This window comes from Grampus griseus (assembly GCF_964374135.1).
Source record: "Grampus griseus genome assembly, chromosome: 4".
NCBI classification, from domain to species: Eukaryota; Metazoa; Chordata; class Mammalia; order Artiodactyla; family Delphinidae; genus Grampus; species Grampus griseus.
In genome coordinates, this window is record NC_138997.1 from 84,143,743 (window position 1) to 84,287,921 (window position 144,179).

Consider the following 144,179-nt stretch of genomic DNA (forward strand, 5'->3'; position numbering starts at 1 on the left):
AACTCTATAGAGACAGAAAGTATATTAATGGTTGCCTTGAACTTAGGGGTGAAGGAAATGGTGGAATCAGTAGTGCTACTGGGCCCAAAGTTTTTTTCTGACATGATGAAATGTCCTAAAATTGATTGCAGCAATAGGATACTACTTTATAAATATACTAAAAAACATTGAATTGTACTCTAAATGGATGAATTATATGGTATATGAATAATATATTAATGTCTGTTTAAAAGTGAATACAATGAAAGCAAACAATAAAGAGTAGAAGTGTGTGTGATGCAAAGTATTCAATCTAATGACAGTCTGGTATAAATATGGAAAACTGGACTCCATGCAATAACTTAGAGGTTTGTGAGGTGTCAGTATATCATGGCTTAGAATCAGAGGCTTTCTAGTTATACTTCAGTGGAAGCTTATGTTTCAAGTTCCAAACATTAATGTTCTTTATTGACATTTGGAAGACAATTTTTAAATGTGCTACCATTTATACTGTGATTTTTTTTTGTCACTCATTTTCTAGGACAAGCTATAAAATAAACAGTACTTAAATCCAAGATCTAACAATATTAAGTCATTTCTTGAGTAAATAAAGACATATTTATACTTAATAATTTTTCTTTGTAGTAATTTAAAATATAGGATCACAGAGTTGAACTGAAACTCTGCCTCTAGATAGATTGTCTCTATCAGGCTTCTCAATGGAGGAACGTAAATTATCTGTATAGCACCTTTGACAGAAGTAATTTTTGTCAATAATTTAGTGTAACATGCTAGTTTAAGAAGCAGCATACTCATTGCTAGACATCCCTAAATATTTAATTTCTCCTTATATTCAAGCAACTATGGTCCTATAAATCTCATACAAGCAGCTCCCATTTGCTATCTAAAGCAAAAAGTACAGGCTTCCCTGGTGGCGCAGTGGTTAAGAATCCACATGCCAATGCATGGGACGCGGGTTCAATCCCTGGTCCAGGAAGATCCCACATGCCGCGGAGCAACTAAGCCCATATGCCACAACTACTGAGCCTGCGCTCTAGAGCCCGCGAGCCACAGCTACTGAACCCGTGTGCCACAACTACTGAAGCCCGCACGCCTAGAGCCTGTGCTCCACAATAAGAGAAGCTACTGCAATGAGAAGCCTGCGCACCTCAACGAAGAGTAGCCCCCACTCGCCGCAACTAGAGAAAGCCTCATGCAGCAACAAAGACCCAACACAGCAAAAAATAAATAAATAAAACAAATTAATTTTTAAAAAAATAAAGCAAAAAGTACATGTCTATGCTCAATTCTAAAATAGATATCCTCAAATATTTGCAGATAAATAAAATAGCTCTCCTTAGTTTTCAGCTTCCCAGACTAAACATACCATTTAAAAATGTTCCTCCATGCTATTCCACCCATTAAGTAATCCGTCCACCTATCCCACTATGCATTCATCCTAATAGTCAGCCCTCATATATGGACTGATTGAGCTTTTATTAAAATCCAGGGTAACTGAATAACTATGCTAATTAAAGGAAGCACAAGATTCATGGTCCACAACAATTTTTTTTTCTTTAAGGAAAGCAGTTTAATAAGTGATTTCTGGTCTCAGTTTGCTTTCTTTGGAATATTTTGATATTGACATTCAAATGTTTGTCAGTTGAGTAATTATGTGATTAGAGTTATTATACACTTACGAACTAATTAGACATGGAGAAAGGTTAGACCAAATATGGAAATAGATACAAATATAATAAACTAATAAAAGTAATAAAGCCAGTATAAGTCATATAGTTGGTATAAAAGAAAAATATAAATATCTATAAAGTTATCTTTAAAAAATTCCTCTGTGATCTCTATGTAGTCAAAGTTTGTGCTATTTTTTTATATGTAATGACTTAGTTTTATTCTTATTCATTTTGAGAATGGAAAATTTCAAGCAATATAAAAATAAACTAGTATAATAATTTCCTAATTTCTGTTACTCAGGTTTAACAGTCATCAATGTAAGATTAATATAGTTTCATCTATACCCCACCCGCTACGTCCTCCAATATCATATCATTTCATTCATAAATATTTCATTAGGTATCTCTAAAAGTTAAGAAGTTTAAAAAAGTAACCACATTAACACTGTCATAATTAAAAAGTAATAATATCTTAATATAAAATATCTTTTGTTCAAATATGCAGTTGTCTTATAAATGTCAAATGTTCTCTTGTTTTTGCACTTATAGCTTTTTTATTTGAATCAGGATCAAAATAAAGTCTAAACATTGCTGTTAGTTGATGTCTCTTTAGGTTCTTCATATATATATATATTTCCCTCTATTTGTCATGTTTTAATTTTCCTTGTAATTTATTTGATGAAGAAACTAGGGAATTTATCATATACTTTTACCATAAACTTTTTGTTCTTCTAAGTTCCCTATAAATTGTAGTTGATTAATTTCAAGGCATATAGTTATCATGAAATCTATAAACTGTACTTAATATATATAATATATAATTTCCAAAACTGAGTCCCTAATTGAAATACTCATACTTTGTCTGTCCTTGTATATTTTTCTGTAGATCTATGGCTCTCAATTATTTAAAAAAAACAAAAACAAAAACAATAACATATACTTGAAAAAAAAAGCATGACTGAAAACACAGCAACTGCATTTAAATTCCCTATTAAATAATATATTGCAATAATTTAAATATATGTGCATATGCTCATCTTTAAATTGAGTTATATGATAAGCAAAGAAATTACATTATACTCTTTACTGCTTAATTATAAGTAGTTAGACATTTGGATAAATCTTTTGGAAAATAATCTCCTGGATTTAACTTGAAATGATTCACAGTAGCCAGTAAAATGTGGAGAAAATTATTCTAGCTGCTAATGTAATTATATTCATATTATAAAATACAGTTAGCTCAAGGGATTATTACTGCTCAGAATCTTGGGGAATTCAATGGAAGATTTTTATTTAAAATGACGTTTATTTCAGGGACTTCCCTGCTGGCGCAGTGCTTAAGTATCTCCCTGCCAATTCAGGGGACACGGGTTTGATCCCTGGTCCGGGAAGATGCTGCAGAGCAACTAAGCCCATACACCACAACTACTGAGCCTGCGCTCTAGAGCTCTGAGCCACAACTACTGAGCCCACATGCCACAAATATTGAAGCCCATGCACCTAGAGCCCATGCTCTGCAACAACAGAAGCCACCGCAATGAGAAGCCCACGCACCACAAAAAAGAGTAGCCCACGCTCACCACAACTAGAGAAAAGCCCAAACACAGTAATGAAGACCCATCACAGCCAAAATTAAAATTTTTTTTAAAAGTGACCTTTATTCTGACAAGTAATTGTAGGTACACATTATTATTAATTGCACAAAAATATTACAGCACCATTAGAAATAAAAATAAATTGCTCCTGGTTCCACTGCTCAATCTTAAACATTTTGTTATTTTTTTCCAAGATTTCTTTCATTTTGTTTATATTTGTAAATATTAATTGTATATTGCTGCAACCTCAGATTACCTGAAATTCTCTAGTCTATATTTTTATTGAACATTGTATCATTAGTAGAATTGACAGTACAACAGTGGTTAAGAGCTTTGGAGTCAGGATTAAGGATGTGATTTTGAGGCTTAAACTACTGGGTCTTGATTTTCTCATTAAAAAATAAAAATAAAACTACCTTGCGATAATTAAATAAACTATTAAATGATATGTAATATACTTAGTAAAACATTTAATGAAAGGCACTAAATAGATGATAGCTTCTAAAAACATGATTATGTTTATTATTATCATAATCAACAGTTACAGAATATTCTCTTGAATGAGTTAGTATATTATACTATGCTTAATCATGCACCTTAATAATCCCTATTCATAACAGTCATCACAAAAAGCCTTAGACTCTTATACTCACCCTCATATTTATACACTAATTCCTGTATATATAACTATGTTAATTTGTTCCTTATCACACTCCTTCCCAACTTCTAAGGCCATTTTCCTAGCTGGGAAAGGAAAATGCATCTCCTGATAGACAAGAGATGGCCTAGAGCTCACAATTAGGTCATGGTGTTCTCCTACTGAATATAAAACTGCACAGAACACCAACGTAAGACAAAAACACTGTGACTGGATAGATAAAAACAAAACCCAGACAACTTCATAATTATGTCTGAACACAGACAAAAGGAAGAACATTATACTAAACATCAAATTGACTAAATATTCTCTTATACTGGCTAATAGGAGTCACCAGTGCTTCTTTCCTAATCAGATGTAGCCTCTTTTCTTCTGATTTTCTAGATAGGAGTTAATAAAATACCAAATTAAAGAATTACTGCACTTCTTTAAAACAATCCAGTCCAGAGCAAAATTCCCCTTTTTTGTACTTTTTGCAAAAAAATCTAACACAAGACCAAATCCTATAAAAATCCTTTCTACCCTTCTCTCACTGAATACCCAATGTTGCATTATGGTGCAACAGGTTTTGACAAGCCAATAAACCCAACTTTACTAAACTATTCAATACATGTGTGTTCCTTATGGTCTTTGGCTGAAGGGTATTGACAGCGCCCTCTGAACTTTAACATCCATAAGAAGCAACATCTGCTATATCCTCAATATTTTCTCCAAACCATCTTTTCACGTTTTAGCTGAATAGTAAATCAAAAAATCATATGTTGCCTCAAGTGTAGCACTTCTTCTGCAGTTCCCTCAAATGATGGTTGCTTTTTCTTCCTCAGTCTTCATATCACTGAGCCTAAAGCTGGAAAGAGGTCCTATTGCTGCTCGTTTTTGTCTCTTTTAGACAATTCTTCCTCTCACTTCCACTACTCTCCTCCAGTTTTGTATAATGTGCCATGTGATTATCTCATCCAGCATATCTATCTCACTGATACCATCATCTGCCAACTCCCAAATCATTCCTACTCTCTTTAAAAAGTTTTAAGACCCATACATATGCTGTCTACAAGAGACCCATTTCAGACCTAGGGACACATACAGACTGAAAGTGAAGGGATGGAAAAAGATATTCCATGCAAATGGAAATCAAAAGAAAGCTGGAGTAGCTTGTGGGTTTCTGTGGGTCAGGAATACGGGCACGGTTTAGCTGGATAATCTACTTCAGGGTCTCTCGTGATGCTACACTCACAGTGTCAGTCAGGGCTGGGGTGTCATCTAAGGCTTTACTGGGGAGAGATCCTCTTCCAGTCTCACACAGTTATTGTCAGGATCCAGTTTCTTGAGCATTCTCAGCTTGGGGCCTCAGCTCCTTGCTGGCTGTCAGTCCAAGGGCACCTTTAGTTCTTCCACCTGAGCACCGCTATATGATGGCTTATGTCATCAAAGCCAGGAAGAAAGAATCAATGGAGTTTACTAGCAAGACCGAAGTTAAAATTTTATGTAATGTAATCATGAAAGCGACACCCCATTATCTTTGTTATATTCTATTGATTAAAAGCAAATCACAAGTTGTGCCCACACTTTCAGGGGCATAGATGCCAGATATATTGCCAGATGTAGGTATATTTGTGGGCTATCAGTTTATTTGTCACAGATCGAAAACATCACATCTACCCTAGAATCTATACTCATCATTCAAGAAGTTTTTTGATCCATTTTTTTACCAGCTAAGCAAACCATATATTTGTTCCTTTTTTTTTTTTGCGGTACGCAGGCCTCTCACTGACGCAGCCCACCGCGGAGCACAGGCTCTGGACGCGCAGGCCCAGCGGTCATGGCTCACGGGCCCAGCCACTCCGTGGCATGCGGGATCCTCCCAGACCGGGGCACGAACCCGCGTCCCCTGCATTGGCAGGCGGACCCCCAACCACTGCGCCACCAGGGAAGCCCTATTTGTTCCTTTTTAAAACAAAACTTCAGGAAATTTTTATCTTTACTCACTGTCTTTAATTTCTCTCTCATTTTATTTTAAACCCCCTCTAATCATGATTATACTCATTACTTAGATGGAATTGCCCCTTTCAAGGTCACCTATTACATACATGTTGGTAAATTCAATTGTAAATTTTAATTTCTCACTTTATTGATTTAGCAGCAGTATTTGACATGGTAGATTATTAGCTTCCTTGCAACATTTATTTTATTTGCCTAGGATTCCATATACTTTTGCCTTTTCTCCTCCCTCACTTCACACCCCTTCTCAGTCACCTCTGATGTTTTCTCTTCCCCAACCCTTCATCGTTCATCTTTAGAAAATCTTTACCCTGTTATCTACACCTAGTTTCCTCTTGGTGTCATCTGGTGTTACAATATTCAATGCCAACTTCGTGCTCAAATCTCTCCAATAATCTTTCCAGTCCAAACTGTTCTTCTGAAAAGCAGGCTTGTATATTCAACAGATTACTTAGCACCTTCATTTGCATACCTAACAGAGACCTTAAACTCACTATGTCTGAAACTACACTCTTGATCTCTTCACCTCCCCCACCCAAAATATCCATCATTTTCCCTTCTGAGTGAAAAGCAAGTACATTTTTGCAATTGTCCTTGGAGTATCATGACTCTTGCCTTTTTCTCACACTTCATGTATAACCGTTTAGAAAATCCTATTAGCCCTACTTTCAGAATTTTAACATTTTCAACATCTACACTGCAATCTCCCTAGCTTATGCCAACACCATATTTGACCTGGATTACTGAAAATAGCTTTCTTAACTGCTTCTAATCTCATGTTCACAGCCTGTTACCAATACAGCCAACAGAATGTACGTTTAATATATAAGGCAGATCATATTGCCTCTCTCCTCAAAACTCTGCAATGCCTATTCCATTCAGAGGAAAAGTCAACATCCTTATCATTCCCCAAAGATCTCACATTTTGCCTCTTTCCTCATTAGCTTTATATACACTACTTTCTTTTTACTCTGTAAGGTCTGGTCACTGAGCCTCCTGGTTATACCCAGACAAAACCTCAGTGCCTTTGCATGAGCTGATGCCTCCATTTGGAATATTTCTCTCCCACACATCTACTCGACTTAGCTCCTTCAAGCCTCTCTTCAAATCTCAATTTCTCAGCAAGGCCTATCCCAGTCACTCTATTTAATACTGCAACTACTTCCAACTACTGCTTGCAATGAGCCACCTTTCTCTTCTTTACTGTCCCCCCAGTAAAATCTATAATCTTGTAACATACTATCTATTTGCTTATTAATTATGTATATTGCATAACCTTACCCAAGAAAATGTTAGCTTTAAGAGAGCAGGTACCTTTCTTTTTCAGTCATTAACAGTTTGCAAGCAGCTGGTATGGTACCCGGCACACAATAGTCATTCAAAAATACATGTCAATTGAATGACTAAATAAAGGAACAAGTGTGTGAATCATTTTGGAGTAATGAGATTAGACTTTCTGAATTAAATTCATGTATTTACTGTGGTGCTCTGATTTCATGGTAATAGCCAAGGAGTTTTCTTCCTTACTCCCTTCCTTCTTTCCCTTCTTTCTTTCTTTTCTTTTCTCCCTCCCTCCCTCCCTCTCCCTTTCTCTCTCTCTCTCTCTCTCTCTCTCTCTCTCTCTCTCTCTCTCTCTCCCCCCCCCCTTCCCTCCCTCCCTCTCTCTCTCTCTCTCTCTCTCTCTCTCTCTTTCCTACTCTGGGAATTAAGTGCCGTATTAGAATAACACTACTTTTTTTAACTCAATCTGTTTATCCCATAAACTGTTTCCTATACTTTACTTTTAAGAAAAGTCCTTATTATTAAAAGAGATTTATTTAGACTTAATAAAGAAAAACTGCAACAAAATTTGCTTTTATTCTTCATACAGACTTTAAGAAATAGACCTTATCCTAAGAATGATTTAAATGCATGTATAAAGAAATCTCATTTTAGACTAGCTTCCAGGAAAAATAGAATCTAAGTGCAATTTAGTCCTGACCTGGAAAGGAAAGAAGAGAAGCAAAGATAAGACTGTATCACTAATCTGAAATTATAACAAGTGCAGCTGATTATTCTGTTTTACAGGATGTCTTCTAATATAACCAACTGTTTTATTGAATACTTTGTTCAGAGCAGAAAGAGAGTCTAATTATCTACTTGCTTGCATCTCCCATTGGTCAAAGTTTACTCCACAGGGTGTCAATCCAGGCACTTCCAGGCATTCTTCTTTTTTGGGTAGTTTCCAGGAAAACCAGATCTCAAGATAGCAGTGGCAGTCTCTAAGGCTTGTGCCAGCAACACTCACAACCTTCCTTTGTCTTTCAGTCTTGCAGGTCCCATTGTGGGGTGGGTGTGGGATGAAACGTTTGCTGCAACGTGCAGTAGGTGAACACTTCAGGTCTCTGGCTTCAGGGACAAGAGGGGCAGGAAGCATGTCCCAAGCCAGGGCCAGTTGTTTACATAAGTGATGTGAAGGAAAAGGGCTAGGTGCTATAGAGGAACACCAGACACTGCCACAACAACAAGTCCACTACCATGTATTGGTGATGAAGTTCATAAAGCTCCATCTATAGCCTATAAGAATTCTCTAAGTCCAGACAATCATCCTGACAGATCATCAGTAGCATCAAGCAAAAACCACTGTCAAGTAAATCCAAGGAAATATCTCAACAGGATCCAGCACATCTAATCAATGAAAAATTTCTGCTATCACTCTCATAATTTCCCATTCTTAAGCCTGGGTTTAATTATTTTGAATAAATTTATATTTAGATGTCTATATCAATTATGTCAAGTTTTTTCAGTATTTCTTATGATACTCTCACTTTGCTTTAGACAACAATGAAAATATTATTATTAGAGTGGTCAGTTTCATGTGGCAATCTATACTGGAATGAGTCAATTTAATCAGATGACTTTATTTGCTTCCACTTTAGGACCACTTACACTCTTGGAATAATTTTCAAACTAGGCAAGAATGAGATGAAAATTCTATCGAAGGTAGTAAATTCATTATAAAACATCTTCTATGTTGTTCATATCCTAACACCCACTTAAACCCTTTAAGATCTGCTGTTCTCTACATACATCATTATGAATTTCTATTTTTTTAACCACAGTTGCAGTAGAATCTCTAGCTCTGTGCTGCCTAATATCCATGCACAAATTCTTGAATGTTTGATGACACTTCTTAATGTATTTATAATTTGACGATGCTAAAATTCACGGCTCTTCTTTAGTCTTTGCCTGACCTTAGGCTGCCACTTAACTCTGGACCCTTTTTTTCACTGAAAATTCTTTGATATGGTTCTATGAAAAACATGATCGTCAGGAATCTAAAAAATGGTCATTTTTTTTAAAGAACTTACAGTCTAACAGAAGAGACAGAGAAGTGAATAACCTTAACAAAAGTGCTAAGCATGTTCATGAAAGTATGAGCAGATTGCCTTAGAAGGAATTGTTTAGTCCTGCCAAGAGCAATGAGAGAAAACTGCCCTTCATTCTACTTTGCCTTGCATGATTCACATTCCTAATTTTGAAAGGATCATTTCACTCTCTTCTCTCCTCAAAACATAAACACCAGTTTCTTCTTCCACATTTTCAGCTGAGAATTTTGCTCCTTATTTTACTGAGAAAATCTACAGAAAGTTCTTACTTTGTGCTTTGCTAATTCAATGTTCAGTCCTTATCTTAACTATCAGAATCATTTATCTTTCACGAGACGTTTCTTCTTTGTCCTCTTTCTTATCCCTCCTCTCTTCTTCCCCCCTTTCATCCTCCTTCTCCTCTAATTAGAGCCATTTGATTTCTCTCTAATTTAGTTCTTCTCTTTCCTCACTGCCTCTCATTCTCACTTCTGCTAGTGCTATCTTCCTCCTCCTTTAAAATAATAGACTGGCCTAGGGCTCAGGTTTTGCATGTCTTTGCTTATTCACTTCCTAGATGATTTTATCCATTCCTAAGGCTTTAAACATTATTTTTACCCTGATGACTCCAATGTCTTTATCTCCTGTTTCAACACCTTCTGTGAACTCCTGAATGATATCAAACAGAATATCTGCTATCTCCATTTCTAAATCTACCAAGCTTCTCAAACTTGACATATCTAAAAGTAAAAGTTCCCTCTTATAATGTTACCCCATGTCATTAAATGGCAACTACATTCTCTTATTTGTTCAGTCCACAAGACTTGGAGTCATCTTTGACTTCTCTATTTCTCACTTACTACTTATCTCATCAGTCAAGAAACCTTTCAGCTCTACTTGTGGAATCCAGACTTTAACCTTGTTATCACCAACAGTACTAACATCCAAGATACCATCATTTCAGGCATGAATTGTTACAATAGGCTTCTTCCCAGTTTACTTGCTTTCCTCTTTACACTTCCCAGTCATTTTCCAACAGAGCAGCCTGAGTGATACTAGTAAACTGTAGGTCTGATCATGTAATTATTTATTAAATTCCACTAATAACTCTCATTTTACTTGGAATAAAATACAAATCCCTTACTGTATTTGACCAGCCTCTACCCAATTGTCTCCAAACTATCATTCTAACTTCAAATGCTACACCATGCCCTAGCTCACTCTTCTCAACCCAAAATGGCACGTTTTATGACCTTAAAGAAATAAGGCATGCTCTTTCCTCAGAGCCCAGGCATTTGTTTTCCTATCTGCCTGGTCTATTTTTCCTTTGGCCATCTTCTTAGCTGATTTTTTGCCTTTCTCAAGATCTCTGTTCAAATGTCATCTTACAAGAAAGGACTTTCTTCAGAGCTATATGATTTGCAAGTATTTTCTCCCATTCTATAGGCTGCCTTTTTATTTTATTTATTGTTTTTTTTTTTTTTTTTTTTGCTGTGCAGAAGCTGTTTAGTTTGATGTAGCACTATTTGTTTATTTTTGTTTTTGTTACTTGTACTTTTGGTGTCGTATCCAAGAAAATCATTGCCAAGACCAATGTTAAGGAGTTTTTTCCCTATGTTTTCTTCTAGGAGTTTTACAACTTCAAGTCTTACATTGACATTTTTCACCCATTTCAAGTTAATTTTTATGAGTGGTGTTAGATAGGAGTAGATTTCTGCTCTTTTGTATATGAATATACAGTTTCCTTTACACCATTTATTGAAAAAACTACACCTTCTCCATTGAGTATTCATGGTTGCCTTGTCAAATATTAATTGACTTTACATGCAGGATTTATTTCTGGGCTTTTGATTCTGTTCCACTGGTCTATGTGTCTGTTTTTATGCAAGTACCACACTGTTTTGATTACTATAACTTTATAATATAATCTTCAATCAGGAACTGTTATCCCTACAGCTTTGTTCTTCTTTAGAATTGCTTTGGATCGCTGGGGTCTTTTGCAGTTCTATACAAATTTTAGCGATTTTTTTTTCTACTTCTGTGAAAAATGCCATTGGAATTTTGATAGCGATTTCATTGAATCTGTAGATGGTTTTGGGTAGTATGGACATTTTAATAATATTGAGTCTTCTGATGCATGAACATGGAATATCTTTTTATTTATTTGTGTCTTTTTCAATTTCTCTTATCAATGTCTTATAGTTTTCAGTATACAGATCTTTGATCTCCTTAGTTGAATTTATTCCTGAGTATTTTATTCTTTTTGACGCTGTTGTAAATGGGATTGTTTTCTTTATTTCGTTTTCACATAGTTTGCTGTTAGTGTACAGAAGCACAACTAATTTTGGTATATTTATATTGTACCCTGCAGTTTTACTAATTTGTTAGTTAGCTCTAACAGTTTTTTTGGTGGAGTCTAGGATATTCTACATATAACTCATATCATTTGCAAATAGAGACAAGTTTTCCTCTTCCTTTTCAATTTGGATGTGCTTTATTTCTTTTTCTTTCCTGATTACTTTAGCTAGGAGGTGCAGCACTATGTTGAAAAGGAGTAATGGGAATGGGCACTCTTGTCTTATTCCTAATCTTAGAGGAAAAAAATTTAGCTTTTCATCTCAATATGATGTTAGCTGTGAGCTTGTCATACATGGCATTTATTATGTTGAAGTATGTCCCTTCTATATCAAACATGTTGGGAGTTTTTACCATGAAATGATGTGAATTTTGTCAAATGCTTTTTCCACATCTATTGAGATGATCATATGATTTTTATCCTTCATTTTGTTAATGTGCTGTATCACGTTAATTGATTTGCTGATGTTAAACCATCCTGGTGTCTCAGTGATATAGCCCACTTGATTATGCATATAATCCTTGTAATGTGCTGTTGAGAATGTTTGCATCTATATTCATCAGTGATGTTTTTCCTGTAATTTTCTTTTCTTTTGTCTGGGTGTCAGGGTAATTCTGGCCTCATAAAATGAGTTTGGGAGTGGTCTCTCATCTTCAGTTTTTTGGAAAAGTTTGAGACGAACTGGCACTAATTTTTCTTTAAATATTTCATAGAATTCCCTAGTGAAGGCATCTGGTCCTGACACTTTTTTAGGGGGGGAGGTTTTTGATTACTGACTCAATCTCTTTGAACATTTTTTTCAAGGAATACATACAACAGCCAACAGGCACATGGAAAGGTGCTCAAGCATCACTCATTATCAGGGAAATGCAAATCAAAACCACAATGAGATATCACCTTACACCTGTCAGAATGGCTATTATAAACAAGACAAAAGATCACAAGTGTTGATGAGGATGTGGATAAAAGGGAACTCTTGAGCATTGTTGGTGGGAATGTAAATTGGTGCAGCCACTAGTGAAAATAACATGGAGGTTCGTTTGGAAATTAAAAGTAGAACTGCCATATGACCCAGCACTCCCACTTCTGGGTATATAATCCAAAGTAATTAAAATCACTACTTTGTAGAGATACCTGAATGTTAATGTTCATTGCAGCATTATTCACAATAGCCAGGACACAGAAACAACCTAAGTGTCCATCAATGGATGAATGGATAAAGAAAATGTGAGATATTTGTATTATTATATATACCATTATATAATAATATATAATATTATATGACCATAATACAGAAGGAAATACTGCCATTTGCGATAATATGGATGGACCTTGAGGGAATCATGCTAAGTAAAACAGAGAAAGACAAATACTGTATGATCTCACTTATATGTGAAATCCAAAAAGCCAAACTCATAGAAACAGAGAGTAGAATGGTGGTTGTCGGGCTAGGGGCTAGGGGGAAAGCGGAGAGGTTGGTCAAAGGGTACAAACTTCCATTTATAAGATGAACAAGTTCTAGGGAATCATGTACAGCATGATGACTATATTTAACAATATAATACACTTGAAAGCTGCTAAAGGAGTGAATCTTAAATGTTCTCACTACCTACCAAAAAAAAAAGGAAGATAATTAAATGACCTGGTAGATGTGTTAACTAACTAATCTTATGGTAATCATTTCATGATATATATATATATATATATGTATCAAATCACTGGAAAATGTATGATTTAAATAGAAGTAGAAATTTAAATGCTTATCTCATCTTCTACCCTTAAGAATTGTGTAATCATGGAAATTTAATTTAACCTTTCTGAAATTCACTAATTTCTTCTCTAAAATAAAGATGCAGTTCCTAACTCTAAATATGAAACACCATGTTCATAAAACACTTAACACAATGTTCAAAACACAGTAAGTGCTACACAAAGAACATTTCTTGTTATTGAACATCCAATATAGTTTTATCTTAGCAAATTTATGAATTTTAACATACTAAGAAGTAAGATTTTATTTTCACTCTTTAACAATCTGAAAGCAATAGGAAAGAGAAAGATGTTTAGTTCTTTTTTTTTTTTTCCTTTTTGTCTTAATAATTTGTAGCAAGAATTCTACCCAGGTAGAGCTTTACCATTTAATGAAGAATAATATGAATACCCTGATTCAGTGACTTTTGTCTTTAGTTACTACTCATTACAAAAATGATAAATATGTTCATTCCCTTAGGGAAAAGCATTTAATGGTTGACAGGTAAGTGAAACATTTGCAAAGATCTCACATCTGACTAAATTCATGGAGAAAATATCAACACCAGAATCAAACTTGCCAAAAAATATGTTACCATGAAATGTTTTTTCACCTTACAGCAAAAACATGTTTTTGTAATATTCTGCTTTAAAATCCTCCATAAAAACAGATATAATTAAATATATGTGATACATTGATAGGGAGGTGTTAATTAGGTTGCATTAGAGAAACTTATCTAAAAGCACTCAGAACTGTTTTCCATTTTTAATGGACAAAAGATCATTTTGGGAAGAAAATATCAGTAGCTTCAAATGCTTTAGATATGCTTTTACTCTTCATGATAACTGAATGTTTTACAACTCAAGTCCTTAGAGTCTTATGGCATGTTTCTGATTTTAAGTTACCTACATAGATATACTGTAGGGATAATCTGAGGAGACTCACTGCTCTTGAATCTAGGAGATAAACACAACCACCATTACAATTTGGAAGGGCATGAGGGCATGCATCCTGGCCTCTTTTCCTTTCCAGTAAATAAGACTTTGGATTTGCTAGTTCAGTTTATTTACCTCCTTTCACACCCTGTCTCACTGCTTCTTTGTACCCTGGTAAATCTAAAAGAGGTAGAGAAAGGTACAGAAGTAAAGACTGAGGAAAATATAACAAACAAACAAACAAAAAACATACCAAGTACTATCAATGGCTTAAGACTTTGAGAGTTGGGAATTGGTAAGAAAGGCTTTAGAACATCTAAAGGAAAAATAAATGGGAGAGAAAAGGAGATTTTAAGATTGTCTTTAGGGACTAGCTTTTGCTTTAACAATGTAAATGAACATATAATATTTTGAGAATTTTTCTTTAGTGGTTGGATAGTACTTCATTGAAATAGGTATATAATGATTTTAGATTGACTACATAGTTCAAAGCTTCAATAGGGCAATAAGAAGATATGTAAGTCATGCAAGAAATAATTTAAAAATCTCCCTTCTCTATTTTAAGAATAATAATATTACAGGGAAACTCCAACTTGAGGGTAAATGGAGTAGAACACAGAGGAAGAGAACGAATAGATCCTAAATTGTGAGAAACAGAATACATGACAAAGAATTTTGGACACAGGGGATTATAGTAGGGTATGTGAAAATCAAGGTCTCAAGCCTTCAGATATACTTAGAAATTTTTTCTTTATTAAGTCATTGGCAGACACTGCTCAGAAAATAGGAACTAATTCAATGTATAGCTTTTTTTTTGACTTCCTATTGTTTTCATCTTTTGACTACATTATTTCTGGGCACATAGTCAAGTACTAAATTAAAATATGATAGTTGGCATGAGATCTTCCCTGTGGTTTCTTTTTTCAAAATGGTCTTTTTCAACCTTTTAAAACCTGTGCTCTCTTTAATGAATATAAAATCTAATTGTGGTCTTTAAAATTATTTGAAATAAAAAAAAAAAAACTCCTGTGACTAAAAATAAATTAATACATATTGCTGAGAGAAGCAACTATTATCAGACACATAAAATATGATAGCTAACTTATCCTAAAATGGGAATACAATAGTATATTAACAAAAGCATATATCCATCTGATTATGGAATTTTCTGTAAAGGTATACCTCAAAAATTACTTTTGCTTCTATATCTTTCTGAGCAAGGCATTTAAAACTCCTTGAAGATTAAAAATTAAGTATCTTTTTGGCACAATGAAGTTCTTTTAGAAATGTTCACTATATTTTACCCTCTTAATTTATCACAGACACAGACAAACTGACTTCTGTAGAATTTACAAATTCAGCTCCAGCAGTAGCAAAGCAGATTCAGAGCTTATGATGATTTTTATCATCCATGAAGTATTGTTGAAAAACTTAAAAATTTGTAATTTCATTATAATACTGACCTTCATTAAATCAAATTTCAGAATGCTGCAGATACTATGATGCCATATATAAATAATAACTTTTTTATTAACTTATTTATCCCTTGATATGAAGCAAGTGCACAGAATTATTTGACAACAATTTGTCTGGGCCTTTTTCAATTTTGTGTAATAATTTTAAAATGAAACAAAATATAGCAAGAGGAAACTGTGGTTTCCACGGGCACAAGAGAGAAAAACAATGAACTGACCATCTTGGCTTCTGGAGATCTGAGTAACAACTCAAAACCAGCATACAAGTTATGTTTGCCTAGAAATGCCTGTGTTTTGTTTGGAGCGAATAGTTTAATAATTTAACTTCTCCTAATTTATTTAGCTTTAAATATCTTAGATGGAAAGGGATGAGAAAAGTTAAAGATGACTGCGATTTAATAGTCAAGTAACCTCTCTTGTTTTCAATACAAAATGCATACATCCAAATTTTTTTTGAAAGACTCTGTGCCAATAATGTTCAAAACTGAATTGATGAAGCCTTGGCACTTGAGCTTTGTTATTTTATCAGTACACAAAAAATAATTCAAACTGCCTCTGATAGCTATCGATCATTATCATCATTTTCAAGTAAAAATTTTCATATATTAATATTATGAGAATGGATTGTTTTATTAGGTTGATAATAATGCAGGAATGCTTTCTCTGGCACTCTTGTTTAGGATGCAGGGGGAGTAGAGAAGGAGGCATATAAGGAAGCCAGGATAGGAACTGGAAAAGCTGATCTGGCTTCAGGATTGACCCTTCAAGAATAGCTCAGTCTTCATATGTTCAGCATCTCTTAGGTAGCCAAGATCTCCCTGTGGTCATTCATTCCAATAATCCTTATTGAACACCTTGTCTATGCCAGGCAATTTGATAGGCACTGGAGATTCAAAGGTGAGAAAGTGAGAGATAGTTTCTGTGCTTATGGATCTTGTAGTCCTAACGGAGGAAACAAAAGTAAAAAAACAAAACCCAGATGGTAGCTCAGGTTGTAGGGTCAGACCTATACAGGGTTCATCTAGATTAGCTAACATAGACTGTGATCCTAGAAGGTGTATGAGAGATAGGGAAACCATGATATAAACAAAGCATTTAGTGGGGTTTAAAAACAATCACACATGGGTTCAAATCCAACCTCAACTATTTGAGAGACAGTACAGTAGTTGTAGAGAGCAACTCACACTAATCTGCCTAGATTCATATACCAGTTCTATTATTTCTTGGCCAAGTTACTTAAGCTTTTTGCATCCCAATTTCCTTATCTAGAAAATGAAGCAGATAATGAAGGTAAAAGAACTATCCTTATGGTGACTGAATGAGTTAAAATATGCAAAATTCATTGAACAGTGTTTGACATATAGTAAATGCTAAAAAAATTTTAATTTTCTTTTTATTGTGTAAACTGAGGGAAATTACTGGACTTTATTAAGACTCAATTTCATAATAAGCAAAATAGCATACTAAAATGCTTACCTAATGGTATTCTTGTTTTAGTTAGCTGTTGCTGTGTAAATCTTAAAATGACAATTCATTATTATCTCTTGCTGGTCTATATATTGAATAGGCTCAACTGGATGGTTATCATGTGGAGTCACTTATGCTGTTAAAGTCAAGTGTCAGGTGGGGCTGCAGCCATCTGAAGTCTTGAAGGGGCTAGACTTGCAAAATGACCACATCCAGTGGTAATAGTTGGTGCTGACTATCATCTGAGGCTCATTTGTTTTTTTGTTTTTTTGGGGTTTTTTTTTGGCCACACCACACAGCTTATGGAGTTTTAGTTCCCCGACCAGGGATCGAACCTGGGCCCTCGGCAGTGAGAGCAGAGTCCTAACCACTGGGCCACCAAGGCATTCTCCTCATTTGGTCTTTCCAAACAAAATGACTATACACAGCTTCTCCATGTGGCATGGGAAGGGCAGATGGACTTCATAAGGGAACCTCTTGCGAGTGAGTACCCTTCCAAGAGGCCTGATGGAAGCTTCAAGGCTTCTTCTGACCCTACCTCAGTAGTCCTAGAACTCCACTTTTGCTGTATTTCATTGGTCAGACAATTTACAAAGGCCGGTCTACATATAAGCAGAGGTGAATTCAACTTCACTTGTCAATGGGAAGAGTAGCAAGTAGTTTAAGGCCATCTTCAATCTACTTCACTTGTGATGAACCTGCCATGTAATAATCTACCAACAGTAGTCCTTGTTTCTGTCATCATAGTCGTCATCACTATACATGTTTACCATCATTCCACATTGTAATGACCTTTGTGATATAGACATTATTTTCAGTTTTTCTAAATAAGGAAGGAAAATGATAGAAGCCAAGTGGCTTAATATAAGGTCATATCACCTAGTAAGCAGACAGGCAAAGTTTTGTCTTGGACTTGTTGATTACAGAGCTTATAAAATGCAATTCTTAAAAAATTTAGAAACCTAAAATGCAACTCATTCCAGTATTTCAGTCAAAAAATACTTTTCAAATCTTGAGTGAATCATCAAATATAAAAGCAAGAAGAAAATAGAGATTATAATTTTAAATTATCTTAAAAATTTGTACTATGTACTTGATTATATGTTTTTCTACTTTAATAATATTTTTGGAGAAATTATTCAAATTTATGATATATGTTCCTTAAACATTATAGCTTTAAATAAGATGTAGCAAATACTTTGTATCTTCCTTCAAAACTAATATCTAAATGCAAACATTGAACTTTCCTGTGGGTAAAATTATCCACCATTAACCTACTTATATAATTTGTTTGTTGATGTCCAATACTGAACTTTTTTTCCCCCAAATTCTAACTTTATAGTCAATAGTGCATAGCAAGTTTCTAGCATAATTATATATGAAAGAGTGAATGTCATCATTTCAAGTTAATATCTCAGTGGGATATTTGGCAGAATATTACCAAAACTTCAAGTAAAGGCAATGTTTAATCACAAATACAGCCACTCAGGAGTCTCTCAAAAAGCAGAATTATAGAGGGCCACTGAATAAGAACACTCAAGAGAATCATCTTTCTCTTAAAATCTCTATGTTCTTGCATACTAATTAAATCACGCCTTTTTCATTTTAAAAGCACAGGCACACTACTTGCCCTAAGGATACATTTTATTATCATGTGGAATATGAAATGTTATTCTGCTTCAGGAGATAAAAGCAATTTAATTTGAATCTCTCTGGAAACTAAAGCATCAGAACAGCTAGTCATCTGTAACATCCGTGACTATTATCTTTTAGTAAACTATTTTATGCTGTCATTAATGTATGTGACATTTTTATATACTGAGCCTATTACAAGGTGATGCTATTGCACCTCGCCCCTTATAGCTAGAAAAAAAAAATCCACTGGTTGGTATGGTAAGTCACTTTTGCTCAGAAGATTTTTGCTTAGATCACTCATAGTTTTAGAAAGCAGCCAAAAGTAAAAAGCAGAAGGTGTTCTACAGAGAGCCAGGTGGGGACTATTCAGCATCCTTATTTTATTAGAAAACAATTCTTCTGAGATTAAAAAAAAAAATTCCATTATAATCTCCTGGCTGTCTAGATCAGTTTCACAGTCCATGTAGGCTTTAACCAATCATAGCGTGCTGCCTAATGGTGTTAATGGGAATTCATTTCTTCTTCTAATTAAACACAGATGTAGATCTAAAATTTAAGAAAAAGAGAAAAGCTGTATTCCCTTGCCAAGCACATAATTTCTCTTTTTTCTTCACACTACAGGGTCGTTGACAGTACCCAGGAGCCTAACACAGATGCACATTAATTACTCGTTCTCTAATTACTAGGGTACCAATATAACTGCTCAACCATTCATTATACATTCTTCTCAACTTCTCAAAACCCCAGAGACATATGCATGAAGCACACCACTTGGCAACATTAATTGAACCCTATTAACTCATAAAATTTATGAAAAGTGTAGCTATTAATTAAAAAAAAGTGCTCTTCATTTAATCCACGAAACCCACAATGTACAAATATCATTTTCCTCGTGCTGTATATTGGATATCGGACAATGCAGCTGCTCACAGATTGTTAATTATCAGGAATACATCTACAGGATTAGACTAGAATTCTGGTGGTTAATTTAGCCAGGCTAATTTGCCATTCTGGAAGTTATTCACAGTAATAGTTAGCTGTATAAGCAAATCTAAATAGGATGCTTAGCCAGGGAGTTAGATTTAAAAAAAAAAGTAAAACAAGAAGTAAACAAAAACTAGCTTAGTCATAAGCTCAGCCATAACAAATCATTGTACTACCAATTTGTTTACTTCCAACATAATTCAAATTTTTACATTTTTGTTGGAAATATATATATATATTTTTATTGCGGTACGCGGGCCTCTCACTGTTGTGGCCTCTCCCGTTGCGGAGCACAGGCTCCGGACGCGCAGGTCCAGCGGCCATGGCTCACGGGCCCAGCCGCTCCGCGGCATGTGGGACACGAACCCGCGTCCCCTGCATCGGCAGGTGGACTCTCAACCACTGCGCCACCAGGGAAGCCCCGGAAATGTATCTTTAATAGGATATTTTACATTGGAAACAGTGTATTATTCATGTCAGATATATTTTTCCTTATCTGTATATTTATTATTGCTGGATATAATCCAAACCCCATAACCTAGATTCACAGTGATCTACACTGGTTTAACAAGGCACTTCCAGTTTATCTCCTGGTAATCTATACATGAATCTCACCTTTAAGCCAACTGATATATATGCCTGTCTGCCCACCTGTCATCCCATTCCCAACACAGATACTACTATGGGCCTCAAATGTGCTCCATCTCTCTTCTTTTTGAAAAACATAAACCAATGGGCCTCTAATATTCATTAAATTTTTCTCATCTCTCACTTCTGAATTGATGTCTTCTACACACACTGATTGAAAAAATACTAGGTACTATGCATTTGACTAGTCACTGTAGGTACAGAAGTGAGCCAGATGAAATGTAAAACAAACAAAATAGATAATCTGACAGTTTAGTGGAGAAAGGAGTAGTAAACAATTAAATACACGAGATATTAAATGCAAAAAAAAAGGCTGGAAAAATGGTAGCAGAAATGGAGATTGATAGCTCTGGACTCCTAAGACACAATATGTCCATCTAATCCACATGTTATTTAGCATGTGCTGGCTTGTTTGCCCACTTACATTTTTATATATCTACTTTTTTCTGCAATTGAATTATTTTATTTCTTTCTAATCACATTTTCATATTAGAGACCCTTATTTAAATATTTATTGACATTAAGAAGATCCTAAAAATACAAAAATATCTGAATTCTTTACCTGTACTAAGATATTACTTGGCATTTTAAGAACAAATTTCAATAGTAAATTATTCACAAATTTTTCTATTTTATTTATATCATCTTGAATGTTTCTCAACAAAATAAGATACATACATGATATGATAAGGAATGGAAGAGTATTACCATTGCCTTCCCTATCACCCTCCTTGAAATTAGGGTGCAAATTATACCACCCATTTAATGTAGTGAGGCATTGTTTCATTTCTTTATGTGGACATGATTTAATTTATTACTTATGTGATAAGTGAGCAAATGACTTTCCTTAAATATAGCTAAATCAACCAGATTACAATATTGTATCTATCCAGGTTGCAAATGGTCTTGAAAAATTCAATAATACTTTTTATGTGAGTTAAGGCAGCCTATAAATATGGTTTGCATGTCTATGTTTTTTTCTTTCAGTTTTCCAGGGCCATTAAAATATAAAAATAATGCAATCTAATAAAAATTCAAGCTTGGTTGTGTATTGGGAAAGACTGATGAAACTACTTAGATTGTACGAAACTTCCTCCAAAAATCTCTCTTATTTGAAAGAAGGTCACAAAATCTAAGAGGGCAAGGAGGTGACATGAGTTAGAAAATATACAAAACGTGCTTATATTCTTCTTGGCTTATAATACAGTAGAATCTTTGGAGACCAGAGAAATGTGCATATCATATTCCATGAATTCTATATGTGCCTGGAATACATGGACCTTGTATTTTAAATATGAACCCCAGGATATTTAGTAATAGCCTATCTAATCAAAAATAAATACCATTAGTTCTAAATATCATTTTTTTCTTCTGCCAAGAGATGTGCTAAGAATATACCTAGAAAATACATTTACTTAAAAAAATTTCCATAAAGAAACCAACATGAATCTAGATATTGCATTACATAGGATTAAAAATGGATCACTTTTTAAGGAAGTTTCTTGTATGTCATTTAATTCTTTGGCTTTCATGATGCATGGATGCATTTTCAGAAATTAGAAAAAAAATAACTGATTTACTTGCTTAAAATATGTGTTGTGTTAACACCAGTTAAGACATCAATATGCATAGAGAAAATTAACTTCTGTTATTAAAGCCCTATAAAAACAGAAATCAACAATTTGTATATTGTCTAAACATAATTTTTTTAAAATAGGAATCTTTAAAATGTCCATCTGTGCTGCACAGATATTTGGTACTACACACAGACATACATATAATATATGTGCATTTATAATAAAAATCTCCATGACCCTTACATACATGTATGTTTGTGTGCATGTGTATATAGAGAGAGAATCATTTTCTCAGCATCCCAACTTATGACATTTCTTTGATTTCATAGAATACTTAGAATTCTATGTAGTTTCAAAAATACTTGGAATCAACCTATCTCTAATTTATGTTCTATTAAATTAAAATAATACCTTCTAAAGCGGCCCTGTCATCTGTTTGTCCCTTGGGCTAAGAACAAATATATTTCATATGTGAAACAATAATTAGCTCTTATAAAATACCATGTATTTTTAATGAAGATAAGAGGATCTGGAAGTCTCTCAAATTTAGTTTCACCAGCGAAATTTCTGATTACTCAGGTTACAAACCTATGCTACATAGCAAGTCAAGAGAAAGGAAGATGTTTGTTGTTTAGCAAGTGTAAGCATGTGTTTCTGAAAAAAACAAATTATTTGTAGCATGTTATGTTCTCCCCACTGTGTTTGGTACTCCAAGTACGGTTATACGATAGTGAAAGAAACTCAAAGGCACAAAGACATGTAAAAGAGACAATTGGAATTTTAGGTAATATATGGTAATTTAAGGTAAAAAAGGGCATGGAGAAGGCACAGAACCAGCATCCCTAATCTGTTCTCCGGTTTTCTGGTTAATTTTTGCATGTCAGAAACACTTAAGCTTAAAGCTGAGAGTAGCTGGGATATAAAGCAGAAGTAGGATTTAATAGGAGAATCTTGTAAAATTATTTCTTTTTCCATCTAAACAGGGTTGGAAAAGTAGGGATGTGTCAGACTAAAACAGGAAGTTAGTTGTAGGGAAAGATAAGGAGTTTAGTTTATATCTAAAACCTACCTGGAAGGCAGTGAAGTGTTAAAAACATTGGTAATACAAAATCTAGTTAAAACAAAAGTCACATCCCCTTCATAGTATTTATTTATTTCAAACCATCCACTCTTTGACTATCACCCAAAATCATTCTACTTTATTTATTCTAGGACTGCCAGTTCAAAAATCCTTTGACTCACTGAGGTATCTCAGTGATATACTGACACCATCACTTTTTATGTTCTCTATTATTTCTGTTATGTTTTTAATTCTTTATTTACCATGCTTAGATTACTTTGTCAATAAGTGGAAATGCTTACCAGCTTACAAATTTAATTCCCTTTCCTTTATCTTTCTCAGTGAGGTCATCTGGAAAATTCCAAACCTGATTTAACTCCAAGGCTCTCCCTACTCCTCACCTGCTTCCAAATTCTCCCTCAATAGTATTAACTTCCTGCAGTGATTTTGTTTCACTGTTTTTTCTCCTCAGTCTTTCAACACTCTTCAGTCTTAGAGATATTAAATCATGTTTCATTGAGCAAATAAATTCATCAAATGAAAAGCACTTCTTCCATTGATTCTTTCCACCATCAAATACTTATATTTGCAACTGTACCCATATACAATCTATTCCATTTTAGTAAATGAATTCTTCTCCATATCTAGCTGAGGCCACTCCACTTTAAAAAAAAAATCAAACCACATTCACTATCCTTTAAACCCACAAAATTCTCCTGCCCACTGGTGTCAGGATTTGTTCCCTTTATATTGTATCACTCCTAATACCAAAAGAACATGCTTCAGGAACCACCATTTTAAAACACACTGATAGACAAAAGAAAAACTCATTCCTTGATCTTATGTATTCCTCCATCCATTCCCCCAAATCTTCATGAACGCTTCCACAGCAAAACTAATAGGAGCTACATAAATGTAAGACTTAAATTCCCATGTTTTATCATCTCTTTATTCCAATCAATCACACATGTGCTTCTCCCTACTCTCTGGTAAACCTATTGGTCAAAGCCATAAATAACTTCTCTCTTACTAAATTTAATAGTCAACACTCACTCTTCTTAATCTTTTTATTGAGATTTTCCAAGTGGCATCTCTGATACTTGCCTAATCATATCTACAAGTCCCATTTCTTAGGGAAGCATCACCTGACCTAATTTATAAAGACAAATGTCCCTAAAACAGGTTGAATAGCAATATGAACTTCTTAATAATATTTACCAGACTTGGAATTGTGTGTGTGTGTGTGTGTGTGTGTGTGGTCCAGGAAATTAGTTCTGAAAGAGAGAGAAAGAGACAGGCATGTAAATCTGCATAGAAAGGAAGAAACAGAGAAAAATGGTATTGAAGCAAGCTTAGTTAATTAAAAAATATATTTACTGAACATTTTCTATGACTTAGGCATTTTGGGATTTTCTAAAATTTTTAAGAAATATTTGCAAAATTTTTTAGAAAGAGAGATTAAAGAGAAAAAAAATCAGCATGGGAGTATAGAAAGTCAAGAAAGGATAGGATTCTGTGAAAGCAGATGAGAAATAAACATGGGAAGCTATTGAAAGCAAAATTATGACAGTATATATGAAAGAATCCTGTTTTTCTAATGAGAAAACTAAGAATAAAATTAATTAATTAATTACTCAACAAAAATATATATGCTTTTAATTGCAAAGTAAGGATTTCTAAGTGGATTTTTTTTGGGGGGGGAATTGGCTTTGATTTTCACATCTTTGAATATTCACATGACAATTTTTTGATGTCTGAGATAAATAACAGGACTACACAGTTTAGAAGACTAAACCTGATCACCTTCAGTCCACCTCAATTTCTTTATTCAAAGTAAGGCTTCAGTAATTCAGAAAGAGAAGAAAAGAGAGCATATAGAAAAAAAGGAAAAGCAATGATAATTAAGATAAAATATTATTTTACTACAGTTAAATCAAGCCCAACTTATTTTTCTTTAAAATCATTTCTAACATTCTAGACGATATTGGCTTATTTTTGATAATGCTTTTTAACAAGATATAAATATGCATTGTAAGATGGGAATGTTTCTTTCACTGCTCTCTTATTAAGTAAAGTATTAAGTATTAAGTAACGTATGAATTCTTTTTTCTATTTGGAGAGACTTTGTGATATGTCTCCCACAAAGACCAATTTAATTCCAATATGAACTGAATTTTTCACAATTCATATTGTCATTTAGGTTTCAGAAGGTTAAGTAAAGGACAATAAGATATTCTTGATACAGTAAAAAAAAAAAAAATGAAACAGCACAAGTTTCCTTTCCCTGATATAGATTCCTTCATGCACTTTCCCAGGATAACAGTATGTCTATAGTATTCTTTAACCATCTACCCTTTTAAGGCATTTTACTTCACACTGTTTTTTTCTTCATTTTTGAAAAGTATTTCTAATTTTATTAACATCTTGTGAAGAGTCATTTGCATGTAATTCGTTTCTTCATAAAATGATTTCTCTTTCTGAAATTATGCACTAACACATTATAGAACAATCAAATTATCAGCCTCTCTTCCAAGGATCAATTCCACACTCAGAAATTATGATGAGTGAGGTTCTCCATCATTAAAACTGCATACAAATTCTTCAGAGCTGTCAAAGCAACATCAACGGCTGTTATTTAATGTGTTTATGACTATCAGGAGTTAATGGCATTTTCTAACACAACAGAATTCTCTAGGAAGTTAATTTTTCTGTGAGTGGAATATATAGCTAAAGGCCTAAAAAATCCAAAAGAGCAATCTATTACTATTTCTAGGCCTTAGCTTCTCAACAAGTCAGTCTACCACCTTTCTGATCTACACATTAACGCTACATGAGTTCTAATTTAAATCTGATAGATTTTAAAAACAATGGATTTTTACCATTTAGTGCACTGAGTTACCAAATGAAAAATTAGTATCTAGGGAGCAGGAGTTTAGTTTTTCCCTGAGGTTTTACGAATTTTGATAGCCTGTCCTTTTATTGATAAGTATATTTTATTTTTCTTCACCTGAAGATAAATGTGAATTATTTTCCGATGTAGTCACATTAATAAATGCTAAATAATGTTTCAGGAAGAAAATATGTTGCCAATAAAACAAACAAGCAAAAACCAAATGGCACACATACAATGGCAGGATTTATTTCTATGCAGAAATCACATTATAGGACCACATATTTTCCAGATCAAAAGTAGAATGACAGAGCAGATGTACCTCTTCTGTTCCTTTTATTTCATTATTTCTTAAACATTAATGTGTTACCTGAGGATCTTATTGAAATTCAGATTTGGGTTCAGTAAGACAGGTGTTGGGCTTAAGACTGGGCATTTCCAAAATACTTCCTGGTGAGCAGATGTTACTGGTCTTTTTATCTGATGCCACTTTGAGTAGCAAGGCTCCATAATACATGTGTTTCCAGCAGAGAAGTGTTTCCATTGCTTGTAGTGGCTTCTTTTCTGGGGATACTTTTGGAATCTATCAGGTTTATTTTCTGTACCCTCTGTTTACTAGTGATATTACCTGCATCTAAACCTTGGGCTAGTTAGCATCATATTCTTATGCAGCTCTTAAAACACATCAGATATCTTGACCCCAATCAAGACCTACTAATAGGAATCTCTGACAGTGGAGTCCTCAAATCTGTATCTGTAAAACAACTACAAAAGTATTTACAACTTACACTATTGTTTGAGATCCAAAAATACTAAAAGGTGTCCATCATAAGGGCAAGAATATTCATATGGCTGGGGGAAAATAAATAACCCCGCTGATTCTTTGATCTCTATTTATGCCTATTTTATTTATTTTAGTCCGTCTAATCCAATAACATATTTTCTTTCAAACTGGAAAGAACTGACCTCTTAACACAAGCAAAAGTCTCTCAAGCTATATGTTATCCCACTCACTCTGCAAAATAGCTATTATATTTTGTTGGTAACTGATTTCACTCTTAATGCTGTTAGAAGCTCCTGAAACCATATATGAACTATTAATCATACCTGCCTTTTTAACAATCACTCATTTACTCATTGGAAAATGGAAAAGGAAAGTGATTTTTCCACTCAGTCCTAAGGTAGTCCTCTCCAGTGTACCACTGTGACAAACCTGGTTGTTACGCACAATGTATCTGCAGTAGTGTTTTGATTTGGGTATTTATAGTATTATAAAGCAAGCAAGCAAACAACAAACAAAATCCTCAGGGTGTATAGATTAGTTTCAAAGTATTGTATAATATTTCTCTCAGAAGAAAACTGTTAATGATGATGAATCATGTAACCTGATTATCAATGTAGAAAAAGATACAATAGAAGTCTCCAAGCAGAATTATCTTGATTTAAATCTTCTCTTTGCTAAACTTGTAATCCTCAGCTGCATACCAATGCACGCTACATTTATGTTCAAATCTTAAGTATCCCAATTATTTTAACAGTGATATTGTTTCTTGACAGGAGTAATATTTTATTTATTATTTTAATATTTTATGTTACAGATTATTTCCATACATAACCTGTTTTTATATGATGAAGGCATTAGATATATTGAAAGACATCTACATCCAGTGCTATTATATCATTTCTACTGAAAGACGGAGTATTAAGTTCTTGTCTTATTAAACTTAACATTGAATTAAAGTGGATTGGTAAATGCCTTACAGTCTCTTGCACTGAGTTCTAATATGGCTAGTGTCACTTTTAGAGCAGGTGGCTGTTACTCTCACTCTGAGCCCAGAAATGACAGCTGTAATTAAGAACTTATTTGGAATACATTTGTCAGTTTATTCATGGCAAGTGATGTTGTTCACTACGTATATGTTAAAATAAAAATAAAATTATAATTTCCAGTCTTATTTCAATAAATATTTAAATTAATAAACATCTAGTAAATTTTTCAAATTAACCTTCATTATCATAATGTAATATCTATTGAGTGCTTACTATGTACTAGGCATTGTTCCAAGAAAATTTAATGGACTGACTCAGTTTTCACAATTCTAGGAAATATACTACTAAAAATCCCATTTGGCAGATGAGGCAATTGACACACAGAGAAGTTAATTTACTGAGCTGAGATCATAAAATTATCAAATTTTAAGAATCAGAAATTCAGAAGCCTTTCTAAGCTTCCAAATCAATGTTATTTATCACTGACTTCCATGAGACTCATATTTGTGGCGAAAAAAGTCATGGCACTGCACTGAAATCATAATGAGTATTTTTGTTTCCCTTGTTTCCTCATTTGCAAGAGGTCAATGTCTAAACCATCCAGAACTGATTGTTCTTAATTTTTTAAACAAATTTCAGGGCTGAGACATAGTTCCTTTGGCTATGGAACTAGGCCAAAGGAACTAAGCCAGTAAATATAGAATTTAAGAAAATGTTTTTATTTATGAATGCTATGTAGAGGCAGTTGGAAAATATTTTTAAGATATTGATGCTATTCATGGTTAAGAAAAACAAAGGCAGAATCCTTCAATCTTATCCTGTTGTATATGATGGCTATAGCCAAATATAATTTACAAGAATACCTTTAGATTTTTGAATGGCCTAGTGTTTCAAGGTCACCAGTTTCAACTATATTAATATTACTATGTAGAATGAAATGGTTCCATGGTCAAAAACAGTGATGAAACATTGGGATACATAAATTTATAAATCCGCATTTACTGAAAATCTTTTTGGATTTTTTTTTTAACATCTTTATTGGAGTATAATTAAACAGTGTTGTGTTAGTTTCTGCTGTAAAACAAAGTGAATCAGCTATACGTACACATATATCCCCATATTCCCTCCCTCTTGTGTCTCCCTGCCACTCTCCCTATCCCACCCCTCTAGGTGGTCAAAAAGCACCAAGCTGATCTCCCTGTGCTATGCAGCTGTTTCCCACTAGCTATCTATTTTATATTTAATAGTGTATATATATCAATGTCACTCTCTCACTGCGTCTCAGCTTACACTTCCCCCTCCCCATGTCTTTAATTCCACCCTCTACATCTGTGTCTTTATTCTTGTACTGCCCCTAGGTTCTTCAGAACAATTTTTTTTTTTTTTAGATTCCATATATATGTGTTAGCGTACGGTATTTGTTTTTCTCTTTCTGACTTACTTCACTCTGTATGACAGTCTCTAGGTCCATACACCTCACTACAAATAACTCAATTTCATTTCTTTTTATGACTGAGTAATATTCTATTGTATATATGTGCCACATCTTCTTTATCCATTCATCTGTCAGTGGACACTTAGGTTGTTTCCATGTCCTGGCTATTGTAAATAGTGCTGCAATGAACATTGTGGTACATGACTCTTTTTGAATTATGATTTTCTCATGGTATATGTGAGTAGTGGGATTGCTGGGTCATATGGTAGTTCTACTTTTAGTTTTTTAAGGAACCTCCATATCATTCCCCATAGTGGCTATATCAATTTACATTCCCACCAACAGTACAAGAGGGTTCCCTTTTCTCCACACGCCCTCCAGCATTTGTTGTTTGTAGATTTTTTGATGATGGCCATTCTGAATGGTGTGAGGTGATACCTCATTGTAGTTTGTTTTTTTTTTTTTGCGGTATGTGGGCCTCTCACTGCCGTGGCCTCTCCCGCTGGGGAGCACAGGCTCTGGACACGCAGGCCCAGCGGCCACGGCCCACAGGACCGGCTGCTCCGCGGCACATGGGATCCTCCTGGACCAGGGCACAAACCCGTGTCCCCTGCACCTGCAGGCAGACTCTCAACCACTGCGCCACCAGGGAAGTCCCTCATTGTAGTTTTGATTGGCATTTATCTAATGATTAGTCATGTTGAGCATCCTTTTAAGTGTCTGATGGCCATCTGCATATCTTCTTTGGAGAAATGTCTATTTAGGTCTTCTGCCCAATTTTGGATTGGATTTTTTTTTTTTATACTGAGCTGCATGAGCTGCTTGTATATTTTAGAGATTGATCCTCTGTCAGTTGCTTCATTTGCAAATATTTTCTCCCATTTTGAGGGTTGTTTTTTCGTCTTGTTCATGGTTTCCTTTGGTGTGCAAAAGCTTTTAAGTTTCATTAGGTCCCATTTGTTTATTTTTGTGTTTATTTCCATTTCTCTAGAAGTGGGTCAAAAAGGATCTTGCTGTGATTCATGTCATAGAGTGTTACGCCTATGTTCTCTTCTAAGAGTTTTATAGTGTCTGGTGTTGCAGTTAGGTCTTTAATCCATTTTGAGTTTATTTTTGTGTATGGTGTTAGGGAGTGTTCTAACTTCATTTCTTTACATGTAGCTGTCCAATTTTCCCAGCACCAGTTATTGAAGAGGCAGGCTTTTCTCTATTGTATATTCTTGCTTCCTTTATCAAAAATAAGGTGACCATATGTGCATGGGTTTATCTCTGGGTTTTCTATCCTGTTCCATTGATCTATATTTCTGTTTTTGTGCCAGTACCATACTGTCTTGATTACTGTAGCTTTGTAGTATAGTCTGAAGTGAGGGAGCCTGATTCCTCCATCTCCGGTTTTCTTTCTCAAGATTGCTTTGGCTATTCAGGGTCTTTTGTGTTTCCATACAAATTGTGAAATTTTTTGTTCTTGTTCTGTGAAACATGCCATTGGTAGTTTCATAGGGATTGCACTGAATCTGTAGATTGCTTTGGGTAGTATAGTCATTTTCACAATGTTGATTCTTCCAATCCAAGAACATGGTATAGCTCTCCATCTGTTTGTATCATCTTTAATTTCTTTCATCAGTGTTTTACAGTTTTCTGCAAACAGGTTTCTTTTTTAATATGTTTTCTTTGTATTTAATTTTTGATAGTTTTTGATAGTTGGTTAATATGTGCCTGGGCATGTTTCTCCTTGGATTTATCCTGTATGGGACTCTCTGCGCTTCATGGACTTGAATAACTATTTCCTTTCCATATTAGGGAAGTTTTCAACTATAATCTCTTCAAATATTTTCTCAGTCCCTTTCTTTTTCTCTTCTTCTTCTGGAACCCCTATAATTAAAATGTTGGTGCGTTTAATGTTGTCCCAGAGGTCTCTGAGACTGTCCTCAGTTCTTTTCATTCTTTTTTTCTTTATTCTGCTCTGCAGTAGTTATTTCCACTATTTTATCTTCCAGATCACTTATCCATTCTTCTGCCTCTGTTATTCTGCTGTTGATTCCTTCTAGAGAATTTTAAATTTTATTTATTGTGTTGTTCACCGTTGTTTGTTTGCTCTTTAGTTCTTCTAGGTCCCTGTTAAACGTTTCTTGTATTTTCTCCATTGTATTTCCAAGACTTTGGATCATCCTGACTATCATTACTCTGAATTCTTTTTCAGGTAGACTGCCTGTTTCCTCTTCATTTGTTTGGTCTGGTGGGTTTTTACCTTGCTCCTTCATCTGCTGTGTATTTCTGTGTCTTCTCATTTTGCTTAAGTAACTGTGTTTGGGGTCTCCTTTTCGCAGGCTGCAGGTTCATAGTTCCCATTGTTTTTGGTGTCTGCCCCCAATGGTTAAGGTTGGTTCAGTGGGTTGTGTAGGCTTCCTGGAGGAGGGAACTGGTGCCTGTGTTCTGGAGGATATGGCTGGATCTTATCTTTCTCGTGGGCAGGACCACATCCTGTGCTGTGTTTTGGGGTGTCTGTGAACTTATTATGATTTTAGGCAGCCTCTCTGCTAATGGGTGGGTTTGTGTTCCCGTCTTGCTAGTTGTTTGGCATGAGGTGTCCAGCACTGGAGCTTGCTGGCAGTTGGGTAGAACTGGTCTTAGTGTTGAGATGGTAATCTCTGGGAGAGCTGTCGCCATTTGGTATTACGTAGGGACAGGAGGTGTCTGGTGGACCAATGTCCTGAACATAGCTCTCCCACCTCAAAGGCTCAGGCCTGATACCCGGCCAGAGCACCAAGACCCTGTCAGCCACATGACTCAGAAGAAAAGGGAGAAAATAAATAAATAAATAAAGTAAAATAAAATAGTTATAAAAATAAAATAAATTATTAAAATAGAAAAACAAAAAAGTAATTAAAAAACAAAAAAAGTAATTAAAAAACAAAAAAAGAAGAGAGCAACCAAACCAATAAACAAATCCACCAATGATAAAAAGCACTAAAAACTATAGTAAGGTAAACATAAAAATCAGAAAATAGTCGCATACAGCAAACCCCAAGTCTACAGTTGCTCCCAAAGTCCACTGCCTCAGTTTTGGGATGATTCGTTGTCTATTCAGGTACTCCACAGATGCAGGGTACATCAAGTTGATTGTGGAGATTTAATCCGCTACTGCTGGGCTGAATGGAGAAATTTCCCTTTCTCTTTTTTGTTCGCACAGCTGCTGGGGTTCAGCTTTGGGTTTGGCCTCGCCTCTGCATGTAGGTCACCCTCTGGCTTCTTTTTTTCACTCAGAGAGGAGGGGTGAAAGGAGTGGCTAATTATGTGGCTCTGGCTCACTCAGGTCGGTGGGAGGGACGGGTACAGAATTCAGGGCAAGCCTGTGGCAGCAGAGGCCAATCTGATGTTGCAACAGCCTGAGGCACACCATGTGTTCTCCTGGGGAAGTTGTTCCTGGATCACGGGACCTTAGCAGTGGTGGGTTGCACAGGCTCCTAGGAGGGGAGGTGTAGATAGTTACCTGTGCTTGCACACAGGATTCTTGGTGGCTGCAGCAGCAGCGTTAACGTTTCTTGCCCGTCTCTAGTGTCTGCGCTGATAGCCGCAGTTCGTGCCCATCTCTGGAGCTCCTTTAGGCAGTGCTTGAATCCCCTCTCCTCATGCACCCCGAAACAATGGTCTCTTGACTCTTAGGCAGTTCCAGACTTTTTCCCTGACTCAATCCTGGATAGCTGTGGCACACTAGCCTCCTTCAGGCTGTGTTCACGCAGTCTACCCCAGTCCTCTCCTTGCGATCCAACCGAAGCCCGAGCCTCAGCTCCCAGCCCTCATCTGCCCTGGTGGATGAGCAGACAAGCCTCTCAGGCTGGTGAGTGCTGGTCGGCACCGATCCTCTGTGTGGGAATCTCTCCGCTTTGCCCTCTGCAGCCCTGTTGCTCTGCTCTCCTCCGTGGCTCCGAAGCTTCCCTCCCCAGCTTCCTCACCACTGAAGGGGCTTCCTAGTGTACTGAAACTTTTCCTCCTTCACAGCTCCCTCCCAGAGGTGCAGGTCCTGTCCCTATTCTTTTGTCTCTGTTTTTTCTTTTTTCTTTTGCCTTACCCAGGTACATGGGGATTTTCTTGCCTTTTGGGAAGTCTGCGTTCAGTAGGTGTTCTGTAGGAGTTGTTCCACATGTAGATGTAGTTTTGATGTATCTGTGGGCAGAAAGGTGATCCCCATGTCTTACTCCTCCACCATCTTGAAGGTCCCTCCTCTGGAATCTTCAATATGCTAATGTGCTTGATATTTTATAGTGCTAATGTGACTCAATATGCTAATATATTCTAAATCAGAGCAGCATTTCCTAAAAATTATTTATTCACAACTTTGTTGTTTTCCATGGAGCACAGTGTTCCATAGTACATGGTTGGGAGATTTTGTCTAGAATCCTGGGAATGAAAATGAGTTACAGGCAAATAAGGGCCATGTGCTAGAGGTAGAAGAGGTCATATTGAAAACAGACTGTGTATGAAAGGTGAGAGAGAGACTAGGGCTGTGACTCCTATGAATTTGATTTGAGATATGAACAGGAAATGTAAAATGTATATGTGTGTGTATGCCATGTATGTATTATATTTTAAATGTATAGACTGTTTGCAATCATCTTGGGAGAGAAAACAGATTGAGAAGAACTTCTAAAGCTCTAACATCTTAGGAGGAGGAATGAAAACAAACAAACAAAAAAATGAATATAAATGGCCAGTGATATAAGAGAAAAAACCAAGAGAGTATCAAGAAAAGGAAAAGTCTTTCCAAGTTAAGGGGGTTGATAAACTGTATTAAATGTTGTTGAGAAGTTAACTAAAGAAAAGAAGTATACACTAAAAATAAAAATAGGGAGGTTTCTGTTAACTCTGGAAGAAGAGGCAAAAATTTCAATTGTTAGTTCGTTGATCTTCCCCCAGTGCAAAAATATTTTAAGGGCAGAACCTGAGTCTTAAATCTTATGTCCTACTGATTTACAATGTAGTTGAAATGTAAGTAGCTTATTCGATTTGATTTGATTGTTAATTTGATTTGATTGCTTATTTGATTTGATTGCTTATTTGATTTGATTTGATTGTTAATGTCTGAAAGAGTGCCATAATATCTATTTATCTTTCTCTGCAAAATAAGCACATACAATTTATCTTCCAACAAATTGATACGATAGAAACAATTAATTTGGTACTGGACATTCTAGATTCAAGAAATGTAAGAATTCTGAATATAAATTATGATTCAGAAGAATTAAGTAATATCTCAAAATGCTGAGTCTAAAATTAAATAAATATGTTATAATTCACATGATGCCATTTTTATAAATTAAAATTTTTATTTCCATGAATATATATCAACAAATATATTTTAAGTTTAATTATTAAGTCAAACCCTAAAGAAAGATTAATGAGATCGTCTTTAATTTAGGTTGCCCATGTATATGAATTACAATGTAGCATATTTAACAAACACAGATCTACATTTTTAGACTGATTAAGTGGTTCTGTGTTAGAGCCCAGCCATATCAATAATTTATTTTTAACAGCTTTATTGAGGTATAATTGTTATATAAGAAGAAATGCACATATTTAAGTTGTACAACTTGATGAATTTGGAAATATGCAACACCCATGTTACCATCATCAAAATAAAGGTAATAGATATATCCGCACCTCCCAGAGTTTCCTGTGTCCTTAGCTTTTTGTTGTTTTTTTCTGGGTAAGAACACAGCATAAGAGCTACCCTCTTAAATTCTGAAGTGTACAATACCATACTGTAACTACAGGCGTCATGTTGTATAGTGGATCTCTAGAAATTATCCATCTAGTATAACTGAAACTTTATACCCATGGAAAAACAACAACTCCCCATTTCCTCCAACACCTTATCACTGCCAACCAATACTGTATTCTCTGCTTCTATGAGTTTGACTACTTTAGATTCCCAAGTAAGTGGAATCAATGGGTTTATATCCAAAAGAATATCGAGGAGCCATCTGCACTCCCATGTTCATTGCAACATTATTCACAATAGTCAAGATGTGAAAACAACCCATGTATCCACTGACTGATGAATGGTAAAGAAAATGGGATATTATTCAGCCTTATGAAAAGAAGGAAATGCTGCCATTTGTGACAACGTGGATGAACCTGGAAGACGTTAATGAGTGAAATAAGCCAGTCACAGCCATTGTTTAACAAGTTCCTCAGTTCTTCCGGTATACATCAGATTGTGAGATCCACTCTGCTAAATTAATCCAAATGAGCAACAAAATGTAAAGCCACTGTTCTTTTTTCATTTTCAACATGGTTATAAAGAAAATTCATGCTGTTATATTTAACATGTCAAGTATATAAAATATACTTGGTGCTTAATAAAATAATGTTTTTATTTTTTTGTTTTTTGTTTTTTGCGGTACGCGGGCCTCTCACTGTTGTGGCCTATCCCGTTGCGGAGCACAGGCTCCGGATGCGCAGGCTCAGTGGCCATGGCTCACGGGCCCAGCCACTCCGCAGCATGTGGGATCTTCCCGGGCCGGGGCACGAACCCGTGCCCCTGCATCGGCAGGCGGACTCTCAACCACTGTGCCACCAAGGAAGCCCTAATGTTTTTAATTAATTAGAAATACAGTCTAGTTTCCTAGATCAGTGATGTTCCATGGAGACTATATAATACATAAAATTTGAATTTTTAAGCCAAATTTATACAATTGTTTTAAGTTTCTGATAGAAACTCTTTTCTTCCAAGCATGCATATGTTTCCAACATGCTATATAATATAATCAGGTAATCTTACTGGTGGCTGAACAGCTGGTGTTCTTGGACTTCCACCCTGATAACTCAGATCCTCTCTATTTTTGCTCTTCTAATCTGGCCACAAACAACCTCATTTTTTATTCCATTTCACTCCCTCATATCTGCTCATTAATCATAACTTTTGATAATATGTAACTTTGTTCATCATGCCTTGTATTGTCCATGATATGTGTGTATTGTCTTTTCTGTATGTATATCCTCCAGTGTCAGTTCCTTTATTCATAAAGAATATCATTTGGCCCAAATAACTACTGATACTCTTTAGGAAGATTTTTTTTCCCTTATTGGCTGATATCCATCCTGTAATCTACTCAACTGTGACTAGGGAGATGATTTACATGGCAACAATATAGTAACCAATGCATAAAGAACTGCTAGGCTATTTTTTCAACAGCAGACTGGATGAAGTAGTTTCCTTTAAAAAAAATCTGGGGCTGTTAAAGGTATTTGAAGGAGACAACAAAAACAAAACAAAATAAAAACTCTTCTCTAGTACATCAGGACAAATTGACGCATGCAATTCCTTGTCCCTCAGAAAAGCAATGATGTCTTCACTTAAAGATGAGTTTATTGTTTAGAACAAGGCATTATATGCCTATTCATATATTTCAATAAGATGTAAACACCAAATCTATATCACCATGTATTAAACACATGAAACGCTTATGACATAATTTCACATTCTTAGGGGGAAATTTTCCTAGGTATAAAAGAGATTCAATACAGAAAGGCAAGAAATAACAAAAAAGGTACTAATTCAGAGATCCAATATAACATACATAAATTATTATTTTTCATATAATATCAATTAAAATTAACTAGGCATGTTTACTTTCTGAGTAAACTGTTGGTAAATAAACTCCGTTAAAAAATGACACATCTAAAAATTCATTACTGAATTAGAATTTAAAAATTAGAATCATGAAATTTTTATATTTATGAACATATTTAATAAAGGAAAAGTGAGTCTTTTAATCTCAGTCCTTTCGTGCTCCTAACATTCCAGGTGAAATTAATTTGAAAGCTTCAGTATATAGCAATGTAATTTTCCTATGTATGCTTTCACAGGTTCTAAATTAAGAAAAAAATAGTTGTTAATTAGTTCTGCTTTTAGTGTTAGCCTTAAACTTTTCAATTTTCAATTACTTACTTTAGACATTTTACGAAGTTAAAAACAATTCATAAATGATTGCATTTTGGCAGTAGCTATATTTGAACAGACTATATATTTGCTCAAGGAATAAATTCATAATGAATTGAAGCTTAAGTTTTATAATTTTGGTATCTAGCATATATTAAAATCTCTAAAAAGTCATTTTGTCAATTATCAGATAATTTCTTCTTGAATAAGGAGAAATGCAATGTCACTTTCTGACCATGAGTTTTGTAACACAATATGTGCAAGTTCTTCATTTAAAACTGTTGTATTTCAAGAAATTTCATCACTAATATTGTAATTTCTTAAATTGAATATGTGAACCAACTGCTAATTTTGAGAAGTGAAAAAGGAAAAAAAATGTTTTGAAGTTTTATGATGAACATCTCAAATCATGTAAATTCTCTAACTGAGAAGCCAGAAACACCCCCATCCATGAGTACTATTTTGTCCTCCCTTCTTTCACACTGAACTTCCTGTAAATTAAGGGGCTACTTCTATTTTTCAATCATATCAAAGTTTCTATTGATGAGTCCTAGAGAGACAGTCTTTTTTCCTTTACTCTTTACCCCTGACTCCTCTTACTAAATACACAGGCTTTCTAATTCTCTAAGTTTTCAGTTACAAAACAATATATTCCATTTGATGTCATTTTATTTAATGACATTGAGATAAACAGTTTCAAATGACTTTTGGAGCAGTTTATTAAAATTTTCATTAGCCTTGAAAGCATGTTTCAAATTAGAGATTATTCACACCATACACTAAAATATAATAAATGCTTATAGAGAGCAAAAAAAGAACTGGCAGAAACTCACTCACTCAATCCAAACTAATCTCTGTTCTTGGGAGAGAGTACTATCAAGCTCATGATATTCTTTCACGTGGAGTAAATATGACTGACAGGAAATGTCATAAAGTTCCTCTTTAAAAGTGCAGTGTACTTGTCTTTTAACCTACTCGGGAAGAGCTGAAACTACTATACAACAGTTTCATGTATACCGATGCTGAGACCTTGACAGTACTTTCCTTATTACTGTAAATTATCAATTTTCCTTATTACTGCAAATTATCAAATTATCCAGACCAGCTTCTCAGGAGTCATTTTTCTCCAAACATGTTACATCAGAAGCAGGAAGCTTTATTTCCCCTAATACCTGGTTAAATAAGAAAAGGGTTTTTTAAATGTAAAATAGATAGCTAGTGGGAAGCAGCTGCATAGCACAAGGAGATCAGCTCGCTGCTTTGTGACCACCTAGAGGGGTGGGATAGGGAGGGTGGGAGGGAGACGCAAGAAGGAGGGGATGTGAGGATATATGTATACGTGTAACTGATTCACTTTGTCGTACAGCATAAACTAATACAACATTGTAAAGCAATTATACTCCAAAAAAGATGTTTAAAAAAGTGGTATTTAAATTATTATTGGCTCAATGATTCCTTTTACTTACAAAAACATAATTTATTAATACTATAGGAATCAAAACTATCTCCAACAGTTTCAGTAATACAAAGTTTTCATTAATACATTGTAAACTATACTAAAGTAAGAACAAATTTTTCTTGCAATTGCAGAACCTAAAAAAGAATCTGGAACATAATTCTCAAATATCATTATTGAAAGAATTCCTACATTAATAATATATTTAAATAAAAGCACATCTAATAATGAAGTCTAAATATAGTCAATGTTAATTTTTCTTCTTTCGTAATTATTTTCTCTCTTTTAATCTCTTCCAGAGATACCCTCACCCAGAAATAATGTTTTACCAGCTCTCTGGGCATCCCTTAACCCAGTCAAATTGACACATAAAGTTAACCACAACAGCAAGTATCTACAATTTGCTATAATCTAAATGCACAAATACTTCAAATAATCCAGGAATTAAAACTCTCAGCACTGAATGTGGCTGAAAGGATATCTGGGAGCTGATCTATGAGTATACTATCTTAGCCAATTTTTGGAAAAACTAGGAAATTCCATGCAAACCCTCTGCCAATTGGAAAACCACAATTGGTTTCCAAAAATTTCAGGCACTTGATCCAAAGTTTTTTTTATCTTCACTGTTTTACATTTCCAATAAAAATTCTGACATAACTGCCTAGCTAGATGATTTCTATAGATTTTGTAATGGTAATGTGGATTAGAATTCAAAACACGTCACAAAGATATATTTCGTTCAGAATGACAGAAAGTACTTTGGAATCAGTTTTCTATTTTGCAAAACTGATGTTATAAATAATGGATCTATAGATGCTCTTTTGGTTTGTTTAACTTGTTTTGTATTTCTTTTGATGCTGTTCAGATAAAGGAACTTTAACCCCATTCTTTTCATTCACAGTAAGTCATTTATAGACTTTGAGAGTATTCTTATTGATTTCACTATTTCCCCCAACAAATAAAACAATTTGAAATGTAGCCCTAAGAGCAAAATAAAGTAGTACGCTAAGCCACTAGCAGTCATGACCAGGGTAGGCTTTGATTTCACATCAATTTTCCTTCACCACAAATGTAATTTGGGGATAAATATTGCTATGAAAATTCAGTGAACAATTTTACAGTGCTTGCAACATGGCCAGTGAATATACTTTGTGCCCAACACAATTTAATTTGCTAGTGGTCATTTCATTTTTAACAGCTTCTCTAGAATTGAATATATATGAGTGTCTGCCCTCCACTCCACAAACCTTTGAAATGATCATTTGGAAATTACTGAGCTTTCTCTCCCCTAAAAATGGCTTGTACCTTTCATTTATGTGTATTTACCTCTTTGTACTTTTCATTTTCCCAAATACTATCATCCCTTAGTATTCAGCTCAAAGCCCAGGTTCTCCCCTAAAGACTTCCTTTACATGATCTTTAATTTACCTAAAAATAGTGCAGAAAAAAACAAGTGACATATACACTTTTGGGGTAACTATTTTCCTAATGAGGGTTAACTACTAATAAATAGGTAAGTTACATAAATTATGATTCACAAAGAAACATTTTGGAAGTGTGAGAGTTACTAGGGTTGCATTTGATTTTCATTGTGCATTTCATAGTTTATTCAACCAATACACAATTTTAGGACATTTCAGTTCTTTCTAGTCATTTATAATTAAAAATAATATTTTATGCATATGTCAGTTTACATATTTACTGGTTCATAATTGAGATGCAATGCTAGAAGATAATTGGTGAGTCAAAGTTTTAGTTTACATGTAGTTTTGTTAGATATTGCTGTTTTTGTCTCCATTATAGAGGCACCCATTTGCATCCAGTCTAAGAGTGTATGAATCCTAGCAGCCTCAAAATGGTATATGTTGTTAAACTTTGGGATATTTTCAAATCTTTTAGTTTATAAAGCTAAACCAAAATTGAGATCTCAGTTTCATTTTAAATTTAAATTATATTTACACTTATATGAATGAGATTGAATATTTTTCATAAGTTTAAGAGACATGTAACCATATTAATTTCATTTTCTGTGAACTGTGCTCATTTGTCTGTTCTTCCATAAGTTTTTTGCTCTTTTTAATTGACTTGGGGCACTCTCTACACTAGATCTGCTTGACTCTCACCTATGATATAATTTGCAAAGGTAAACACATACGTACTTACATACACGATATATATGACTATCCAACACATTTTTAATGCACTCAAATTTGTCCCCTCAAACTTGCTATTCCCTCAAGATTTTGAGTCATTGTTACAAAACTAGTCTCTCCTCCCAAAATATAAAGGAGATGTTTTCTGTAAGAAATTATTTGGTTTCATTGGTAATTTTTAAATTTAGAATCTACCATGGTGAATGATGAGATATGTGGATCTAGCAAATTAGCCCAAATGTCCAGAAATCAAACAGAAAATAACATAAACAAATTAACTTCCTCTCCATCCTCCCTGTCTTTTTCCTTTTTTTCTCCTCCTGTTTCTCTTACATCATTCTTTCCTTTCTATGCTTCTTGTTATTTCCCATTTTGTTTCTGAAAGTATCTATGGTAACAAAAAAGAATACTGTAAAACATAATAGCTGAAACAAAAACTAAGGCAAAAGAAGAAATTTAAAAAGCTTTATAAATATATTGAATTAGAAAATATTGGACAGAAATCTCATGTGACTGTTTACATAATCACTTAACCAAAGTCACTTAACTAATCAGTGATAAAACAGAATCTGAACCCAGTTAACTATAATTCCATAAAAGCCCACAAAACCACAGTATGAACATCTAATCAACCTAAACCAAAAATGTATGACTTAGGTCAATGCTAACAACACAAAAATGATATATTCCTGAGAGATAAAAGTATGTTGTATGCTGAAAGGTCATATTACAAAGAGCAGCCCTATGCAGTTTGAAAATCTTCCCATTACATTAATTTTTCTTTTGTACAGATATATATTTGATCAGGGTTAGACCTGAATATATTTTACTCTACAGATTATCTTCTCAGTAAAACAATCAAAAAGATTATCTTTCAATTTAGGAGGCTATTTTTGATTTGTATTTCCAATTAACACATAACAAAATTGAGTCAAGAATGAAAGAGGCCAAGGTATATTCATTGTATTTGTTTATTTTTAATACTATTTTGTTGATGAGAAAACAAAGAGAGGTTATGGCTAATGATAAAGAGGATTTGTTGTTAAAAGAAAATCTTCATGTGAGGAGCAACAGAAAGAAAACAAAGATAACAATGTAAAAATTATTTTAATTAGTTCTTCGTTGCTAGAAAGATATGTTTCCTAATTTGTTTTTTCAGTAGATCAATCATTTAAAAATTTAATTAGATACTTAAAGAGCTATCAGCCTTTACAGTTTATTACAACAAAATCAGGTTCACAGGATAGCACTTAATCAGAAGGTTCTGTTCATAGTTCATAACACCACATCAGGGCCAAATTATCAAACTGGTGCAAAGATGAATTAAAATAGAAATGACTTTTATAAAGTAAAAAATGCTACCTCATTAATCAAGACAAATTAATTTGATTTTAATCTTTCCAAATGCATATGATGATTAAGGAGTCATAAAATATCTAAAGATATAAACATTTGTATAAATTGTTTCCTATGTGAAAATAACAAATTGGAAAAAAAATATTTTTATAGCAATCAATTAAGTTACTTCCTATGGTTTTGTAAGTGTTAGATAAAATTATTTCTCTGGTAAACTTTAATAGGCAATATTTACGAGAGAATATTTTACAGATCTAAAAAATTAAGTCACTTAATATTTAAGTTAGTTTTTAATCCTGTAGATTCCTTTAATATGAAATAGAATGTACCCGTATGCTGATACATGATGGAATTATATATAATTACATATTATATATATATATTTAAATTACATTTATCATATATACTGTGAGCAAACATGTACAAGTATAAATGTATATTTTTATATTTTAAGAAAATATATTTTTTCTATATTAATCTTTTGAATTATTTTTTGTTGGTTTTGCCATGAAAATATTTTGAACATGGTTTTTAGTGTTTTGCTAGAAATTATATATATTTATATACATATATACATGTATATAAATATGCATATATATATATATGTCCATGTATGTGTGTATGTACATTGATTAATGGTTTCTTTTTTGGCTTATGAAATTAAACACATCCTCAGAAAATCGTTCCCACTAATACAGTACATCAAAATCCTCACATATTTTCTACTAATCCTTCTGGGATTTTATTTTTAATGTTCAAAACTTCTATCTTTTCTGAATTTATTTCTCTAAGAAGTAAGGTAGACATCACCTTTCCTTTTTTTTCCCCCCAAGTGGGAAAATGCTACTATCTAAGTTTTCCAAATGCTACTGGAAAATGAATCATTTACTTATTGATATAAAATGATACAAGACAAAACAATATATAATACAAGATAATGTAATAATGTCTATTATTTCATTGATTGGTTTCTCTCTTCTTGGGCTACTATCACATGGCTTCGATTCATTTACATGGAAATAATTATATATTAGGTCTAGTCACCTTTCACTAATTCAATTTTTCAGAATTTTCATGGACAATTTTCCCAATATTTTTGTATCAACTCTAGAATCAATGTATCTAGTTCTCAAAGTGAAGAAACACCAAAAAACCTAATCCTATTGGTATTTTTATTAAGATTGTATAGAAATCATTTATGGAAAGTTGACATCTTCATGGTAGCAATGTTTATTTGCAAGTAAAACAAATCATGCCTTTGATATTTAATATTCTTATTCTTCTGCCTACAATAGTAATTTTATCTCTTATTTTCTAATTCCCCTATTTAAAAACTTTTTAAAAAATTCAAAATCTATAATTTCAATCATAAGGTTATATCCTTTTTGCCAATTACGATTCCTAGTCATTTTGTTCCCGGTATAAATCCAAACCATGTGACTTACTGGATTTTAATGACTTACTGGATTCTTATTGCTAAAAATTAATTTAGATTTTTAAAAATTATTACATGTGATTTGGTCAGAGGGTTATTTTTCATGACATCTGAGTCGGGTCAGGTTTCTATATCTTTATAAAAGGGTTTTATTACGGTTATTTTCTTGCTTTTGTATGATCTGGAATATTTTAAATAGCCTTGGAATTTGTTTGCAATTCTATGGTTTTCCATGGACATGATGCTTTATTATAGCAGTAGGGATAGTTGACTCTATCTATCTATCTATCTATCTTAGAGATTGCTTCCAGGAAATTGGCTCACACTGTTGTGAAAGCAGGTAGGCTGAAATCACATTGCTTATTCATTTATTTCCCTGATTTCATGGCAATACGTTGGGTCATAATTATTATCTGCTCAGGGGCAGCATTATTTTTCAGTGAGTGATCATAATCTGCTATTTTATATTTTCTTCTTATAGATATCGTGTTGCATCCTTTTATTCTTATTTACCTTAATTTGGAGTGACTAAGGTAATTTTTTTTTTCTCGCCAAGCCACTTGTAGGATGTCTAAAGTGAATAAAGGAACCAACACAATCTCTTGCTGGAAAAATTCGCCTGTTCTCATTTAAGCTCCTCAACAAACAGACCTATGTGTGTGTGTGTGTGTGTGTGTGTGTGTGTGTGTGTGTTTACTTTTACTCCTCAGCAAACAGGCATTAGTAGTTGACTGGTTACTTAAAAAGTAATCTCAATCTCTCTCTATCTCCCTCTCTCTTCCTCTCCCCCGACCCTGCCCCTGCTTAACTTTACTCAGTTTCATGGACAGATTGCTTCTGGCAAAGATGGGATGTCTATTCTTCTTCTTTTGATGTGTCTTCCATTCTACTCATTAGTGACAGGGTCCAAGAGGATCCTGATGCCAACTTGTGTACCCCTTTCCTGTGGTTCCAAATAAGAGATTGTTGGATTTCCCCCCTGCTTGGTGTGGCACCTGCTTTGGAGAACTGAGCTCTACTGTCTTTGCTTAAGATTTGCAAAGCAGATGTCCTCTCTAGGCATTTTTTTGTCACCCTGGTTTGATCTTAACTGCATTTGGCAGCCCTTTCTGATATATCATGGTTTACATTATCATTGAAGATGGAGATTAAGTTTGCATTTCTCACCAAACTTTCTATTTAGGTATAATATACAAAAGAGGAAGGGAAGTGCTTCTTAACTCTACCTCCACAGAATTGGAAGTTTTTCTTATTTGCTTAGATATTCTTTTCATTCATTCACTTATTGCTTTACTTAAGTATTTATTAGAATATTATTTTTAGTTAAAATGTTAACATTTGAAAGATTTTGTGGAGAACAGTAGATGATAATCGTGAAGGTTAATTTTACGTGTCAACTTGGGTAGGTCATGGTACTCAGATATTTGGTCAAATGCTAGTCCAGATGTTGCTGTGAAGGTATTTTTAGATGAGATTAATATTTGAATTAGTAGATTCTGAGTAAAGCAGATTACCCTCCATGATGTGCATGGGCCTCATCCAATCAGTTGAAGGTTTGAAGGCCTTAAGAAGAAAAAGACTGACTCCTCAGAGAATTCTACCTGCAGTCTGCTTCAGACTTGAGCTACAGCAGCAACTCTTTCCTGTGTCTCCATCCTGCTAGCTTCCACAATAATGTGAGCCAAATCCTTGAAATGAATCTCTCTCTCTCATACACACACCCTACTACTTCCATTTCTCTGGTGAACCCTGATGGACACAATGCATAAAATGAAGTCTATGCACTCTATATAATTGCCTAATAGGAGAAAATAACACCTCTTTGCAAAAGATTTTAATACAAAATACTATAATATCATTATGTTTTTCATTTTTATAAAGGCATCATGTGGATTCTAATGTCATGAGTCATATGGAAACTAAGAGGCAGAAAACAATAAATCTTGGAAATTATCAAAAACTTTAAGGAGGATTTTGTAGATTGTGAAAATGGCCACAAATCTTAACTTCTCCTTCTGTGCATGCCCTTTTATTACATGTGATTTTGCAACACCTTTCTCTACCACTTAAATTTGGTCAATCAAATGTGGCAGAAGCAATACTATTCTGATCTTGAGTGCAGAACTCAAGATATCTTGCATACTATCATACTCTTTCTTGATTTCAAGCCAAACTACCTTGTGAACAAGTCTGGCTAGCCTGCCAGATGATGAGACTTCATCTAATCTTAAACCTGCTACACCCAGATTTAGTGAGCCAACTGCCCTAAAATAGCACAGTTTTGCTATCCTGTAGCTGACTGTAGCCACACAAAGAGACCAGCTGGTATCAGCCAAGTGTGATCCAGGTTAACAAAACCATCCAGCTGAACCCAGCCTAACAGCCAACCATTAGCATGTGAGGTAAATTAATGGCTGACATTTTAACTTTTGGGGTGATTTATTACACCATTAGATACTTGATAGTAGAGGATGTGACATTTGAACTTAATTAGTAATGTTTGGAAATGTGATTTCTGATGGGCATAACATGTTCCGTAATTATTTATGAGGTTGTAAATTATGTAAGATTCTTTTAAAATGAACTTCACATATAGTAATATCATGCTTTATTTTTTCTGTTTGCATTTAAACTTCTTAACCTCTCATCAGAAATCTTAGTTTTCTCTTTGACAGAGAGTTAAGGAATTTAAAGTGAAAAATCATAGTGTCTAGCTCAGGGCCTAATACATAATAGACACTTAAGGAAGAATTCCTGCCTTTAACCAGCTCCAGGAAGGATGCTTTTTCTCGATTGTGAAACCTATTACTAAAGCAACGTTATTCATTCTTCTAGTTAATATTCTTCTCTGATTTAATTATTTTATTAATTCAGGTTAATAGTTATTTGATTCAGAAACTGGCCAGAGATTGGTATATTTGCATGGATTCTAACCCCTGACAAAATAAAATAAAATTAAAGCAGATTTTTCTTCTGATTAAACACTAAGAATTAGTAAAGCTACTGCTTTCTCAGCTGATTCATTAATTGACTTCAGTTAGAAGTTTTGCCAAGAGGAGTAATGACTGCACAATTGACCTCAAAGTGATTAATCCATGAAAGGGTACAAAAGCAAAGGCAAGGAAGACAAAGGAATAAAAGTAAAGTCTTTGCTTCTTTATATTTCACTGTCTACTTGAGGTTAGTCAGACAATGCAAATGTTGCACTTTTCATATACAAAACAAAATTCCATCTCAGAAACAAAATTTTTTAAAGTAAGCAATTTGTCAAAAAGATGAATGAAATAAAATCTGATTTTCATGTTTTTTTTAAAATTTGCTAAGTGGAAAATACACATACATACATAAAAAGAAATAAGGAAAAAAGATAAAGTTACAAATTAAGTACATCCATCAAATAAAATTGTCTCTTCAAAAATATTTCTATTCGGGTTTCCCTGGTGGCATAGTGGTTGAGAATCCGCCTGCCGATGCAGGGGACACGGGTTCATGCCCCGGTCCAGGAAGATCCCACATGCCGCGGAGTGGCTGGGCCCGTGAGCCATGGCCGCTGAGCCTGCGCGTCCGGAGCCTGTGCTCCGCAACAGGAGAGGCCACACAGTGAGAGGCCCAAGTACCGCAAAAAAAAAAAAATATATATATATATATATATATATATTTCTATTCTATATTTAAGTTTTCTTACTAACTTGTTAAATATGGTTACTTCTCTGAAGCATAGTAGATTATTACACAAGATGTAATCCTACACAGGATCAACATTGTTTAATCAACTTATTTAGTCAGTTAATCAGTAATCATTTTCTCCCTGAAACCAAGTCTTTGTCAGAGTTAAGACTTGGGCATATAAAAGTGAATGAACTATAGTCATAACTGCCCTTTAGGAATTCAGTCATGAGATGCAGACAAAGAGATGAAACATCAATTACAATAGTTGTTATAAGTGCTACAATGGGTCATTTAGGAGATATATGATTGTATGAAAACTCCAATTTTTTTTTATAAAATATTATCAAAAGCTTTACAGGTCAAAAAATGCTTAGTAACGGTTTCATATTTCGATAGATATTCACCATTCGAAAAATGGAGAATAGCGTTTGATAAAACATGCTTTGTATACACAAAAACAATGGATTAAATACATCATGGCATATTCTGAAAATTAAATCCATTAGTAGTAGGAGCACAGTGAGAAGGGTTGGAAATTGTTTATGATAAGTTTAAAGATTCAGGTACAAGACAAGTGATGGAAGGTTTCTTCCCTTCCTGCCCCATTGGCATAAGATGTTGACACCAACACATGAACAAGAGTGAAGATTTGTATGTAAGGAAATATCACAATCTGATTCCATATTAGAAAACTCAGTGTTTCCTGATGATATGTGACATTAGTAAGAAGTGATTACAACTTTTTATACATATAGATTGGCTTACGTATTTGACTTTAAATAAACTGCATAGAAAGTGAGTCTACATTTTACCCATGTCATTTTATAAAGGAGTTTTACCAAGAGAGACATAAATAAAATAATTATTTAACAAGTTATACTAAAATAAATACAAAATAATGAAGTAATTATGAACGCAGCACAAATATTAGATGACAAAGAAACATCTCTCTCGTATGAATGCTTTAGTTTTAGAGCAGTTTGAAATTGTGATAATTTCAATACTTGTTTATCAGAAAGAAAATATTTACACCAAAACAAACAAACATGCTTAAGAAGAAAATGAACTCAAGTGAAGTAAAAAGGAAGAATATACAGTTGCTTTCTTTGCATTTGAGTTTCAATTTCTAGTCTGTTTTGTTGTAAATCTGGGTAGTGGAAAGCATGAAATCTTGTTTTAGTGCTAGGTGAGAAGAAAAAGAAAAACCAGGATGTGGAAAGTGCACCAAATCCTCATATTCCAAATTATAGATTGTATTTAAATTGGGAACATCACATAAAAGAACAGCAGTGTATTGGAGAGATAAAAAGGAGACAGAAGCAGCAATCTTCTTGTAGAAAAATCATATAGAATTATTTTACTTTAAAAAACTTTGCAAATGTAAATTTGCTCACAAAAGTTACAAAATATTTAACAGGATAAATAGGACAATTTACAAACTTTCTAACCTGAAGTAATTCAAAAAGTCTTCTAATTGTTTTTTCCCACTTCCATATTTCTCCCCTTCTAACCATATCCACACAGTAACCAGGGAGCTCTTTATACAACAAATTGAACCATATTTCCTTCTTGCTTAACACTAACAACACAATTTCATTTTGTTGCCACGTCTCTCAGTCATGCGTTGTCTGCCTACCTCTGTCTTCATCTCATAACCTTCCTAGAGATCATTATTCTTCAGCCACATCAGCTATCTTCCTGTTTCTCAAACGAGCATAGTCTCTTTTCACCTGAAGTAATTTGTGCTTGCATTTTGCTAAAACTTGTATATTTTTCATTCCTTCTCATAAATTTGATGCCAATGCTCTTTGTTCAAAAAATGCCCAAGCTTGCAGAAATGTCTAACTATTCACGGAGCACTGTCCCCTAATATCACTCATTTATAAAACTAGAGTAATAATTGTTTGGATTAAGGAACATAATATACATATACATGCATATACATATAATATGCTGTTAGTTTGAAATCTCGGGAGTTTCCCAGGTATGATCTGAAACTGACCCCTGTATATGGAGAGCGAGGAGAGACAGAGAAAGAGACAAACCACTCCTGATTTGTAGGTTGCAGGGTTACTAAGCAAGGGGTCTTATTGACAAAGGCTTGTCTTGGATGGCCACAAGATGAGTAGATCTCCCCGACTGTCCACCAGAATCAAGGCTGCATCCTTGAAAACAACTCCCTCTGTGGGACTGGTGGGCAGAACGTACATTCCAAGGACAGGGGAGGGGTGAGAGGAGCCTCTGATTGCCCAGTCCAGCTCAAAGGTCAACTTGTGGTCACATCCTCTCCATAACTTCCTTCAACACCTCACCTCTCCTGACTGGATCTTCCAATGTTATATGTTCCGCCTCTTCCACAGTGTGCCCTGAGAGGCCAATAAGGAGTTTCACTAGCATGGAGGTGGCTCATTTGACAGCTATCTGGCCACACTGGAGGCAGATGCCATAGCAACAATACAGGCACATGTAAGAGAAACACAGGTTAAGATAATGATTCCCAAAATGAGTAACAGTTTTTTCCAACAGAAGCCCTATGATTCAAACCATTGATTTACTAAGTCTCCTAGGTTCAGGACAAGATCACTGACAGTGTTCACTTGTGTCCTCAAGTGATTTAATAAAGATAACACATCAACTCATCAGATATGAACACATAACATTCTGTTTGGATAATGGCTCAGGTGCCTTCTTGTGAAGCAGAAATCCTATTTTGGAGGACAACTTTTCTCATTAGAGATATTTTAGTGCTCAGTAAGGACAGGCTTTGTTGGCTATCATTTAAGGCTTGTTGGATGAATTTAGTAAGGGCTTCTATATGTGCTATAATGTCTTCCAGGACAATGGAGGGGACAAAAACAGCAGACAAATCAGTGTACCAGTGTTAAAGAGAATGTGCCTATCCTATAACCAGACACCACAGGAGCAGCAGCAGAAGTCTAAGGTCTAAGGTCAAAATGACAGGTATTTAGTAGGGATCACATGGAAAGGTCAACTTCTTCTGTAATAATTACACATGTAGCCTGATCCTTAGATGTTGCTGTGGCTATAGCTTTAGGATCTTGACCTGATTGTGCATAACATGCATGTTGGCCAGGGGAGGCAGCACTGTCAGGGGTGAGTAGGTGGACTGGGGATGGCATATGTGAGATCAGAAGTCCCACTTTCCAGCTCTACCCACCACCAGTCCCTCCCATCAACCCTCTTAAATAGCCTCATCCACCAGAGGGGAGACAGCAGAAGCAAGAAGAACTACAATCCTGCAGCCTGTGGAACAAAAACCACATTCACAGAAAGACAGACAAGATGAAAAGGAAGAGGGCTATATACCAGATGAAGGAACAAGATAAAACCCCAGAAAAACAACTAAATGAAGTGGAGATAGGCAACCTTCCAGAAAAAGAATTCAGAATAATGATAGTGAAGATGATTCAGGACCTCGGAAAAAGAACAGAGGCAAAGATAAAGAAGATGCAAGAAATGTTTAACAAAGACCTAGAAAATTAAAGAACAAACAAACAGAGATGAACAATACAATAACTGAAATGAAAACTACACTAGAAGGAATCAATAGCAGAATAACTGAGCAGAAGAACGGACAAGTGACCTGGAAGACAGAATGGTGGAATTCACTGCTGCAGAACAGAATAAAGAAAAAAGAATGAAAAGAAACGAAGACAGCCTAAGAGACCTCTGGGACAACATTAAATGCAACAACATTCGCATTACAGGGGTCCCAGAAGGAGAAGAGAGAGAGAAAGGACCAGAGAAAATATTTGAAGAGATTATAGTCGAAAACTTCCCTAACATGGGAAAGGAAATAGCCACCCAAGTCCAGGAAGCGCACAGAGTCCCATACAGGATAAGTCCAAGGAGAAACACGCCGAGACAAATAGTAATCAAATTGGCAAAAATTAAAGACAAAGAAAAATTACTGAAAGCAGCAAGGTAAAGACGAAAAATAACATACAAGGGAACTCCCATAAGGTTAACAGCTGATTTCTTAACAGAAACTCTACAAGCCAGAAGGAAGTGGCATGATATACTTAAAGTGATGAAAGGGAAGAAGCTACAACCAAGATTACTCTACCTGGCAAGGATCTCATTCAGATTCGATGGAGAAATCAAAAGCTTTACAGACAAGCAAAAGCTAAGAGAATTCAGCACCACCAAACCAGCTCTACAACAAACGATAAAGGAACTTCTCTAAGTGGGAAACACAAGAGAAGAAAAGGACCTACAAAAACAAACCCAAAACAATTCAGAAAATGGGGATAGGAACATACATATTGATAATTACCTTAAACGTGAATGGATTAAATGCTCCAACCAAAAGACACAGGCTTGCTGAATGGATACAAAACCAATACCCGTATACATGCTGTCTACAAGAGACCCACTTCAGACCTAGAGACACATACAGACTGAAAGCGAGGGGATGGAAAAAGATATTCCATGCAAATCGAAATCAAAAGAAAGCTGGAGTAGCTATACTCATATCAGATAAAATAGACTTTAAAATAAAGAATGTTACAAGAGACAAGGAAGGACACTACATAATGATCAAGGGATCAATCCAAGAAGAAGATATAACAATTATAAATATATATGCACACAACATAGGAGTACCTCAATACATAAGGCAACTGCTAACAGCTATAAAAGAGGAAATCGACAGTAACACAATAATAGTGGGGGACTTTAGCACCTCACTTACACCAATGGACAGATCATCCAAAATGAAAATAAATTAGGAAACACAAGCTTTATATAACACAATAGACCAGATAGAGTTAATTGATATTTATAGGACATTCCATCCAAAAACAGCAGATTACACTTTCTTCTCAAGTGTGCATGGAACATTCTCCAGGATAAATCACATACTGGGTCACAAATCAAACCTCAGTAAATTTAAGAAAATTGAAATCATATCAAGCATCTTTTCTGACCACAATGCTATGAGATTAGAAATGAATTACAGGGAAAAAAACGTAAGAAACCCAAACACATGGAGGCTAAACAATACGTTACTAAAAAACCAAGAGATCACTGAAGAAATCAAAGAGGAAATCAAAAAATACCTAGACATAAATGACAATGAGAACACGATGATCCAAAACCTATGGGATGCAGCAAAAGCAGTTCTAAGAGGGAAGTTTATAGCTATACAAGCCTACCTCAAGAAACAAGAAAAATCGCAAATAAACACTCTAATCTTACACCTAAAGGAACTAGAGAAAGAAGAACAAACAAAACCCAAAGTCAGCAGAAGGAAAGATATCATAAAGATCAGAGCAGAAATAAATGATATAGAAACAAAGAAAACAATAGCAAAGATCAATAAAACTAAAAGCTGGTTCTTTGAGAAGATAAACCAAATTGATAAACCATTACCCAGACTCATCAAGAAAAAGAGGGAGAGGACTCAAATCAATTAAATTAGAAATGAAAAAGGAGAAGTTACAACAGACACCACAGAAATACAATGGATCCTAAGAGACTACTACAAGCAACTCTATGCCAATAAAATGGACAACCTGGAAAAAATGGACAAATTCTTAGAAAGGTATAACCTTCCAAGACTGAACCAGGAAGAAACAGAAAATATGAACAGACGAATCACAAGTAATGAAATTGAAAGTGTGATTAAAATCCTTCCAACAAACAAGTCCAGGACCAGATGGCTTCACAGGTGAATTCTATAAAACATTTAGAGAAGAGCTAACATCCATCCTTCCCAAACTCTTCCAAAAAACTGCAGATGAAGGAACACTCCCAAACTCATTCTATGAGGCCATCATCACCCTGATACCAAAACCAGACAAAGATACTACAAAAAAGGAAATTACAGACCAGTATCATTGATGAATATAGATGCAAAAATCCTCAACAAAATACTAGCAAACAGAATCCAACAACACATTAAAAGGATCATACACCATGATCAAGTGGGATTTATCCCAGGGATGCAAGGATTCTTCAATATACTCAAATCAATCAATGTGATACACCATATTAACAAATTGAAGAATAAAAACCATATGATCATCTCAGTAGATGCAGAAAAAGCTTTTGACAAAATTCAACACTCATTTATGATAAAAACTCTCCAGAAAGTGGGCATAGAGGGAACCTACATCAACATAATAAAGGCCATATATGACAAACCCACAGCAAACATCATTCTGAATGGTGAAAAACTAAAAGCATTTCCTCTAAGATCAGGAACAAGACAAGGATGTCCACTCTCACCACTATTATTCAACATAGTTTTGGAAGTCCTAGCCACAGCAATCAGAGAAGAAAAAGAAATAAAAGGAATACAAATTGGAAAAGAAGAAGTAACACTGTCACTGTTTGCAGATGACATGATACTATACATAGAGAATCCTAAAAATGCCACCAGAAAACTACTAGAGCTAATCAATGAATCTGGTAAAGTTGCAGGATACAAAATTAATGTACAGAAATCTCTTGCATTCCTATACACTAATGATGAAAAATCTGAAAGAGAAATTATGGAAACCCTCCCATCTACTATTGCAACAAAAAGAATAAAACACCTAGGAATAAACCTACCTAGGGAGACAAAAGACCTATATGCAGAAAACTATAAGACACTGATGAAAGAAATTAAAGATGATACCAACAGATGGAGAGATATACCATGTTCTTGGACTGGTAGAGTCAATATTGTGAAAATGACTATACTACCCAAAGCAATCTACAGATTCAATGCAATCCCTATCAAATTACCAATGGCATTTTTTACGGAACCTAAACAAATCATCTTAAAATTTGTATGGAGACACAAAAGACCCCAAATAGCCAAACCAGTCTTGAGGGAAAAAAACGGAGCTGGAAGAATCAGGCTCCCTGATTTCAGACTATACTACAAAGCTACAGTAATCAAGACAGTATGGTACTGGCACAAAAACAGAAACATAGATGAATGGAAAAAGATAGAAATCCCAGAGATAAACCCATGCACCTATGGTCAACTAATCTATGGCAAAGGAGGCAAAGATATACAATGGAGAAAAGACAGTCTCTTTAATAAATGGTTCTGGGAATACTGGACAGCTCCATGTAAAAGAATGAAATTAAAACACTCCCTAACACCATACACAAAAATAAACTCAAAATGGATTCGAAACCTAGATGTAATACCGGACACTATTAAATTCTTAGAGGAAAACATAGGAAAAACACTGTTTGACATAAATCACAGCAAGATCTTTTTTGATTCACCTCCTAGAGTAATGGAAATAAAAACAAAAATAAACAAATGGGACCTTATGAAACTTCAAAGCTTTTGCACAGCAAAGGAAACCATAAACAAGACAAAAAGACAACCCTCAGAATGGGAGAAAATATTTTGCAAACGAATCAATGGACAAAGGATTAATCTCCAAAATATATAAACAGCTCATGCAGCTCAATATTAAAGAAACAAACAACCCAATCCAAACATGGGCAGAAGTCCTAAATAGACATTTCTCCAAAGAAGATATACAGATGGCCAAGAAGCACATGAAAAGCTGCTCAACATCACTAATTATTAGAGAAATGCAAGTCAAAACTACAATGAGGTATCACCTCACACCAGTTAGAATAGGCATCATCAGAAAATCTACAAACAACAAATGCTGGAGAGGGTGTGGAGAAAAGGGAACCCTCTTGTACTCTTGGTGGGGATGTAAAGTGATACAGCCACTATGGAGAACAGTATGGAGGCACCTTAAAAAACTAAAAATAGTATTACCATATGATCCAGCAATCCCTCTACTGGGCATATACCCAGAGAAAACCGTAATTCAAAAGACACATGCACCCCAATGTTCATTGCAGCACTATTTACAATAGCCAGGTCATGGAAGCAACCTAAATGCCCATCAACAGACAAATGGATAAAGAAGATGTGGCACATATATACAATGGAATATTACTCAGCAATTAAAAGGAACGAAATTGAGTCATTTGTTGAGACGTGGATGGATCTAAAGACTGTCATACAGAGTGAAGTAAGTCAGAAAGAGAAAAACGAATATCATATATTAACATATGTATGTGGAACCTAGAAAAATGGTACAGATGAACCGGTTTGCAGGGCAGAAGTTGAGACACAGATGTAGAGAACAAACGTATGGACACCAAGGGGGGAAAACCGTGGTGGGGTGGGGATGGTGGTGTGCTGAACTGGGCGATTGGGATTGACATGTATACACTGATGTGTATAAAATTGATGACTAATAAGAACCTGCAGTATAAAAAAGAAACAAACAAACAAAAAAAACAACTAATACTAAACTTTCTTTGGGTTATTTTATGGAAATATGTTAACATAAATGTTTCCGACATTACATGAAATTTCTAAAAATCTTATATGTTCTCGTATAATGTTATAAGTCATAATTCTAGTTATTACTTTAAAATGTATATCTCAGAAATAACTAAATTTCCTTGTCAACTGCATTATTATGAACTTTCATCAAATCTTTAACCGTGGTCATTTTTAAGTCTTTTGTCATTTACAGACAGTTCTGGGTGTACTCTGATGCTTTTGCAAAAATGTTCCTATAAAAGGGTTTCATCTTCAAGGAATTCATGGAAAAGACTCTGAGAAGTACAGGTTTTGGTAACTGACTATACTGCAGAACTGAATGAATAAGCATTTTCAAAACTCTAATGGAAAACTGATGAATTCATAAAAGTGCTAACAAAAGATCAAGATGAAAAAAAATTAATTACATAGGACTGAGTGAACTGATGAGGATGATTATAATTTTTGTGACTTTCTGTTTGAGTTTAAAAAAAAAAATCCCACAAGGACTCAGAGGCAAAAACAAAACAAAACAAAAGAAGTCCCACTTTCTCCCCTCTTTCAATGGTGCATGTTCCATTCCAGATACAGTGCATTTCCACAGATCCAGCTTGCAGTAGAACAAAGGGATCCCAGGGGAGATTGAGTAGTTCCCCCTCAACCAGGGGTGCAAAGTAGTTCACCCATCCCGGTAGGACATCAAATTGCAAATTCCAGTAGATAATGCCTTTCCCAGGACCCATGAGGCTTGGTGTTCTCAGCAGCATAGCATGTTGAGCCATGCTGAGAGTCAGGGCAATGGCTGTTTCCTGAGACTCCCATACCTTTATGATGTTGGGTGTCTCCGCAGGGGTCTCCAGTCTGGCATTTGGGGCAACAGACCTACTGTTTGATCATTCAAATGTATTAAAGGCTGAGATAGTACTTTAGTTCACCCATTCAATCTGGTTTTAGCTGTTAGTAATTTAATCTGCTACTTTAATATTCCATTCTTCTTTTCTATCAACCCTGCTATTTGTGGGTCATAGGTGAGATGGAACCTCCATTCAATGTCATGTTCTGTTGCCCAGTCTTGCACATCATGACCTTTGATATGTGACCCCCAATCACTATGTGCTTGATGAGGGTACCTGTACATGGTATCCAGCTTCTCTGACTTCCTGATGGTGGCAGCCTGATTTGGGTAGCAACAGAGGGAAGCTTGGGTTAGGACATATGCAGCGTCCACAAAAACCTAGGCATACGAGTATTTGGAACCCTCACTCAGAAGAAGGGGGCCAATATAATCAACTATACAATCCCTCACCAGTTGGGAACTCCAGTGGGTGGCCTTTGGCCGTTACCCTGGGCATTGTTTACAACACAGAGCATGTGCTGTTACTGCCTTAACCAAGTCACTGTATTTCAAAGGCAATCCGGCATCCTTGGCAATATGCCATCACACGTAGGCCCTATGGGGGCCCTTCTTTCTATGTACCCAATCTGCCGTATCTACTGAGGGGTCAGTTGCTAGGGCTTGTACCTGGTCTAGGGCATCAACTTACTAATCGCCAGGGGGTGTCTGTGCCTTATGAGCCAGGGCAGGGAAGCCAAGACTGCCTCAGGCACTTGCAGGCAAACTCAAATGTCTTTCCACATATCCCAACCCCACAAGGGCTTATTCATGATCATCCACTCCTTGGCTTCCCATTATGTAAGCCATAGGGTTAATCCCTTTAGAGCAGCCCAACTGTCATGAGTAAGGGGCAACCAAACATTCGGCCCACTGGCTGCTATAGTTCATTCCTGTTTCAATCCAGATGGTGTCAGTGTTGGGCTGAATAGTACCTACAGTTTTCGAGGAAGGGTTGCCCCAAACTGGGTCCATTTATACACCAGGGATCAGCGGGAATCTCCTTCACTTTCTATAGGTCATAGTGGCCACCAGAGGAATAGGGGCAGGGCGTTTGGAGGATCTACATACTCTACAGGGCCTAGTAGTATCTGCATTTCTAGAGACAGTGTGCTGGCAGACAGAGTGTTCTTCCTCTGGAAATAGGCTGCCACTTAGTGAAAGTGGCAGTTTGAACCATGGCAGAGGTGGGTTTATAGAACATACTCTCAACCCAATCCCTTCATATGAAGGGAAGTCCTTACCAAGATAGGCACTTTAAGGGTTGGAGACACTGTGTCAGATTGGAAATAAGTTCTCAAAACTCTCAAAATCCTTACAAAGGGTTAAATGTCTTTCATGTTCTTAGGGGTTGGATAGGCTGACACTTTATCAACCACCCTTCTGCAACAATGCATGTCTTCCCCACCAAACGACTCCCCAAAACTTTATAGTGGTACCTGGGCCTTGAATTTTCTGTGGGTTTACTGCCCATCCTCTCCCTCACAGATGTTCCAGCAAAGTTTACAGACTGTTCTGCAGAAGAGGCAAATCTTGTTAACATTATACCATCAACGTAATGGGCCCATTTTATTCTGATGGCTTCCAATGGCCCTCACCTAGAGAAAACTCTTAGTCTGCCTCCTATACCAGGCATTTCTTCATGGGAGAAAACTCTTAGTCTGCCTCCTATACCTGCCCTGAACAGAATTGTACTGCTGAGGCCTCTGCTTGAGAAGTGGGCCATCACAGATGGTAGGGGCAAGCTGGGGCAGGTCTGAACAGTTATTTAGGTTTTAAGTCTTTCCATGGGGCAACAGAGCATTGTGTTTTTGTTTTTGTTTTTTTTTACGGTACATGGGCCTCTCACTGTTGTGACCTCTCCTGTTGCGGAGCACAGGCTCCGGAGGCGCAGGCTCAGCGGCCATGGCTCACAGGCCCAGCCGCTCCGCGGCATGTGGGATCTTCCCGGAACGGGGCACGAACACGTGTCCCCTGCATCGGCAGGCGGACTCTCAACCACTGCACCACCAGGGAAGCCCCAGAGCATTGTGTTTTAATGGGAAGCAGATACAGGTACATCACAGGGTGGGAAGCAGCATGATGCCTCCTGGCGAGACTCAGGAAAAAGGCAGCCCGAGTCAGGGATACCAGCATGACCAGGCCTAAGGCCAAGTCCAGAGAGGTATGAGAAGAGCTTGACCCTCCATATCATGATCACTAGCCATTCCCAGGAAAGTCAATGGCCCCACTGTGCCAACCACTTCTTCTGTCATGTGCCTGTGACCATGGGAAGCAGACTTGTGTCACTGTCTCACTAGGTGGGACAGCCTCCTGGAATGCCACAGCCAGCCTTGTTACAGCATCGAAAGATGTCAACAGTGTCTTCCATTGGGTACCAGCTGTTCAGGGACTTGAAAGAACAAGTTTTGTTTTGTTGGTCCAAGACTTGATCAGCCAGAGTGACCTGCTGTTGGGGTCCTGGCAGTGATGAGGTCAAACCATATTCGCTTCTGGGTCACTTTTACTGGACACTTTAACAGTTGTTGGTATAGCCTTTTGACTTCTTGAGCTTCCTCTCTGTCTCAGATCTTTCCCACAGCCTGTGCCCATTCAACAGATGCGTAATTTCTCCCAGATCAGCAATGGATTGCCTAACATCATAATAAATGTCATCATCATAAATGTCTTGTCCCATGACTGGTCATGGATATCAGCATCCCATACCAGGTGCTGGGGGCTGACTGGAATACCTTGGCTTTCATTCCTATAGTGAATGTGGCCCAATAAGGGCCTTCAAAGACAGGGGTGTAGATGGCCTGTTTCATTTTCAACTCCCTAAGAATTTGTTGAATCTCCTCTATAGATTTCCAGGGTCTGCCTCACTGGGCTAAGCCTCCCTGCAGGCTAGTATAATTCAATCTAAAAGAGAGTAGGTATCTTGAACCCCCAAGCACCATGCAGGCACTGCCAGCAGGCAGGATGTATGATGACAATGCTCATTTCTCTGTTTCCTGCTGTCAGAGAAATGCCACTGCCCCCTCCATCCCACAGCAGCACTAACCATGCTTGGAAACTGTCCCTAGCCTAGTGCTGGAACTTGGCAGCTATATCAATAAAGATTCTCTCATCATGAATGTTTCCTGAATTGGGGGCTGCACCACTGGCTAGGGTTGTTGCTGTACTTTTGTTTTCCTTTGTATTTGGGGTCGAGGGCACCTGTGTTTCATGCATTTCATTTCAATGTCAATCACCACAACATTCTTCTATCAGCTCTCCTCACTTTCACAGGGATTCTACCTCTTAATGTCTCAGTCAGGCTCTGTCATAAGTGCTGGGACCTCAATCTACAGCAGCTGTGTCCTGTCACTCACAAAGCCCATTGAGAATTCCCAGGAAATAAAAATGGAATCTGGGTAATAAAATAGTCTAACCTTCCTTTTTTTCCTTTTCCTTCATGCTTAGTCTAGTTTCACTTGCTCATAGGGGTGTCCTGTGCAGTGGCCTTGCCCCTGGCACTTCAGACCAGAGTTCCTAGTATGAAATAGCTGCCCCGACACTTCAGCTTGGCAGGCCTTGTACAGAATCACTGCATAGGACACTTCAATTCAAGAAGGCGACAGTGCACCTTGTGCAGAGATGCTGAGCCCAGCACTTTGATCTGGAGTGCCGTAAGCAGCACGGTTGCACCAGACCCACCCTCCACCAACAAGAACCCTAAAGCAGCCCTGCCTAGGACCTTTTGGGAAGAGCGTGTACTTTACATTGCGAGCTCTCACCTCTCCATTCTTTGATCAAAGAATAAAGCTTTCCTTTGCTTCTGAACCAAACTCAGTCTGGTTCTACTGGCTCAAACAAGGAAGAAGGAAACAAAAGAAGGGCAGAAGGAAACAAAGGTTGGAGACCAAGTCAGAAAAGTTGGTAATAAAATGTTGGTGACCAGATGGGATGTACCATGGCCTTTTCATCTGCACCTATCCACTAAGCTCTGGGCTTACCTTGGCTCCAACGGGACAGTAGAGGCTTTGGGAGGTTTGCGTGAGGATAACTGACTCTGGTCTTTAAGTTCACTCTGATGAAGTAGGATGGTGGCAGCCAAATTCGGAGCAACCCTGCCCAGCAACCTGATTTCCCGGGTGTGGTGCACACACAGGGTGGCCCCAGAGTAATCTGGACTGTGCCCCCTTGAGGGGGTCATACTGTGGCATTGTTGGGGATGGGAGACTGAAACTCATGCGTGCCTACCCGCTGCCTCTGGCTGGCTTTCCTGTGGTATTGGACACCCAGGGATGTTGGGGACCTGTGGACAAGAGGGAGTGAAGGCAGTCTTGCCCACTGTCTCACCAGTAATGCTGTCCTCTTGACCACTGTACAAGGCAGTGGAGGCTGCACCAGGGCTTTCTGCTCTCCTCACTGACTTCCAGGGGTCAACAGTAGCATTCTCCAGTCATTTTTGGTTTGGTAAAGGAAAGTGGCCAGCCCCATGAGCCAAGAGAGGAGAAAAGGCCCAGGTAATAAGGACCACCTGACAAAAGAGAATGAGGATGCTCTATCCAAGCTCAGGAAAAGGCACTGGGGATGCCCATGGGTGAAAGGGTCCCAAGGTTTATATGAGACCAGTGACATAAACCCCATTATTGGGAAGCCCTGAGAGCTGCTGGCAAGAACAGGGAACACCCACAACTGGAGACCCCTCCTCCCCACTCTGCTTGTGAGGTGAACCTCGGGCGATGCTTTATCAATGAAGGTTCCACAGGCTCTCCTCCCTGTATCAGCACAGAATACCAGCTGCCCCAGTGATCTGGTGAGTACCCTACAGGAATCCCTCATGATTTTAGTTCTTACCCAGTGGGAAGTCCAAAAACTCCTCCTTTTCACCCAAAAGCAAGAAAGAGAAGACTCCACCCCACCCCCGCTGCCTCAGACAGCTGTGCCACTCCCTGAGGGACCAAGTTGGTCAGGAACTAACGTGGCTAAGCTGCTCTGGCCCAGAGGAAGTCTCCTCTAACCTCCTGTGGGATATTCTGACTGAGGATGGACAATCTCGAGCCTGGGCTGTTACAAATTCAAGGGGAACCCCCAGTTATATCAGAGTCCACACCATTTGGATGACTCCTATTTTGGTCTTTTGAGGGATCCATTAACAACTTGGTGTTGGTTCCAAATTTCTCAAAACGGAAACCTTATTTGGGTCAAACCTTGTGGCCTTTGGGTGCCAACAAATCACTCCAACCACCCCCACACCACTTGGTGGTTGGAAACAAATCCAAAACAGACCATCTAAGGTATGGGGAACCAAACGTCCACCATACTGAAGGATATCCCATTACGGTGTATTCTACAGAACTGGAAGTTTTTCAGGTATCACTCCCTGACCCCGAAACATTTAATTTCCCTATATAATATAACTTGGCCCTGATACTGGCTGAGAGATGGGGAAAACTGGCCCATCAATGGGTCTCTGAATTACAACAACATTTTACAATTGGACCTGCTATGCCAGAGACAAAAGAAATGGGATGAAACTCCCTATGTCCAGGTTTTTATGGCCTTATATCAGAACAAAGGCCTTCAAAAGGGATGTGGGCTCTCCTCCACTGAGGTGATACCAAAGGAGATTAAGAGCCTTCTCCCAGTCCTTGGCCCTCCCCTAGAGGGTCTTCTTGATCTCCTCCCTAAGCCACCTCCTACCTCTCCTCCCTACCCCTTTCCTTCATGTATCCTGAGTTGGGCCACAGGCTGGAGGGATCCCCTCCATACCAGCCCCTCATCCAGAACACAGTCCGGCAAGTACATGCCTCCCAAGAAAAGTGCTCCCTTTGAGGCAGGTCCCTGATGGAGAAGGAGGGCTCATGCAGGTACACATCCTATTTACTACTTCTGATCTGCATAACTAGAAAAGTCATAGTAAGGGGTTGAGGGAAGATCTAGAGGGATTCCTATATCTGATTAGGGCAATCTTTCAGACCTATGACCCACAAGGGCTGACATCCAGAGACTCCTCAATGTACTCGTAACAGGGGAAGAAAAGGCCACAGTCTTTTCAAAAGCCCAAGAGGAAGGAGGCAAAGAGAACAGAAACAATGCAGGTCATGCTACTTTCAGACCAGGGACTCGAGAAGTCCCAGATAATGAATCCAACCGGTACCACGGAGACAATGGAGAAGGGGGTAGAAGACAGAGACTGACCCATTATAAAAATATGATGCTAAAGGGAATTCAGGCAGCAGAAAAGAAACCTGTAGGTTGGAATAAGATAAAGGAAATCAATCAGGAGCCAACAGAAAACTTTTTGGCATTCCTAGAATACCTAAGGGAATGCCTCTTAATCTATACTACCACTGACACCTTGATTCAGTGGAAGGTAATGCAATCCTGGGGTCATATTTCACTTCCCAAAGTTCCCCCGACATTAGGTGTAAACTTCAGAAGCTGAAAATAGAACAAGATACCCCTACCTCTCCCCTAGTTGAGGTTGCCTTGGTGTTCAATAACCAAGATATAAGAGGAGGAAAAGTCAGAGGATAAAAAAGCCCACAGGCAAGCCCACCTGCTGGCTGTTGCCCTCCAATGTCAACAGGTCAGCATGGGAATCTGGACTCACCGCCCACGGAGATTGTCAACTTTGGTGAGAGACTCCCGGCCTTCACAGAGGGACAGCAAGCCAAGAACACTAAGACCCAAACAGTGCACCATAAATAAATAAGAGAGTCACTGGGAGGGAGAATGCCCTCACCATCCCTGAAGGGGGAAGGTAATGGTAGATTCCAGCCACCACCCTCAAAGGCAGAGAGTCCAAATAGATGAAGAATGACAGGGCCAGGGGGCTCCTAAGCTGGCACTTCAATTGACCCCCAAGGAACTCTAGCTGACATTGGACAAATGGGGAAAGCCTGTTGAATTCTTGGTTGACACCGGTGCCACTTACTCGGCTCTGAATACCAGATCAGACAAAGTCACAAGAGCTGTACAATTATGGGGGTATCAGGGAAGGCCCAAGAACAGGAATTCATAGAGCCATCATAATATAAATTAGACAAACACATGCTCATTCATTACTTTCTATGTCCCCGAATGTCCTACACCCCTGATAGAAAAAGTTATCACATAAATTGGAGATCGGCATCCCCGTAGACAAAGGGCACAATATGATAATGTTAAAGGCTGAGGACAAACCTCCTCGAATAGAGCAAGTTGATCTCCCCAGAGTAAATCCTGAGGTCTGGGCCCAGGGATGGGTGGGACAATCTGTAGGAACCAGTCCCATTATGGGCCATCTAAAACCCTGACATACACGGCCTGGTAGAAAATTGTATCCTCACTGTCAGGAAGCCTTGTTGGGCACTGCTCCTATTGCATGGGGCCTAATTGACCATGGCCTTAGTAGACCATGCCAGTCAGCTTGCAACACCTCATTCTCCTCATAAAGAAACCAAATGAGGAACACTTGATGGTACAGGACCTCAGGGAAGTTAATGAAGCCATTGAGGATACACATCCAGTAGTCCCTAATCCTGACGCCCTGCTGGCCACTCTACTGTCCACCAGGGCCTGGAATTCAGTATTATATTTAAAAGGTGCCTTCTTCTGTATCCCACTAGCTTCAGAGTCACAAGAAATCTTTGCTTTTGAGTGGCAGGACCAAAACACACCACAAAAACAATACTGTTGGACAGTCCTGCCCAAAGGGTTCAAAAATTCCCCCACTATCTTTGGAGAAACTTTAGCTAAAGATCTGAAAGATCCACATACTGGAGGAGGGAATTCTTTTTTTTTTTTTTTTTAAGCAGGAAAAAAAAAACTTTATTTCTATCAAACTAAAAAGGATGAATCAATCTTCAAGCAAGATAAAATCATCAATAACACAACTAACAGCTAAGAGGACATGTACAGATTAGATTACAGGTTTAGATACTTTGAATTAGGCACATCCTCCTCCTTCAGTATGTAGAGGATATTCTGATCACCAGCCCTACTAAGGAGGCCTCTGACAAGATACTGTAATCACCCTGAACCACCTAGCCCATAAAGGATGTAAGGTATCCAAGAAAAAGTCTCAAATATCACAGATTAGGGTGACCTTCCTAGGATTCATTCTCACAGAAGGTCAGAGAAGCCTACCCTAGGAAAAGAAAGAAGCCATTTACAGCCTCGCCCCTCTGAAAAGTAGAAGACAGCTCAGGGATTTCCTGGGAATGGCTGGGTTTTGCGGCATCTGGATCCCTAGCTCTGGTCTAATAGCTAGGCCTCTACATGAAAAGTGAAAGGAAAGGATGATGATCCTTTTGAATGGAATTCAGAATGTGTGAAGAATTGAAAAAGCAATTACTTCAGGTCCCTGCTCTGGCCCTCCCAGATTTAGCTAAACCCTTTAAGCTTTACATTCCTGAGAGAAGGGGAATTACCCTTGGGATATTAGGTCAAAAACTGGGACACCTTATTTGGGGGGGGTGCTTATTTATCTAAATAATTAGATCAAACCACTAAGGGATGACCTCCTTGCCTACTGGCAGTAGCGGCTACTACAATCCTGCTAAAGGAGGCTGGAAAGTTAATGTCTGGTCAGCCAGCCACTATATGGACCCCACACCAGGTTCAGGCTTTAGTAAGTTCTAAGGAAACAGAATGGCTATCCTCAGGAAAGTCAATTCAAGTTCAGTCTACACTTTTAGGCAACTCATGGCTACCATAAAAACCTGCCAAATGCTAAACGCTACCACCCTGCTACCCACAGAAATGGGGCCCCTGGACCATGATTGTATAGAGACCGTAGACATGATCTAGTCACCCTGACCTTAGAAGTGAGCCTCTCCCAAACACTGAAGAGGAATCATTCCCAGATGGGACAAGTTTTATGAGAGAAGGAGAAAGGCTGCCCGGATATGTAGTAGCCTACCAGACCCTGGTCATAGAAGCCAGAAGCCTACTCCCAGGGACTTCTGCACAAAAGGTGGAGCTGATAGCCCTCAGCTGAGACTTACAGCTCAGGACAGATACGATCTTAAAGGTTTACACCGATTCCCGGTATGCGTATGCCATCCTACATGCACAGGAGGCTATTTGGAAGGAAAGAGGTATACTTACCACGGAGAATAAACAGGCAAAACATGGCTTAAGCAAATTGAAGCTCTTAGAAGCAGTACGGCTTCCAAAAAAAGGTGGCAGTGATTCATTGTAGGGGTCACCAAAAGGGGGGTGCAGAAATAATAAAGGGAGACAATGCAGATGCAACTGCCAAAAGGGAGGCCTTAGAACCAGTAACTTGGCAACAACTCCTCATACCTCAAAGGCCAGATCCATCCAAATATTTCCCAATCTATACAAAGGAAGAATTTGACAAATCCCAGTCTAGGAGATGTAGGAGGTCATGGGTGGCTAGTTAACGAACATGGGCAATACTTCTTTCTCCAAACTGTACCTTGTCAAGACGTCAGGGAGGCTCATCAAGGAACTCACTATGGGAAGAAAGCCCTAATCAATTGGTTAGTTGAGGTCATGGTAACTCCTGGTATGAAAAGGATAATCAGTAGGATAGTTGAGACATGCCCCATCTACACAATGAACAACTCCAACACCAGACCACCCAAAACTCCCCAGATAAATCCCGTTTAGACTAGAGTAATATATCCTAGAGAATACTGACAGATTGATTTCACTGTCATGCCAAAAGTACTGGGCAATTTCAGGTAGGCAGCTGAAGTGGCTAAGATAGTACTAAAAGAAATAATCCCCAGGTTTGGGCTCCCAGGATCCCTACAAAGTGATAATGGTCCAGCATTTGTGTCTCAGATGACAAAGGCGATAATTAGTGCACTGGAAATAAAATGGACCTTGCACTCAGCCTGGAGATCCCAATGGGGGAAAGTAGAGAGATCCAATCAGACATCGAAACAGGCCTTAGCCAAGCTACGTCTGGAAACTCCAACTGCCCTGCTCCATGTGGGTTTAGCCCCAAAGGTTAAGTTTAAATGCATCTGAACTCATCTATGATAGACCCACTCCCCAAGCCAGAGAGAAGCCATTAGCCCCCTCAAATTGGAACAACTCAAATGTGCTCTCCAGGTAGAGAAACCATGAAAGCTCTGGTGGAATATGGTAAACAGGTGCTGCCACACCCACTGACCAGCCCTCCACCCCTTTCAGCCAGGAGAATGGGTACGCCTAAAAACCTGGAAAACCGGCAGCCCGCAAGATGAGCTCACTCATAAGTGGAACGAACCTCACCTGGTGATCCTAACCACTCATTCTGTCCTCAGGTTGCAGGGATCACTGTGCGGATGTCACACACAGTGAAGAGGGCCCCTGAGCCCCAACCTCTGGAAACAACCTGGGGCAATGGATCCCCTTGACTACTCATGTGAATCTCTCTCTGGCCTGAAGCTTCTCTTGTGAAAAAACACCAAAGTATGACCAGGGATATTCAGGCTACAGCAGAGCCTCAATATCAGGGCACACTTTTGCCTACAGGCCAAAGACGTAGATGCCTTCATTTTTAGAAAAAAAATTCACATGTGACCATTATTCTCTTGCTAACATTTGGGCCATGTATCTTCAATTGCCTGGTATCCTTTGTCTCCAAAGGGTTAGATCCCCGATGGTTGCTCAGGGATACGAACAGTCAGGGCTGAGGCCTGGTGACAATCAACCATATCCAAGGGCTGCTGCAGAGAAGTTCTGCTCCTCCACCCAGGCTATGACAATGCTGAAATTCAAGAGGAAGTGGTTACAGAAGACAGACCACTGTCCCTCCACGCCCCTTAAGAATAAGAACAAAAACAGATGAAGGTTCATTACCGCCAAAGCCCATTAACAATTCCCAGAAAATAAAAATAGAATTTGGGTAATGAAATGAAATGTAAACTTTTTTAACTATTCCTTTGTGGGTAGCCTAGTTTCACTTGCTCACAGAGGGCTGCATGCAGAGCCCCGTGCCTCAGACCAGAGTTCCTGGTACTAAACTGCTGCACCAGCATCACAGCTTGGCAGGCTGTGTGTGCAGAAGCACTGTGCACAACACCACAATTTAAGACGGTAGTGGGCCATGTGCAGAGACGCTGAGTCTAGCAATGCAATCTGGAGCCTTAAGCAACACAGCTGTGCCAGCCCCGTGAGAATTCCACCCCTACCCCACTGACGGAATCCCTGTAAAGCAGTCCTGCCTACCACCTGTCCAAGAGACTGTGGAATCTATAGCAGGAGCTCACACATCTCCATTATTTGATCGAAGAATAAAGCTTTTCTTTGCTTCTGAACTGAACTCGGTCTTGTTCTATTGGCTTGAATGACTCCAGGCCAAAGGACTCTTGCGGGGGACCTACTCAGGAAGGTCTGTAATACTCGTTGCTCTGCAAAACAACATGCTAGGGTTTCCAATTCATTATCTTGCTCTCCAACCATGTCTGCAAGCCTGAAGCTACAGAGCAGCAGACACCCACATGTCCTTCTCTAACCTCAGCTCTTCATGCAACTAATCTAACTTGAGCTTCAGCCTCTGGTTGGGCATGGGTGGAGAGCCAGACCTACCCACAGTAGAGGCCAGCCTGCTGCCTAGCATTCATCTCCCTTCTTTGCCACAGAGCACTCTGCACAGTTCCTCAAACTAGTGCATCAAAGCAGCCTGCTTTTTCTGGGCATCCCAGTACTCACACAGTGGTCCACAAGCATCTAACATACAGGCCAACCCTGCCCACCTAGAAGCAGATAGTTAACTGGAAGTTTCCCCTACAAATGCCTCTTTCCCAAGATCCATTTCATTTTTCAGTCTGGCTTGCCAGTTGTTGGTTTGCAACCAAAGCAGCTTCCCAGGCTGAAATCTGAAACTGGTCTCTGTACATGGAGGGCAAGGAAAGACCAAAGAAAGAGGCAGATCACTACAGACTGGTCAGCAGCAGAGTTAACAAGCCAGGAAACTTACATACCAGGCTTGTCTGGTATGTAGATGACTACATCTTGGCACCTGCCCGCTAGAATCTTAAAAGCTTATATAAAGGCCTTAACTGGGTTCAGTCACATCTTCAGCCCAGATGGTCTCCACCACCATTACTATCTCTCAAAAACTGAGAACTTCTTAGAAGGTATGTGTGGTAACTCAAAGGAAACTGGGACACTAATTGGCAAGTTTGAGTTTTTCCAACACACAAAGATAGGGAGACACTTGTGCAGAATATTAGATCAATCAGGTTTGTGCTACATATTTGAAGAACACTGTGACCTCTGAACCTTACCTCCTCCTTCCTGCTAGGTAAGTACAGTTAAAATTACGTTGTTGTTTGTTTGTTTGTTTTTTAATGAGGGAACTGGTGTTTAATAGTGAAATAATTGTTCAAGGACAGTGCTTTGGATCCATAAAATCAAATTTCAGATCTTAGAATCCCGATACAATGTATACTGTCTATAAGAGGTTAATACAAGTATAAAACTTAATTAAATATCTCTTAGTACAGCTCTCCCAGGTCAGAACCAGGTCCCTCTAGATCATTATGCATCCCTGAGCATATCACTTGTGCTTCAAATACTGTAGGCACTTAAAATATATTTGTTCAATTAACAGAAAAACAAATAATTTTCTTCTTATCACATAGAATTGAAGGTATTGACAAATATAATTATTTTTTCTCAGCTTCTTCCATAATGAATCACCCTTACACCCTTACACCCTTACACCCTGATTATCAACAAGTTTTCTTCAGATATTTATCTTCAAGTGATTACTGATTCTGATTGAAGGGTTGGCTATATACTTTTCCACAGAGAAACTCAACATTGGTTTTCTTCTTTAAATACTTGAAGAAACTAGTGCTGTACAATTGGAATAATAGCCTAGATATAAAGGAAATACAGCAAATATCATGTTCTAAGGTTAATTAATGATGAATTATGCTTACATTATTTAAACAAAGTACATTTATAAAAATAGGCATAAACACAAAATGCCATTAATTTGTTTCCTGATGTGATTCACAAAGACTTCACTGAAAGACCATGCTTTAGATGGATTTAAAAGAGGGCAGATGGATTTGGGAAACTATCTGAAAAGCAGATAGTATAAGATAGTTAATGGTCCATATGTAATGCAGTTTAGAGCTAAGTATTGTTTAAGGAATCATTAAATCAGACATAAAGTTGTGGTGTGTTATTATGTTAAGGAAGGAGAATATTGTCCTAATCATTTTCTTCCAATTGTTTTGCCCTGGCTGTTCACCGTCTCTTCTCATGTCAATAAAGTCTCAGTTTTACTAGACTCCAGAACATGGAGGTACATGTTTGGGGGAAATCACCTTCACATATTGCATTCACATTTTATTGTTGCATAACAAATTGCCACAAACACAATGGCTTAAAACAACTCACTCATTTGGTTAAAACTAATGTCTTGAAGGTCCTGCTTCTCTTTCTGGTGGCTGTAGGGGAGAAACTACTTCCCTGCCTTTTCCATTTTCTAGAGCTTACTGAGGAGCCTAGGCTCATGGCCCCTTTCCTCCATTTTCAAGGTCAATAATGTTGCACTTTTTGTGTCTCTCTTCTGCAGCCACAATTCCCTTTGAACACAGTGTTTTGATTACACTTCATCCACCTAGATAATCTAGGATAATCTCCCTATCTCAATATCCATAACCTTCATCATATCTGCAAAGTACTTTTTACCATATAAAGTCACATATTCACAGGTTCTGGGATGCACAGTTTCGGGGAGACCTATCCTGCCTATCCCATACCTTATTGTTTTTTTCCATATAAAAAATTGATTTTACTCTGTCTTAGTCTATTTGCCCCATTATAATAAAATACTATAGAATGGTGGCTTATAAACAACAGAAACTTATTTCTTACAATTCTGAAGGCTAGGAAGTCCAAGATCAAGGGGCCAGCAGATTCGGTGTCTGATGAGAGCCTACTTCTTAAATCATAGTCATCTTTTTGCTGTAACTTCACATGCATAAGGGATAGCCCCTCAAATTCATATGTTGAAACCTAATCCCCAGTGTAATGATATTTGGAGGTGGGACCTTTGGGAGCTGATTAGGGCATGAGGTCAGTCAGTGAGTATCGAAAAGACAATTTCTTAAAATATTATTTTCCCAAGCAACTGCATTTTTTTCCTTTTACTGAAGTTATTTTCAATGTTAAGATTATTTAAAAATTGTATTATGACATGAAAATGGAAGAATAGTAAAAATACAATGAATGAAATAGAGATGGCTGAGTACTCTGGTTAATTATGAACTAATCATTAAAGTTCTTTGAATTTTAGTTTTAGCATCTAACATAAATTTATTTGAATTACTCTGGTTTGTATGGTTGTTCAAATTATCATTTTAATCCACTCTTATCACTGTAAAGTAATGCATTCATATACGCCATAAAATATTTAAACAACATAAGGTGATAGCGACTACGAACATAAGTCAAATTAAATCCCAGATATTAACTTTGTTGTTATTGGTCCTTTTTCCTAAATTGCATTTTTTTCCTAAATTGCAGAGTTATTTAAAACTTGCAGTTATTTGGTCATGTATGGTAGAGTTCATTACACATATTATAAGAAGATTAGATTTTAAAAGTCATTTTATGCGTAATTTACAAAAGTAAAACAGTAATGACAAGCAAATTTATTAGAAATTTTAATGAGAACTTAAATGTACTAAACATAAATTACACTTCATAATTTCTTGGGTTTGAAAGTATAAATACCTGAAATGGGCAACATCCTTTGAATACAACTAACTTCTCATCAACTCTCACCCATAAGCCTGCAAATGTAGCCATCTTGTAAATACTGATTCCATATTAGAGCCAGTACAGCTCTAATATGCTCCAGCTTATCCTTATTTTGGGTTCTTCTTGCACTTACAGCATAAAAATGCAATGTAATTTAAAACTTTAATGGCTCATAATTTTGTTGAAGAGAGAATGGCCAGCTTCTTTGCTCTATAATTCCAAAAATATTTCATATTTTATTTCATTTCATATTTATAAAACCAGTTTTAATTATCTATCCAATTATTTCTTTCACTTATACGTTGTGTATTTATTTCCAATCACTTTTGTACACACACCCACCTTCAGCATTTGCCCTCTTCTGAATATTAAGTAGATTTCAGTTATCATAAAAGTTAATTTTGTCACATGCTTTTGGCACAATAGAACCATCCAGATTCATTCTATAAATGTTATGAAGGTCTTCCGATTGCGTAACTTACTATGTTTTTTTTCTTAGAAGTGCATTGTTTAATTACTAATTCTTGAGTATAAAAATTCAATTAAGATAATATCATATGAAGAGTCATACTCTGAGATTGTGCTTATATGATCAATTTCACTGTCATCATTAGAGGTTAGTGTACAGCTCTCTGTCCCTTTGCAGTCATCTTATAATTTGTCTAATAACTGTGATAAATCTTCCTCTGTCAATTTTCTTCTCTTTGCTATTATGGAAGAAAATGAAAATCTGAATTCTCATATGTGTTTAATGAAGCCTAAAAAAATTAAATACTACTACAAAAAATGTCTCCAGAGTTCTTTTATACCTTTTTTGAAAGCTGATGTAAAATTTTTGGTAATAAAGAAAAATTAAGGATAATGAAAAAGTGATAATTTATTTCAACATTGTATTACCTTTGGGCAATTCTCTTTCCTTTCTTTTCATAATATTGTAGCCTTTCTTTTAGCATAGTTGGGATAATTGCTGAGTAATAAATAAACAATTCCTATGATGATTAAACATCAAATTTTTAATACATAGAAATAATATTACAAAAATTTATAATGTATTTTATATTTACAAAATCACCCAATGATGGCAATTGTAATGTAGAATACATTTTATGTTCTATTTAAAATTTGTTCTTTGTTTGTTTTAGGAAAATCTCTAAGAATAAAAAATACTAAAATACCAATGCTAACAAAGAGCTGTAAATACTCAAAAAGAAATTCAAGAACTAAAATCAGATTCAACTGACATTGATTGTATACTAATGGTTAAGTAAATAAAATATATGTATCATTTGCAGGCCCATCCCTGCTCTTAATGTATCTGGGAAATGCTGACTTTCTGATTTCATATTTAGTATGCAAATGAATGCTACAGAGAATTGCCGGATCTTATGTAGTACACATTGTTTTTAGGTGGCACTTACACCATTAACAATGAACAAATTTCTCAAATCCTCATTGTACATTTAGAGCAAATGTACATTTAATGGATTACAAAAAATACTATAAATTTCTGAGATCATAATAAAATATTTTTTAACATTTATATGTGGGTAAATCTGTATATTTGATTTGAATTCCTAATAAGTATTTGTACACACACATATACTTACGTATATATGTACACACACACACACACACCCATCTATATGATGTTATTTGCCATTTTATATGCATTTTGCACTGGTTTTATCTCAGTTTCCAGACCCTTGTATAAGTAAATATGGTTTGAAAGCAGACAAGAATTAACAGGTTCAGGTAAATTAATGTCCTGCAACAATGCCTCAGGTTTGATTAGTCTTATTGGATTTCTGCTCTAAACATTTATCTACAAAATAAGACACAGGTATCCCAAAGCTTACAGAGCAGGCGTTAACCTGGAGGTAAATACTTTAAAAATCATTGCATTAATTATTAGGTAAAGCCACCTTGGAGAACTATTCAATTTAATCAGCTCTAAAACTTAGGAGAAAAAGAAGATAAGGCTGTTTTCACATCCTGAGAGGCTCGAGTAATTAGCAAATTTATTTTCATCTGATCTTTATGAATTTGCATATATGGTCATTTGCTTCAGGAATTCCTAGGAAAAATATATATAGATAGAAATAAACAGAGACTGATAATGTCCTTATATTTTGATCACATAGGTTACTATATATATAATTATCTACGTAGGTAATTATATATAGAAATATATAATTATCACTAATGTTTGTTGGGCACAAATATAAATGCTTGTGTCTGCAAAACATATAAACTGATGTACAGATATTACATTCTAGTTAATTCGATCTCTTCAGCAACAAGTCTAGTCAATACAGATGAGAGCACAAGTTGACTGAATACAGTGCTCTAATCCTCCTTTCTTCATCTGCCTTAGCAGACTAATAGATTACTTTCAATATCAAAATCTTCATCAAGCCCTCTTCTAAAAACTCCCCAGGCAATCATGGAAAACTGCCATTGCTAGCATGTTTCCCACATTCTTATCACCCCTCAAGCACTTTTGTAAATTGCTGAAAAAGACAGGTAGGTCTGAAGTTAAGATATAAAACTTAATACAACCAATTCTGAACATGGAAATTAAATATCACATTCCTAGAGACACCACGAATAGAATCCTTTATTTGTCTATAACTCATACACATGGCTAAAGTGACAGTACAACTTCTAAGGTGATCTTCCCAAGGCCTAAGTATAAGAATCATATTTATTCTTGCTATAGTCCATGAAAGGCTCAATCATTTACGATATTGCCTCTCTTTTTACCCCAAATAACGTTCAGAAAAACAGGGACATATCCCACTGTTTTAAACGTAGAACAGATCCATAAGCAAAGTCAGAATCAATTAGGCCAAATTAAAATTCAGATGCCAATTGAGATCTAATGCAAACAATTCCAAATTGCTAAAGGTGAGGTTAACATCAGAGTCATACAGCCAAGTATTTGAAAGTTAGCTTAAAAAAAATAGATTGATGGCAAACAAGCTGCAACAAGGATAGGAGTGGGGCATCCTTGAAAACTACTTCAATCTCAGTAGGTTTTTTATGGTCAAACTTCCATATTACTATGTCCATATTAGCTTTAATAGATGAAAATGGAAGGCAGCACAGGATCTAGGGGAGTTAGGAGTAGCATGGAATCAAGGAAGCTAAAAAGAGTTTGTATTTTCAAGGCAACTGAAGATAGGAGGTGGTGTATTTGATTGACTTGATAATATTTGACCAGCCCTAGCATGCAATCTTTCAATTTTCATCAGAAGCAGGTGGTATGAATGTGTCAGATGGAAGGCCAGGTGGGATTTGGAAGTCACATTTTATCTTTGAAAATTCAATTTCTATCAGCGTATAATAGGTAACTCTCTTGACATGTTGTCGGGTGTCCTATTGCTCTTCCTGTGTGTCCTACTCTCACTCAGTATCACCTGGGTACTGATTAAACATTGATGCTTTGTTGCAATCTTGTTATAGAAAAGTGGCAGGATGGAAGGTACATTTATTTTGGAGTGGTGTTTTAAGAGTAGAAGCATATGCAGTGAATTGCTATAGGAAAACGTAGTCATGACCAGAGAAGATGTGAGGTTGGTAGTTTTCAATTTCATTCTAATAAAGTTGTGATGGTGTAGACATTTTCCCAAGGTCTACTTGATATTTCTATGCAGCAATTGGACTATGAGTGATGGCTAATGGACAGGCAGCTACAGAGAGGGACAGTTTTGAACAACATTTTTCAATATCCTAATAAAACCTATGATGACTGTTGGTGTTAAAATCATTTTATGAGACAGAAAATTTCTTTGATAAAATGAGATAAATTTGCTGAGGCAAACCAAAGAGATGATAGGGATATTATTAAAGAGACCACGTCCTAACAGAAATTGTGAGTGGGATTAGATTGATTATAAACGTCACTGTGATGTCACAGGACACTCAGTATGTCAGTGAATGGTAATTTTTGAAACTATCTATGTCTACGACATGCTTAAGGCAGGATGTGGATATATTTATTCTATACACAGAACCATAAAAAGACTTAGCGAAGCACATTTAACATTTTTAATAAATTATGTTGATCTCAGAGATGGGGTCATGAAAGATGTAGAGCTCTTATAAGTAAGTCAGTGACAGACATGTATGTGATGGGCCATGAACAGGCCCATTCTGCATCTTAATCCAGAGGCTTGTATGTGTAGTTACTGTTTTATTTTGGCTACACAATATAGATATCTTCAGCTATGGCTTAAAAAAGAGTGATGAGCTCTTCATATTCTTTTTTTGACATTCTGCTTGAATGAAAAGACATCTGGTTCAAGGGTCTTCCTTTTGTGATCCCTACTGAAGAGAGAATTTGTACAAAATGCACCCACAAAAAAATGTATTCACTTTATAAGTCCGAGATTTCTCCTTTGCTTATGTTGTTTCCAGTTTGAAGGTTCAGATGTTAAAGAAATGAGGTAATGGACCATCATAAAGTAAAGTCACCACATATTAAATCAGTCACTGATTAATGGGTTCTGGTCCCACTATATAACTGACTTCTGCTGTGAACAGCATGCTTAAGTAGTCATAGGGTCAGTGGTTCTTATATCAGCTAGAGTCATGCTATGAAGATTGTTGGTCATCGTGTTTCGGAAGGGGTCAGGGGTGGGTGTGGTAAGATTATTACACATAGAATCAAGGCTATACTGGGTCATGAATTCCTGAAATGCTGTGGCTGAGGCTGATGAAAAGCACCAGAGATTGAGTCATTCTTGGTTTATGGTTTCACAAAGGTGAAGTTTTTTGATTGATATTTGTTGTTTTGTCACTAGAATGTGAGCACCTCTTACTGGGTTCACACATGCAGGTAATGGAGGTAATGGTTTAATTACAAATTTTTCATGGCACTATCACTGAGACAAATATTGCCCACCTTTATCTCAATGAGAATCCAGTGTATACCCCAGAGTGACTGGTCTATGTTGTTGTTATTGTTTTTATTTTTCTGGGGATGGGGTGAGGCTGGTTTCATAATAGAATCCAATTATTTTCTTCACTATTGGAAGGTTTGGGGTTCTCAATAATGACTTCGATGATGTTCAAGTTGAATTCCCATAATTGAAACTCCACTAATCCAACAACATACGGAGCAGGAGCAAGAACTCACTGTGTTGTAAGTTAATAAAATCAGTTAGAGTATCTTAATATCCAGAGATCTATTAGCCAGGGTTTCCAGAGAAGCACTAACAGAGTGTGTGTGTGTGTGTGTGTGTGTGTGTGTGTGTGTGTGTGTGTGTGTGTGTGTGTGTGTGTGTGTGTGTGTGTGTGTGTGTGTGTTTGTGGAGAAGGACAGAGAGAAAGGGGCTCTCAAGTCCAAAATCCACAGGGCAGCCCAGCTAGCTGGAGATCATGAGAAGAGTTGATGTTGCAGGTCAAGTTCAATGGCAGTCTTCACTACATCAGTATAATCAGAGCTCTTTAGCATACCTGAATAAGTTCTAGGAATTCATTAATCCATTCTGTAAAAATTTTCTCAGTGCCTACTCTATAGTAGGACTGTTCTAGGTACTGAGGAGATTGCATTGAATAAAATTAACAATATCCTGCCCCATGGAATTCTATTCAAGTGTGGTGGTGTCGGGAGAAGAAGTGACATATATATATATATATATATATATATACACACACACATATATATATACATATATATATACACATATATATATATACATATATATATCATACAGAGTATCAGAGATTAGAATATGCTATGGGGAAAAAAATAAAGCAGTAGGGGAAAGGGTGCCGGGTAATCTGCTATAGTCTCCCCTGAAGAGGATTGTTGTTTTCGGACTAGTGCTTTTAAACTTGCTGGCAGCCCAGTCAAACAGCATTCTAGAAATACTGTCTTCTCAGGTTTTTCCACAACATAATAGCTAGCACAGTCCATAAATAGGTTATAGCAGCTGGAAAAGGCCAAGTATTTAAAGGGTAATTTCTTTTCTAGAGAATAGAGAAAGACTGTATCTAGAGATAAAAAGTGAAAGTCCAGATTAAACCTCAACTCTGATCACTGGCTACCAAAAGTAGACACCTATCGTCCGAAAGCGGAATTTCCAAGGCATTTACCATATTTCCAAGTCCAGTCGATAAGAGTTGTTCTGACTTTCCTCTTGTCAGGTAGGACACAATAATGGATTTGCATCAAGTTATCTAAATTTGTCTCTCCCCTGCAGAATTGAAGCTAACTCAGAACAGATATGGATTAAATGCAAAGGGTAAAAGTGTAGGTTTCATAAAGCTCAGATAAGGGTGAAGTTTCCTCTTTAATAAAGGGGGGTGTACAATACAGATGTGCAGCATCAGCAAGAATATACTAAAAGGGCTTCCCTGGTGGCACAGTGGTTGAGAGTCCGCCTGCCGATGCAGGGGACGTGGGTTCATGCCCCGGTCTGGGAGGATCCCACATGCTGCAGAGCGGCTAGGCCCATGAGCCATGGCCGCTGAGCCTGCGCGTCCGGAGCCTGTGCTTCGCAACGGGAGAGGCCACAACAGTGAGAGGCCCGTGTACCGCAAAAAAAAAAAAAAAAAAAAAAAAAAAGAATATGCTAAAAGATAATTGGAGAAGACTATTAGGAGAGCATGAGATCTAACAACTGAGACGATGAGTGTGAATAGAAAATGCAAAGAACAAAAATTCTATTGTTAGTCAGTGACAACTGAGTTAAATACAGAATAGATAAGGAATATGTAGGACAGGCAGTTTTGGGGAATACTGTTAGATTCATCTTAACGTCAACTGGGACATGATGTAGGGATACCCATTTGTCTTAATGAATAAAGGAAAAGTGGGCAAAATTAGGTAATTTCCATTTTTTTTAACAGAAAGGAAAGGAAAGAATCTCCCATTTTTTTCTCCATTTTTGAAAACATTCTTGAGTCTTTTTTTTAATGATGTTACTTTTTAAATCTCTTTATCTTATCATTTTCTGGCCAAACTGTTATGTCAAGTTTTCCTTAGTACCTTGCTTTCAATTGATATGCCAAACTGACACTTCTTATTACATTACTGTAACATCTAGCTAAACTGTCAACTACAAAATTACAGAACAGCTTAATTATAGAGTATGGCCCTTTAATATTTATTTAGATATTGAAATGATTAATGATTTCCTTGGATAAATATAAAATTACAAATAAATTACTGGCAACTTCATTAAATAAAGTAAATGTATAAATGAAGTAAAATTAGAAGCTACAGTATTTTAAGCTAAGAAAAAATACACACTTCTCAGCCATGAAAAAGTAGTCAAGAGAAGGGGACTTCATATCATGTAATAAAGCAGCTGTGGGTCTTAAGACTAAGACAAAAGGGTGGGAGGGAACACCAAAAACATACAAATTGTTTATAGGAAAGCATATAAGCATTAAGACAAGTAATACAACTTGCTATATGACCAGACACTCCACTCTGAAGAAAGCTTAACTAGTAGGAAAGTCAAACACCTTTGAACTGGTTTATTCTTCCTGGGAAAACTCCACCTTGCCTCACATAGAGGGTCGGTCAATCAACTGAGCAAAATGGAATCAAGCAGCCTCTACATGTCAGACATTCTGACCCCATTATACGGCATTGCAGGAAAAGCAGCTAGAGAGCTACTTCCAGGATTCTCATTAAAATCCTTGGAATCACATGATGCCAACTTTTTTATATAACTTTATTTATTTTATTTATTTATTTTTGGCTGTGTTTTGTCTTTGTTGCTGTGCGCGGGCTTTCTCTAGTTGCGGCAAGCGGGGGCTACTCTTCGTTGTGGTGTGCAGGCTTCTCATTGCGGTGGCTTCTCTTGTTGTGGAGCACGGGCTCTAGGTGCGTGGGCTTCAGTAACTGTGGCGCGCGCGGGCTTAGTTGCTCCGCGGCCTGCGGGATCCTCCCAGACCAGGGCTTGAACCTGTGTCCCCTGCATTGGCAGGCGGACTCTTAACCACTGTGCCACCAGGGAAGCCCCATGATAACAATTTTTAGATTAGAAAAAGAAAGTCACCAATGCCTTTAATAATTTTTATTTCAGTTGGAATTAAGACGCCGTGAAGCACAGCTTTGAACATTAACTTTCCAAACATTTATCTGAAGAATACTTTAAGTCATTATTTCCCAAAACAAAGAAATGAAAACCTACACCGTCTGTAGTAAGATCAGGGAGTCACCAACTTGAATACTCAGCATTTCTCTCACTAGCTACAGTGATTCTTTAGCTGCTTCTGTGGAGCCTAGAATTGAGTAGGACTCAGTTTGGAAACCATTCATCTGGAGGAGCTCAAGAGAACAGAATTTAATGAGTTATGATGATAATGATTCTTTGGGAACTGACAGCATTAAGAAGAACATTGTCCACTATACATTTAAATTAGTGATAAGAATATGGTATAGTGAAACACTTAAACCCCGCAGTTCTTTTTTTTTTTTTTTTTTTTGCGGTACGCGGGCCTCTCACTGTTGTGGCCTCTCCTGTTGCGGAGCACAGGCTCCAGACGCTTAGGCTCAGCGGCCATGGCTCACGGGCCCAGCCGCCCCGCGGCATGTGGGATCTTCCCGGACTGCGGCACTGGCCTGTGTCCCCTGCATCGGCAGGCGGACTCCCAACCACTGCGCCACCAGGGAAGCCCAACCCCGCAGTTCTTAATCAAAGTTCACCTAGTCAGAAATATGATACAGCATTTAAAAAATGAGTGCGGTCTATTTAAAAACCTACAATCAAGCTTAAAATAGAACGCCCTGCAATTCTGAGTGTGCAGCAAGGCAACAATGAACTGAATTTAAGTTTTGGCTGTCCTTATGGATTTAGCCTGCACTCTTGAATTGCCAACTTCTTCATCTTCCTATTTTGATACACCTGTATGATTCACTGATTTACTGTTACCTGATTACCAGTATGAGTTTGCAACCTGTGTAGAAGAAAGAGTAAAGGCACCAAGGTCAGAATTATTTGATTCCTGATCCCTAACAAAAATCATATGATACTCAGAATTTTGGAGTCCTAATCTAATCTGTACGATGAGGATAAAACATTACATTTCAAACGTTCGCATGAGAATTAAACAAGTAAATATATTCTGAACAAACTGTATTTAGAATGTAAAAACGGAAAGGACTATTTCTTAACAAGCCAAAATGACTAACCAAATATGCTTATTTACTAATGTAAAGTAAGTGCTGAAAGACTTCAGACTTATGATATTTACTTATCACTACCCTTTGATTTCTCACTCCCCAGTCACAACACCCTGAAAAATGTTTCAAGACTAACATAAAAATTATAAGGAAAAGCATATATCATACTCTCCTATTTGAGTAAATCCAAATGGATTTTTATGCAATTACATCAACATCAATAGTTTCACTGAGCTACTGACTAGGGAAGCATTGCCCTGCCCAGAAACATGTTCTTGATTTGAGGTTATGCTAATCTTGTAACCTTGACCAAAGAACTTTAAAATTAAAAATCAGATAACTTATAAACTGGAATTAGCTACTTTAAGTACTCAACAGCCAATTAACTTGGTGACCTTCTATGCATGACATGGGGAGATTGTGTAAAAGTATGAAGAGAAAAGAGGATATTGGGCTAGTGCCCTTTAGGATTAAAGAAAATTCTAATGATGAGCATAATGAAGAGAATTTCATTAGTAGATAATTCATGCATTTGATATATACCAATTAATTGACTGGAATAATTACTTGGCTCTGACTTTTTTTTTTTTTAATTTTATTACCTTCTTTTACTGGCTTTTAAAAGCACAATTAATAGTAAGATCCCCTGAACTCTAGTTTACATTATTTATATGGGTTTAATTAGAAACCGTAGGCAATATATGAAAGGTACAGCCTAAGGACAATTTATTACGTATTAAATTGGTTTTAGTCTTATAGTTGAAAAAATCATTACATTAGCTAGACTTATGTTTACCAACACCTTCAAAAATACCAAATAAGCATATATTACATGGCAGGTTCTACATGCTGGGATACAGTAAACAAAATACACAGGAAATACAGCCATCTTGAAGAAGACGTTCTAGCAGGAGAGGAAGTTAATAAAAAAGTAAGACATAGTGTTTTATATGGTAAGCACCATGGAGAACAAATAAGTCAGAAAGGAATGGGATGATAGCTGGGAGAGGGTTAAGTTTCAAATAGAATATTCATTTGTGCATAAGATGACATAAACACAATGACTTGAATGTGGTCAGGGAGTAAACTGTGTGTATATGTGTTAGGGAAAAATATAAAGATAAAACAGAACATTTCTGAGCTGTAAAATCACCGGCATATTTCAGAAGCAGCTATACGACTGAATGGCAGGAGAGGAATTACAGAGGGTGAGTTGAAGGCCAAGAGATAACAAGGGTGCAGGTCATCACACAGGACATTTTACACGACTGTAGGAACTTTGGCTTTGATTGTGAGATGGGAAGCCATTGAGGTTGAGTGGAAAAATCATATGATTTTGCTTATATGTTAAAAGGATTACTTTGGCTGTCAAATTATGGATGGTTTATGAATGGCAAAAATGAAAGCAGGGACACCATGTTGGAGCCTGCATGATTGTGGATGGTGGCAGGATGATGACAGTAGATGTGAATATAAGTAAGTGTATTCTAGATAAGTTTTGAATAGAGTCAATGGGAGTTGAGGATTGAACATGGGGATTGAAAAAGACAGAAGGATCAAAGATGATTCCAAGCTTTTTACCGTGAACAAATAGATCAGGAAATGAAAGCATCTATTACTAATCAGATGGTCTGACTATTAAAATATAGTTAAAAAGTTAACTTATACTAACATCTTAATTGCTAAACTATATCATGACAGTCAAAGAATAAGCCATGCCTTATATGAAGATTAATTTAGAAATTTGCTGAGTTAAAGAAGAGAATACTATAATACAATGCTCACTATATTAATTCCTGACTGTCTTAAATAAATTCATGATTTAATAATTTTGGTAAACTTTAACTCTATATATCTCATTATTAGAATATTTTGACCTCACAACCTATTTAAAAACAGAATTTCCCCTTCTATCTCATACTCAGTTGAATTGCAGCAAATTAGCTTGTACTTCTGCAGCTAAAACAAAGACACTAATCCTCCCACCTACCCACTTCACTTGAGAACTTAATCTAATTTAAGACATAAAGGAATAATTAAGCAATGCCTCATCTATTTTAGCATAGTTACCTCTGCAGATGTGATGAAAATATTTCCATACATTTTTGTTAAATTTAAAATAACTTAGAGATCTGAAGGTAATTAAAAAAAAAAGTGAAATACTTATATGATTTACCAGTGGAAAAGCACAAAGAAATTTCAGATATTTGTATTGCTCTAAAACCCCTTAAAATGATACAGCTTCAAATCTACAATCTGTAGCACTTTTCTTCTTGTTTTATCCTGACATTCAACTTAGATTAATTAATTCAGCTTAGATTAATGGGGGAAAGCTGCCATTTTGAAAATAATCATTCTTTCCAAAGAGCTTGTTTTAAATTCTGCATTCTAATATAGTATTCTCAGTGGAAAATAACAATATATTTTATGCTTGCAAATGACCTTATGGATTTAAATCTCAGGTATAAACTATACCTATTATTTTGAATCACCTTAATAAACATTTATTTAAACACCGAGAAAATGTTGTCATTAAAGATGCAATATTTGTTATTAGTCTATCAGTTAGGTCTATGTCAGTGGAAAATGATGGAAAACATAATGCATTCTAGCCTATACAATGATGGGAAATTATTGACTCATATAACTTGTTAGGCCTGGATTCCGGAGATATACTAGGTGTACTTCTTGGGCAACACAGTTTAGTCAGGGCATGGGTGTGAGTCCCACTATACATCTCAGTGGGTCTCCATTTCTAAAGAAAACTTATTAAAAAAAAGTATTTCAAAACGTGTATGTTTTTAAGAGACTCCATTCTTTAGAAAAACTGGATTCCCCTGAATTAAGGACACAGCAGATATCAAAAAAAGAAAAAGAAAAAAGAAAGAAAAAAAATCTACCGGATCACCAAAGTTAAAGATAGTTTCTTCATAATGGAAAAACATGGTAGTCTTTTCCCCACATGATCATCAAAACTACAGAATCATCTCACATTTATAGCCACCAGTATTGTGAAAGGGGGAAAAAAGTCCTATTTTATATATGTATAGAGCAAGGAAAGAGCTCAAGTAGTCTCTCTTAGCTGTGAACTCTTCTCTAAGCTGTGACAGTTTCTCAGACTTTCCTTGCTTTTAAGGGTCTTGAGTTTTAAGTTCCAGTTAGGTATATTGTTGTAGACTTGTTAATAGGGATTTTGCTGATGTTTTCCTCATGATTAAACTGTGGTTTTGAGTTTTAGGGAGAAAGACCACCAACGTTAAATGCCACTTTGATCACAATGTATCAAGGGTACATACAGTCAACATGACTTATCACTGCTATTGACCTTAATTACATGGCTGAAGAAGTGTTAGGTTTCTCCACCTTAACTTTACTGTCCCCCCCATCCCCCTTCATACTCTTCAGAAGTAAGTGACTATGGGCATCCCATACTTAAGGAGTAAAGAGCTATGCTCCACCTCCTCAAGGTCAGAGAATCTATATATGAGTGTTTCTGATCCATCTGCCTCCAGTTAGTAACATACAAATTATTACACCAAACTCATTAGCTACATATAATTCTCAGTAGTGATTAACTTATTTTTTTAGCCTCAATTTCCCCCCCCTGCCCGCCCACCACATACACTATTTAATAGCATTGCTTGGGTGGAAAAACTACAAGCTTAATTTGGTCTTTGCTAGCAAAGTCAATCTTAATGGACCTTTGTATTACACTTAAAAGTTTTTCAATCCTATTTCAGATTATTTGGAATCAAGAGGCAGAAGCTTTACCAAGTACGCAAGCCTCCATCTTTAAATTCTATTATTCTTTTCTTGCATTTCTCTTTTCAGAACATCTAGTCTTTTCATGAGCTCATCACTTTCTTCTAGTACCTTATTAAATATAGCCAGGGATGACCAAACACACACATCTATGATTCTCTTTTGCAGCCTCTTCTACAATTAATTTTAAGTAATTATAAGCAACCAATTTGGTTTATTTGGGGGTTTTGATTTTTACTAAAGATTACCATAGCATAATATTATCCCCCAATTCAAACTTCCTATGTTTCTTTGTCCAACTACAACTTGTCTGCTAAGCCAATGTTATATAACTTATTTTTATTTATTTATTATATATATTTATTTATATCTATAAATATATTAATTTATTTATATATATTTATTTTTATTATTGCAACACCCTACTTAAGGAACCTACATCTGCATTGCTCATGGTATATTAACTAGTGTATTAATCGTTCCAAATGTTTATGCTTTACACATCAAAAGTTTATCTCCTGCTCATAGAACAGCCCAAAGTAGCAGTCCCTGGACAGAATGGATAGTCTTAACATATACTAATGAGGTAATATTACTAGATCTTGATGGTTGAGAGGACGTGGGACTGAGGGACTATGATATTTTGGGATTGACTACCCGATTTCTGGCTTGAGCACTGGGGTGTTTTACAATGCTCTTTATGTGAGGGCGGACTAGAGTTGGATCAGGTGTTAAAAGAGTGAACATGAATTAGATATATACATGTTGAATATAAAGTGTCACTAAGACGTTTAGGAAGAGCTATAAAAAGGTGATTGTATATATGACTCAAAAGAGATATCTGGGTTGAAGATTTGTAATGTGATGTAGCCAAGTTCCCGTGACCCAGCTTTTAAGTGAAGAAAGAAGACTTTGGGTTCACTCAGGATTGTTCTTTTGTTAGTGAGGTAAAATGGAAAGGACAGAGGGTCAAGGAATATGTATATATTATTGCCTAGCAATTTTGTGGTAAGCAACATTTTAAGACAGCTCCCAAGATTCCCACTGCTGGTACAGCTGTGATTAGGATGCACTATGTGGCAAAGATTGATGGTTTCTGCAGGTGTAATTAAGGCCTTAATTGGTTTGACACTGAGTTAAATGTAGATTAACCTGGGTAGGACTTAAGCAAGTCCTACTTGCTCAATCTGTTTATCTCTATAAAAGAGGACTTAGGCTTTCCCTGAATTCAAAGATATTTTCCTGTTGGCCTTGAAGATGCAAGATATTATGAATTCTATAGATGCAAGAAAATGAATTCTGACAATAATTTCAGGATCTGGGGAGAGGAGCCTTGGCTTCAGATGAAGTCAGAAAACCGACTGCAGCCTCATGACAGCCTGAGCAAAGGAGCCATATAAACTGTGCCTGGGCTCCTGGACATGGTGAGATAATAAACGTGTTTCATTTTAAGCTTCTAAGTTTCTGGTAATTTATGATACAGCAATGGAAAATGAAAACAACCTTTATAGGTGTTATTAAAGTATTAAACTTTGAGTCTGAGTTAAATAAGGAGAAAAGTAAAGGCAGGAGCAGGCTGACAAGATATAGCTGGAGGGGTTAATGTATTGTATGTCTGTATGAGATTAAAGAATAGTCACTAAAGTGTACAAACTGAGTGCACTGTGGTCAAAAACAGTGATATTTTTATGCAACGAATTTCTGCAGTTAACTCTGGCCTGAATGAAAGTACATGAGCAATTGGGCTAGATGGAAAGACGACGGGCACTGATTAGCTGGGTTCTCTGCTTGGGATCTCATAAAGCTGAAATCAAGGATTGCTTGGCCTCTGTTCTTTTCTGGAGCCCGGGGTCGGGGGTGGGACAGGGCCGCCTTTCAAATTCATGTGGTTCTTGGCAGAAATTTAGTTTCCTGCAGATGTAGGCCTGAAATACCTGTTTTCATGCTAGCTATCAGTTGGGGGCCACTTTTATCTCTCAAAGTTTACCCTAAATTCTTTGCCATGTGGCTCCCATCCCCATGGGAAGTTTACAAAATGACTATTTGCTTTTTCCTGGGCCAGCAGGATTCCTTCTCTCTGACTTCTTCATCTCCAGTCAGCTACAACAGAGTCTTGCCTGATGGAATGTGATCACAGGAATGACTATCCTATCACCATTTGCCTTATAATTTAACCTAGTCAATGGAGCCACAATCCCCGCATAGCCACAGGCTCCCGGGGCCCCAGAGTGTCCATGTTATACAAGAGTTGAACACCAGGGGGCAGGGTTGTTCTGGGCCATTTTGGAAATTTGCCTATAGCAATTATCAGGGATTAGGAAAACAGGAATATTTATTCACTTTTTATGGATTATAAATTGATTAAAAAATCTGTAAGTAAATTTGTATCAAAACTCGAATTTTTCATATCGTATGATCAATAACTTTACATTTAAGATCTATTCTGAAGAAATAATCTGCTGTGAAACTCATTGAAGTGTTTTATAAAATATAAAATAAGATTGAAAAAATGAGACTGTTGGAGGATATGTGATTGATTATACAGAGTTTTAGTACCACACAGTAATGAAAATCACTTTTTCACTATTTTAAATATTTGACTAATACTAGCAGAAAAAAATGAGACTTTGTCCTTTCACTTAGCATAACTAAAAGTACTCTGAGTATACATATATATGTATGTATACTTATAGAGTGTGTGTGTATGTGTATATATATATATATGTATGTTTATATATATATATATATATATATATATATCTCCACGAAAATTTTTAAGTTGTGGAGTGAATTAAGGGCAAAATTCTTAGTAAATCATTATTAATGCTTTACTAACAAGTAGGGAAAACTCTCAATATATCATCCTTCATGAACTTCTTGATGCTCTCCAGGTTGTAAAGATTCATTTTAGCAAATAGGAATTTTTTTCATGAAATACAGTTGCCCATATTAATTATCTTAGTACACAGATTCCTATATGAAAGGGGCATCCTATTGACTTACACTCTAAATGTAAAAATTCTTTTGAAATTTGATTATTTCTTTTGATTATTTGTCCCTGGAATAAGAAATTAATTCGCCCTAAATCAATGCTTTAATTAAGAACATTTAAGGGCTTCCCTGGTGGCTCAGTGGTTGAGAGTCCGCCTGCCGATGCTAGGGTTCGTGCCCCGGTCTGGGAAGATCCCACATGCCGCGGAGCGGCTAGGCCCGTGAGCCATGGCCGCTGAGCCTGCGCGTCCAGGGCCTGGGCTCTGCAACGGGAGAGGCCACAACAGTGAGAGGCCCGCGTACCGAAAAAAAAAAAAAAAAAGTTTAAGTATTAAAAAGCAGAAATTCTGCATATTTTGGTGGATTTCTAAAATATTAGCATATAATATCAAAACAGATTTAAATTCAGTTTTTGACTCGGGTTATTAGGTATATTTTGGGTTTGTGTTGACCAGATGGATTATAATACTCATTAAACTGCTGGAAAAAAATGGGACTATGCCTTGATGATAATGCTTTTTATCATGCCCAACATCTGCATTTCTAATTTGTCTTAATTATGTACATATACAGTTTGGTTAGTGTTTTGCATTTCAAAAATCCTTTCTAAATTTCAAATGTATCTGATAGTTCATATGAGCAATTATGTATTTAAATGAGACAATCATTGTCTAATTGGCATTTCAATTTCCACTGAGATATGCCAATTAAGCAGAATCCACTGTAGACCATAATATCTCTAATAGAGAATTTATGGACTATCAACTAAACACAGTGGTTTTGAAGTAGCATATCCTAAAGTTCATTTCCCAAAATGACTTTCACCAAGTGGGGCTGTGCTCAAGTGCATAAATTACATTTCCACTAAAACATATATCATCATTGGCGTCACTTTGTCTACTTCTAGGTTCAACATCCTCCAGTTTTATACACGCAAATGTAATGAAGTTAGGTTGTTGGAATGACATTTGATCCACTGCATTTGTATTTAATGTCTCAAGAACACTGCTAACTTCTGAAGGTGACTGAAAAACAATGCAGGGTATCATCTTTACCTTCTATAAAATGTCCAAACCAGTGATCCAGTGATGAGTCAGCCTGCCTATCTATCTATCTTTCTATCTACCTACCTACCTACCTATGCTTTGTTTTATATGTGGCAGTATATGACAAACAGTGTGGATGACTTATACAGGTTATTAGGGATACTGAATTTCAGATAAGGTTTTCCTATGTTTTTTGCTTTTAAAATGTATTTACTGAGATGACCATTTAAGCCAGTACAAAATAGCAAATTTACAAGCATGAAGTCAAGAAATTGACATTTTAATATAAAAGTAAAGTCTTACTATGACAGCATATGACAAGATTTCCTTCCTTTTCAAGGTTGAATAATATTCTATTGTACGTGTAAAACACATTTTGTGCTAAGTGGAATAAACCAGTAACAAAAAGACAAATACTGTATAATTTCACTTACATGAAGTACTAAAGTAGTCAAATTCACAGAAACAGAGAGTGAATGATGGTTGCCAGCAGCTGAGGTTAGGGAGGGAAAAGGGAGTTGTTGAATAGATACAGAGTTTCAGTTTTGCATGATGAAAAAGTTCTGGAGACGTTTCACAACAATGTGAATATACTAATAATACTGAACTGCACATTTAAAAATGGTTAAGAAGGTAAATTTTATGTTATTTTTTTACCATAATAATTAAATGCAAAAAAGTAAAGTTTTACCAAATTGTCCTAGGAGTCTGGGGATTACAATCTGTATTTCATGTTTGCTTGTACAGATTCATAAAATGTACCCACTGTCAGGTCTCACTGTCATATTTTGGAAGTTCCTTTTTTTGTTTTTAGATTTTGAAACTTCTTAGCCTCTATTTCTCTTTATCCCATAAGTTTCACCTTTTTTCTCTTAGTTTTCTCTTAGCATGCCTTTTAACACCTGACCTTACTTATTCCACCTGTCTTTTCACAAATTCTCTAAAATTATTATTATAATTACATCAACGCAGTCTAAAATCTTTCTGACCTTTTTGGCTCTCTATATGCCTGGGATTTCACACTTAATCTTTACAACATAAATCCAAGTCGAAGCTCAAATTCTCCTTTGTCCAGGACACTCTTAAGGTGTTGTAATTATGCTGTGTTTTCTTCTCCCTTTATGTTTTCCCACGAATTATATCTGTAAATGGAAGGGTTCTCCCTCTCTCTTTTTCTCTCTCTGTCTCTCAATTTTTCTTTCTCTTTTCAGTTACTGGGCCAGTTCTGCTTGAGAGTGTCTTAGTCTTCCCTAATGTCCTTTTCTATGTAGAAATGAGCATTATTATCTTAAACTAGGGTTTCTCTAATGTCTTTATGAATGTATGCAGTTAGAAATATGTTTCATGCTACAAAATGCACTACAATTTTCCCTTAACTAGATAATTATTGAATTTAATTTTTAAATAAAATTAATTCATTGTGGCTTTAGGTGGTAAATCTAGTAATGGTATATACATTTAAAGTTGTATGAGAAACATCCTATTTATATTCAATAGTCTGTGACTACATATGTAAAACTCATTTATATATAACTTGATAAGTCTAAATTTGAGATCTTTATTGGATGTGCAGTATGCGTTGAATGATTCAACTGGCCCCAAGCTCTGATTGGCCCTGAGTTAAACTAATAATGTGGTAGCTCATCTCTTGTCCCTATAATCAGGGGTGACACCATCACCACCTTCAGGATAAACTTACATCTTGTGTGGGACAGTTCTTCCAAAGATAAAAGTGGTTAACACTTGTTCTCCAAAATGAGTCATCTGTGTTTGAAGTGTCACAGATTTTACTTTAATTCCATTTGGAATTTATTTGTTTCTTGGTATAAATTAAGTGACATAACCATTTAGGTTAAATATGTTTGAGGCAGAGTAATAAGGTAAACAATGGGTATTTTGAGAAATGGGTTTTCTCCAACACCACACAGCTAGAAGTAGTGTTACTTCTGCGGGCATGTGAGCAAAGCAATTCTGAGGAACAAGAACAAAGCCTGGAGGCATAGCACTTCCAGACTTTAGATAATACTATAAAGCGACAGTAATCAAAACAGCATGGTATTGGCACAAAAAACTGATATATAGATCAATGAAACAGAATATAGAGGCCAGAAATAAAACCACACACTTATGGTCAATTCATCTACAACAAAGGAGGGAAGAATATACAATGACGAAAAGACAGTCTCTTTAGCAAGTGGTGTTGGGAATGCTGAACAGCTACAATGTAAATCAATGAAATTAGAATACTCCCTCATACCATGTACAAAAATAAACTCGAAATTATTTAAAGACCTAAATATGAGACATGACACTATATAACTCCTAGAGAGAACATACAAAACATTCTCAGACATAAATTATAACAATATTTTCTTATATCAGTCTCCCAATGCAAAAGAAACAAAAGCAAAATTAAACAAATGGAACCTATCAAACTTAAACGCTTTTGCACAGCAAAGTAAACCATCAACAAAACAAAAAGACAATCTAGGGGACAGGAGAAAATATTTGCAAACAATGTGATTGACAATGGGTTAATATCCAAAATACAGAAACCGCTCATACAACTCAGTAACAAAAAACCAAACAACCCAATCAAAAAATAGGCAGAAGACCTAAATAGAAACATCTATAAAGAAGACATACAGAAGGCCAACAGGCACATGAAAAGATGCTCAACATCATTAATTATTAGAGAAACACAAATGAAAACCACAATGAGGTATCACCTCACAACAATCAGAATGGCTATCATACAAAAGTCTACAAACAATAAATGCTATAGAGGGTGCGGAGAAAAGGGAGCCCTCCTACATGTTGGTAAGAATGTAAACTGGTGCAGCCGCTATGCAAAACAGTATGGAGATTCCTTAAAAAAAGAAAAAAAACACCTAAAAATAGAGCTACCATATGATCCAGCAATCCCACTCTAGGGCATATATCCAGAAAAGATGAAAACTGTAATTTGAAAAGATACATGAACCATGATATTTATAGCAATACTATTTACAGTAGCCAAGACATGTAAACAACCCAAGTGCCTGTCAAAAGATGATAGGTTTAAGAAGATGTGAAATACACACACACACACACACACACACACAATTGGAATACCACTCAGCCATAAAAAAGAATGAAAATATTGTCATCTACAGCAACATGGATGGACCTAGAGATTATAATACTGAGTGAGGTAAGTCAGACAGAGAAAGACAAATATTATATAACTTATATGTGGAATCTGAAAAGTAATGCAAATTTATCTGTATACAAAACAGAAAGAGACTTACACACATAGAAAACAAACTTATGGTTACTAAAGGGGAAAGGGAGTTGGGGGGAAGGATAAATTAGGAGGTTGGAATTAACAGATAAAAACTACTATACATGAAACAGATAAGCAACAAGGATTTATTGTATAGTACAGGGAACTATATTCAATATCTTGTAATAATCCATAATGGAAAGTGATCTAAAAAAAAAATAGGACTGAATCACTTTGCTGTATACCTGAAACTAACACATTATTGCAAATAAACTACACTTCAATAAAAAAAGGGAAGAGTAGCTTCTGTCTCTATACTATACATAGTTCGTTTCTATTTCTCTACCTACATACCAGTACTACCTACATGCCAGTGTAGTTTGTCAGTGCTGATTGTCAAGGGACATATTTTTATTGTCATACAACTTCTGGCCATGAATCTTCATGTAATAACGTGGGAGTATCAGTAGAATTGGTCAGGAGTATCCCTGGAAGTCATTCCTACATCAGACATCTGGTAGTGATGTAAATGCTGACAAAGGCAACTATAAGTCATACAAATATATCCAGGAAAAGCAAATGAATTGAAATCCCAACTCAACTTCCTGTTAACTGGTTCCCCCAAAATGTTCTCAGCAATTCTAATGTAACTAGCACAAGGGTAAATAAGAAAAAAAAAATAATAATAAAGATTAAGTTGGAGTGTTGTTTTAACCAACTGCAATAAAAAACAATCTTGATTTTGCCTATTTTATACAAAAGTATGACCATATGGACACTTTGCTAAGGTCCCTGCAAGGTGCCTGGAAGACATCCAAAAAGTGAGGAGCTCTGATCTGATATTTAAGCTTATTTAGCTTCATGGTGAATTTGCCTCTGGCTCTGAGTATAGACCTGTATTAAGTATTTGTTGTTTTTCTCACACACAGCAGAATTCTACCTTGCAAATAGACCCACCAGGGTATCTTTTTCGACCTTACTTTCAATAGATTTTTAAAAACTAATTTATTTAGGAACTGATGAAAATTGTGTGTGTGTGCGTATGTTTCTGATTTATAGTGTTCCTGAAATGCCACAGCCTTTAATCAGCGACTTTATCGACTGACCTGTCTATTTCCTTAGTATTCTCTTAAGAGTGTGGTCTTGCCTTTGTTTTATCAATAATTATTGGGACACTGAAACTCTGATTTAAAATGCACCCTTTTATCCTAGGAATTTAGGACCTATCTGTCATTCTGCCTGTAATTCCATATTCTACCTGGCTGTACCCAACACTGACACTCCCAAGTTCAGTCCCCAGAAACAGTATAGTTTTGAATATTTGATCAAATTGTGTCTAAAAACTGCCAACTAGTATTCCTATATGTATTACCCCCCCAGAAGAACTTCTAAGAATTTTCCTAAAGCTAGAATAACTCCTGAAATTTCTAGTCCATACTTACTGGTAAGTCAACTTTCAGTTTCACTTTTTCAGTACTGTTGGCCTTATTTGAATCTAAGAGAGTTGTGCTAATGCTGGAAAATTAGAAGACAGGATAGAAAATGGCAATATAGTAGCTTATGTTTGTGAATGCCAACCACCTCCTCATCCTTCTTCTGGTAACAGATTCAATGCACCTGACTACATACGTGGACATGTGACTTACGATGAGCCAATCATAATGCTACATCTCTGTGTCTAAGCTGATAAGATCAAATATTAAGGGAACATTAACTGGAAAAATTCATTTGTTCACCAAGAGTCTAGGTTTGGGAAGGATACAAGTAAATGAAGATTGATAGAACATATTAGGGAGTTTTCATCTAAAAAATGAGTTCTGAGACACTTTCCATAGAAAGAAATGATGTTAGTGAAGTAGATAGAATAATGCTCTCCCAAAGATGACCATTTCCTAATCTCCAGCAGTTATCAATATGGTACCTTATATGGCAAAAAGGACTTTACAGATGTCATTAAATTAAGAATTTTGAGATGGGGAGATTATCTTGGATAATCTGGGTATGCCCAATATAACTGCAAAAGTTGCCAAAAAAAGTGGCAGAAGAATCAAATTCATAGGAGACAATGGGATGACAGAAGCAGAGGGTCAGAGACAGAGAGAGAGATTTGAGGATGCTACACTGTAGGCTTTGAAGATGGAGAAGGGGCCATGAACCCAGGAAGCCGGGCTATGTCTAAAACTGGAAAAGCCAACAAAATGGATCCTTCCCAAGCCTCCAGCAGGAACATCTTAATATTAACCCCATGAGATTGATATGGATCTCTGCCCTGCAGAATTGTAAGGTAATATATCTATGTTGTTTTAAACCACTATGTTTGTGGTAATGTTAAGTAGCAACAGGAAACAAATACATTTATCTAAGATCTAAGAAAATTAGAATCAATTTTTCAAATAATAAGGAAAAGTCTATGCAGAGGGAGAAGATCCTTTAGCAAGCGTGTCCACTTAAGAAGAACAGAAAAAGAAAAGTCACTGGGAAGATAAGGGATGCATTCTGAAAGAAGAAATTGGAGTGGGAAGGGGTAGCCATTTACCAAAGGGCAGTTCAGGCCAAGGTCAGGATTCTGGGAGACCATGGATGCATTTTAATATAAGACTATGAGAATGGGACATGATTAGACTTTCAATTAGAAAATATTTCTCTGATTTCATTCTGGAGAATGGTTATGTGTCCTGGGGGGAAATCTTGGGAAGTTACTTCAAGTCTGGAGAATTATTTAGCAGTGTGTGATGGGGGGAGGGGCATGCAGGACGTTGAACATTTAGAAACTACTACAGAAATCCAGGCAAGGGACAACATCAGCTGGCCTAAGTGGACATGCTAGAAGTACACAGAGATTGACATGTTCAGGAGTTGTTTGGAAGATAAAATTCACATGTGGGATGTGTGAGGCTGTGGATATGTAAAGTACATTCTCCCCAGACATTTTATATGGTACACATCAAAGCTGAGAGAAAGGTTTTGAAAGGATCCTATGGATGTGGTGAAATTTTACTAACAGTTGGAGAAAACTAAATAGCACCAACCAGAAATAGGGGGAAGTAGGGAGGGAAAAATTGGAGAAAAAGGGAGATAGACAGAATGACAGAGAAACAGAGATCGGTCATTTTAGATGTGAATCCACAGGTCCCTGAAACAAGTTCTGCCTAGGCACTTCCCATGTTTTGACCAGATGAACCAAAAATTTCCCTTTCACTTTTTAGTTAGGGTTCCACAACCAGCTCTTGACAAATACTAATGCAGTATCACTTCAAAATAAAATTTCCAAATATAAATGATTTTATAGTTAACAAGTCAATAGACAGAAACCAACTTCTAGTGGCTACTGGAATCTGTACCTAGGCTCCTGGCTAAACCGTACTACTGTAAAGAGAAGGTTTTGACCCATCTTAGCAATTGCATGTGTGGGGTAAGGGGGAGATAGTACGGGCCCTCTGGAGGGGCTGATGAGCCTGCACAGCCTCCAGTGATGAAGTAGCATCATGCTGGCTCCTGCCACTAGACATGCTTTTCAGGCTCAGTTGATTCACAATAATTGATGTAATTCCATCAGAACTTTTTGAATAGAAGTATTTTCAGGTGTTACCTCTATTAGTATAGTCAAGACTACTGAAGGCCAATTACCTAGGATTTTCCTGTCAGCAGTTAGATACTTTTGTGGCAGAAACAGCCTTCTCTTAGGCTCTCATGGTGAAGTATAGGAACAGATGGTAAGAACTAGAAGGAACATGCAATGGACTTATATTTTTTATTCTAGCCAAAACTCTGTAAAAGTCATACATCTTGACAATGATAAAATAATGCTTAATAATATGGCTACATCTAAAAATATACAGTGTTAATTTTATTTTAAAAATCATCTACGAGTCTTAATCACAACACTGACCACAGATAATGTCTGCTGTACATACTACTGATTTATCATAATGCATATTACATTATTTTTACTAAAGAGGGTTCACACATGCATATTAGTATATAATCTGCCTTTCACCTAAGTAAATATCTCAAATATTATCTACTTCATTAAAATTATACTACTGATTATATCTTATGCTTTTTGTAATAATTTTCAGATAATACATGTGTTGAAAAATAGAAAATATTACTATCTTTTTAGCACAGCAGGCAGCATGTCAGTCTCACAATTTGAAAAAAATACAAAATTTTGATTATCAAAATTCCACTACATAGAGCTAACTGCTGTCAACATTTATTTTTTCTAGACATGTTAATGCATGTGAATCCATATTATATTATACACATGTATTGCAAATCTGGATCATATTACATATAATGTTTTGTACTTTTTTTAGTCACACAGTATTATAGCCTAAATATATTTCTATACCAATGGATATACATTAACAACTTCATTTTAATGGTTAATATTCTATTTTCAGATGAACTATAATTTATTCAATCAGTTGACTGTTATTGATCCTTTAAGCTACTGTAAACGTTTTGGTACTATAAAGTGCTATAGGGGTATGGTGGTGACTCTATCTTGGTGCTTACATTCATGTGAGTGTAACTTCTGGATCAAATTTTTGTGAAAAAATATTTTTGGCTTTAATCTCAATTTTTATTGAGAAAACAATAATGGTCTCTTCTCTCCTAATATTCTTAATTGAGTATTTAGAGGATTTTATAGAGCTTTACTTGTCTTTTTCTCATTATAATACCCAAATGACTCTTAAAAGTTATATCTTCATCTGAAGCTATGTCAACATTGAAAGTGACATTGAAACAGTGTTAGACTCTGGAGTGTCATTTAAATGTCGCTAATTTTTCCCTTTTAAGGTTGGCTTTAAAGGATTAATGGTGCTTTAAAAAAATTTTCTTAGTGTTACTTTTGCCCCAAGTGCATTCATAAAAATACATTTCTAATATAATCAATTGAAGCATCAGTCTTCTAATGCAATACCTTCAACAACAGAACAATGCTTATTTTCTACTTTGGGTGATATATAATATATATATTTTTCACATGCTCCTAGTATAATATCATACTAAAATATATATAGATACATCTGCCAACATCACCACTGTTGACAGCAGGTGGTGAACACAGACTGCAAAATGTTCCTCAATGACCCTCTTTCATATTAATAGCACACTTACCTGTACCTATGGCCACTCAGAACAAAGACTGTATTTTCAGCCTCTTCTTTAGGACACAATCATAAGTTTAAATTGTGACAAGAAGAATGGCAGTAGAAACTGTGAGTGCTAACTTTAAGAACTCTCTTAGCAAGCATGTGCCTTCCTTCTATATTATCTTCTTGTCAACATCAAGAGGAATTTTAGTAACTGGAACTGAAAAAGCCATTTTGAATCACATGGGAATGGAGGCTGCACAAAAAGGCAAAATGACATTGAAAGAACGTGAGTCCCTGACACTGTAGAGCAAACACCAGCTCTGGACTATTTATCTCAACTTTTACGTTGGAGAGAAGTAAATATCTATCTTGGGTCATAGCTTAAATTAAAACCTATCTATACTCAAGGAAAATATAAAACATTGCTTTTTAATATATAAAGTAACCAAGGATTATCTTTTTTGAAAATATTGTGAGAAATACAAATATATACATACACACATGTATACTTACTGTGTTTGTATACATAAATGCATATATATGCTCTTATTGAAATAAAAAATAGGGATAAATAACTGCAAAATTCCCAAATACTTTTTTAATTATATTTTTAATCTATACAGTTGTCATTTAGCATTATAAACTGGTATATAAATGTGACTATTTGCCATGAATGGCATGATTTTCTGTAGGCATTAGGTTTTTAAAAAATTTTTAGACAAAATACTCAGTTGTCATTATATTCTTTATGCAAAGGTAATATTCAAAGGATTTTAAAATCTATCTATATATATAGATTTAAACCTTCTAAACTTTAAAATTCTCCTTGAGTTTTTTTTTTTTTTTTTGCGGTATGCGGGCCTCTCACTGCCGTGGCCTCTCCCGCCGTGGAGCACAAGCTCTGGACGCGCGGGCCCAGCGGCCTTGGCCCACGGACCCAGCCGTTCCGCGGCATGCGGGATCCTCCCGAACCGGGGCACGAACCCATGCCTCCTGCGTCGGCAGGCGGACTCCCAACCACCGCGCCACCAGGGAAGCACTCTCCTTGAGTTTTTGAAGAGGGCTTTTAAGAACTGACTTGTGAGATGCTGTAGAAACCTTTTGAAACTAAACATTCAGTTTAGTTCTATTATCTGAAGCAGGAATCTTGCTATAAAAGAATTTCAAATTTACCCCACTGGACATGTTAGTGAAAGTAGAATAAAGCCTTTTCCTACCTGCCACTGTTTACTTTGTTACTGCCTATTAAAAATCATTCACTGCTATAATTCCCATGAATGAGACACTATTTTTATGTTAGTAGAAAACTTTCAAGGGCAACTCAATATAGTTAAAATGGAGGTTAAGGTTTTGCTAAGGTTTTGGCTTTCTGCAAAGTTAAACCTTCAAATTGACTCCTTAACTTGAAGGAGGGCAATAATGAGCCTGCTGGAAATTAGAATTCTATAAATTTGCAGAAGAAATGGAGTTCTACCCTTGATGATTAAGTCATCGCTTATTTCTAAAGTGGTATGTATCCACAACATTGCTATTCATGCCTGTATTTTGATTAGTGCCTGAGTACACCTGTTGTCAGACTCCTTCCCTAGCACCCTCAACTCAAATAAGATGAATACACTTGCCAACATTTGCACCTTCACACCTAGAGGTTAACCAGGTTCAGTGGTAGTTCAGGGTCAAAGTTTTAAATGTCATTTTTATGGTTACTCTGACCCTTGGATACCAAAATTCTGTCTTAGGTTCTAGGCCTTTTGTTTGTTAGCATTCTTTTCTTAGTCGTTTCCATCTTTGCTTAGTTTCCTCAAATAAACCCTTGCTTACTTACATATGTTTGTTTGCTTGTTTTTCCTGACCACCTCTTCTTTCCTTAGGTGGTGGATTCTCTGGTCTTTCATTCTGACTTGCCCGAATTACTGTGACTCTCAGTTCTTTGACAGCCATTCCCCAGTTTTGACCAGTTTTTTTCCTTACTGGGCATTTAGTACTCAGGCTTTGAGATTGAACACAAGAATACTTTAGCTATTCTTCTTATTTTTCTTTTTAAGTGGGGAATATTTTAGAAATATCAATTCTGACTCTTACTTCTAATAGCCTCTACATTTTCTTAGAAATGTTTTAGCATATTCTTAAAAATAACTCAGAAATGGTCTTTAATCTATGAACTACAAGAATGAATTAACCCATATGACCAGAACTCTTAAACTTGATGAAAGTCAAAAACATGTAGATAATTCCAGTAAAAAGATTAGTGCTTATAAATTTTGGAGATTAATCCTTTGTCAGTTGCTTCATTTGCAAATATTTTCTCCCATTCTGAGGAGTGTCTTTTCATCTTGTTTATGTTTTCCTTTGCTGTGCAAAAGCTTTTAAGTCTCATTAGGTTCCATTTGTTTATTTTTGTTTTTATTTCCATTTCTTTAGCAGGTGGGTCAAAAAGGATCTTGCTGTGATTTATGTCATAGAGTGTTCTGCCTATGTTTTCCTCTAAGAGTTTGATAGTACCTTGGCTTACATTTAGGTCTTTAATTCATTTTGAGTTTATTTTTGTGTGTGTGGAAGCAACCTAAGTTTCCATTGACAGATGAATGGATAAAGAAGATGTGGCACATATATACAATGGAATATTACTCAGCCATAAAAAGAAACGAAATTGAGTTATTTGTAGTGAGGTGGATGGATGTAGAGTCTGTCATACAGAGTAAAGTAAGTCAGAAAGAGAAAAATAAACACCACATGCTAACACATATATATGGAATCTAAAAAAAAAAAAAAAGGTCCTGAAGAACCTAGGGGCAGGACAGGAATAAAGATGCAGATGTAGAGAATGGACTTGAGGACATGGGGAGGGGAAAGGGTAAGCTGGAATGAAATGAGAGAGTGGCATGGACATATATACACTACCAAATATAAAACAGATAGCTAATGGGAAGCAGCTGCATAGCACAGGGAGATCATCTTGGGGCTTTGTTACCACCTAGAGGGGTGGGGTAGGGAGGGTGGGAAGGAGATGCAAGAGGGAGGAAGATATGGGGATATATGTATGTGTGTGGCTGATTCACTTTGTTATACAGCAGAAACTATCACACTATTGTAAAGCAATTACTCCAATAAAGAAGTTAAAAATAAATAAATAAATAAAAGTCATCTTATCCAAAAAAAAATTAGTGCTTATAAAACATATCACTACACAGATGATAAAATGGTTAAATGTTTAAAGGATTGATAACACTACATTTTACTAATGATGTGGAACAATTAGAACTTTCATACAATTATTTTGGGAGTGTCAGTTGACAACACTGATTTAGAGAATTTGGCGCAGTGGATACTAAAGTTGGCACTAGGCATAGCATATGTCCCAGAAAATCCACTCCTGGTATGTACCCAATAAGCACGTGCAGATATGTTCACCACAATATTTGTTCAAGAATGTTCACAGCAGAGATACTGGTAATGTCCAAAAAATAAGAAACATCCAAATATCAAACAATAGCATAATTAAAATGACTTCTGGTATATTTAAACAATGGGATAGTATACACAGGGATAGAAAATGAATGAAATGCAGCTACAACACAATGCCATAATGGATCTCATGAACATGATATTGAGAGAAAGCAGCTGGACACAAAAGACTGAATTTATATAAAGTTCAAAGAAGCAAACAAGAAGCTAGTGGCTGGGAAAGTGGCAAAAAGCAAAAGACAACCCTCAGAATGTGAGAAAATATTTGCAAATGAAGCAACTGACAAAGGATTAATCTCCAAAATTTACAAGCAGCTCATGCAGCTCAATAACAAAAAAAAACAAACAACCCAATCCAAAAATGGGCAGAAGACCTAAATAGATATTTCTCCAAAGAAGATATACAGACTGCCAACAAACACATGAAAGAATGCTCAACATCATTAATCATTGGAGAAACGCAAATCAAAACTACAATGAGATATCATCTCACCCCAGTCAGAATGGCCCTCATCAAAAAATCTAGAAACAATAAATGCTGGAAAGGGTGTGGAGAAAAGGGAACACTCTTGCACTGCTGGTGGGAATGTGAATTGGTACAGCCACTATGGAGAACAGTATGGAGGTTCCTTAAAAAACTACAAATAGAACTACCATATGACCCAGCAATCCCACTACTGGGCATGTACCCTGAGAAAACCATAATTCAAAAAGAGTCATGTACCAAAATGTTCATTGCAGCTCTATTTACAATAGCCCGGAGATGGAAACAACCTAAGTGTCCATCATCGTATGAATGGATAAAGAAGATGTGGCACATATATACAACGGAATATTACTCAGCCATAAAAAGAAACGAAATTGAGCTTTTTGTAATGAGGTGGATGGACCTAGAGTCTGTCATACAGAGTGAAGTAAGTCAGAAAGAGAAAGACAAATACCATATGCTAACTCATATATATGGAATTTAAGAAAAAAAAATGTCATGAAGAACCTAGGGGTAAGACAGGAATAAAGACACAGACCTACTAGAGAATGGACTTGAGGATATGGGGAGGGGGAAGGGTAAGCTGTGACAAAGCGATAGAGTGGCATGGACATATATACACTACCAAACATAAAATAGATAGCTAGTGGGAAGCAGCTGCATAGCAAGGGAGATCAACTCGGTGCTTTGTGACCACCTAGAGGGGTGGGGTAGGGAGGGTGTGAGGGAGGGAGATGCAAGAGGGAAGAGAGAGGGGAACATATGTATATGTATAACTGATTCACTTTGTTATAAAGCAGAAACTAACACACCATTGTAAAGCAATTATACTCCAATAAAGATGTAAAAAATAAAAAAAGCAGCTTATAGGATAATGGTAATGCTTGATTTCCAGATCTAGGTGATGGTTCACGGTTGTGCTCACTTTGTAGTAATTCATCAACATGTACACTTATGACTATGAATTTCTCTGTCTTATATTTTTACTTCCAAACAGTTTATGAAAGAAAATTAAACCAGTATTGGATGATTTACTCTTATTTCCCTGTGTTCTAATATATAAAATATTTGCCACAAATCTTCAGATATAATTATCATTAACCATTGCACAAGGCATGAGATTATTTCCAAAACATTTTCTTCATAAGTTTTAATACTCAGATTACTGTATGTTTGCTAAGCCAAAGAAGTTGTGTAGGAACCAGGGAGATAATGTAAATGAAATTTTGGATGAGTGGATTAGAAAGTACACATTGCTGGGCACTCTAAGGACACAAGAATCTAAAGTGGGCAGTCACTCTTGCTTTACCTTAGTGTTTCTGAGAAGGACTGTGAGCCCTATGATGATGATTGGACATGTTTTCAAGACAAATCATAAATCTGTATTTAACATGCAGTATTCTGATTAAAAAGTAGGCTAATAATTAAAAGGAGTCATAATAAGAACCATAAATCCAAACCCATTATGACTCAAACAAAATGCACCTATGAAAAATGTCATTATATCAGAATTAATGTAAACTTCTGAAATAACTCTATATATTTCTTTAAAAAAATCTTAAAGAAAATAACAAAATAATTAGGCAGTGAACCTTTTCTAAGATGGTCAGTTGTAGAATTCAAACTTGAATATAAAACCTACAATTTAGATAAAGTAGAATTTTCAACTAATATTCATAGGAATTTTGGACATCTTTTGGACATAGCTTTTGGTGAAGAAAAGTCCAACTGGCACAATTTAGGGACCTTAGTTGGAGTTTAGTATAATGGTTGAATGAGAGAGAGTAAATCAAACTAAAGAGTCTTCTATCCTAGAAGTACTATGACAATGAAGCAGATGAAGAGTATAAGAACATGGTTCAGAACAGAATGGCACACAAACGAGACCAGCTAAGAAGAGACAGCCTAACGTAAGAAAATAATTAGTAAAAAGGAAAAGAAGGTGACAAATACGATTTACAATTTCTTGCTTGCACAAACCTCTGTCTTTCTTTCTCCCTCATAACTTGTTATTCTAATGTTATTAAATACCCTTCTTACTGTAACAGCAGCAAACCCTCAGTTCAGCATTTTCCACTCTGCTTAAAGTACTGCAAACATATTATTATTATTTTAAAATCAGGTGTTCTCTGACCTTTGTGATCTGCCAGTATATGTACACAGGTCATGCCAGTCAGGGTCTAAGGTGAAAGAAGCAACACACTACAGTGTGATAAGTAATGTCAGAGCACTGACACTACATAGAAAGCAGGTCAGAGGAGAGTCCAAAAAGACAATGGGAAGCCAGATATCTGTTTTCAGTGAACATGAGAGTTGGAGATGCTGAGTGGCCAAAGGGTCAAAAATCTATCAGCACGTTGACAAAGGTCCAAGAAGGGGTAATCCAGTGTCAGAGGTAACCACTGGAGATGAAAGAACAGGTATTGCTTCTCAGGAGGGAAGCAGTGTCATTCAATCTGGCTGCATCAAAGAAATTCTGTGTTTTTCTATTTGGAAATAAATATGATTTTTGGAAATTTGTTCATTTTTTTCTGTTTTCTGGACACTTTCTTTTAACAAATGAGCAATTTTTCTATTCAAATTTCTGATCAATTCTATATTGAGCCTATAAAGAAGTTATTTAAAGCTGACAGATATTACGTATTGAATTAGTTTCCTCAAAAAATGAGGCTGGAAGATGAGGATCATTTCAAATATGCACACAACTAGGTAAAACAAATATATTTTTTACCCTAATGAACCAACACTAATAAATACTCAGCTTTAAAACAATAAAGAAATCAATGGAAAAAATCTGCCAGATATTTATGGTGGAAATGACCTTACAAGACATGAGGGAAAACCTACACCTTCACTGAGGCATTCATGGGTTTCCTTCCCTTTATTGTTTTAAGTCTATCTGCTGCTGATATTTCTCCTTTAAAAACCTGGTCTCTGTGGACTCCTCTAGAGTGTTTTTTCTTTCTTTTTTGTCATTAATTCTCTCTGTATCATTTCAATTTATTCCTTTCACTTCCTCCTTTTTTCGACCCATAAACATGATACCTTGTCCTTTAAAAACAATTAACAAAAGCAAAAAAAAATCCCTGGACCTTGTATCATCCCTACTTAGTATCAAATTTCTTTTCCCACAGCAAAGTAATCTTCCAGAAAGAATAGTCTATACTAGGGGTCAGCACACGTTTTTAAGTAAAGAGCCAGAGAGTAAGTATTTAGGCATTAGAGTCTATACAGTCTCTACCACAACTACGCAAGTCTTCCCTTATTATGTGAAAGCAGCAAAACACAATATGTAAATGTACAGACTTGGCTTTGTTCCAATAATATTTTATTTATAAAACTAGGTGGAGGGCTGGTTTGACACACAGGATGTAGTTTGGCAAGCCCTGGTCTATGTACTTACTGAACTCACTTCCTTCTATCAGCGTAAAGTATTTTATTCCTCATACTTTATGTCACCTTCCCAGCATTTAAACTATGTCCACTATGTAAACCAAATGAAGTATACATAGTCCTTTTAAAAAGAGACTCTCTACTTGTTCACTGGATTCCTTCCTCTGGCTTTCTCAGAGACATTCATCCAATAATTCTCTGTCACATGGCATTTTTTCAATTATTATTTCTCTTAGATCATTGATGTCAACAGACAAAATGCTGCTATTTCTCTCATGTTTAAAAACACATAAAAATACTATTGACTCCACCTCCCTGATGATTACTATCTCATGACTCTGACATTTTTCTAAATTTGCTGTCTTTAGTTCCTTTTGTACCATTCTCTCTTAAATTCACTCCAGGAAAGATTTTGCCCCCATCACCCCACTGAAACTTCTCCCATCAAGATCATCAGTGACTTCTGTGCAGCAGAATCTAAAGCTCAACTTTTGGTCCTCATCCTCCTAGACTTACAAGCAGCATTTGACAAAGTGTTATCTCCTCCTCCTAGATATATTTTCTTTTGGCTTTCTGTTGCTATTTTTATTATTTCCCTCACCTCAATAGTTGCTTGGTTTCAGTTAACTGTCAATGGTCTCTTAGGTGTTGGGGATACCCTAGGTTCCACCCCAAGTTTTCTTCTCTTTTCTAGCCAAACATTCTCCCTAGAAGATCTCATCCTGCTCCATCCATTTAAGTGACATCTCTTTGTTTACCACAACCAAATTTATATTTCTAGCCTACATCTCTTTTTCAAGCTCAAGTCTCATATATAAAAGATCATGTTTAATAGATATCTTAAGGCTAACATGTTTAAACCTGAATTCTAATTCTTCATCCCTCGTTTCATTTAATGGCGACTACATTCTTCTAATTGCTCAGGTCTAAAAGCTTGGAATTATTTTTAATTCTTCTCTTTCTCAAATCCTCTATATCAGAAAATTTTGTTGAACCTGTCTTCAAAATGTATGAAGACTATGATCACTTCTCACCATCTCCTCTACTATTGTTCTAGTACAAGTTATTAACCATCTTTTACCTAGCTTCCTAAAAGGTCTTCTCCCTTCTACCCTTTCCCTCTACAGCCTATCCCCAAAATAGCAGCCAAGATGCTCTTCCTCACTGTAAATCAGATTATTCCACTTTGCTCAAAACCTGCAAAGACTTCTCATTTCCTCAAAGTAAAATCCAAGGTCCTTATAATGATTTATAAAGCACTGACTTATTTCCCACTCCTCCTTGAATCACTGCCTCTTTGACCTTATCTCTCTCTACTTCCCTCCTCACTATCTATGCTCTAGCTGTATTCACCTCCATGGGGTTCTTCCAACATATGCTTTGATAGCTTTAGTTGAAAATAGTCCCCTTGTCTAGAAATTCTTCCTCCAAGAATCCTTAACATACCAGATCACCTTTACCAAGTTTCACTTTTCTTCTTTTCACTGTTCTTTAAATTGAATTGAATTCTCATGTAACATTAATTTTTCAACCCACTGCAATCTGAGTATTACCCTAAGTTTCCTTGAAAATATAATCCCTAGGGTCACTTTTAAGCTGCCATCGTTCAGATCTCAATTTAAATGTCACTTACTCGGAGAAGCCTGTCTTAACTTTCAAATATAAATTAGGGAACTCCTTTTTCTCTGTTCCCACTCTTCGTTTTCTAATAAGTACTCATCATGATTTAGGGTAATAATTTTTCTTTTATGATTTTCTTCCCCACTAGACTGTAATCTCCATGATGAAAAAGGGTGTGTCTATTTTTTTCACCTCTGTGTTGGTAATGCATAGCACACAGTAGATCTTCAGTGTATATCTACCAAAGAAGTGAATGTCAAATACCAAGGATATTTTTAGGCCTTAATTTTCTGCTTCATTTGACACCTTTGCTCACTCTTTCTTTCTGAGACCCTCTACTTCCCTTGCTTATAACATATTGTAAATTTTTTTCTAACTAACTCTTCTTTGCTGCATGTACTACATTTTGGCCCACCATCTATATTTTTGTTTTATAGAATGCCATCCAAAGTCAAATGATTTTTCATTCTGCCAGCTCCCTAGGTGATCTCAACTAAGTCTATGCCAAAATCTAATAACTAAGTGCTAATAATTCTTAAGTTTATATTTCCCTCCTAGATGACCTCCATGATTATGGAAACATCTCACTGACTCTGGAATCCCAAATTTAAACTATGAAAATCCAAGTTTTCCCTATAGGCTTTTGTTTTTGTTTCATACTCTATATATTGTCAGCACTACCATCCACTCAGTTTCACATCTAATAAGGACTGATAATGTTAACCCCTGTGACATCTTCCTGCTGCCTCACCAACAGCCAGTCAGAGAATTGTGCACAAGCTGATCACGTACCCTGAGACCCACACCCCTCACTCCGGCCTTTAAAAATGCTTTGCTGAAACCGTTTGGGGAGCTTGAGGCCTTTCAGGGCATGAGTCTCCTTGCATGGCCTTGCAATAAACCTTTCTCTGCTCCAAATGCTTACGTTTCAGTTTGTTTGGCTTCACTGTGCATTGGGCACACAACTTGCATTAACAATAATCTGGAGACATTTACTGGCTTAGATTTTGGTTTGCTTACATAAGGCTACCAGGGTTTTAGAGCCACTTCAGTCTAATGGCCTCCTTGATTAATTGATTTAACAGAGCTTATATTATTTTCATGTCTTAATTGTTTGCAAGTATGTTATAAGTTGGCTAGAGGTTTTGACTTTGTTTTGTGAAAAATAGCACAGGGGAAAAATGATTGACATTGACAATGTAAAACTGTTAGCCTGAGTTCTATGCTCCTGGAATCAGCCAAGGTTAAGGAATCCCCTCCTTTTCTGTTCAGGAAACAGCTTACTGCAAAGAACCATTCTTTCTCCATGAGTCTCCATAAGACTCATGAATATCCCCCTCATTTACATATGACAAGGTCAGACTCGGATTGTCCAAATAACCATTATTTGCCTCATAAAAGATTAGCTGAACAGCTGCCGGCCACTGCTCAAAAAAAAAAGTGCTTGTTAACTAATTTGACTAAACTTTAGTTAAGCTTTTTTCCTTTTTCCAGGTCCTGAATTTTGACCGACCCTTAGTATGTAATCACTCCTTAATGTCCTCTCCTGAGAACCTGCTGAACACAAGGAAAAACAGTCCATGATGAACTGTCCTCTAGTCATGCCACCCACACCCTATGCCTATTCTTTCTAGACGTACTTCCTTTCCCTATAATATACAATCTTCTTCTGCCTGCCCATGAGATTGTTTTCTATATCCATATTGCAATAGTCTCTTTTCCCTTATTGCAATAGTCCTTTTAAAAAAGTCTCTCTTTCCTAAGTTCATATTGATTTGATTTAACAACATCTAAATTTTTAATCATTGAATTATATTAACCTATATATTTTGCTTGAGAGAAACGAGATGCTTCTCTGCATCTATAACATAAAGTACATAATTATCTGAGGTCTAAGAAGGAACACTGCTTTTAAACACAAATTGATAGTTACATTTGCTTTCTCTTTCTTTAAATTGCCTTTAAAACACTTCTGTTAAACTTTTAAAAACATCTTAAAAAAAAAAAAAAACTTGAATTTCCTAAAAACCACTTAAGCACAAATCAATGCATTTTTCTGTAAGGCTAAATTTCCATACCTTGAAAATACCTATTAATTATGCTATAAATATTATATTACATGTATGAGTACAGAATCTAGGAATCTAGAAGGATGAATGCCCTAGAGAATAATGTTCCACTTTCAACAATCATTTTCTTCCAAATCAAGTTTAAAATTGTCCTTTCCTTCAAGGCCACCCCATTGTTCCACAAGAGGTTACATTACTTGAAAGTTCCTCCTGCTCTCTTTCTCCTACACTTGATACCATTAATTTCTACATGTTATATAAATGGCTGTGTGGCAGAGCAGAAAGGGCTGTTGATGTGGAATCCTGTAGCATGGGTTCAACTGCAGGCTCTACCATACATTTTCAGTTTGAACTCAGGCAGATAATATAGCCTGTCTATTCATAAAGTGGGGAATATAAATTTACCTTGCAAGAAAGATCAGTTAGAAGATTAACTAAGATAAAGATGCAGCACTTTGCAAAAAGCTATTCATACTTAATAAACAATGATTTCTGTTTCTTCTCTCGTATGACCTGCCAACAACTTAATAAAATCACTCAGGAAGTGCTTGGTTCAAGAATTCTGGATAGAAAGTCATAGATGTTGTTAAAATGTAGAATAATGAATAAAATTGTTACTGTTCTCTGTGGAAGAGAGCATTTAGTTAATTCCCCATTTTCCTCTAAGAGCGGACATAGATAGAATTATTAATATAAATTAGGAAATTATTCCAAATCATTTTCTATATAATCCTTCCTACCATCGTTATTTCATCCCTGTGCATTCTTTAAAAATATGGGCTGTAAGGAATTCATTTAATTTTCCACTGTCTACATCATGCACATTTCTACTATTTATTAAAATAAGTGAATTTAACACTACTTTGAAAAAGTAAAAAAATAAAAGCAATGGGCATTACAAGTTATCTGCTGTATGATTCCCCTCTTCTCTTTCATTTAGGGCTCTTCTTATTTTGTTTTATTTCTGTTCTTTCAGACTATGTGTGTCTATAGGAATTAAAAGTACATGGCCATTAAATTATACGGGATAGTAACAGATATCATGCATTAGGCATTTATAACAAACCATGAAATGTGAAGTGACTTTCATTCATTCATTCAACATCTGTCTTCTAAACTGTATTTCTTCTTTTTTTCCTTTTTTTAACTAAAATTTACAAATGAAAATTATCTTTTAGGTGTACAACATGATGAATATATATTTCACCATACATATAGTGAAACAATTACTACAGTCAAACTAATCAACATCTCTATCTCCTCACATAGCTACCATTTTTGTATGTGAAGTGAGAGCACCTGAAATTTACCCTTTCAGCAAATTTCCAGTATTCAATATAGTATTATTAACTGTAGTCATCATGCTTTATGTTAGATTTATAGAATTATTCATCCTACATAATGGTAATTTTATGCACTTTGATCAATCTCTCTGCTCCTGGTAACCTCCATTCTACTGTCTGATTCTATGTATTTTACTTTTTTAGATTCTGTATGTAAGTAGGATCATGCAGTATTTTTCTTTCTGACTTATCGTACTCAGCATAATGTCCTCCAGGTTCATCAGGTTGTTGCAAATGGTAGAATCTCCTTTTTTAAGGCTGAATAACATTCTATTTGTGTGTATGTATATGTATGAGTGTATATGTACATATATATACACATATATATATGTGTATGTACATATATGTGTGTGTGTATCTCACAATCTCTTTATCCATTCATCCACCAATGGTCACAGGTTTCTTCTGTATCTTGACTATTTTGAATAATGCTACAATGGACATGTAGTTCATGCAGAGTGTAGATAGATATCTCTTTGAGGTACAGTTTCATTTCATTTGGGTATATACTCAGTAGTAAAATTGCTGGTCCAAATGGTAGCTCTATTTTTAATTTTTTAAGGGACTTTCATACCATTTTCCATAATGGCTATACCAATTTACATTCCCATTAAAAGTGCACAAGGGTTCCTTTTGTCCACATCCCCACCAATATTCTAACCCAACTCAGGTTTAGCTGCTCACTGCTTGAAAGCCAATACTGGAGACACAAATGTTGGTAGGAAAGGAAAAGTTGCTTTATTCAGGAGGCTGGCAACCTGCGGGGAAGGTGGACTCATGTCCAAAAACCAATTCCCAACTGCTGACCAGGGCACAAAAAGCATAATGCCTATGCTCTCTTGTAGGAGTTTCATGGTTTTAGGTCTTACATTCAAGTCTTTAATCCATTTTTAGTTTATTTTCCTGTATTGTGTGAGAGAATGATCTATTTTCCTTTCTTTTCTTTTTTTTTTCAGGTGGCTGTCCAGGTTTTCCAGCACCATTTATTGAAGAGACTATTTTTTTTCTATTGTATGTTCAAATTTACATATATATATAGGACCTGGAATTTATTTGTATATGGTGTAGAATAACTGTCAGATACCATTTTTTTCTATATGCAACATTTATTGAAGTTTATTAGGTTTCCTCAGCACTCTACTATATTATTGTTGTCAAAAATCAATTGTCCACCCATGTGTTGATCTGTTTCTAAACATTACTCTTTGCCATTGATCTATTTTTCTATCTTACTACCCATAAAATGGATGGAGAGATATACCATGTTCTTACATTGAAAAAAATCAATATTTTGAAAATGACTATACTACCCAAAGCAATCTACAGACTAAGTGCAATCGCTATCAAATTACCAATGACATTTTTCACAGAACTAGAATTAAAAAATTTACAATTTTTATGGAAACACAAAAGACCCCGAATAGCCAAAGCAATCTAGAGAAAGAAAAACAGAGCTGGAGGAATCAGACTCCCTGACTTCAGTAATCAAACAGTATGGTACTGGCACAAAAACAGAAATATAACTCAGTGGAAAAGGATAGAAAGCCCAGAGATAAACCCATGCACCTACAGACACCTAATCCATGACAAAGGAGGCAAGAATATTCAATGGAGAAAAGACAGCCTCTTCAATAAGTGGTGCCAGGAAAACTGGACAGCTACATGTAAAAGAGTGAAATGAGAACACTCCCTAACACCATACACAAAAATAAAATGGATTAAAGACCTAAATGTAAGGCCAGACACTATAAAACTCTTAGAGGAAAACATAGGAAGAACACTCTTTGACATAAATCACAGAAAGATCTTTCTTGACCCACCTCCGAGAGCAATGGAAATAAAAACAAAACTAAGGAGACCTAATGAAGCTTAAAAGCTTTTGCACAGCAAAGGAAACCATAAACAAGATGAAAAGACAATCCTCAGAATGTGAGAAAATATTGCAAATGAAGCAAAAGACAAAGGATTAATCTCCAAAATATACAAACAGCTCATGGAGCTCAATATCAAAAAAACAAAAACCCAATCAAAAAATGGGCAGAAGACCTAAACAGACATTGCTCCAAAGAAGACATTCAGATGGCCAACAAACATGAAAAGATGCTCAACAACACTAATTATTAGAGAAATGCAAATCGAAACTACAATGAGGTATTACCTCACACGGGTCAGAATGGCCATCATCAAAAAATCTAGAAACAATAAATGCTGGAGAGGGTGTGGAGAAAAGGGAACCCTCTTGCATTACTGGTGGGAATGTAAATTGATACAGCCACTATGGAGAACAGTATGGAGGTTCCTTAGAAAACTAAAAATAGAACTACCATATGACCCAGCAATCCCATTACTGGGCATATATGCAGAGAAAAACCGTAATTCAAAAATACACATGCACCCAAATGTTCACTGCAGCACTATTTACAATAGCCAGGATATGGAAGCAACCTAAATGTCCATTAATAGAGGAATGGATAAAGAAGATGTGGTACATATATACAATGAAATATTACTCAGCCATAGAAAGGAACAAAATTGGATCATTTGTAGAGACATGGATGGACCTAGAAACTGTCATACAGAGTTAAGTAATTCAGAAAGAGAAAAACAAATATCGTATATTAACACATATATGTGGAATCTAGAAAAATGGTATACATGACCTTATCTGCAAAGCAGAAGCAGAGACACAGACATAGAGAACAAATGTATAGATACCAAGGGGGAAGGGGGTGGTGGTGGGAGGAATTGGAAGATTTGGATTGACATATAAACACTATTGATACTATGTATAAAATAGATAACTAATGAGAACGTACTGTAAAGCACAGGGAACTCTACTCGATGCTCTGTGGTGACCTAAATGGGAAGGAAATCCAAAAAAGAGGGAATATATGATGCACTTTACTGTACAGTAGAAACTTATGCAACATTGTAAAGCAGCTATACTCCAATGAAAATTTTTTTTAAAAGCCCAGTATTTTAATTAATATGGCTTTATACTAAATACTTATATTTAAGAGAGTAAAACAGTCCCACCCTCTTGTTATTTGCCTTCAAGATTGTCTTGGCTATTCTTTGTTCTTTGAATCACCATACAAATTTCAAAATGAGTTTGTCAGTATCCTAACAGTAATTTAAAAAAATAAAACAAAAAAAAACCTTAGATTGCATTAAACAATTTATTTGAGGATGATGCTATCTTTATACCGTTAAACTTATCAATAGATAAATATGGTATAGCTTTACATTTATTTAGGTTTTTATATCGCTTAATGGCACTGTATATTTTTCTGGGTAGATTTATTCCTATGTATCTGATGCTTTTCGATGTCACTTTAAATGGTTTTATTTTCCTATTTTATTTTCTAATTGTTTATTTAGCATGTGTAACATGCAAATTTTTGTACTTTAACCTTGTATCCAGCCATTCTCATAAATTCACTAACTTATAAACATTCTAGGGGCTTCCCTGGTGGTTCAGTGGTTAAGAATCTGCCTGCCAATGCAGGGGACACGGGTTTGAGCCGTGAACTGGGAAGATCCCACATGCCACGGAGCAACTAAGCCTGTGCGCCACAACTACTGAGCCTGCACTCTAGAGCCCACGTGCCACAACTACTAAGCCTGAGTGCCACAACTACTGAAACCCATGCGCCTAGAGCCTGTGCTCCACACCAAGAGAATCCACTGCAATGAGAAGCCCATGCACCACAACGAAGAGTAGCCCCCGTTCACTGCAACTAGAGAGAGCCCGCGCACATTAACAAAGACTCAAAACAGCCAAAAATAAATAAATAAAATAAATAAATTTAAAAAATAAATGTTCTAATAATTTATTTGTAGATTTTTTAAGATTTTCTGCTTTTATAATCATGTCACTTGAGGATGTAGTTTTATTTCTTCAATTTCTCTTATTTTCTTTTTCCTTTACCTGAGGCTAGAACTTCCAGTAAACTGTTGAATGGAAGCATTTATAAATAAGCATTATTATCTAATTTCCAATATCAAAGAGTAAGGTCTAGCATATCACCTTTAAATACGTTGTTTTATGATATTTTTTTCTTTTCTGAAGATACCCTTTATTAACTATGGTAAATCCCTGTCTATTCCTAATTTGATAAATAATTTTATCAAAAACAGGGACTAAATTTTATTGTTTCATAGTATTTTTTTGCACCTTCTTCATTTTTAGAAAGTGGTTAGATATTGTAGAGTATTAAAATGTAATTATTTTAACAATACCTCTTTAGAATCCTAGTTTAATGCTGGCAAATGCCTACATCTATAATCCACAGGGGAAAAAATTAGGATTTTTTTTGTGAATGACATTGTCAATTAAAAAAAATTAGTCTATGAATTAGCTATTTTTTAGTATTTTTATAATACATTTCTCAAGAAAACTTTTGGTATTGTGGTAGAATAAAGTGGTAGTATGAACTCTCCTGTATATATGAGTTATAAAAATTGCCTATAATATTTTTCATGGTCCTTCTGACTATATCCAACAGGCATCCACTTTGTTCTTACATCTGACTCTGTCCTCAGCAAAGTTGATACTCTTTCTATATTTCTCTCCTTTATATTTCTCTTTAACAATGATCACTTTCTACCTATTATATTGTTTCTTAATTATTTTGTTCATTTTCTTCTCTTTTCCCCACTAAAATAAAAGTTTCATTCAGAAAAAATGTTTACTATAATGAAAAGAAAAATTCTAGGATGGCCTCAAGATTTCCTGCATAGGTAGCAAAGGATTACTAGGATAACTATACTTTTTTTTACAGGATATAAGTCACATTTGTGACTTGTTTTTGTTAGTGTAACAGTGAGATAATTTGGAAGTATTTAAGTTGAGAATTGATCATATGGTGTTTTAGACTGATTCTGTTATTCAATAATTTTATTATTATAATGAAATCATTTTTATAATCATTAGCTTATCTAATCATAATTAATCATTAGTAATTAAACAGTAACTTTGTAATCTACTTTGTTACTAATCTGTTAGATAGTATTATAATTCTATTTGAATATGAGGAAAATAATGTTTAGAGAGATTAAGAAACTTTCACAAGTTACATAGTGGATGAACCAGGATTCAAATCCATATTATTATTATTAAAATAACAAATTTAATTATAATTCTATATCATTGTAGTTTGTAAACACAGCTGATACTTTAACCTCAATGATGAGTCTTTTAAAATACAGTTTCCTGGGATCTACATCAAATAATTCTGATTTTAAAGGTCTGGAATAGGGTCCAAGTATCTGTATTTTTCAGAAAGTTGTCCAAGTGATTTAAATGAATAGCTTGATTTGGAAAGCAGAGATATGCTTGATGGTTTTTTTTTTCAAAACTAGGCTTAGCTAATTAGAAAGAAAATTATTTTCATAGTGCAACTCAATTAAAACAGAAAATGGTGAAAGGGTAGTTATAATAGAATAAGAAGCTGTACGTGATAGAACTTAGAATATGATGCTTACTTGTGTTAGTCAGAGTTCAGTTAGCGAAGCATGAGCACTGTGGGTATAAAGAAATAAGGAATTCCTCTTTACACAGTTTTGGAGGAGCAAGGAAATTAAAGATCTAAAAAGGGGGCTAGAAAGATCAAAGATAGGTCAGTAACCCATCCCTGTGCAGGTGATATAGTTGGGGTTTCCAGGAAATTCTAGAGGCTAGGTTCATCCAGCTTCTAGAGAAGGAGCATGATAGAGACATGGTGTACAAGCCTATGGCAGGATGTTGTCTCTTTGTGGCAACTGCCATCCTCAGTTTAATGAGATCCAGCCCCTTGCTTCACATAAATTCTCTGTCTAAATGTGCTTACAAATAAAATTAAAAAAATAAAAAAAAGAAGTACTAGAAAGGCAGTCAAAATAATGACAAAAAAGAGAGAGACAAATTTACTCCTGGTGAAATAAGTCAATACTACAATCTGTTGGAGCACTGTTTTCAAAAATTTCCCCTCAAGATAATAGTTTACAGATTCTCCTGCCTGTTCTGTATGAAAAATTCATTCATGCCTGTAACTTCACCCCTTGTTAACATAGTAGGTTTCTGTTACCTTTCTAAAGATGGTTATTATTGTTTAGTGCACTCTATTCTTTTAATTATCTCTGTTTTAATTTTATTGATCCTGGCTTTGTGTTCTTTTTATGGCTACTGGCTTCCTGAGTTTGGGGGGAAAAAAAGTCTACTTTTGAGGCAAGAGTGACTGTTATATCAGCAGGGCAAGCAATCAGGAAGGAGAGCTCTTAGCGACGCAAGAAAGAGCAAGAACTGCACCCCACTAGCACATCTGTTTCAGCCTCTCATTTCCTTTCATCAACAGCAACCTTCAGAGAAAAATGGCTGCTGCTTTATTTTTATCTCCTAAATATTGCATATTTTCAATTTTGTCTAACTGTTTTCTGGAATGGGAACCTGGGAAACATAAATCCAAATAACCTTATTGATATAAAAACAGTCCAGCACACATAGTAAGAAAAAAGTCAGTTTGGATGATGATGATCATAGGGTAATGAGGCAAAATTTTAAGGACTAAGAATACTGGATTAAATGAAATAGATCACAATGGGGTATGCGTTGATAGTAATCTAAAGCATTTTTCTTTCTAATTCTCTATTTTCAATCTCACATCCCGGTTAATATTTAGTAAGAATAGAAATAATTACAAAGTTAGAAAACAATAAATACATTTCATCTTTCTGTTATCTATATTGTCTTATATTATATTGCGATGACAAAATTTCCTTTCATGACCTGTTGGTGTTACATAACTAAAAAATGGTTTTCTATTACTTTCCTATCTCTTATATACTACTTCTCTCCTGATACACAATTGACCAGTTCTGTGACTTTTAGCATGAGACATGACCTAATTTCCACTTTTTGTGATATACTCATTTATTTTCTTCACTCTATTACTCTGACTATAGTCAATTTTGCATCTCCCTATTGCATCTGTGCTTTTACCATTTATAAAAAAAGTTTTCTTTAACATCAGTGATTTTTAATTTAAAGAGTATAAATTGTCCTTCACACTTATTTCTCATTGAGCTAAGCTTTTGATACCTATTTTACTCATATAAATTTTAATTACAGTATTAATTATATTTTCCAGAAACTGACTGCTTTTACAATATAATATTTCCAAGTATGTTTCCATTCATTCTTACTTATTCAACTATTTGTTCTGACTTGCCTCGAGGACATTTTTTCCTGTTTTAATAATTTTTCCTAAGATTATATAATCTAACGAAGGCATGACAGTTCAAATGTAGGAGCAGATATAGAAATAAGTCAAAGAAAATTGGGATTGAAAACAGATATAAGTTCAAAAAGAAATATTTAAAATCAGGTATTTGGCCAAAACTAGAAATTAAAGTCAACCTATATATCTCGAATATATTTAAAATATATAGGTCATAGTAATTAGGATAAAACTACTCAGAAACACTGGCCTTTTATTCAATTTATTCCCTAGTAATAGAAAATGTAAGTAATGATCAGAATTAATTTGTAGGACCAAGTTTGAAAATAAACATGTGATTATCTAAGAATCCACATGCTGTCCTGTGTTATCATCTGTGTTTGCTTTTCTCATTAGGATAAAAGCTCTTTTGCATGGGGAGCTTCTTTCATTTATTTTGTCAAATCTATCACCTCTGCCAAGAAGCTATCACAAGGATTAAAAAAAAAAATTGTTCAATAACTCACAGTCTAATTAATTAGTTAATTAATTGTTATAGTACATGAAATACCACAAAAAGAACAAAGCCAACTTTAGAACTCACTATACCCATAGCGAATAAATGAGCAATAGATTCCAAAACGATGCCTTTCAGTGTCAAAGCAGTTACTAATGCTTCAAAATTTCTCTTAATTTTCATCAAGCTTTCAGTATGTTCCCATACACTTCTTTGGTTTTATGGCAATAAATATATTTTCTCTCATGCTTTATGCTTCTAAGTTAAGATGAATAATCAATTCCTTCTGAATTGAAAATACTGAATGCAGCTGAAATGGGATTCTCACATTAAGCTTGCAAACCTCAGTGTAATTCTAAAACATGATCAAATTTAAAGTATATGTGCTTTATAGAAAATTAAAAGGAGTCATACTAATACTGAGTTGTTGGTATGATGTTTTGTTTTTAGTACATTGTCAGAAATTCTGTCCAATAGCCTTCCAATGAGTATCTGTGTTAATGAAACTTGCTGCCATTCTTTAAGACATAGATATATCCTAATACTATTAAAGGTTAACATGGGTGGCAGTGTCTAAAAGTGATAGAGAGGTTCAGAGAAGAAAGAGATGAGGGTTATTTGGACAAGTCTTTATCAAAGCGATAAACGAGCTAGGTTCAGGAATAACTGAATACAAAATTTCCACTGCAGTATCTTAATTGTGGCTAATATAGCTCTTTTACTCATTTACGTTTTGTCATAAATATCATGATTTTTAAAGATTTTCCTTCTGAAAAAAGTATAAACTTATTTCTTAAAATATTCTTGAAAAGGCTTTATAAATACAATTTTTGTTTGGTTTTATTTGTAATATATTTAGAACAGTTTATGGGAAAAAGTAAAATTATCTAGGAATATCTGTGTGAATTTTATTTTTATTTTTTATTAAATTTTTTTTTAAATTGGAGTATAATTGCTTTACAATGTTGTGTTAGTTTCTGCTGTACAATGAAGTGAGTCATTTATATGTATACATATATCCCCTCCCTCTTGGACCTTCCTCCCACCCCCCACCCTGATCCCACCCACCTATGTCATCACAGAGCACCGAGCTGAGCTTCCTGTGCTTTACAGCATGTTCCCACTAGCTATCTATTTTACGCATGGTAGTGTATACATGTCATTCCTAATCTCTCAATTCGTCCCACCCTCTCCTTCACCAACTCGTGTCCACGTGTCTGTTCTCTACGTCTGCGTCTCTATTCCTGCCCTGCAAATAGGTTCATCTGTACCATTTTTCTAGATTCCACATATATGCATTAATATACAATATTTGTTTTTCTTTTTCTGGTTTACTTCACCCTGTATGACAGACTCTAGGTCCATCCACTATGTGTGAATTTTAAAACTTCCCATTTCATTAATTTTAACATTCTTGTAACTACTAGCTTTTGACCCTCTGTTGTGTGTCAGGCACTCTCCTAGCAACTGAGGATACAAGAGATACTTTTCCTAAAGATCCTAGAGTCTATGAAAAGATAGAGGATATGTAAAATAAATAAGTAAAATATAGAGCAGAGTTTCTCAACTTTGACATTTTTAATATTTTGGGCCAGAGAACTGTTTGTTGTCTGGGGGCCTTTCCTGTGTACTACAGGATTTTTAGCAGCACCCCTAGCTTTACCCACTAGATGCCATGATCTTCCACAGTTATGAAAACCAAAAATGTTGCCACATATTACCAAATGTGCCCTAGGGGACAAAATTTCTCCTACCGAAAATCGTATAGAGCTATAAGGAGTATAGTTTAATACACTGCTTCTTGAAATTAAGATAATGGGCTTCAGATTATCCTCTCTGTAATTAAGACCGGAGTTCTACTAAAATATTAATATTGTTCACATCAGAGGAATGGCATAAAAATAAACAAATAAAATATATTTAAATATGTAAATGTATTTATGAAACTTAAAATATAGAAAGGAACTTATTAATTCCTAGAGACTATATTAATAATTAAAGCTCTTGCATTTATTGTCTCTTCTTTTTTACCATCTCTAAAATATATAATATTTTTGTTATCACTGTGCAAACATTTAAATAATTATTCCTTTCACACTACATTTCAATCACCTGAATATGAAGTATCTAATGAAATACTGACTGATAATAGTCATGATACCAGGAATTGAAATGGCCAAGTTACCAAGTAATAAAGCAAGGTAGGTAATAAATTGGTTATTTTCTAATAGATTTTCCTCACTCTGCTTTTCAAAATATGTCAGAGTTTTACGTTTTATTCAGTGCTGCTAAGGTGTTTGGGTCTGTTTTTAATGAGCAATGCATAATAGTTTCCATCTAGGTACAATCTCAAAACTACCCACCTTCAAAAGTATAATTTAAGAAACGACATATGAGAGAAAGCCTATTCCACTCAATTCTCCAAAATTAACACTGCAATCCACATTAGCAGGAAATGTATATGTGAACCTTTTAATATTCTATTTTTGCTCTGTCACCACAATCCCTGCAACACACACAAAATGAGTCAATGTTATTGAATTGCACACTGGTGCATATGCCCCTTTTAAAAAGTGCTGTAGGAAACATACGAGCAAAATTCTTGTTTGGTCCACTGTAAGAAATATTGTTGAGGATGATGTTAATTATATTATGTAGTTTGATTTTTATGATTTCTCAAAGGTAAAAAAAATTCTAATATTAAGTCTGTAAAGTAACTGGCCTTTTGATATCATAGGCATTAGCTACTTCGCAATTAACCTGAATTCTTTTCACTGATGGGATTCGTGGAATAATAAAAACAAAATTGGTGCCCTAACCATCTCATGTAATAGGTTTGCATTGTACTGTATTACCCTTATTGCTAATGACATGATATGGCCCTATCTTACTATTACTTATCTTTGTTATTTCAACAATGTTATATTATATCCTATGTGTCTCTATATTCACCCTATGTCTTTCTGAACCGAGAATACATACAAATAAACTGTCTGTTCTAGAAACCTAAGATATAAATATGTGTTAATTTGTATAAATGAGAAAATATGTTTTGCTCCACACATAAGGTTTAATTAAATATTCATCTGTCATTTCAAATTTAAACTTCACTTAAGAATCTTTGACCCAAATAACATAAAGAATAACTGTAAAAACAACAATAAAACCATTTCTTGAATTTCTACAGCATCCTACGTCTCAACTTAGCAACTCACTAGTAGGTCAATAGAACTCAGAACCTTATCAAAGCCACATCCTTGTCACATTCATCTTCAGTTTGTTCCAGCATCCAGTTCAATTTTTGCCTTATTAGATTCCACCCTGCATACTGCTGCCTGATACTTCCTTTTAAAATGACTTTTAAAAAAAATTATTATAAAAGCAAAGAATATTTGAAACAGAAAATCTAAAAAGTATAGACAAATTTCTTACATGTGCATTAGTATCTCCAAACTCTCTTTTATGAAACTTTGTGCTATGACTAGATAGGAACACATTTTTCATAGAAATTATAGAAGCAATAAAGGCAATCCTTTGTAATTCCCCCCCACATTCCCAATTCTTTTTTACATTAAACACCCTCCCTCATTTCTTTTTAATGACTACAAATTAGTCTACCTAATGCACTTACCATAATATGTTTAATAACTCTATTATTAGGTGATTTAAATGATTCAGCAATATAAGCAATGCTTTGACTATATCTAACAATTTAAATTTGAACAGATGATGTCCAAAGTTTAAGTTCTTGAAGTGAAATTGTTGAGGCAAAAAACAAAACAAATACCAAAATTCTGACAGAAGATGTCAAATTGCTTTAAAAGCTGAAATCATTTTTTATTACTTTTGCACCATATTATTCTTGTTACTCTAACATATTTATCATATTGCCACCGGCTTAAGAATCACTACTGATTATATGATACCAAGTCTAGACTCCTTAACTTGCCATTAGAAAATGTTTTGTGCAGACTTACGTGTACAGATTCATCATTTTATCCTAAATGATGTTTAAAACAAGAAAGCTAGCTTTTATAAACATGTTTTACCTTTTATTTTGTTTTCTGCCTGTACTCATTCACATTGTCACTTCGATTGTGCCTCCATACACTGTCAAATAAAATTCTGTATTTATATTAATCTTTATCGTGACTATAACCCCAAAGCAATTTAAAATGGAAAACAACTCAAATCTTGGAAAGGGCATGACCTCCAATTTTATACACTCTATGATAATTATGATATAAACCTAGAAAAGCTATATTATTAATGATGATAGTAAGAATTATAATAGACATTTTATTTAGTGGGTGCTTATATGGTAGGTACTATGCAAAGTGCCTAAGGTCAACTCAAAACTTCTCTGTGAAAGGCATCCATTGATTGACTGATTCACAGATTGCTATTTACTCAACAATGTGTATTCAATTTCTTATATGCAAGGCTACGTTCTAGGTCTGGGCTGCAGTACTGAATAAAACAAAGTACTTCACACATAGATTTTACATTCGAGAGAAAATTTAGTTTATTATCTACACATTACAGGCAAAGAAATGAAGGCTTAGAGTGTTTTGATAACTAGAACATTTCACACTGAAGCTATACTGCACTCTTCATTCTAAATGTTAACCCGATCACATGTCTATTGTCAGGAGTTTGAACATCTGAATATCAGCTTCATTCACATATCCATCTCAAGATTACTATTACAAAAAATATTCTTAGTTCGTTCTCCTTTTGGAGAATAATCACTTATCAAAATGATATGAAGATAGCTAGCTAGTTACCTATCTAACTCTATCTACCCATTTATAAATATACATATATAGCCCTATTGTGTGTATAATACAGATATGAACCATTTAATTTAGTCATTAATATATAATACATGCACATTTGCTGATTTTAATCTCAGCATTACTGTAAACCACCCAACATGTAATCATCGCATAGTAAAGATGAAAAAGCTCAAATAAAATTTTTGAGTTTATTTTTGAGAAATAATTGATAAGTTGGTTTTAAAATACCGTCTCTCATTTCAGTTTTTTCTATTAATAATTTCAAATGACAGACTTAAAGTTTTGAAATCCATTTCTAGGAAGAGAAGAAAACATTTTGTTTTAAATTCTTTTTCAGTATATTTAAAAACAGGCAGCATCCACTAGACTAGTAGCACCACTAGAATCGCAAGGCAGGAACCATGTTTATATATTCTTTTCTGACTCCACAGTTTCTAGCAGAGTATCTGACTAGAAGAAGCATTTTAAGGCTACTTTCTGGGAAATCAAATCTTATTTATATTTTGCTCTGTGTCACTTGTCTGCTCATCTGATACAAGAAGTGGAAACCAGAAGAAGTAGTGATGATAGGTTCAAAATAAATATTTAAGTTTCAGTTTACCAGGCCAAAAACAAACATTTGGGCAGTGATTTTTAAACTGATTAGCTCCAAACAATGAAAGGAAAGACCAAAGAAACTTTCTCATTAACACTAATAGGAAAAAAAAAAAAAGATACAAATGTTACCTGGGCAATTGCTTTAAACTCAACAGGAGACCTTGTTGAACTAAGATTCTAGAGAAAAATACTATATTTAGAGAGGGCATCTGTATGTGGTATTATCATTCAATGCAACTCATTTCAATGCAGAATTATTTCCTCGGCACAAAATCTATTTAAATTAATTCAGAAATGTTAGAAATAGATTTATTTTCAAAAATACTACAAAAGTGAAAATATGCTCTGTGCTGTTAAGAGAATTTATTAAACCTACAGGGTAAAGAGACACTAAATAATTTAGACTGGCACATATTTTTGTCATAGCCCCCAGCATAATAAAAATACATTTATTAGTCCTACAAACATGTTACTTTTATCTGTAAAGGAGTTTTGTAACTCTATTCATAGTCACACAATAGTTAAAAGTATCTAATTTGCAAACATCTACCAAGTGTTATATTTTAATACTGTTATCAAAGTGTCATTATGTAAAATATATATATAAGAAGAAAATATTGTATTGAGAGGGAGGTAGATTATGATTCAATTTGAATGTGCTACTGTATTTGATCATCTTTGTTATCCACCATTTTAGCAAAGAACTATTCTTTAAATTAATCTATTGATTTGTACAAAAGAAAAATCAAGTGATTCAATTATACATATACACGTATCTATTCTTTTTCAAATTATTTTCCCAATTAGGTTGTTATGGAATATTAAGCAGAGTTCCATGTGCTATACAGTAGGTCCTTTTTGTTTATTCATTTTGTATATAGCAGTGTGTATATGTCAATCCCAAACTCTCTAACTATCCCTCCCTCCCACCATTCCCCCTGGTAATATGTTCTCTAAGTCTGTGAGTCTGTTTCTATTTTGTAAATAAGTTCATTTGTATCATTTTTTGTTGTTGCTGTACACCTGAAACTAACACAGCATTTAATCAACTGTACTCCAATATAAAATAAAAAGTTAAAAAAAAAGGAAAATCAAGAGAGGTTTATAATACCATTTAAACAGTTTCTTATATGTAAAATACACATATAGATTACATTAGAGATATAATTTGAAGATATATTAAAATACATAGAGAGCAAATTATGTTACTATGATTATTATTTAGTGTAAAAACAGTTTCAAATACCCATTGATGCCATTTGAGATAATTAACTTATATGTTGTTTGTAAAATGGATCACTGTTTATTATAAAAAAATGCTATTATAAACTATAGTGAAGCATAAACTAATAAGTTAATATTACTCATAATCACTTTACCCAGAAATTTATTTTTTAACATGCAAAGAAATTTTGATTTTTCTACTTTTGTTTCTATAATATAGGTAAGTTAAATTTTATTATATGTAATACATGCAAACATCATCTATATTGTTAAAGTATTAAAATTTCCGTGTTTCCCAATATATATATTTTTTAAAGAAATAATATTCATACAAAAGAGTCCTCTTTGTTCTGGTCATTATCCCATTTCTTCTCTTTCCAACCTAACGTTTAGCAGCATTTTAAATTTAACATATATGCCTTCCTAACATTGTTGTTATGTATTTACTATCCATGTACAGTGTAAAAATATACTGTATTGTCTTCTTAAAATTTCCCTTAGTGTTATCATCTGAATATATATTTTGTACTTTGCCTTTTGTATTCATTTTTTAAAAATATCAACCCAGGTTCATATAGATTTAGTCATTACTTTTTACTGTTATATAAAACACACACACCACCCCACTAAACCTATTTCCATTGTTCTGGTGGTATAAATACAAGATGCTTCCAATCCTCCATTACAACCTCGCCAAAAAGAAATTTTGCATGTTTTCTTGTGTAAGTGTGAAAAATTTTCTTTGGATTTCATGCCTAACGCAGAATTCCCAAGTCTTAGGATATGTATGTCTTTAATTTTGTTAATTATTGCTGAAGACCTTCCCAAAGTGCTCTAACAATTTGCATCTCATCAGCAAAAATGCAAGTAGCCTATTTTGCATCTCCTCTTATTTTGCCCATAGCATATGCTAAGAAAATGTTTAAAAACATCTTGTATAATTTTGTTAAATTTGAAAAGGTATTTTATTATTCTTTTAGTTTATATACTCTAGATTATTGGTAGAAGGAAACATCATCTCACATATTTATTAGCCATTCAAATCACACATTTTGTGAACTGACTGCATCTAAGTTTTTCGCTTTTTTCTATTGAATTGTCTTTTTTAATGAATTTTAGACATTCTTTATACATTATTGATACTAAAATCTTTCAGTTTCTTTCATTTTACTTTTTTAACTTTATGTATCTTTTGTCAAAATGAAATGTTAACATTAGCAATTTTATTAATTCCTTTTTTAATTTTTTGAATTGAGTGTCTTATTGAAGAAATTCATTTTTACTTAACATATACATTTCTCTCTATATTTTTAACAATGTTAAAGTTTTATTTTATTTTTCTGTCTTTAGTATTTGAGAAATATATTATGTACAGTGTGAGGTCAAGAACTAAGAAAAATATTTATGTACAGTGAGAGGTGAAGAGCTAATTTCATACTTTTCCTTCTGCATGTGATGAATTAATTGCTCCCAAAGGAAGTTATTATATAATAAAGGTTTTTGGACTAATTTATAAAGCTAATTCTGTCACAAATATTCACACATATGTGGTTCTTTTCTGTCAATTTTTTTATATCTATGTCGATATCATACTGTTTTAATTAATATTGCAGTATTACCCAGGATTTGATCAAGCCAACAGAAACCATGCCAAATGAGAATTATTTGTAAAGGTGGCAGAACTGAAAGGGAATGGAGAGGCAACCCAGAGTTTGGCAACAGCAGAAAGGCATTACAACCCCCAAGAATGGAAGGAGCCATGGAAGAGCTGGTATTTGCAAGGTCCTGTGGTTAAGATGGTAGCAACAATTTGGCCTGGGTGTAGCTAGAACCTTGGGGAAGATGCAGTCACTGCCAGAGATGCTGCCTGGAAGTAGAGAGAAAGGAACAGAAATAATCCATCTTCTACCTGACTCCCACTCTTTAGTCTTCTGTAGTACCATCCATCCTGAAGCCAGCCGGAAGCCAGTAGGTAAGGTGGCCTGGGAAATAGGGTTTAATTTATCAGTGCAAATAAATGGTGGGCAAAATAAATTCCAATATAAAATAAATCCTCATATAAGATAACGTTAAACCATCACCCTTTCTTAGTCTTTCTTATACAAATTGCCTTTGCTTTTAAATTTAGCTCGATTCCTTTATGTGAAATTTAGAAGTCAATTGTCAAGTTCACTAAGTACATTTTAAAAAAGCAAAGAATAATTTTGTATTATAATTTAATTAATACATAAGTGAATTTGGAAAAATCTTGCCATATTTATAAGGGGGTGGTATGGCATACTACTAAGATCAAGAATACTAGCAAACGTTTATGCAAATTCTACCACTTACTAGCTGTGTAAATGACATATCTCTGCATCAGTTTTCTCACTTTTAAAACAAGTATAATGGTAGTATATAATGTAAGCTTGTTTTTTTTTTTTTTAATAAAAATGTGTAAAGCACTTAGAACAAGGCCTGGTATACGGTAAGCATTCAATAATACTGTCATTGTTGCTGTTGTGTTATTACTATTATCATTAAGGATTTTTTTTTTTTTTTTGGTTTTCTGGTTCATTATGATGACATCACTATTTAATCCTTTATAATTAAACAATATTTGTATAGAAGACTTGTATATCTTAAAAATTATTTTTATCCTAACTCTATTTTGAATTCTTGGTAAATTTCATATTATTCACTCCCAATTTACTAATTTTTGAACACTGTCCAGCCTATACGTTTTGTATATGCCAATTTTTACAAATTTCAGTATCTATGGTTTTCCATTCCATGTTTAATAGATTGCTCTTTTCCTTATTATATGTATTTTAAGGTTTATTTTGGTTTCTTACCTATGGTTCCTTTTTTAGAGATTAGATATGAACATGTGAATGTTCATGTAATAAAACTGTTACTGTTATTTATATTTTACTGGGAGTAAACTTGTGGTGCAATGCATATGAGTGTGAGTGTGAGTGTGAGTGTGTGTGTGTGGGGGGGGGGGCTGTCTTCTTTAGTATCAGTATTCCTTTTCTTTTTATTTTGTAGGTTCATTTTGAGTGGGAGTTTGTGTGTTCTTTCTTCTTTAACTGTACTTTGTTGTTTTCAAGTTACTTCCTCCAAGCCCCTCCACATCATGACTTTTATTGGCAGTAGTGCCTCCCATTCTGTAGAAATACAGAGACATCAAAGATCCGGCCACTGAGCCAGTAGGCTCATTCATGGCACAGATTATGATTAGTTTACTGCATCTGTTTCTTTCTGCTTCTCTTAATAATCAGACTGAGGAAAAAAAAGAGCACAGGCATAACTCAGACATTTTTCCCCCTTAGCCTCATTTTATGGTTGAGGAAACTCTAACCCACACCTTAATCATATAATAGGATGAAATCCAGACACTTGTTTCATATAAATTCCTTGTTTAGACGTTCTGACAAAATTAAAAAAAAATAAAATGATAAAGAAATACTATACTAAGAAAGGCAGGCAACATAATGGGAAAAAAAGTGATAAATTTACTCCTGGTGAAATAAATTAATACTGCAATCTGTTGGAGCATTACTAGTCATAACTTTCCCTCATGATAAAAGCTTCTAGATTCCCCTGCCTGCTTTTGTGTGAGGAGTTCAATATACTTGTGACTTCACTTCTAATTAACATTTTAGCTTTCTGTTATGTATCTAGAGATAGTTATAATTTTTAGTGTACTTTCAATTATCTCTATTCTAATTTTATTGATCATAATTTTGTGTTTAGAATGGAGAGGTTTCCTTAAATATGAAATTATAAGGCCATTTGGTCACAAAGCCCATGTGTCCATTGCATACACAGTTTCTAATGCTCACAGCAACACTGCAAGTGTTGGGCTGCACCCCGCAGGCCTACAAAGGCCTGCACTTGCCCAACTTTTAGACCGAAGAAAGAGCCCAGAGTCAGTAACAGAGACATCAGTGGTTTAGTGGATGGGGGAGCTTACATGTCTGAGGCAAGGTCATGGAGCAACGCTCCACCACGTATGGTGGACGGTGGGCAGGACATGTTGGCAGGCTTCGCTCCTGAGGGGAAAGGGAGCTTGCCAGTTATAGGGGGAATTATATCAGTTCGGCTCATTAGTTATCAGGGAAATCAGCCGGGGGCATACCCCTCACCACCCCTTAGAACAGCTATCACTAGCTAGGGCCTGGGGCAGGTACGTAGGAAGGTCAGTCGAGTGAGTAGGGTATAGGTGAAGCAGGCACTGGTCGGGCGGGGGATGGACAGAGAGCAAGAGAACTGCCATTTTGAGTGGCCTGACCATATAGCATAGCAAGGTAGGTGTGAAATCATGAAGCAGGTGCCTAATATAGGGTTTGAAGGTTGTTTTGTTTGATTCCAAAACTCATGCTCCTTCCATTTTATCTCCGATTGTAGGGACAAGGAGATTTATTTTCATCTCCTCTTTGTATTTTGTGCAGTTGGTAAAGCACAGTGAACGTGGGACATGGAGGGGAAGGAATCAGATAAATCTGAGCTCAAATACAAAGGATACGAGTAGAAACTGTGTGGAACCTAAGTGATGGCTTATTGTCAGAAAGAAACTCTCACCACTATCAGTGCTTTTGATTGGGGTGATGGACATAGATGAATAGGATCGTGGACATGCAGTGTGAGAATCACTTTCTACTACAGGTTGAAAGCATCTCAAAGCCTGTCCCTGAGGCAAACCACATATTCTAGTGCCTGAAGGGCCTGTTTAATGTATGGTAGAGATAACTGCAGTTTCTTTGAACATTAGTGCCATCAATATGGATAGCACATGTTCACTGACATGGGAGTACAGAAGCTTGATTTCTGTAGCAAATAAATAAATAATACAGAACTTGAACCTGAGGCTCCAGAGACAATTCTAAATAACTTATATTATAAATAAGAGCAACATTATTAAAGTAATTACATAGCTTCTTGATGTAACCATTCAAATAGCAGATACTAATTTAACAGTGTAAATTCTATCACGTTTGTTGAAAAGTTAATTTTTAGACATAATTGTATATGTTCACATTTTGTGAACAAAATTTTGAATAACATTTTTTTTCAGAATGAGGCTAGGACTGTGAGAGACAAGAGCCAAGTGCTACAAATGTGATCGAGCTCCATCTACAATGACCAATTTTCCCAAGAGAAAAGCCACCATTAAAAATTTATAGTTTCTGTGGTTTGCAATTTTTCATTTTGACTACAAACTGTCATTCTCAGTTTTTCTTTTAGTTTACCAAGGCACAATGCACCAAATTTGAGACTGTATCTTAAAGCCAGAAAACATAGTTTTGCTGGTGTGAAGAAAGAATAACCAATTGCTTATAAAACATACTATGGAGCTATATGAATCTCCTATTATTCTTCTATAACACCACGTTACCCTGGAAAAGGTTGAAATATGTCAACTATTAATTCAGGAATATGTATACACTACAGTCTCACTACAGATCATCTTTCCTATTCAAATTTCCCTGCTCTCTTCAAGATTAATATTGTACCAAATTGGCATACTGCTCTTTTCATTATTACTGTGACATTCAGTTTTGCCAATGAGTTCTTAGATGGATGGAGTAAGTTATCTATGCTAATTAATGATAATAAAATGCTCTTAAATGTTAAATCATGTTCTTGGTGTATTTAATACAAAAGCCTTTCCAAGGTGCTCTTGGAGAGTTTTTTTCTCCCCCAGTGATCACCTCTACTCCCCTAAATTAATGCATCTGGCATTTATAATCCTTCTTCTCTTCCTCTTTTTTCTCCACATTTTTGTCTTCAGTCAATTAACTTATTTTTCAGAAATATGCTAAGAGATACATCAGTTATCTGTCCCTGTGTAACAAACCAGAAAACTGTGATGGCTAAAAGATCAACCATTTATGTATCTCATGGTTCTGCAGGTTGGCACTGGTCTGGACTCAGCTGTGTGCTTCTCCTAATCTGGGCCTGACTCAGCTTGGGTAACTCATGTTCCTGCAGTCAGTTGACAGTCCGGATGCAGGTTGTCCAGTCCCAGGCGACCTCACTCATATGTCTGGCTGCTTTCTGGCTGTCAGCATGGAAGACGGAAATTATTGGGTCACCTCTTTCTCACCATTCACCATGCCTAGCCCAGGCTGGTTCAATGATGGCTTGAGGATTCACAGAGTAGCAAGAGTGGCCAAGTTCCAATGTGCAAGCTCTTTAAAAGTCTCTTCTTGTATCTTGTCTTATCATTTCTCAATAGCGTTTCATTAAAAGTCATTGCCGCAAAATCTTCCACAAGAACCTATTTTGCTAGGTATCTCTGTTGTTACTGGATACACAATTTATATGATAATAGTGGGCAGAACAGAATCTAACACGTTAGGCAGACTGAGTAACTTTAGAGAAAAGATGAATTACCAGTTTTAAAACTGCTATATCTGTGGACTTTGCATGCCTTATCTTATGTAAAATCACAAAACTCCTGTGAGGTAGGACATGTTACCTTGCTCACTATGCCAATGAAGAAACTGAAATTCAGATTCTCTTGCTCATTAATATAGACAGTGTGAGTAACAGAGCCAGGATCTGGACAGAAGGATGTCTTGTGCTAAATGCTGTTGTTTTCCATTTGTAGCATGCTGCTGTAAGTAGTAAGAACTTTTAAATGACACAGAATATTCAAAATTCATTGAAGCTATAGAGGGACTATCCCCACCCAACAAACCAAGTGCCAACTTTGCCTAAAGAAAACAGTTAAACTCTAGCATGTTTCTCAATGAATCAGCAGCTGTCTTTAGCTCTCATTAACTGCCTCAGGGACAAGCTAAATTAAACAAAGTAAAATTTAAAAATAAAATCATTGCTGAAAACTTTATAAGTAGTTAGACTGAAGACTGTACTTAGTACTATTCTTAGATCACTGACATCATATATTTTTTTTACCCTGAAAGTCTTGGTTGGATATCCAAGTCCAGAAGCCACCTGGTAAGGTGAGTGTTCTTTTACTCCTACTTGTACAATGTCTGCATCTGTCTGCTGATACTTCTCAAATCTTGCTGCTTATTTGACTAATGTTTTTGCTTTAGGCTTAAGAACAGTCTTGGTCCTTGAAAATCACTGCTTCATCTACTTCTTTGCAGAGGCCACGGCCCAAAGTGAATCCTTCCAACTTCCTCACCTCTTTCCTGACCATCTGCAGCTGTAGTAAGCATTCCGAACCAGGAGTAAAGGAACTCTAAAAGATTTAGCAGCTTGTTTTTGATTTCTGGTCTATATAATTTCCAAATACTCATGCTGCTTTCATGGAGATCCAAATAATATCATTACGAAAAAAATAAATAAATAAACTTTCTTTACTAGGATAAAAAGACTGTATTAAAAAAAAAAAACTATGAAAAAAGAAAATAATAAATCTATCTTATTAGCCTTAATCTTTGGGAGATATTTGTGGTAGCCATTGACTACCTCTCAATATGTGCTATGTAATATGTTAATAATAGTAATAAATACAAGTAAAACAATTTCTGCCAACAAAGAATTAATATTTCAGTGGTAACAGATGTAAAATAAATGCAATAGTATATGAAAAGCAAAACATTAAAAATGTGTACAAGGATGAGTTGGCATAAATAAGAAAGCAATTCACTTTTTAGAGTTTATTTGGGAGAATTACTTGAAGAATGGTGATTTCTGAACTTACTCAAACAAGAATACAGTTCCATTGGAAAAATGGGAATGAGAGAAAGTATGTTCTAGTATAAATGAAATCATAGAAGAGAGTAAGCATGATTTCAAGATTTTAGAAGCAGTTCAGGTCTAAACAGTAAAGAATTCGCTCATTTTATACCATTAGGCATGATATAAAGACTAAAGTTAAATAACTCTTCAAAGTTCTACACTTATTCTTTCCTCCTGTATGTGCATGCAGTTTTAACAACTGAGTTGATGAGTATTTTCAAAACTCACTAAATTTCTATTTTGTTTAGAGGCTATTATATATAATATATATATATATTTTTATATATATATATATATATATATATATATTTTTTCCTAGTTCCCAGGAAAAATAGTGTCATTTTTTTTTCCTGACAACATCCTAACACATTAAAATACAATTAAAGAAAAGAAGAGGTAAAATCATTTCTTTCATACAAATATAAAACGAATATATTTTAAAGATATTATTTATATAATTAACTAACGACAGCTCCAGTAAGATATTAACGTTTGCTTAAAAGACAATTCAGTATGGAACCATTTACATTACCTCAATAAGAAAACATGGGCCACCAATTTCTCCATAAGTTAAATTCTATCTCTACATAGTTCCAAAATAGACTAAATCTATGAAATGAAAAGACCCCTACAGAATAAGACACCCCTTAAGGGTCTACTAGACACTGTGCTCATTTCACAGAAACAATTCCAAGTAATCTTTTTGCCTATTTTATTCTTTTATAATATTTAAAAAAATATGCTTTCATATTTTTGGGACAATAATATTTAAATCTTATTTAAATGACAACATCTCCCAACAGGACAAAATAGCTTGTATTAATTTCCCAGAGGGTTCTTTTTACACACAAGGCAAAGGGAAATCTCACTGTTGTGGCCTCTGCCGTTGCGGAGCACAGGCTCCGGATGTGCAGGCTCAGCGGCCATGGCTCATGGGCCCAGCCGCTCCACGGCATGTGGGATCCTCCTGGACTGGGGCATGAACCCGTGTCCCCTACATCGGCAGGCGGACTCTCAACCACTGCGCCACCAGGGAAGGCCCATACTATACTTTTTAATACTTCAGTTAGTTATTTAAAGCAACTTCCTCCTAAATCTCAAAGCAACACCTCTACCTACATCTTTGTCATAAAAAGTTATTCACATGGGCATACCTGTCCACGCGAGAACATTGGAAAAAATATTCTTTAATTGCAGTGACAATATAAATTGAGCCCCATTATCCAAAAGGAAGCATATACAATCATTTCTACTGAAGAGCATATTTTCACTCTCAAGATGTCTTTTTTTCCCATAGCATTCTGGTATTATCATTAATATACTAACTTATTTAACACTCTGAGGATTCTAAAAAGGATTCTGAATTTTATTTTTCTAGAATTGTCATTCCCTATAATTTATTTTATACTTTCATTGTTTTGGTCTCAGTTTTTCATTGAAAATGTTCTTTAAATATCAAGTGAACCTATGCTGTTCACTTATAGTTAAGTGTAGGACACACACAAAAAAAGCTAACTAGAAGCTATGTATAAAAAGGAAGAAACTTGTTAACTGATGAATCTCAATATAATGACTCATTCACTCTAAGAGTTTAGGGGGGAAATTACAACTCTCAGAAATACTAGATTTCTGTGCCTCTAAATTTCTCTAGAAAGAATAATCAGATTTCCAACCTAAAAGACATAAATATTTATCTCAGATTTCAATGGGGAAAGGAGGGTTCACCATGTAGGTATTACTTAAATTCATTATTTTGATTTGAGTAGTCCAGACTTCCTTTAGGTTATATAGCTTTAGTCTTCAGAATCCCTCGGGTGCTTCCTTTCTAGTTAATTCTAACTACTTCCAGTTTTCATTTGCTTATGAGAAGTGCCTTCTCCCTGACTGTCTGGCATGGTAAAGAGGACGGTAGGAACAAATTTCCAATTGACACATTTTAATGAGGAATGTCACCTGAGCATGAACATATTTTACCTCACTGACAGTAGTGTAGAGAACAGTTAGGATGGAGATAACCTGGAGAAAGGGAGTGTTTAGCATGTGATTGTCATGGCCCAGTTGGCAAGTGATAAAGGCCTGCAATTAAGGTAGAGGCAGTGAGAATGAAGATAATTTCCTTCCATTCTTTTTCATGTGGATGTTGAATTAATTGGGTCCATGTAAAAGCCGATTGTTATTAGGTTTCTAATACATAAAGTAAAATATTCCATTGTGAAGAGTGTAAGGACAACGTATAACTAAACTCTAAATTCCTATTACCTAAAACTTACCACTGTGCTTGTTCTACACAACAGCTGTTCGCCCTCTGGATTTATCCGTTTAAATAAACAATTTGATACCATGCACACTGTGTTTTTGATTATGTAGTTAGTACAAGAGCATTCAATTCCAAAAGAGCCCAGAGTACTTAGAAAAAAAAAAATTCTCAGATTTATCCTGTACTTTATTTTATACATATTCATTAGGACAGATGACATTTTAGCAAAGCTTCAGCTAGGGATTTCAAACTGGATTTTAATGAATACAAATTGAAACAAACATGGCATCTTACAGTTAATTTTCTTTAGTAAAAAAGTAAAACTATAGAGCAATAAAGTGAGATTTCTAAAAATTAGGTTTTTTAATCATTTAATGTAAACAACAAACCGTAACTCTTTCTAGTTCAGCAAGATGAATAAAAAAAGTACTAAACACTGTAGGTATTATTTAGCAGAAAACTGCTAATTTCATGGGCAATTATAACACATGTAGGTAATGCTCTCTAATCTCACTGTAATTATATTTCATGCTTCACAGAAAAATGTAATCACTACAGATGCAGAAGAAAGACTATTTATCACCACAGAAAGCAGGTGGGCGCAACCTAGGTATCACAGTAGATGTGTTTATCTTTGTGTAAGACCTTTGAAGGTCAAAAATTTCAAGGCTGTGGTGAAAGAATCACTTATTTAATACATTATTGTGAGCAGAAGATATTGCCAGTTTAAATTGCTAGTTAATATAGTGTTTCACCAAAATTAATTAAGTTTAAAAGTATTGTCATTGCCTGTAAATATGTCTTTTTTTTTTTTTTTTAATTTGTTGGTTTTCTCCCAACTGTGATTAGGTAGAATTCTTGATACGCCTATTCACTAAAAAATGTAGATTTGCCTAAGGAGAGACAGATGTTTCCTCATTTTATTTTAATGTTTATATTATTAAGATAACAGACAAATAAAAAAGAATATTAAATATAGTATTTTGTACAAAACTATTATTGTATGATATTAGTTTTAACTTTTGAGGTGAGAGACAACTTAGTAACTGAAACATGTCTAGGATCTTAAGTCATATTGTCCTGATTTCTGATTTTCCAAATTTTACAGTTTATTAAAGAAGTGCATGGTAAAATGTTATGATAACCTCTACTGACAATGGGTAAAATGAAAAGCTCAAGGACTTTGAAGGCAAGCAAATATATTCTGAGTAACTGTGAATTTTAGATAAATCCACTCTAAGACTTATATTTGATAATGGTTTCCAGGAGACAGTGCTAGTATTCCCTTTGTTGTGGGGAATTAAATAATGAAATAGATTATTAAGTAATTTTAATAATCTATTTTATTTCAGCTTATTAAAATTATAATGTACAATGTACAATAAATATAAAATATATTAAAATAAAATACTAATTTATTAAAATAGATTAACATTTATTTAATAACTCAGTCTCTGTTATATAATAAGTCAGTGTTTAACTCCTATCACCTTTTCTCCCTGATCTTATATAATCATTTGACTTACAGTTTTTAGTCTGTTTTAGTTTTCACTCACTAGTTAGGTAGGCTTTTTTTTTTTAATTGCACAATATACCAGGTATATTTAATAACAATCAATGTAAAAGCTTGATTACTGATCATGAAATCATTGTAACTTCACTTCCTGTAACATTAAAAAAGAAAAAAAATACAGTAACAGAAGGGTAAAATGGAAGGGCAAGAAGAACTGTGTAACATATTATTTATTGTCTCCCAGGCAGTTGCAAAGAAAATGATCTGACAGAGTGCCATACCATCTACTGTATTCTATATACCTAACTACTTCAGACTCTGCAAAGAGCACTGGATAAAGAGAAGTTTAGAAAGAGTGAACAAGACAATCTGAAGACTATGACACTAACATGACAGAGAAAAAAAGCCATAGTAAGGTGAAAAAGATAGGGATCTAAATGCACATACCTCAGTGCTGACCTTTCTTTAAAATATGGGAAAATGTGACTTAATTTTGTTTCTCTGGAAGGTTTACCAGTAATTATATTTTTAAGAATATAAATGATTAAAAAGTATTCAAGAAATAGAAAAGTCAATCCTCAAATTCAGAAGGAATTTCGAAGGACCTCAAATCATCAAAATGATCTTGAAAAAGCAGAGCAAAATCAGATGAGTCACACTTCCTGTTTTCAAAACTAACTACAAAACTATAGTTATCAAAACAGAATGATACTGGCATAAAGATAGATACACAGGCCACTGGAATTGAACTAAGATCCACAAATAAATTTAGACATGTATGGCCAGTTGACTGTACACAGGAGAGACAAGTCCATTCAAGAAAAGTCTCTGCAACAAATAGTGCTGGGACAACTGGATTCTCAAAGGCAAAAGAATGAAGTTAAACCTCTAATTCATACCATATATGAAAATTAACTCAAAATAGACCAAAGAGCTAATTATAAGAGCTAAAATAATAAACTTTTAGAAGAACACATAGATGTAAGTTCATGATCTTAGAACTTTTAAACATTAAAAACTTGTGAATCAAAGAAAATTATTAGGAGAGTGAAAAGTGAATCTACAGAATGAAGAAAGTATTTACAAAACATATATTTGACAAGGGTTTAATATATCAAATATGTAAAGAATTCCTACAACTCAACAACAACAAAATCCAATTTAAAAAGTGGGCAAAGGACTTGAGTTGATATTTCTCCAAAGGAGATACACAAATGGCTAATGAGCACATGAAAAGATGCATAACATCATCAATCAGTAGGGAACAGAAATCAATACCACAATCATACTCATTAGGATGGCTATAATAAATAATATTTTAACTAGAAAAAAACCACAAATAACAAAAATGTGGGAAACATGGAATCCTTATGCATCACTGATGTAATGTAAAATTGTGCACCCCCGTGGAACACAGTTGGATGGTTCCTCAAAAAGTTAAACATAGAATTACCACATGACCAACAATTCCACTTCTAAGTACAGTTGACCCTTGAATAACTCAGGATTTAGGGGCACTGACCCCTCACACAGTCAAAAATCCAAGTATAACTTTATAATCCTTCGAACCCACAGCTGGATTCAACCAGCCAGATTGTGTAGTACTATAGTAAGTACTTATTGAAAAAAATCCACATATAAGTGGACCTGCACATTTCAAACCTATAGTGTTCAAGAGTCAACTGTACATACCCAAAAGAAATAAAAAGACGGACTCAGATATTTTTATAACAGCGTTTATTGTAGTATTATTTACAATAGTCAAAAGGTGGAAATGACCCAAGTGTCCATACAGAGGTATATGAATAAATGAAATGTGTAGTATATATTGGGTTGGCTACAAGGTTCGTTCGTTTTTTTTTTCTGTAAGATGGCTCCAGCAGCACTTAGTTGTCTTTAACTTCATTCGAAACAATTTCGTTAGATTGTATTGACAGCTGTCACATCAGCGTGCATTTAAAAAAAGACATCAAAACTGGTGAATTTTGTGTAGCTATTTTAATATTGAAGATGGAAGAAAAAAACTCAACATTTTCGGCATATTATACTTTATTTCAAGAAAGATAAAAATGCAACTGAAACGCAAAAAAAAGATTTGTGCAGTGTATGGAGAAGGTGCTGTGACTGATCGAACATGTCAAAAGTGGTTTGCAAAGTTTCGTGCTGGAGATTTCTCGCTGGACGATGTTCCACGGTTGGGTAGACCAGTTGAAGTTGACAGCGATCAAATTGAAACAATGACTGAGAACAATCAATGTTATACCACGCAGGAGATAGCTGACATACTCAAAATATCCAAATCAAGAGCTGAAAGTCATTTGCACCAGCTTAGTTATGTTCATCACTTTGATGTTTAGGTTCCATGTAAGTTAAGTGAAAAAAACCTTCTTGACTGTATTTCCGCATGTGATTCTCTACTGAAACGTAATGAAAACGTTCCGTTTTTAAAACAAATTGTGACAGTAAATGAAAAGTGGATACTGTACAATAATGTGGAACAGAAGAGATTGTGGGGCAAGCTAAATGAAACACCACCAACCACACCAAAGCCCTGTCTTCATCCAAAGCAGGTGATGTTGTGTATATGGTGGGATTGGAAGGGAGTCCTCTATTATGAGCTCCTTCTGGAAAACCAAATGATTAATTCCAACAAGTACTGCTCCCAATTAGACCAACTGAAAGCAGCACTCCATAAAAAGTGTCCGGAATTAGTCAACAGAAAATGCATAATCTTCAATCAGGATAACACAAGACCACATGTTTCTTTGATGACCAGGCAAAAATGGTTACAGCTTCGCTGGGCAGTTCTGATTCATCCGCCATATTCACCATACATTGCACCTTCGGATTTCCATCTTTTGGTCTTTATAAAATTCTCTTAATGGAAAAAATTTCAATTCCCTGGAACACTGTAAAAAGCACCTGGAACAGTTCTTTGCTCAAAAAGATAAAAAGTTTTGGGAAGATGGAATTATGAAGCTGCTTGATAAATGGCAGAAGGTAGTGAACGGAAGGGTGAATATGTTGTTCAATAAAGTCCTTGGTGAAAGTGAAAAATGTTTTTTATTTTTACTTAAAAAACCGAAGGCACTGTTTGGCCCACCCAATACATACAATGGAATAATATTCAGCTTCAGAAAGGAATGTATGATACTTCCTACAAAGGGGATAACCCTTGAAAATATTATGCTAAGTGGAATAATATATGAAAAATCTAGAATTGGCAAATTCATAGAGAAAGGCAGTTGTTTCAGGATTGCCATGGGCTGGGGTGAAGGGGTATGGGGATTTATTGCATAAGCGTTACAGAGCTTCTGTTTGGGGTGACAGAAATATTTTACATAGTAGTGATGGTTGCATGACATTGTGAATGTAATTAACACCACTGAATTGTACACATTAAAATGGCAAATTTTATGTTATATATATTTATCATAATAAAAATAAAAAAAAAAGTAGTTCAATTAAATACATGAGAAAGCTCTTTAGAGGTAAAACAAATCACATAAATTCATTGTTTCCGAAATGCTCTATAAAACAGGAGGAAAAAAATGCTCTTGAAAAAGGAACAGTACATATTCTCAGTAGCAAAAAATACAGTGGTTTATTATTTAGTTAACCATGGTCAATGGGCCCATATCCTTATACAGGTACCTCAAAAACAATTCCACTCAATTTTTTTCCTGGAAGTTTCCTTTAAAGAATAATATATTCCTAATAATCTGATTGTATATCTCTATACTTTCAAGTGATGTTTTGACAACTTGGAACTTATTAATGAGTTTTGAGGCGTAGTACAAGCTACTGGGAAATCACTAAAAATAAAAAAATCACATTCTTTAGAATATAATTATTTCTAAAATCCTGATAGTATTAACTGATCCATCATATATCTTCTAATATAATAGAATACTATTCTACCTAGTTACTGAAATATTTATTTTAGTTCATGCCATAGTCAGTGGTCAATAAATGTTTGTTGATAAAGTAATTTAAAGATAAAATGGCCCCTATAACAGGATATAGTTTTGTTGTCCAAAAAGCATGTCACAGAGCAATGTGAATGCTGTGGAAAGTTTTTTATGGTGCATAATTAATGACAAAATTCTAGCCAATAGATTATTTGTTGAGACTTTACACTGAAACATAAACTACAAATATGTGTAAATCATGCCAAATGCATTAAATTGATGGAATGCATTAGATATGCCATGTCAACAGTGATGGACAGAACTCTTTTAAGACAGTAAAGAAAATGATGTTCATTAATACTTAACAGGAAAAAAATGCCATTTCCAATACTCCCTCTCTTATCTTTAAAGTTATGGTTTTCCATTAATAAATGCATACATATATACATAAATCAAAGACAGATGAGATAGACAGATAGATAGATAGGTATTTAGATATAGTTATAGATAGACAGAAATACCTTTATGTCATCTTCTGCTCTGGTGGCAAAGAAGCGCTCAGGGTGAGATGGATAAGCCATACGTATAAAACAGGCTAGGCAGCTGAGCCATACCTTGAAGGACAGATGCTCTGAAAGGGCTCCTAGGTCTGCAGTGATGTAGTGACTGTTGACTGAGTGTATAGATAGACACTCACAAACCTACATGTGAATGTGAGAGTGGATGTGAATTAACTCATAGACTAATTTGGGACTGTTTTATTCTATAGCACAATCTAGCTTAAACTGAATGACATACATACAAAGAAATATTTTTTCTATTTCTGATTTTTTAAAAATGATTCACACATTTATCAAATTATGACTAAAATATCACTTATAGTCTCCTCGAGCCTGTTGTCTCATAGGTGCCAAATATGTGAATATTGGAAATGAAAGCAGGTATGGATGGTTTTTATCGAATCTACATATGTATTTAGTGGGTAATTTCAAACAACTCCCTAATATGTTTGGGTCATTTATATGCTTTTCTTCAGTGCAAACAGATACTGAACAGATTCTCTTACCAGATTTTCTTGTAGAAGCTAATACGCAGACACAAGGCTTGGATTTTTTTTCTCTCATTTTCCTTTCTGGACATCACTCACAATCTGGGCATAAATTGTATTGCTCCTCTAAGCTTACAATTCCTCATTTTGAGATTCCAACCTCTTCTCAGATTTTATCTTAACCTTTTCTGTCCTTAATTTATTGCTAATTTCCCTATGCATATGCATGTAAAAAAGCATGTTTTATGTATATTTGTTGAAAGGTTTGGATTATGTAAACCACCCTAAAGACTTTAAGGAGAAAAGCAAAATATAAAATATCATGTGTCAAAGCCAAAGTTATTGTTTGAACTTTTGCCTTCATGAAATGTCTATAAAACTTATGAAATTGATTAAGAAAAAACTTTGAATGCCTTTGGATAACTGTAAAAGAGATAGGAGAAATGTGGTTAAGAGCAGATGGAAGTAATCAGTCATTTGAAAACACAAGCATTTTAGTATTACATCTGCAAGCCATGTAAAAACTTCAAAATAAAGGATAATATAAAAAGTATTTTAAAGAGCAAACCATTTGTTTTTTATACACTTGATTACCAGAAAAATTAATCTAGAGAAATCTAGCAAATATTTGGATGGTTTATATTTGTCAATATTGTGGAATATATTAAAAACTCTATTTTAAGAGTTACATTTTTTTAATTATTGGAGTTTGAATGTCTCTAAGACTGCATTTTTAAAAAATAAGCAATCAACTAAACTTTTAAGAAATTGGTAACTGTTTGGCCTCGTCCCAGGACACTCTGCACCATGGTTCTCAGTTAAGGGGCTGTTGACTGACATAGGGTCTGTTTACCAATTTCCTGGAATGCCACAGTATAAGATATGGGATGTCATTCAATTTCCTGTAAGTTGTGCAGAGCAAAGAAAGCACAGTCTATCCCTGGGAGTAAAGGGAGAGCCATTTGCGCTTAGTGCAGACCCTGTGCCTAGAGGCACATGTGGTTCCTCCCAGCTGCAAGCCAATCACTGAAAATCACACCCAGTCTTCAGCACATTCATCAAGCCGTGGGTACCACTCTAGAATGTTAATGAGTGTTAATGAGTCAATGCCAGTGGGGTCTGCCAGAGTGGGGAAAGCTTCTGCCATATTCAAGGCAGGCAGCAGCGCTTTCTAGGGAAGGTCTAGGAAGGAGACACCATTTCCTATGGATACCAGTGTTGTAGCAGCATATGTGTTCCTATGAAACTCTTTAATCTAAATGTTGCTGTGGATTTTATTTTATTCTTAATTAAGACATACTGATGTAAAATATCCTGTAATTTACGTGTGTACAACATAGTGATTCACAATTTTTGAAGGTTATACTCTATTTATAGTTATTATAAAATACTGGCTAGATTCCTTGTGTTGTTCAATATATCCCTGTATCTTATTCATTTTATACATAATAGTTTGCACCTCTTAATTCCCTACCCCTGTCCTGACTTTCCTCCCTTCCCTCTCCCCACTGGTGACCACTGGTTTGTTCTCCGTATTTGTGAGTCTGTTTCCTTTTTATTTATTCACTAGTTTGTTTTACTTTTTGGATTCCACCTATAAGTGATATCATTAAAAAAAAGAATCAATCACAAAAAACTGATACTAATTACATCGAATTCGTTACTATTAGTTTCTAATCACAACTAACTTTCCTTGGGGAAGAGTAAAAACAATTATGGAACAAGAGAATCTTACTTTGGAAGCATGTCTTTGCATTGCTAAAAACATTCTTGGTTATTTAGCAATAAGTCTTAAGAATGAATCACAGAAAAAACGTGAATGAAAACAAAAAAGAAAATCTATATTTTTTTCAATTTAGTCTTAAGTTCAGATTGAAGTCAGTACCACAAGTATTTTCACAGACAAAGCTATGAATAGCACGATTATAGCCAGAAAACCAGAAGACTATGAAAAGCATCCACCAGTTAAAATTAGACACTCATCCCTCTACCCTCCTCTGCACTCATTCAGGAATATGGGCTCCCTGAAAAGGTTACAGGATGGATAACTCAATAGATACACCACTTGTTGCTGGTCAATGCATCCACCTCTGGTTGGATTTCCCACTAATGTCCACTCATCTAGTCTCATTTAATATGTCCTCTACATATGCTCTGCACATGCTCTGGAGTAAGATGTATCTCTTTTTTTGCCTATATATATTTTTTTCAGATTATCTTACATTATAGGTTATTATAAGATATTTAATATAGTTCCTTGTGCTGTACAGTAAATTCTTGTTGCTCCTCTACTTTATGTACAATAGTTTGTATCTGTTAATACTATACTCCTAATTTATCCCTTCCTCCTTTCTTTCACCTTTGGTAACCATAAATTTGTTTTCTATGTCTGTGAGTCTGTTTCTTTTCTGTATATAGATTCATTTGTATTATTTTTTAGATACCATTTAAAACTGTGTCAAAAAAAGCCCCAAAATTAAAAGTAAACTTAACCAAGGAAGTGAAACACCTATATGCTGGAAGCTAGAAAACACTAATAAAGGAAACTGAAGATGATTCAAAGAAATGGAAAGATATCCCATGCTCCTGGATCGGAGGAACTAATGTTTTTAAAATGGCCATACTACCCAAATCAACCTCAGATTTAATGCAATCCCTATCAAAACACCTGTGACATTTTTCACTGAACTAAAACAAATAATGCTGAAATTTATATGTAACCACAAAACTCAGAATTGCCAAAGCAATCCCGAGGAAAAAGAACGAAGATGGAGGCATAACCCTTCCAGACTTCAGACAATACTATAAAACTATGGTAATCAAAACAGCATGGTATGGGCACAAAAACAGACATACAGATTAATGGAACAGAATAGAGCAACCATAAATAAACCCACACACCTACGGTCAATTAATTTATGACAAAGGAGGCAAGACTATACAATGGAGAAAAGACAGTCTCTTTAGCAAGTGGTGTTAGGAAAGGTGGACAGCTACATGTCAATCAATGAAATTAGAATACTCCCTCATACCATGTACAAAAATAAACTCAAAATTGTTTAAAGACCTGAATATAAAACATGACACCATAAAAATCCTAGAAGAGAACATAGGCAAAACCTTCTCAGACATAAATCATAGTAATATTTTCTTTGATCAGTCTCCCAAGGTAAAACAGATAAAAGCAAAAATAAACAAATGGGACCTAATCAAACTTAAAGATGTATCTCTTTATTTGGTGTCCTCGTTGCACTGACTTTCACACTCATGAAGTTTCAGAGTTGGTCCTCATAAGTTTCCTTTCCATCTCTGGATCTTAATAAGTAAAGACCACAAACATTTATTTTCAGAAGGATCTGCTGACACTATATGTTCCAATCAACTGATAGTATGTGGGCCAAGGAAAAACTATATCCCCACTCATTGCTTTACTGAATATTTTTGTGGTCCTTATCTTTCTTTTCTTACATGGGGTGCTTTTCTTTCTTATTTTAGTTGTTTAAGGATCAGTGGTCTTGATATTTTAATTCCAAATGTGAAAGAACAAGCCCAAAATGTCAATATTAGTTTCCTCTTTCCCTTACAGATAATATAAATTATGAATTTCAACTTCAATATAAACCATATTTTTTCCAAATTTAGATCATATGATTCAATTTTCTTATGTAACAACATAAGATTAATCAGATAGAACTGACTAATTAGGATGTTAACTTACTAATTATTCAATTAGTTATAAATAAAAAGTAAATTATATATATACTTAATTGATTTTTTAAGTATATATATACTTAATAAATAATTTTTTATTAAGTATATATATGGTGAAATATATATACTACACCTAATTCATTGGAATAATAGTATATGGAATATAGAAATTATTGAAACCTGGATTTCATTCTTTAATTCATTCTCCATTCCTAAGAACACTTGACCAATAATCAGATGAAATTTTAAAATGCATTATTTTTAAGTTAAATTTCTGGAGCTACAAAACACACCAGAGCTGTTGGGTATAGGTATGGCGTTTTGTTTGTGAGTTACAAGGAGTTTGAGAAGGGATTGACTGCTTCCATTGACCTAATTCACCGAACGATAATTAAGTAATTAAATTTCAACCTACTGAATATCTAGACAAGCAAGTAGTATTTGTTCAGGTAACAGATGAGTCTCTGACCTAATGATATTACTTGGAGATTTTAATGGGTGATAGAACTATGTCTTAAAACAAAAAAAACAGACAAACAAAAATCAGGCTCCAAGCCCTCAAAAAAAGAAAAAAAAAATTAAAAATGGAGTAAAAGAAAGGTAAATGAATGAACTATTGCTGTTGTTAAGGATGAGTAAAATGTAATCCCTGCTGCATGTATTGACAACATCAGATACAGTAAAAGGCCAGACTACAAGGGAATTGAGTGTATTTACAAAGGTACTTATAACAGAAACCTCTAATTATAGAGAAGGGCTTTAGTTTTCAAAGGACACTCTGAAAGCAAGGAAATCTGTCATCGCTTTGTAGAGTAGTTCAAACTGCTGAGGCAGCACT